Source organism: Delphinus delphis, chromosome 4 (assembly GCF_949987515.2).
Source record: "Delphinus delphis chromosome 4, mDelDel1.2, whole genome shotgun sequence".
Classification (NCBI taxonomy): Eukaryota; Metazoa; Chordata; class Mammalia; order Artiodactyla; family Delphinidae; genus Delphinus; species Delphinus delphis.
Window position 1 is genome coordinate 76,627,896 of NC_082686.1, and position 127,031 is coordinate 76,754,926.

Consider the following 127,031-nt stretch of genomic DNA (forward strand, 5'->3'; position numbering starts at 1 on the left):
GGAAACTTATCCTGGGCTTGGACAGTTAATATTACTGGACTAGAGAAGCTTCTACGTGAACTTGACCAGATTCTTGGGGAATGTTGGCTTTATGTGAAGAGACACGATATGACTGAATATCTCAGCCTCAGGAGCCAGTGTTTACTACCAAAGACAAAACAACATAACAAAAACAACAAAATAAACACAGGCTAACCCAAGTGTTTAGGGGCCCAGCTGCCAGGGAAATCTTACAGTTACTAAAAAACCTCATTCTCCTTGCAGCGGGACACCCATAGAAGAAACGCCTCTGCAAGTCACAGAAACACCCTAATAGTAGGAATGGCCTTCACTTAGTAAGACCCAAATGTCCTCTAAGAACCAGGGACTCTGGTAAGCCATTCTGTAGTCCATTTCACAGGTTATTACATCGGGGTCAGGTTTAGCATTAGTTGATAGTGTTATTTCCTTAACAAATGTCCCTGAAGCCAACTACTTTTTAAATAAAACTCATGAGTAATATATGTTTGCTATAGTAATTTAAAAGAAAATATAGTCATTTATAGAATAAAATTTTCTTCCTTTCTTCCATATATATATATATGTGTATATATGTATATATATATATATATATATATATATATATATATATATATATATATATATATATACATACATGGACATATGTATTTGACTGTTGGTTAAATCTTTCTTGTGATGCTAACACTAGAACTATACCCATAGCCTATACAAGTTAAATGATAAGCAGCTTGAGGTGTATGTACTTGGCCAAGCACCTGCACATTATCATCAAGATGCTTTTTCAAGTAAAAAATAAATGATATCGATGAGATACTGCAGTATCAGAGAGTGGTACAATTAGCAAGGTATTCAAATCCAGGGCTGATGGCTTCCAAGAGCTCAGCTCTGTCTCTGTGATCACGCATGTCCTGAGCGTGTAGTGATTTGGGGATACTGTAAGCTCTGCCTAATAGTCAGAAGACCCCACTCTGCTGGTGTCATGCATGATTTGCTGTTGCCTTTCATTTATCCTGTCATAGAGTGAAATAAACTTGGTGCTGAGTAAAGCCTATTCCTTCTCTCATGAGTATATCAGTTCAAACCTAAGATCAACACCACTGATCAGGCAGAGTGGGCATTGCAGCCTTAATTTGCATCTCTCTGATTACCATTAAGTTCCCGTCTGCATTTCTTCTCCAGACTATCTGTTTGTATTTTTTAAACTTTTTCTATGGGTTGTTGTGTTTTTCTAATTAATTTGTTAGGAAACTTTTTTATATTAGGTGTGGTAACCCTTTATCAATAAGTGTTAGATTGTTTCTCCCAGATGATTATTTGTTTTGTGACTTTGTTTCAAAGAGGGCCTTTGGCTGTGCATAAGTTTTTATTTGTATGTGATTAAATCTGTCCTCTTGTTGTTGTTATCTGGGGCTTCTGGATTCCTAAGATTTAGGAATAGTATCCTTTGTTTGCTTCTCACAGTTGTTTTTTTTTTTTTTTTGGTACTCGGGCCTCTCACTGCTGCGGCCCCTCCCGTTGCGGAGCACAGGCTCCGGACGCGCAGGCTCAGCGGCCATGGCTCACGGGCCCAGCCGCTCTGCGGCATGTGGGATCTTCCCGGACCGGGGCACGAACCCGCTTCCCCTGCATCGGCAGGCGGACTCTCAACCACTGCGCCACCAGGGAAGCCCAGACCTGCATTGTTAATTGGAGTCTTAGGGCTGGTTTGCATATTTGAGTCTGACAAGGACTGAACTAACTGTTCTCTTATATCCCTGCAACTTTAGCCATACAGAAGTCAGTAATTAAACTATAATCCTGGTTTCCCTGATTTTTCCTACATGTCAGACTGAATTAAGTCTGGGAACCTGCTCCAAATGTTAAGACCTTCTCTAAAGAGTTAGTAACAGGGAGGGAGAAAGCAGTAATCAGGTTTACTGGGAATTTTCCCAGTTCATGGTAAATAAACTGTCATTGTCCTGGTAGCTTGCATGAGTACATGTCCTCTTTGATTTCTTCAGTGATCTCTTGGTTATTAGTAGTGCATTATTTAGCCTCATGTATTTGTATTTTTTACAGTTTTTTCCTATAATTGATATCTAGTCTCAAAGTGTTGCAGTCAGAAAAGATGTTTGATATGATTTCAATTTTCTTAAATTTACCAAGGCTTGATTTGTGACCCAAGATATGATCTATCCTGGAGAATGTTCCATGAGCACTTGAGAAGAAAGTGTGATCTCCTGTTTTTGGATGGAATGTCCCATAAATGTCAATTAAGTCCATCTCGTTTAATGTATCATTTAAAGCTTGTGTTTCCTTATTTATTTTCATTTTGGATGATCTGTCCATTGGTGAAAGTAGGGTGTTAAAGTTCCCTACTATTATTGTGTTACTGTCAATTTCCCCTTTTATGGCTGTCAGCATTTGCCTTCTGCTTTGAGGTTCTCCTATGTTGGGTGCATAAATATTTACAATTGTTATATCTTCTTCTTGCATTGATTCCTTGATCATTATATAGTGTCCTTTTTTGTCTCTTGTAATAATCTTTATTTTAAATTCTATTTGTCTGATATGAGAATTGCTACTCCAGTTTTCTTTTGATTTGCATTTGTATGGAATATCTTTTTCCATCCCCTCACTTTCAGTCTTTATGTGTCCCTAGGTCTGAAGCGGGTCTCTTGTAGACAGCATATGTACGGGTCTTGTTTTTGTATCCATTCAGCCAGTCTATGTCTTTTGGTTGGAGCATTTAATCCATTTACATTTAAGGTAATTATCGATATGTATGTTCCTATTACCATTTTTTTAATTGGTTTGGGTTTGTTATTGTAGGTCTTTTCTTTCTTTGTGTTTCCTGCCTAAAGAAGTTCCTTTAGCATTTGTTGTAAAGCTGATTTTTGTGGTGCTGAATTCTCCTAACTTTTGCTTGTCTGTAAAGGTTTTAATTACTCCATTGAATCTGAACGAGATCCTTGCTGGGGAGAGTAATCTTGGTTGTATGTTTTTCCCTTTCATCACTTTAAATAAGTCCTGCCACTCCCTTCTGGGTTGCAGAGTTTCTGCTGAAAGATCAGCTGTTAACCTTATGGGGTTCCCCTTGTATGTTAATTGTTGCTTTTCCCTTGCTGCTTTTAATATATTTTTCTTTGCATTTAATTTTTGATAATTGATTTGATAATTGATTTTGATTTTTGATAATTTGATTAACATGTGTCTTGGCGTGTTTCTCCTTGGATTTATCCTGTATGGGACTCTCTGTGCTTCCTAGACTTCATTGACTATTTCCTTACACATATTAGGGAAGTTTTCAACTTTAATCCTTCAAATATTTTCTTAGTCCCTTTATTTTCTCTTCTTCTTCTGGGACCCCTATAATTCGATGGTTGGTGCGTTTAGTGTTGTCCCAGAGGTCTCTGAGATTGTCCTCAAATATTTTCATTCTTTTTTCTTTATTCTGCTCTGTGGTAGTTGTTTCCACTATTTCATCTTCCAGGTCACTTACCCATTCTTCTGCCTCAATTATTCTGCTATTGATTCCTTCTAGAGAATTTTTAATTTCATTTATTGTGGTGTTCATCATTGTTTGTTTGCTCTTTAGTTATTCTAGGTCCTTGTGAAATGTCTCTTGTTCTCTCCATTCTATTTCCAAGATTTTGGATCATCGTTACTATCATTGCTCTGAATTCTTTTTCAGGTAGACTGCCTATTTCCTCTTCATTTGTTTGGTATGGTGGGTTTTACCTTGCTCCTTCTTCTGCTATGTATTTCTCTGTCTTCTCATTTTGCTTAACTTACTGTGTTTGGGATCTCTGGTTCGCACTCTGCAGGTTTGTAGTTCCCATTGTTTTTGGTGTCTGCTCCCAGTGGGTAAGGTTGGTTCAGTGGTTTGTGTAGGCTTCCTGGTGGAGGGGACTGGTGCCTGTGTTCTCATGAATGAGGCTAGATCTTGTCTTTCTGGTGGGTAGGACTGCATTGGGTGGTGTTTTTTGGGGTGTCTGTGAACTTATTATGATTTTAGGCAGCCTCTCTGCTAATGGGTGGGTTTGTGTTCCTGTCTTGCTTGTTGTTTGGCATAGGGTGTCCAACACTGTAGCTTGCTGGTCATTGAGTGAAGCTGGGTCTTAGCATTGAGATGGGGATCTCAGGGAGAGCTTTTGCCATTTGCTATTACATGGGGCCAGGAGGTCTTTGTTGGACCAATGTCCTAAACACAGCTCTCACACCTCAGAGGCTCAGGCCTGACACCCGTCCAGAGCACCAAGACCCTGTCAGCCACACAGCTCAGAATTACAGGGAGAAAAAAAGAAAAAAAGAAAGAAAGAAAGAAAGAAAGAATAAATAAAATAAAGTTATTAAAATATTTTAAAAATTATTAAAAATTAAAAATAGAAAAGTAATAAAAAATTAGAGAAAGAAAGAAGAGAGCAACCAAACCAAAAAACAAATCCACCAATGATAACAAGTGCTAAAAACTATACTAAAAAAAAATAAAAACAGACAGTCAGAAGTCTAGGAGAAATGATAAAAGCAAAGCTATACAGGCAAAATCACATAAAGAAGTATACACATACACACTCACAAAAAGAGATAAAAGAAAAAATATATATATATATAAATTAAAAAAGGAAGAGAGCAACCAAATCAATAAACAAATCTACCAATGATAATAAGCTCTAAATACTAAACTAAGATAAACATAAAACCAGAAACAAATTAGATGCAGAAAGCAAACCCCAAGTCTACAGTTGCTCTCAAAGTCTACCACCTCAATTTTGGAGTGATTCGTTGTCTATTCAGGTATTCCACAGATGCAGGTACATCAAGTTGATTGTGGAGATTTAATCCGCTGCTTCTGAGGCTGCTGGGAGAAATTTCCTTTTCTCTTCTTTGTTCATACAGCTCCTGGGGTTCAGCTTTGGATTTGGCCCTGCCTCTGTGTGTAGGTCGCCTGAGGGTGTCTTTTGGGAAGTCTGAGGTCTTCTGCCAGCATTCAGTAGGTGTTCTGTAGGCGTTGTTCCACGTGTTGATGTAGTTTTGATGTATTTGTGGGGAGGAAGGTGATCTCCATGTCTTACTCCTCTGCCATCTTGAAGGTGCCCCCTCAATAATTTAATTAAATTTTAAATGTTTTTCTACTAACTGATTGACAGTTATTTTCTGGAAGAGATGAGAAATTACTGCTAAGCTTGCTGCTGAACAATATGGCAGAAGTTTTCTATGGCGTTTGAAGGCTTTAGACGCCTTCTCTCTCAACTTCGGAAATGTAAAGTCAGCTGGAAGAAGACAAGGTGGCTCTGAGCCATAGAAGCAGAGGTGGGCAGGAGGAGAAATATTGCTGCCCTGATTGTTCATTAAATGAAAATGTAACTAAACCTATCCCTTCAATAGAAACAGTATCTAGGGCCTTTGTTTCTTTAGATTTTCTCCTGTGCCTGACTTGGCGCTTTTTAGCACCTTTGCCAAGTGGGTTCAAGACAAGTGTACATATACTTACCCAAATGGCTCAGTTTGTCCTTGTTTAGCAGTTTCGGTTAAAATTCAAGTGTTGAAATAGGTGAAAACTATTGGTTAAAGTATGAGAAAGAACAAGAGATGTTTTCAATTTTTTTTCCATGTCAACAAGTAAGAAAAACTAAATACAAGGGAAACCATTGTATTTCTGATTTCTGCAAGATTAAAACAGGCACTAATGTTTTGCAAATTAAGATGCAAAATAAATTCGTTACTTGTAATCTTAATTTCTAAACAAGATGGAATAAAATCTAATGAAGAATTTGCAAGTATAATAATTCTATTGTTTTCTCATTTTAACAAATAAAACAGCCATTTGAATAAATTAAGAAAAAATAGACAAGCAAATGGAAAACTATATTAAAATTACCCATAAATCTCACTGCTAAGGAACGACTATCCTTCACATTTATAAGCTTATTGTTTCAGTCTGTTTTCTATTCTAAAATATATGTGTACACATAGCTTATATAACTTGTATCATAATATGCCTATTGTTTTATAAGCCTTCATTTCATTAAAAAATAAATCATGAAAATATTTTACAGATTAAGATTTTATAATGTAATTGTAATAGCAACAGGATGATCTACATGACCATCTGTCCAATTTTTTTTCATTTTTTCATTTTGAAATTTTAGACTCACAGAATAGTTGCAATAATAGTACTGTACAAAGAAATCCTAAAATCCTTTCACCTAATTTCCCTAAATATCATTTTACTGCACTTTATCTGTGTGAATGTCTCTCTCACTCTTTCTGTGTGTGTGTGTATGTTTGTGAATTATACTTTTTTTCCTGAACCATTTAAGAGTAAGCTGCAGACAGGGTGATACCCCTTTACCTCTAAACACTAGTGTGTAACTTTCTAAAATGAAGGACATTATCTTACATAAACAGAGTACCATGATTAAAAGCAGGAAATTAACACTGATATGATACTTTTGATATACAGACTTTATTCAAAGTTCTCCAGTTGTCCCTTAAAATCTTTTATAGAATAGGAATTTTCTTTTTCTTATCTGGGACCAATCAAGGATCACATATTGTGTTAGTGAATTGGGTAAGACCCAGATCAGGGCGAACATTAAGACGTAGGCCTATTCAGAGAAAGACAAATATCCTACGATATCACTTATATGTGGAAGCTTAAAAAAAATGATACAAATGAACTTATTTACAAAATATAAACAGACTTACAGATACAGAAAACAGACTTATGGTTACCAAGGGGGTAAGGGGTGGAGGAGGGATAAACTGGGAATTTAGGATTAACAGATACACACTGCTGTATATAAAATAGATAAACAACAAGGACCTACTGTATAGCACAGGGAACTATACTCAATATCTTGTAATAACATGTAATGGAAAAGAAACTGAAAAAGTCACATACATATATACACATATATATACACATACATATGTGTGTGTGTATGACTGAATCACTTTTCTGTACTCCTGAAACATTGTAAACCAACTATATTTCAATTAAAAAAATAAATAAATATTTTTCAAAAAGATGAAGATCTATTAAGAAGTTTTTACTTAATCTTATAAAAATTGGGGGTTTTAAGGAGGAGGGAAGATTCTGAGATTGTTTCGTTTTGTTTTTTAAAAGGCATTTCTGTTGGTGAAATATTACAAAAAATGGTTCTACAGAAAAAGGCACTTTAATAAATTCCTGGAATCATGAGAGGAAAGAGGACAAGGTGGAGACTGTATGGATGAAGAGGAGGAAAAATAAGAGATGGACCAAAATCCAGTGTGCAAAGGTAAGCGCCGCTCCTACATTCCACAATAGGAATAAAACAGTTTAAATTTGTGATGCCAGACCTTCTCTTATCACTGGTATGAAAATTCACACATAAGAGACAGGACAAGAAACGTTCCCTGTTTTTAACCTATGCTTGCAAAGGATGTTTTAAGATCGAGTCTGCAATGAACATTGTGGTACATGACTCTTTTTGAATTATGGTTTTCTCAGCTGCATCGCATGGGGAGATCAGCTCAGTGCTTTGTGACCACCTAGAGGGGTGGGATAGGGAGGGTGGGAGGGAGATGCAAGAGGGAGGGGATATGGGGATATACGTATACGTATAGCTCATTCACTTTGTTATACAGCAGAAATTAACACAACACTGTAAAGCAATTATACTCCAATAAAGATGTTAAAAAAAAAAAAGACCGAGTTTGTAATGGGTGGCTTACTTCTCAGTGGAAGGAGATAGCCCAGTTTCCCATTTTATTTCTAAAAATCTTTTTATACCATCACAGTCCCTATTATTATACACCAAATTAAGACAGGCCCTAAATGCTTTACTTTATCCCATAGTCAGAGTAATATTAGAGATCATCCCTAGATTTGTACTTGATTTTAAGTAATCATCTCTTTAGTTATCTATAATGCTAAATTTTTTTTTATAATGCTAAACTTTTGTCATGTAACAAGCTAAATTAAAGAATAAGCAACAGGGCTTCCCTGGTGGCGCGGTGGTTGAGAGTCCGCCTGCTGATGCAGGGGACACGGGTTCGTGCCCCGGTCCGGGAAGATCCCACATTCCGCGGAGCGGCTGGGCCCGTGAGCCATGGCCGCTGAGCCTGCACGTCCGGAACCTGTGCTCCGCAATGGGAGAGGCCATAGCAGTAAGAGGCCCGCGTACCGCAAAAAAAAAAAGAAAAAAGAATAAGCAACTGCTTTATCAGTTGAAATGAAAACATATGCACATATATTGTTTTCCAATCCTATGAAGCCTGAGAGGCTACCCTAACCAAATAGATCTATCAATTCAATGTCAAAGTCCAACCTGAGAGCTTAGTGCATCACAGATTTCAATGTGCACATGTCTCTTCCAAGAATTGAGTTAAAACGCAGATTCTGACTCCATGGGTTTGGGCTGGATTTTGTATTTGAACATTCTGCCGGGGATGGGGGGGATCCATGGCGCTGGTTCCCAGACCACATTTTGAATAAGAACATAGAAATCGATTGCTTCCCGCTGGATAACAGATGTTTCTCCTTGAAAATAGAGGTGGAACAGCAGGTGGGAAAGGGCACAAGGGTGGGGTCAGGATGAGAAATCTAAGACTTGTCTGCCGTCAACGAGCTAGGTAACATGGATAGATCCTTTAATCATCTGGGGCCTCAGTTTCTACAATGTAGAAATCTGCATTAGAAGAGCGAATTGTTTTCTAGGACATAAGGTATGTTTTCAATAAAAATTTAACAAACTTCAAGGCTTCAGGACGAACAAGCTAAAGTTGATTTAACTGCAGTAAACATACTTATTTAAAAATGGTAAATGTTTTCCTGCTGAGAGCGCAATCTCAAATAGTTACCGTGTGATTATAAAGAAATGCAAAACTAAATTACCTCCATGAGAAACTGACCCTTTCTTTTTACGAAGTCACAGACTGAATGAAACAGTAAACAAAGAACGTGGCCAAAAAAAACATGATCCAGGAGATTAAAATGTAGAAATGGATACACTGCTTTTCTGCCTCAGGCATGGCTTTCGGCAATATATACACTTTGAATTTGGAATGAAGCAGATTTTCCTTTATTTCATTTCAACATCTGGCTCGGAACTGATGGGAGGTAAGGAAAAATCAAGTGTCGGGTCTCTTGCTTGAAGAAGTGTTCCGATGAGTATTGGCAGAGCTCCCCAAGGAATAAAACTGGAACACTGAAAATCCAAAATTACAGACATTGGACAAACCATAATTTCCTAATAATCTGCAAGCGGTCAAATGGCAAGGATGGAGTTTTTAAACCCTGAGACAGACAGAGATCGTTTAACTGGATCGAGGCTTATCCTGGCACATTCATCCACCTTCTCACAATCTTCAGGATCATCTGTGCTCTCGAAGCAGGCAAGTATCCAGGGTCACCTTTTGCCAGTTGCCTGAGTCCTGTTGCTTTTGATCACTTTCTCCGGCAGATGTGATGTGATTCTTTCTGCCAGCTCATTCCCCTGCGTCTGCAGACTTGAGGCACCCTGCTCTCATCTCACTAGCAGCGCTGCCTCTGGGTGAAAAGCACTTAGTCCTGCCACAGGCCGCTGTCATCTCCTGACAGCCCAGACTCCCACAGCACCTCTCCGTCTCGTTCAGTGTCAGATTCAAAGCCCTGACCGGCTTCCACCGGCAGAAGCTGCCTCTTAATTGCTATAGATCAAAAAGTACTGAACATGTCAATTAAAATAGAGTGGAAGAGGGCAGAAAAGATCTGGCATTTATGAAGACAACCCATTTCCTGCTGGGCTGATGGCTTTCCTTATGCCTCATGGCCCTGCTTGATTAATGGGCACGTCATTTCCCACCAACACTACGAATACAGCAACTGATGGCAGCATCTGTCTCCTTTGCCCTGCTCTAGCAGACTTTTCTCTCTCCTATAATTTGTTCTGTTCTTTAGCAAAAGGGTTTGTCCCTAGAACTACCTACATATTTCCAGGAGAGGAGAGCTCCCGAGACTACACACACAGATATCACAAAAGAAGAAGCCCTATTTCTTTTCATTCACCTATTTGTCCTTTGTTCTTTCCTATTAACATTTTGTTGTCACGGCTAAAACCTTGAGTTTTAGAGCTGCAAGGGGGCTTCACTACATAGAGTCTAAAGGATGAGTGAACAGAGGCCCAGAGAGCTGAACTGACTTGCGCAAGGCTACACAGACACTCTCCTTCCTACCTGGCTTTCTAGGCGATGCGCACTTTCATTGCACAGCTATGTTCCCAGGCTCTCCTTGACTCAAGAACCAGGTCTAAGACCTGGAGAGGCAATTACATGCGGGGCTGAAAGCCAAGCCTAATATGCCCCATTGGTCCTGCCACTTACTAGCTACCTCCTCTGTAAGGTGGGAAGTTACAGCAGTAAGACAGTCAGTGTCGACAAAGCTCTCTGGTCTGAACACACAGTGAGTTCTACTTACAGACTCTTTCTTATGTGGAAATTAGTTTTCAGAGGAGGTTGATGGGTCCAGGACAAACCCCGAAACATGGCACCTGGGCGTATTGAATATCTGAGGCTGAAGGAGTTCGAGAAAAGAGCAGAATTAGAAAATTCTCCTGACCTTCCCCCCTTGTCCTTCTTCCTTGAAACAGGTCGTAAAACTCATGTGAAGGTTCCCTCCCTGTATCAGGAGGAAGGGAGATATTCTTATCCCTAGAGATGGGGAGTTTGGAGCCGAGAAATCTGTATAAACAAACCTTGTTAAACTTGCCCTTATCTTCCCAGTTACTTCTTCACCATTTAGTACTTCAGGCCCAAACACCTTCTTCTTGTCAATTTTTCACAGATTTATTGTTTCTTTGTCTAAAAGGTATAAAAGCTTTTGGCTCTGGTCATTTCTTCAAGTCTTCATTCTCTTGCGAACGCTCCCTTGGACATGTGAAAATTCAATAAAACGTGTATGCTTTTCTCCTGTTAAATCTATCTTGTCAGATTAATTTTCAGACCCTGCCAGTGACCTTAAGGGGTAGAGGAAAAGTTTTCCCTTCCTTACAAAGTAAATTTATTGTTCACTCAACGTATTTAATGTATCCAAATACGTTGGAGACCAATGCTCTCGAATTTGGTAGATCAACAGATTGCCCAATTCTCTTCTCCCAAGTAAGCAGATTAAAAAAGAAATCCACTTACTAGCACATCTATCTTGCAAACTGAAGAATGCTTAAATTCAAAGTATTAGAAAGGGTACAACTTGAAAAGTAAAAACAATCTTTCTCAAAAAGGAACAATACTTTTGCTTCTGATGAGAAAAACGTTGTCAGGGTCAGTGTTAGGACAAACCCTGGAGCTCGCATGCCCCTTTTCTCCAGCTCATCTTCTCTAAGGAGGAAGCTGCTTGCTGTCTATAGCCCCCTTCCCTCCCACCTTCCCACCCTGAGTCAAGCCTCAGGGGCTCTGACTGTGAAGTCAATTTCCAGGCTTCTAAATGATGCAGGAGTCAGTCACCTGAGCCTTAGCCAGTGTTCTTCAAACCTGCACATACATTCAATTTGCCAGAAGCAGGATCCCCAAAATCAGCAAAGGTAAATGATAGGCAAATCTACGAAATGAAATATAACCTGGAAAAAGAGCAAACCCTGCCTTCTGTTGTAAAATCCATCTGCACTTCTGGGGAAGCCCATAAAAATGGTGCATGAGAAACAAACGGAAAGCTTAATAATAAAAGATCAATGTGGGTTTTAACTGCGTGAACTGCGTCCATACTTCAGATGGTCCATACTACTCAGTTTTGTGGAACTCAGACGGTGCCTGGAGGTGAGGTGCCCGTAGGAACCGAGACAGACTAACATCGGCAAAGAGGTGATTGGAAGTGCCAAGGCCCTGGGCTGTGCTGTAAAAGGACACTGAAGACCCAGGGATGACTATGTGGGAGAAGTGAACCATCAGGGAGATAGTCACTGTCTCCAAATGTCTGAAGAGCTGTCATGAGAAGAGAAAGTAAAACTGCTAGAGGGCATAAGAAGGTCAAATGATTGGAAATAAGGAAACCAGATTTATGCTGCATAAAGAGAAAACTGTTAACCCTTAAACCTGTCAAGAGAAAAGGAAAAGAGAAGAGAAGAAAGGAGGGGAGGGGAGGAGGGAGAGGGGAAGGGAAGGAAAGGGGAGGACGCTACAGGTTCTAGCAAAGAGTTAGAGAACCTGATATTCCTGCAGTTTGATCTGGAACAACTCCTGGCTTCTTTCTGTTTCTCTTTGCCCGTAATTGAAGTTGTTATTGCTGATAAACTCAGAACATCCTTCCAGTCTGAATATGTTCTGCCTTTTATCAATAAACATGTCTGAGTTTTTTTTTTTCCTTCCCTTAGTTTTGACTACGACAACTATCATTTATCGAATATTTTCTATGAAAAAGGTACTGTAAATTTTTGAAATAGATTATATTATTATCCCCATTTTACAGATAGGGAAACTAAGTTTCAGAGTTGATATGTAATTTGTTCAAGCCACACAGCTAGCAAGAGAATCAAAAACTTATTTCTAACCCAAATCTATCTGATGCACTTAAATCCCAGGGTGCGAGGCCTGAAAACAGTTCAAATTTATTACCTTAAAAGAATACTTTTTCTCATTTTGCTCTAGGAGCCTTTGTGGCATTACCAAATTCTATGCCTAGAAATTGACACAAATTCCTGATTACTCAAGGATTCCTTCGAGATTAGCATCATAAGATCTTTGCCCTTCCCAGATCTGTTTTTCTTTGCTGTTAATGTAAACCTCCACAACGCCTTCGGTCATGTTCTGGGACTCAAGGCCCACATAAATGACACTTTAGACCACCAAGTGTTCAAAGTCCTTGACCCTAAACTACAGTCATCTTCCTTTGCACTGCACTTCTCATCTACTCCTTGGGCTTCAGTCCTTTTCCATATCTAAAATATCCTCCTTCTGACCAAAAGCTTTTATTCTTTACACTCACTCCCTCATTTCCTGATCCCTGCACCCTGATCACTATGATCTCTTGGAAAACTTTTCCCTCTTCTTCAAGAATGTTACTCCCTTATTCCTGGGCCTCATATCAAGATGTCACGGTACCTCACTTATTCTCTTTCTTTCTTTCTGGCCCTTTGACTCTGCTACACATGCCCATCTAAACTCCAACAATGGATCACTTCCAACCATTCAGATCTTCTGCCTCTACGTATGGGTTGCTGATGCAGCTGCTGAAAAGCAGGCATTCGTGAAGATGGATGCCACCATAAATGCAGAGAATCCAATCCCAGCTGCTCTCTCGATCCACGGTACTCAGCAGTTCCTAGTCTGTCCCCTTCATCATTTCCCTTGGCCATTTCTCCAAACTGTCACCATTCTCCACTGGCTTCTAAATCCCACTTTTTGGTTGTAAAATAGAACTTTGCTTCTTATTTCACACTCCTCAGACTTCCAACCTTACCCCCTCATTCTCATTCTCAGCAACAGGAAATTCTCTCCTACTACACAGGAGGAAAAAAAAAAAAAAAAAAAAAAAAGAAAGGAAGGAAGGAAGGAAGAAATGAAAGATAGAAACTCTATCCACTTCCTGCCACCAAATCTATGTCATCTATACTCCATTTTCTCTGGCCTTCATATTATATATAACTTATTATATAATATGATCTCCAAGGCCAAGTACGAACATATATATGTATGTGTGTGTGTGTGTGTGTGTGTGTGTGTGTGTATATGTTATACACATAGAATGCATATGACTATGTGTCTCTGGCTCCTCACTTTATCAGAAATTTTATTCTATCGGTACTGAAATTTCTTTAATAGTGCAAGTTCTTCAAACTTTCTTTCACCCTGGTTGATCAATCTCACTAGCTTTGAAACATGCTCAAATCTCTCTGAACCCTACACTCTCCTTAATATGACTACAATTACATGGAATTAAATCCTATGTACAGAAAAGGGCCTGGAACAGAATGTAGTAAAACGTGTTTGTAATTGTGTTTCCGTAGGACTATGGGTGATGCATTAATTGATTTAAATTCTACTTATCACAATTCTAAAAAATTATATAATTAGCATTTAATACTTTCATAAGGTATTGTTTTTTGTAAAGAGTATGACTTTTCCTAACTAAACCGGTGTATTGGTTTTTATATCCAGCCAATCCAGTTGATGAGTGCTAAGTCTCTAGTACTTCAAGGTTTAAGCCGTCTTGCCGGCTCCGAGCGCCCTCTTCTGGTAAAATGTGGGTACAACAGACAAATAAGCGGAATTTACAGTTTGGTGAAGGTTAGAAAACACCAATTCGTATTGATCAATCATTTTGTTTGCACTTGCATTATTGTATGAGCTAGTTAACATGTTAAAATGGGACTCCCCCCTGTCTCCGTTTGAACTGAGGTATGTAATAGATCTGTGCTGTCTGTTAAGAGGAGCCACTAGCCACGTGTGACTCCTGAAAACTTGAAATATACCTAGTTTGAACTGACAGGCCTTGTGAGTGTAAAATACACACCTTCTTTCAGAATTTATTGTGGGAAAAAATTAAGCTTAAAAAAATTAAGGTTTGGGAGGCTCTCAGCTATTTTTTCGTGAAATAAACTCTCTGCTCTCTTCTTCTGTGATACCCATTACCCTAATGTTGCCCTTTCTAAAAGAGTCAAGACTGTTTTTAGAGAATTTCCTCATATTTTTAGATCTTAATTATCTTTTCCCTTCTACCTGTCTCATTTCTAGATTTCTATTTCAAGCTCACTATTTCCCTCTTCCATATGCCCTGCTTTATTTCCAATGCTTTTAAATGCATTCTTCATCTCATTTATTGAGTTCTTTAGCTCCAGAATATCTGTTTGGTTCTTTTTTAGAATTTCAATTTCTTTGGTAAAGTATTACTTCTGTTCACTAATTTTATTCCTGAGCTCATGAAATTGCCTCTCTTAGTTTTCTTGTAGTTTGTCAAGTTTCTTCATGACAGCTATTTTGAACTCTCTAACAGATTCAAAAAGTCAGATATTCCATGACTTTAAGTTTGGATTCTGAAGAATTGTCATTTTCTTTTAGTGATACAGTGTTATTGTGGTGCCTCATGGTGTTTGATGAGTTGTTCCCTTGCTGGTGCCTTTAAAGTAGTGAACATGTTTCTACTTTAGATAAAGCTTTTTTCCCAACTTGAATCTAAAGATTCAACAGATTAGAAATTAGATGCCTTTCTTTTATTTCTCAGTCAGTGGCACTATAGCATAACATTTTGGCTTCTCTTATCTGAGCTGTCTCTGGTTGTATTTGAAAGCCCTCACTTTCCAACCCTCCACCACCTCTGTCAGAGGTTTCACCAAGTGCTCTTATTATCACTGCTTTTGTGCCCCTGGGATTGTTGGTGCCTTGCTGCGGCTGGTGTTGCTGGCATTGCTGCCTGGGGCACTAGGATGGTGGGCACTTCTGCAGCGTTCAAGATCTTCTGAGTTGCAGGCTCTGCTGCCACAGAGAGAGAGAAATGGGGAGAGGGGAAGCCAGGGTCATGGGTGCCTCTGCCTTGTCCGGTGTTATCGGGTTCCTGGATGCCACCACTGCAGGCAACCGTCAGGGGGCTGGGGTTGTGTGCACCGCCTTTCCTGCTGACCCTGGGATCTCTGGGGCTTCAGGCTCAGCTGCCATGGCCAGGGGACCAGGATTGCAGGCACAGCCTCCACTGTTCCCATGGTTTTGTCTCCTCTATCTGTTCCACCCATCTTTAAATGTACAGATATGTGGAATTATCTGGCATCCTGGTATGTTGGACAGAGGTGCCTTTTTTGAGTTGTGGATGTTTTACTGGTTGTAGATTGAAAGGGAGGGACAAAGGAAACATCTCACTCTGCCATGATGCTGACATTGTTCTCCCTTGTTCTTTTATTCTTTATCCTATAAAAGCTTCCCGCCTTCCGCCCCATTCTGCAGTTCTCTGAAAGTAGACTCCACTTCATAGTTCGCCCCCTTAGTTTGTTAGTATCACCTAAATTGTCTTCTTTAATCATTTTTTAACACTCTGCATAGTAAATGGGGATCCCAAGGATGTCAAGGTTGGAGAGAGCTTTAGGAGCCCTCTTTCCTTTCCATCCGTCAATTTACTCAACATAAAAACTTCTACATTGAGCTCCTACTATGTGTCAGGCACTCTGCTAAGCAAGAATAAGATGCAGTCCTAACCAGGGTTATATGTGGTTAGAAATCACTATTTCCCAGCGTAGCCCACTTCACCTTGAAAAATATTTCATTTTAGAAAGATTCTGTTTACATCTAAATAGAATTACAAAGGAGCCTGTATGTTTGGAGAAAGTGAGTTTATAGTGGTTGGAGCATAGTTTAATGAATAACTTGCTACTTCCTGAGGCAGCCTAACAGCTTTAACTGTTAGAAAAGTTCACTTGTCCACTTTGTCGAAATCATCCTGGTAACATGAAGTCTGCAAGTTTATAAAATGTTCCTCTTTTTTGCCAGTAATATTTTCACCGAGGTTTGACTTTTCTGATATTTATCACAGCTTTATTTTGGTTAATGTTTTCATGGAACTTTTTTGTTTGCTTTTTGTGTTGTTTTTTTTTTTTACTTTCAACATTTCTGTATCAGGTATTTTAAATATTTCTTATAAGCATCATATAATTGGGTTTTCTCAGTCTGACAATCTGTGTCTTTTAATTGGAACATTTAGTCCACAAACACTTAATATAACTACTGAAATGTTTAGGTTTGAATTTACCATCTAACTACTGGCTTTCTACTTGTTTCACTTTTTCTATGTTCCTTTTAGATTGATTATATTTTATTATTCCATTTCTCTCACTATTATCTATCTTAGTAGTTTTACATTATTTTACCACTCTTTTTGTTGTTATAATAAAGATTACAGCAAGCATATTTGACATATCAAAGTCTAATAAAAGTTAGTATTTTTACCTCTTCCTTTACCTTGCTTCTTAGTGTGTTGTTAGACCAGCGGCATAAAAAATCACCTGGGAGCTTGTTAAAATTTAAAATCTCCAGCCCCACTCCAGACCTTCTGGTCAAAATCTACAATTTAACAAGATCCCTAGATGATTCATATATTAAAAATTTGAGAAATACTGCTTTATGACACTTTAACTCCATTTACTTTATCATAATTCATATACCATTTTGGTGTATTTTATTTATGTTTTAAACCCACAAGATACCTAATCATTGTTTTAGACAGTCAATATTCATTTATATTTACCAACAAATATATACTTTTCATTTATGTTTATTCCTTTCTGTATTTCTGACCTTTCATCCAAGATCTTTTCACTTTTGCCTGAAGTACACATACATCTTTAGTGTGGCTTTTCATAGCTTTTGTTTGAAAATTTATTTCCCTGTCATTTTTAAAACTTCATTATGGACATTTTCAAACATATATAAAAGTAGAGAGAATAGCATAATAAATCTGATTTACTCATCACCAGTTATTGATATATGGCCTATCTTTTCTTTTTTATACTCATTTATGTCCTACCCCTGACACCATATCATTTCATCTATAAATATTTCAGTGTGTACCTCTGAAATATAAGAAATTTTTGTTTACAACACAACCCCAATTTCATTATCAGACCTAAAAAATTAACACTAAATTCTTAATATCAACAAATATCCAGTCAGTGTTCACATTTCCCTAATCACCTTATAGATTTCAGTCTGTTTTCAACTAGTTAAAAGTATTGCTTGTGTCTTACACGGTTCCCCTTCTCCATTTTCTTTACAAATATATTTTATTTTGAAGAATTTTTGTTGTTTGTTTTATAAAGTTTCTTAGTCTGGATTTTGCAGATTGCAATCTTATGTTGCTATTTAAAATTTTCCTGAATGCCCTATACTTCCTATATATTAGTAGATAAATCTAGAAACTTGGTAATTTTGTTGATAATATTGTTACTTTCATTTGGAGGGACATAATATCTAATTCTCTCTCTTTTTATGATACCAACTGTTAGTGATCATTGTGTAGATCTATTAATTCTTTGAGGGTTGCAAAATGATTCTATCATTCTATCATTTTAAAAATTTGACTATTAGCTAAAATATTCTATAAAGGGAAATTTATCATAATCAGCTATTCATTTATTCATCAGTAAGATACAAATCTTATTTTAAAAAGAAAAAAACAACAGGCAGGATAAATGCTTGATTATTCTCCATATTCACCAGTTTTCAAAATAATGAGCTGGTCCATAGCACCTGCCACAGGTGATCAGTAAGGGTTATTTTAAGGGGATAAAGATCATTTTAAATACACGGGTTTAAACATATTTTATGTCTTTCTATCCATTTCAGTTATTATCCCTATTGATGCACAAATTATCCTGTCTCTGGCTGATTGGGGATATTTTGACAAAACCTTTTCTTTGATAGCTTCTTTGCTATCTGGTAACACAAGATATTGCAGTTTCATCTTGCAAATTTAAATATCTAAAATTAGCCATTTCTCTATGAAAGTCTGATTGGGTTTTTTTTGGTAGAAAAAAAGACCACAATCTGTGCATGAAGGATGTTAATTGCTACCAGGGTGCTCTTTGTTTCTAGGTCTATTTGCTTTATTTTACTTTCACTTTTATAGTTTTCCTTTTACTTGTAAAATTTTGTTTCATCGTGATTTAAAATAAGTATCTGGTTATAACATCAAATCTACAAGATAAGGTATATCCCGTTATGTCTAGCTTCTACATATCCCCTACACATGTATTTCCTCCCTCCCTATAGCTAACTTTTAAAATTTTTATAAACATACCATTTTTTCTTATTATAAGGAAACATGCATACACAGCAGCATCCCCACACACCCCCTTTTCCAGACACGTGATGCAAAACCTTTATGCTTTCACCACCTTCCTTTTCTCATTTAAAAATATATCCTAGAAATGACTCCATGGCTGAGATTTCCCTCGTTCCTTTCGACAGCTAAATTGTACTCCACTGTTTATTACTCCTCTCGTTACTCATGAAAAGCATAGTAAGATAAATTTCCCAACATTAATCTATAAAATGACTCAGATTTGCTTTTTAAGAAACTGCCCAGAGTGATGGCAGCCAAGTGACTACGTTGGCGCCTCCAAGCTCCAAATTCTGCCACAGAAATATCTAGAAATAAGCAGAAACTTTGTCAGAACTATGGAAAACAATCATAGGTTTACATTAACCAAGTGAACACAGAATCCAGAAAAAGTTAACTTAAAAACAGTAGAAAAGCTTCTAGGCATTTTACTCGCCATCGCCCCACCCCTTTCTCTGGCTCAGCCACAGTTGAAGACAGTAGCCTCCATTCCCAGTTGGGGCCCCCTAGTCCCTGGTTCCAAAGGAAGCAGAGCAGAATTTATTTGCAAATTATTGTGTAAATCTTTATAACTTGACTGGGGGGCTACCTGAAGGAGTGATGCAAAATCCTCATCTCTGTTTTGCCTAAGTTGGAATTCACCGAGGCTAGAAAAGCAGTGGGCATCATTTGAAAACATTGCAAAGTAGATAAACCATTCAAAGAGATTACAGTTGAGACAACAGATAGCTGGTCTTAGGAGAAAAAAACGGGGAGAGAGTTTCTTTGTGAAATTGGAGCAATTAAAAGCACCCATATTTATGGAGACATTTAGAAAACCATGCACATGCCCAGGGCAAGATTCATGCTCAGAAAAGACCTCAGAACTCAAGCTTTGACCTTGGGTAGATCTTAGACTCAGTGAAAGTCTGGCTAAGTGTTAAAGGAGGGCTTCAGAACAGAGTCAATCTGCAAAGACTAGGAGAGATTTTTTCCTTTTCTTTTTTTTTCACCTCTGATGTTCACGAAAATCTCCATCAGACACAAGAAATATACATAACATAAAATATGCCATTTTAGCAATAAAAGAATATACCAACTAAATAAATAAATGAAATGATGAAAAAAAAGAAAATTGCCAAAGTGATCTTAAGTTTCCCCTGGAGGAATAAATATGAAAGAATAGCCATAGACATATTTTGAAAGAGTCATCAAGGGGAAACGTCTCACTAGATGTTAATTTCATGATTTAAAATGTAGTACTAGACTAGGAACTAAGACAAAAATTTTTTTAAATGAGGAAATACAGAATTTGAATCATTACAATAGTGGCATTTCAAATCCACAGGAAATGAGTGTGTTGCTTAATAAATGACATAGAAAGAAAGGACCAACAGGGTGAGAAAATAAAATAAAGCTAAATTATATCAAAACAAACTCCAGGTGAACTAAACATCAAAACCTAAACAAAGCATTAAAATGCTAGATTAATATATAAGTAAATAGTGGAGTTTTCCACTTGTAGGAAGATGAAATAAACATACTTCTCCCTATTCTTCCCACTAAATGCAAGAAAAAACAAACAAACAAAAAAACCTTTAATGTTATATAGAAAACAAACACAAGAAGACTTAAAATGGTAGAGAAAAAAAAGATGAGGGATTTGGGGACCCCAGGAACAACATGATTTTGAGTTCCTTGGGTTTTCTTTTTGCCTTGTATATATCAGACTTGGATCTGAAGAAGCCAGGAACCTGGAAACACCAAGAGGCCCAGAAAACAAAAGGCACCAACCAAGGGCCTGCTATCTCTAGCCAGAGAACTGGGAAAGGGACAATCTGGCAAGACAGATACGTTTAGACAACAACAGTTCTACTCCAGCCAAACACCACAGAGAAAACGCATGGCTCCATGACTCCCCTTGCCAGCAACGGCCTGGTGGGACACTTAGACCTTCAGCCTTGTTAGGCTGTAGGGAGGACCCTCGACCCCCTATCATACTAGGGTGGTGTCAGAGAAGGCAGAGTAGGGAGCTGGGACTTACATCCCCAAGGCGATGAGCCATCCACCATGTCCTCTCCCTGACCACACACATACACAGTGTCAGTGGGGGCCATGTGAGGAGTCTGGACCTCCTCCACACCGGGCAGCAACAAGACATCTCTCCCCTTTCTTGTTAGAATGATATAAAAGGAGGCCTAATCTCCGTTAGTCACGACTTTCAATAAACCTTGACCTAAACATCACACTTTATGTAAAAATTAACTCAAAATGGATCAAAGATTTAAATATAAAACTTAAAACTACAAACTTGTAGAAAAAAATACAAAAGAAGGGCTTCCCTGGTGGCGCAGTGGTTGAGTCCGCCTGCCGATGCAGGGGACACGGGTTCATGCCCCGGTCTGGGAAGATCCCACATGCCGCGGACCAGCTGGGCCCGTGAGCCATGGCCGCTGAGCCTGCGCGTCCGGAGCCTGTGCTCCGCAACGGGAGAGGCCGCGGCGGTGAGAGGCCTGCGTACCGCAAAAAAAATGTAAGACTAGGCAGAGTTCATAAGACTTGACACCAAAAGCATGATCCATAAAAGGAAAAATTGAGATATATCACTTGGTACCCACCTCTCCAGGCCAGAAAAGTCCACTGTCATTTACACACACATCTGCCAATGGCAGATATACCTGCAGACACACACACTCACACACACACACCCCGCCTCCAGCTCTGTGTCTGAGAGTCCCCAAGGCCTGGTCAGGGATTTGAGGGCAGGTGCTTGGTGGGTCAGCCGGAAAATCTTCCTCAAAATCAGGCAGACACTGAGAGCACTGCTCGTGAGGGCACAGATCAGGAAAGGAATGACACAAAATAATCAAGTGTGGCAGGTGCACGTCACAATTCACATGACCAAAGGCTCAGGAATCGGTCAGAAATATACGTTTCGGGAGTATGAGAAGTAAGGTATATACTAGCTGGAGGTTCAAGAGTTCACAAGAATATCTAAAGACCTTTCAGTGAAAGAGGGTCATAGTTGAAGCTTGGGGATAGAAAGAGACAGATTTGGTTAGAGGAACACATGTTAAGTTGAGGGCAATGTGCTGGGTGTGGAGCTAGGAGCAGAACAGCGCAGTCAGGAACACAAGATCAGCAAAGGGAACAAACACACAGTTATAAGTTCTGGAGACTAACGTACAACATGGTGACTACAGTTAATGGTAATGTGGTATATACTAGAGATTTGCTAAGAGAGTAGGTCCCACGCGTTTTCACCACACACACCTGCACACACAGGTAAGTATGAGACGCGATGGGTATGCTGCTTTGATTGAGGTAATCATTTCAGTGTATACGTACATCAAAACATCACATTGTACACCTGAAATATATACAATTTTTGTCCAAAATAAACAAAAAAAAATTTTTTTTTAAAGGACACGAGTTCAGGAATGAGGCCTTTCAAACGAATGCCTAGGAAGAGTTCGGGATTTTCCAGGCTCCCAGTAGGGCATGAGGCTCTTCTCTTTTTGAGGTATCTTAAAGGAACCCAGCACATCTTGACAGCCAGGATCCTAGAATATTCGACCTGAAGGAGTACTTACAGATTGCCAACTCTCACTGCAATGAGCTTATTAGTAGAAAGGATAAGTGGTGTTCCAAGGTCCTGAACCAAGTTCACAGAAAAGCCAGGACTAGGACTCAGACCTCCTTATTCCTGTCGATTTCCTTAGTCATTGGCTCTACTGCAGTGTTTAGTTCATGTTTGTTTAAGCACGTAACTCAGATACAATGGGGAGGAAACACGTGATCTTTCTGCCCCTTGATATGTGGGTGAAATTTCTTCGAATCCCTACCCTGTGACATGTAGTACTCCAAAGCCTTCTGAGATTTCTCTAAATTTCCAAGGAGTAGAAGGCAGCTAAGGTTCTCCTGGCTGTCTTTGAGGAGTTTCTAGTGTGCTACCTCTCCACACCACATGGCCACAGCCTGACACTCGGACCCAGCCATACCCACAAAACCCACCCAGGTATATTGGGTACCTCCTGCCACAGATTAAGAGGAGCTGCCTTAATTACATATTTAATTTTTTAAATGACTTTTAGGTATGCAAACTTTTATCCCTGGCAACTTTCACCCATTCTTTAGAAACTGAAATCAACACATCACATTTCTTCAACTAAAAAATACTGTAATGTCTGCATATCACCAGTGCTCCTTAGGTGTCTGGTAGTGATACACAGTGTAAACCTTAAACAGAGCAAAGAGCAATTTTCCTTAAGCAAAAATTAGTTTATATGGGAAAAGCAAAGGACTTGCAATTTGGGACAATCCAACTATGTTGAAACATAAGCAAGTCTGGAGAACAAATGGGGAGGGGTTGTTTTGAACAAAAGTTCACTGGAGGAGAATGAGATTTTGAAGTGGTGGCGGCTTCTCATTGGCTGAAGATTAGGGCAGCTTACTGTTGCCAGGTGAGAGAGGATCTCTTCCTCCTTCCTGCTGAACTATACAAGCTGTAACGCGTGGCACGTGCGACAGCCCTCCCTTCGTGGCTTCCTAACTCCAATTTTGGATTAGGTTTCCTTAACACGTTTTCACAACAGTATAGATGTATAACAGAGATCACTTAGATTCCCTGTAATATTTGCCAGAGAAGGAAGTGAGGTCTTGAGTCTGGCCGAAGGAAACTAAATATTGGGTTGGCCAAAAAGTTCATTCAGGTTTTTCCGTAGCGCCATGAAAACCCCGAATGAACTTTGTGGCCAACCCACTAGTTACCTCTTTAAAAATCAGTTTAACAGTCATTGAAAATAGTATCTTATTTTTGTTATGAGGGTTTTTTTTTTGTTTGTTTTTGTTTTTTTGCGGTACACGGGCCTCTCACCGCTGTGGCCCCTCCCGTTGCGGAGCACAGGCTCCGGACGCGCAGGCCCAGCGGCCATGGCTCACGGGCCCAGCCGCTCCGCGGCACGCGGGATCCTCCCGGACCGGGGCACGAACCCGTGTCCCCTGCATCGGCAGCCGGACTCTCAACCACTGCGCCACCAGGGAAGCCCGTATCTTATTTTTAAGTAACCTGCTACATTTCTGCAGAATCAGTTTCCTCATCATGATTAGTCTAGTAAAGAAAATTAGATAAAGAAACACCTCATAAAGGTAAAATGTTAAATGCTGGTTATTATTAATGTCTATTTTTAACATCCATGGACTGCATGTGCGGTGCAGACTTGGTTTTTGGCCTCACGGAGCCTTTGATCATTCGGATTATTGTGTGAACATCCACTTACCTGTTTTTCTTTCAAATGCATCAACCAAGCCACCAATCACCTCACACAAAACAAAGCCACTTCTCTAATGGATTTTTTTTTTTTTCCTAACGGATTTGGACTTGGGAGTACTTGTTGAGAATGTTAATGTACTAGGAAGTATAGTATTATACATGGTTACAGTAACCAGAATAAGATAAAAAGCTACTGTTATTAAACAAAGATACATTAGGGTTAATTTTGTAAAGAAGAAAAAACAAATGAATATTCCCAGATCTTCCCAAGTCCTTGAATGTGGTAAAGAAAACATGAGACAGAGACCATTAACGTAATAAATGGATGACTGTATTAAGAGAAAAGGACAAGATTGGTGTTTGCCTCCATCCGTTCAGGAAAACAAGCACACGGACTTATACAATACTTTGGTTTAAAAATGATTCATAATATCAATGTTAAACCTGATATTGAAAGAATCCAATGGGTCACAAGGTGTAAAAAACGAACCACTGAAACACAAGCTTGCATAGATGAATGAATGAAGATGTATAACTGGCACTGAAGGGAGGCTTGAGCACTGGATTCTGAATGACGTTAGCACCTCAGTCGCCCAAGACACAAGAACGTCTCCAGCACCACATTTCTCACTTTCCCCAATGAGGTCATGAGCAGAAACCTGTGCTGTATGAAGGTGGATTGAAACAGACTGTTTCCATCAACTTCTTCCAGAAGCGTGCACACATACCCACTGGTACCCAACATCAGTCACCTTAAGGCATCCAGTGTCCCTCACAGTTTCACTTAATCTCTAGATAGGCATGTGATTTGAGGTGGCCTCCTTGTTTTCTGTCCTCAGACTGGCAACTCTATTCCATTAAGGTTCTGTTCAGTTCCATGAAGTAACTATTTCAAAGCTGCCTTTCCCTCTGGGGCTTGGCTACAAACTGATGAGCACTTGAGATAACATCTCACTTGTTTTTTAAACATCTACTTTCCAAATGTCAAAGGGCTTTCTTACCAAAGCATCCAAAACCTCTGGGCACTGTGCAGTTACCTCTTGCAAGAGGATACTTTTCCAAATTTTGAGACAAATGACAGCACCACCTCAAATTTCCTGAGCAACTTGATTTATATGAACAAACTCCTATACTTTATAATTCGGCACCTTTCAAAATACAGTAGTGTTGGGATGGATTCTTCTTAAGGAAAACCGCATTACAGAGAATTTTCATTTTGGAACATCATTTTTATATGCTATCATAATACTTCATGAACTAAATATTGGGTTGCCTTTAAGAGGCAAGCGAAAAATATAGCTATATCCGAGAAAGGGCATTTGGCTTTCAGTCTATGACAAAGCTGAAGGTATAGCCTACGGGGATTTCAGAGGCTAATTCAATAAGAAATTTTAGAAATTCTGATATCAAAAACCCTCTCACTAAATTTAGAAAGAGTTAGAAACTCTTTTAGCAATTATGGTCTGAAACTCAGTGCAACAAAAATTTATCCTAAGTATATGTATGATGTGTAATAGTATATTCTCTCAACTGTCTTCTCTTTGCTGTCCTTAATCCTTGCTCTTTTGTGAAGGAAATGTCACTTGACCCCTGTCTTTCAATTCTTCCATTCTTTCTATATGAAACTCAGCAATGAATCATGGGGCACTAAGTTACACAATTAGTTCTGTTCTTATCTGAAATGCCTTATGCTATGAAAAAGTTACTCAAGATGAGAGAAAAGTTTTCTAGTTTGCTGAGAATACACAAAAACATTTAAGTCTATTAGGAACATATATCTAGGCAGTGTTCACACATATTTAAGGGCAAAGAGAATGATTTTTAGGACCAGACATTTCCACAAATCAACATGATTACTTAGATGATTGTGTTAGTCTTTAGCATCAAATACAACCCTAAAACACACTCTGGTGTCTCCCCTACCATAGCAAAAGTTTCAGATTGATTTTCTCTTAAAAGTAATAAAATACAAACACTCTTCATATCAACAAATCTCCCATTTGAGTAAATGTCTCTGTTTTGTTTGGTTTTCTTTTTTTGTTAATGTATGCATTTTAATATATAAGAGTGTTGGTGAAATTCTTACAAAACGTAATGACTTCACACTGCATAAGAGAACCTTCGGAAATATCTTCTACACAGTAGCCATAGAAAAGGAGGACAGTCAACTCTCAATTATTTAGGAAGTGATCACCTGAAGAATCCGGTCAGGAAAGTCGCTCTCGCCTACTACTAGCCTTCTTGGTCATGCCATTCCTCATTCACAGATGGAGAGGCGATTTGAAATGGAATGACATACTTATCAGCGTGGACGTCACTCACAGCTTGGTGTGAGGATGTCCAAAGCTTCTGATGATGAGGATGTCTGGGGCTCACCTGTGAATTTTATATCTCAATGGAGAGTTGACAGTCGTTCACATATAGGAAATACAGTACACTGACCTTGGTCAGAATCAAACTAATTTAAGGCAATACTGCTCCTCACAGACATTGCTGGCATACAGTGCAGGTCTCCTAAGAAAAGTGACTGTAGAAGTGAGGATTTCCTACTTTACCCTTTCCTTCTTGATTTCTCTAGAAATAAATTCAGCATTTCTAATGAGAGTTAAATGGCAAGAGTAACAACAGCCTCAACTCTTCCCTTTAACAGTCTTATTATGTATCCTCAGGGATAAAAGAGACTCTTCCCAGAGAACGCTGGGTGACCCTGGGTGCCCCGTGCAGCATTATCAGGCCAGTCTCCAGTTTGCTTCTCCCTGCCCAGATGACCTACTACGGACTAGGGAGAAAAGAAGGATCCTATCACCAGTAAGATAAGCAGTTATGGCTTTAAGACTCACAGGCACCACCAGATAGGAGGAAAAATGGGATCATTTTATCTAACTTTTCTCTGACTCCAAGCAGTAAGCAATGGACAAAGTACTCCAAAAATGTTTTTGTCTTTGTTTCTTTTCCTTTTCGCTCAAAGAGCAGGTTTTGATTTCTGTATGCTTGTTTCTAAAAAGTCAGTATTATCAGAATATAGCACAGTATGTAACAGTGAAATCTACCTGAAGGATTCCCTTTTCCGTATTAACGTCCCCAACACAAACAGTGCTTTCCCAAAAGGGAAAAAAGCCTTTGAGTGCAAGTTCTATCTTGTTCTCAGTCCTTCAGAAAGCTGCTTACACAGGGGTCTTACGTCTTTATGTGGCTGAGGATATTACAGCCAATCACCACAGTTATCTTTCAAGGAGATCATCACTGAATAAAGGAATAATCTTGGTACTCCCCAACGTGATTTTTATATAAAGACAACACTCATTAAAAATCAAGGCCCTAGAGTGTTAACCACTTATGTGGTAAACTAAATGCACCATATTATACCAGGTGTTTCCAAAGAGCAATCTGGCACAAGACAAAATTCAGAGAACATTTGACAGTAGTAAAGAAAAATAATAATCAGTTGAAAGTTAATCAGTTTTATACTGAAAAGTCCCAAGATTGTGCGAAAGGTACGGACAATGTCTGCAACGGATTTATTCATGGTCCAGTCCCACTGTGGGCCACAGTACAGAAGAAAAGGGGAAAACAGGTCTGGTTCCTAATTTCCTCGTGAGTCCAGTGGAACACAGGCCCAAGTTCACGCATTATGGAATATGTTGATCTAGATCCAAGTGGCCACTGCCATTCTAAAAAGGTTTTCCTCCTGGGAGCATCTATCCGTATCTTTTCTAATTTAGATGTTTCTCTATGATCAAAAACCATATAGTCTTTCCTGCAGTTCATTAGTCTGCTGCTGGTTGTTGTAAAGTCACTTGGGAAATAGTAAGTCCAAGACTTTGTATGCAAAGTCACCTTCTAAAAATTGCAGTGTTATTTTAAAGCATGTGTAGCAACCGTCCAGTCTCCCAATAAAATTATGTCTAACAATGGTTAGACAGTAGAGTCACATTATTTTCAACTCAGAACATTTAATCTTACCCTTATCTAACCTTGCTTCCAGGCGATGACTTACAAAAAGTTAGGTTGCGGCAATGGGGTGTGCATGTCCAGTAGCCTTATGATAAGGTTCCGCAACGCACTGTGCTCATTCAGTGATACTGATGTTAATGAGACCTGGTCTCCACAGAACAGAGGTATGGAAACAGAGAGATTTTCTAAAGGCCAGAAGTATTAGTTTACATCACAACATTAAAGCATAATACATTGTGGGCTTAAAAATTAAACTGCATGTGTTCCAGCAGTAGGAACAGAAACAAAATAAATGCTTCCATATTTATATAAAAATGACAAAGTGAAAAGCAGAGAACACAGTGAAGAATGCCTGGCAGTTGGCAGTTTCTTAAAATACGATTGTTAGTTGCTTCTATAGTCTCAAAGATAACAATTACACTATTTGAATGAGAGTAAGAGGAATTCAACTGGTTGAATTTGATCTGTCTCCTTACTCACAGGGAAAGAATTATTCTGATACTCCTTAAAGTGTTTGCTTTACACAAAAAATTAAATTAAATTAAAATATTTAAAAATTCTAATCTTTTAAAAACCTTAAAAAAAACACAAATTTTCAATACAGATGCTGAATTTGTGTGTCACGAGGGAAATACCACCTTTGGTCACTCACTAAGACAGCTGAAACACTAACATCCTGGTCACGTGTTAACTCACCTGACATTTGTTTTGAGTAAAATATATCCAGTTAGCATTTTACAATAATAAATACGACTGGATGAAGTAATATATGAGAGGCAAGAGAAACGTAGAATTTGAAAAGAAGAACTGATCATTGTATGAGATAGAAAAATAAACATTTATAAAATAAAAATATGGCAAATGTTGCCCATTTGCCTGATTTTCAAGTAAAAATATACTGTTTTTTTTTCTTTAAAGCTACCATAAAAAACTTTTTAAAACATGAAGCAAAATCACAGGGCAGACAAAGAAAAATATAGCATTACTGTAAATCAACAGTACCTAAACTTTGGATATTGAAACCACCCTCTGGAATTTGATTTAAGGCTAGGGTCTCCGTTTGGTCTGCCCTTGCCTATTTAAATAAAGACTTTTTCTCATTCATTTCATCCTGGACATTCAAAGTCCTGTTATTCTTCCTTTCCCCAATTTTCTGAAATGACTACATCCTTAAGGGTTTTGTTTCTTTCTAGATTATCACTTTCCCAAAACTTAATTCTTAGATATCTTTTACTTAAGTTCACACAGTCCAAAAACTTTATGAAACTAAAGATCTTTCTCAAAATGAAAAACCCAAATCTGCTCTGAGAAACTAGTCTAAAAAGCTTCCTGAATATTGCCCAACTTTAAAGACTATCTCAAAAGATAAGGCAAACAGAAGCCAGAAAAGAATGGATTAACCGTTTTTCTCAAGTCACCCACAGATTTCTTTCCTAAACAAACATCACACTAAAATGCCAAAAACGTCAGATTCATACAATGAAAAATAACAGGAAGTCAGGCTGAAAGGATATTATTTATATATATAGCATGACTGATACTTATGTTAACTAACTAGTATGGGAAAAGAGGCATTTCCATGAGGTTAGAAGATGGAAAAAAATTCCATATTTCTTGAAGAGGGGTTTAAAGGTCTGGCACAAAAGGAATCCAATGCCCCTGTGTCATTAACAAATATGTAAAACCAAATAGTTGGATGAAGAACCCCTTTATCAACTTCATGCCCAATTAATCTACTTCTTGACAGATACACAAAATATTTTTGAGAGGTTGCCAACATATGCTGCTATGATCAATCTTACAGCTACAGAAAATGATGGCAGCACCATGTATAGAAACATCTTTCCAATTCCATTCCCTTCGGCTTTATAAGTAAATGTAAAGTAAGAGAAGGGATACAAAATTTTTCATTTTCAGTTTTTCGATTTTCAGTTGATTTTGCACAGACTTTAGTTAAAACTTCACAGAATTAAATTTTTGCTAGTAAATACTAATAGATGGTCCAATGCCCAGAGGCTTCAGAAAGCCTTGCTACTGAGGAGGCAATGGCAGCGACGGTGTTAGTGAACGACATCTAGGCCAATCTTCCCAGGAGGGCATGTAAGGATACGTAAAACCTCTACAGTCCTGGTAGTCTGTTACATATTTCAACTGTTCCAGGTTTTTGTGTTTTTTTTAATATTTTATGGTTGTGATTTTTTTTCTTTCCTTGAATAGTAAAAAGCAAATGTCTCTGTCTTTTAATATATCATACACTAATGAACCAAAAAAAAAGCTATTTCTTATATTCTTTTATTCTGCATTGCATCCAAACATTGTGTTACTTTGATCATTATCTCCACAAAATTCTAATTGCTAAATAAAGCCTATTCCCTAGATATCAATACTCCATACCTAACGAAAATGGCATTTTATAGAGCTCTTAGACACTATATATTGGCCAATATTCAGAAGCTAGATTTTCTTGTACTGCCCAATATTCAGAAGCTAGATTTTCTTGTACTGCCCACGTGATCAGGAATAACCAAAACATTTTAAATGAATGAAAATTATTTATGGTCTAAAAAACACTTGAGGATAAATCTGAGGAATACAAAATATAGGAGAAAAAAATAAGCATGGAATGCATTCTGTATCATCCAGTAATTTTGCTACAGTGAGTCCGTTTTCAAGGCAGGTTCCTAGGTTTTTACGGCTTATAATGGAAACCTGGAGAGAGAAGGAAAAAAGAAGAAAAACGATGAAGGAAAAATCTCTGAGACACTTTTTCTCCCTGCTCAGGTAAAATAATTTACCTATATTTATATGCATTTCAAGTGGTTCATATTTTGTTTGTTTTTGGTTGTAAGGATACAACTGGCTCTCCATATCTGCAGGTTCCCCATCCACCATGGACTGAAAATAGTCAGAAAAAAAATTTCCAGAAAGTTCCAAAAAGCAAAACTTGAATTTGCCATACGTTTGCAAGTATTTACAGAGCATTCGCACTGTATTACGTATTGGAAGTAATCTAGAGATGATTTACAGTTTAGGGGAGGACGCGTGGCAAATGCTATGCCATTTTATACAAGGGTCTTGAGTACCTGAGGATTCTGAGATCCTTGGGGGTCCTGGAGCCAATCTCCTGAAGATAACCAGGTTGAATTTACATTCAGAATCAATGTGTTATTTTAATATTATGTATCAAATGTATGTCAAGGACAGGAAGGCACCTCCTAAAAGTGATGCATGTATATAATTTGAGAAAGAACCTCATGAACTTCCTCCAGTTAAACAAGGGATGGTAAAAAGGCCACCAACCAATGGAAATTGTAGTGTATGGGTTGTTTTGATAATATTCAACTAATCTCATCTTTTAAGTAATGTTTTTTGTCTTAATGTCAACATTGGATGAATGACAGAATGATAGGGAAGCAGGAGAAGGAGAGCTTTTAAAAAAATACAAATGTCTGGCAAAACCTGCCCCCGGAAATTCTAGTTTAATTAGTCTAGAGTTGCACCTGTGCAATGGTATCTTGTAATCACCTCAGAAAAGAAAATTTAAGTAAGTTCGGGAAGGCAATCATTAGATTTGGGAAAGGATAATGAAAACATCACCTAATAAATCTTCAAAAACCGTAAAAAAAACCAAACTTCAAGTGATAAGACCTAATCTTTGTAAAGTCTGTTGCAATCTGCTTTCATATATTTTACTCATATAATCCTGACCATGCTGATACCATTAAAATCACCTCCATTTTTCGATGAGCAAATTAATATGAGAAACTACATTTTCCTCACTCATTTTATGACTGTCATAAAAATACATCTAAGGGAACGCATATGGTTAGTAGAGGAACTAGACCCGATTATTCCTTTCATTTTAAAGATCTGGTCCAACTTAGATCTCGTATTTTTTTCTCATGTTCTTTGTCCCATTTTTCTTCCATGTGATGTGTTTTGTGTGATGTGTGTATGTATGTGCGTATTTTAATCTAATTAAGAGAATCATGGGTAGATGAGAAACAAGAGCCAAGACAGGAAAAGCCCAGTAGATCTAAATGCGGGACACAGTCTCCCTTTAAGAATCTGATAAAAGCTATGAACGAACTCTCTCCGGACCCTTGAACAATGTGGGGTTTAGGGGTGCTGATTCTCTGCACAGTTGAAAATCCGTGTATAATTTATAGTTGGCCCTCTGTATACACATCTGCAGACTCAGCCAGTATGGATGGTGTAGTACTGTAATATTTATTACTGAAAAAAATCCATGTATAAATGAACCCCTGTGCAGTTCAAACCTGTGTTGTTCAAGCGTCGACTAACTGTACATAGAGAAGTCCTGTATTCAGCTTAAGGTGTTTGCTTTCTGTTTTTTAATCATTTTTGTTTGTTTTCCAAAAAATGAAGACTATTACAATGATCTTCCAAGAGGAAGAATAACTTATTTTTCCACTCTAGTGATCTATAAGACAGCATCTGGCTTTTCCACCACAGCATGAGGATTATTAAAACGGATCTGAAACCTGACCATATATATTTTTATTACCTTTATGAGAAGACTCTGACTTTGAGAAATGACGTGTGGAATTATGCTGGTTTGTAAAATGAGTGTAATCCAAATCCTCAGCCTCTGTCATGGTAGGTGGTAGTGGCCTGAAAAAAAGTTAGAATTTAAAGAGATACTCTAAGGAGTAATGACAACAATTCCACCTCTCACTGGATCTCTTGGCAAAGACATTTTCAGTAGAAATACAAAGCCAGAATATTTTAGAATCCTCATGTTAGTTCCTGGCCAGTTACATGACCTTGGATAAATTATTTAATCTTACTGTTCCTTTGTTCCGATGCACATAATTCAATGAAAACAAATATTTTCTGAACACCTAATATGTGTGAGGCATTGTGCTAAGGGCTAGAGAAACAAAGATTAATGTTATCACTGCTACTAATGAGAAGTATACTTTGTTTTGGTAGGTATTACGAAGAAAAAGAGAAAGAAAGGAAAGGATAGAAGGGAAGAAAGTAATTAGGGGAGAGAGGGAGGCAGGTAAGAAGGGAGGACAGAGAGGGGACGCTGGCCAACACAGAAAATTTAGAACAAAGTTCCTTACACCACTAGGTGGCAGAGTAGAACTTAAGAGAAGGAAAGGGCAGTGATACCAATTACATGTGCGACTTTTCATGTCAAAACAAGACAAACTGTAAAAATAAATTGGGAAACTTTTAATACTCCAAACTTTGTATTATTTTACTTATATAACATAAATTTTTACAGACATTTGGCACTGATAAAGATAGAACAAAATCTCTCCCTTTTTTTTGGTGGTTGTTTCCTAAAGGTATGCTCAACATTTGTGTTAAAGCATGGAACCAGATGAGGTTAAGACCTGCCAAATATACAGCCACGTTGTAGGATGCGTCGTGTAATTATATATGCAATATGGAAAGCATAAATATTTTGAAGTTTGGAAAGTTATGGTTGGTTTGGGTATAATGGGTTCTGTCACATAAGAATGAGGACAAGTGTTCAAATTTCTCACCCTGACCCAAGCAGTAGGTATCTCCCTGGGTAGTCAGTGTCTGGAAGAGGTCAGCATCGGATGTAAATGTGTATATATATTGAGGGCTATGCTATGGGCTCTACAGAGACAATCTCAACTTTCAGAATGAGTTTGCATGGTAGCTATCATCCACATATTTTAGAATTAGATTAGGTTAGATCAGGTAAGCGATCTAAGTTCACACAGTTGGTTAGTGGTAGAGCCAGGGCTCAAACTCAACTGGACTTCAAAACCAGTGCTCTTAACTACTATACTATGCTCTGCTACATAGGTGTGTATTTTTATCATTAGCATTATCTGCATTCAAGATTATACAAACACACACACACATACACACAAGCACACATACTCCTTATACTTTCAAATGGTACGTGGCATATGTTTTTATACTTTCTTACATTTTTATACACATATGATAAATATGAGTGTAACAAATAACGTGGCATTTTTCTTGTTTTTCTTTTTGAACCATTTGTTTACAAATATTAGAAATCAAATCAGTGTTTTCCTTTCATTATTCATGGATATTTATAACATTCGCCTTTAAAAAGTAACATAACACTTGGCAGGGACAGCTGAGACAAAGCAATCTGACTCCAGAATTAAGAAAGTTAATTAAAGAAGTAACTTAGGCTCAAGAAAACAGGATTGGTAATCAGGGTGGCAGGCTCTATTTTGTACTCTTTTTAATACCCTCATTAGGTGACTGGAAACTGGAGAAACACAAGCCAACTGGTACTGTCAAAAAAACTCTATGTTGGGCTTCCCTGGTGGCGCAGTGGTTGAGAGTCCGCCTGCCGATGAAGGGGACACGGCTTCGTGCCCTGGTCCGGGAGGATCCTACATGCCGCGGAGCGGCTGGGCCCGTGAGCCATGGCTGCTGAGCCTGCGCGTCCGGAGCCTGTGCTCCGCAATGGGAGAGGCCACAGTGGTGAGAGGCCCACGTACCGCAAAAAAACAAAAACAGTAAACTCTATGTTTATTGCCTCACCATCAACTCATCATCAAGGAAAGGGATGCTAAAGAGTGAAACAAAGTATAGGACACCAACGAGTTCTCTAGGATCCCCCCCTATAAGGATAAACAAATGAATCTAGAATGCCCTCAGTTCTCTTGGTGTGCTGTTTTGTTCAATATTTGATTACACGGAGAACAAATCTTGCCTTACTGCTTCCAGGGGTCCTACCAAACTATTTGTTACACTGGAGACAGTTACTTCAGTTAAGGGTATTCATATCCAAAGTTGGAAAAATCCTGTTAACTAATAGTTTGTTCTACAGTTTTTGATGTATTAGGATTACTTGTTTCCAACTGCTCGTATGAAATGATTTGTATCTTTAAGCTAATAGTGATAAAGCCAAATATGCTTCAGAATTCACTCAAAATTCATTTCTTTAAGAAGCCCGCCTAGACACCTAGACTAGTTTAAGTGTCTCCTTATGCTCTGCTAACAACCTGTATTTTTCATCCTTAGCATTTAACACAATCATAATAGTTATTTGTATAATTATCTGTTTAGGTTATAAATTTCATAAGAGCAGGAAACAACTTTTTTTGACTGCTGCTTACTTTAGCTCTGGACAATTTATTAGGGTGCTCAATAAATACTTGATAAATGAGGAAAGGGAGACAAATATATTTCATATTCATAAGAATACTGTAGGAACTAAATGAGATTTATAAAATCCTTAAGTTTTTCTAAGGGAAAAATGCAAAACTAAAATACCAAGTAGTATTATTAATATACAATCCTAGAGTTAAAACAATTTGGAACTTGGGTTGAAACTTTTTCCAATTACAAAGAATTGGAATTAACTCAGATTGCCTACTGGTTCTCTATTTTTTTAGACTAGAAATCTTATAATAGACAATGCAAATGACTTTTAACCATGACTGTTACACTTAAGTAAACGTCTTGAACTAGCAAGCTCCATGTTTCTCAACCCTTGAAACCATCTCTTTCTGTACAAATGGATAACTCAACTTCCACCATGATTAAATATGAAAGAGGAAACCGCAGACTCTAACCAGAAAGCATACCTTCTGGTATTAGTTGTATAAGATACCTATAATAAGATAATAGGCTTTAAGTTTTAACTATGAAAATATAGGTTTCATAAAATTCTTATTCATTTTTGTTTTGCCATATATAGTCTTTCTGCAAAAGCTATTTAAAGACAAACATTCCCCTTAATTCAATTCAGTTCTATTAGTCATAGGCCACTTCTCACTCATTTACAATAGCCATTTTTAACACAGGATCATTTGATTATTCATAATCAAATACATCAAATATTTTAAAGAGTACCTATTACATTCCAGAAACTTGTTTTCAACTTTAATAAATCCTTTAAATAGACATTCCAGACTGTTCTATCATAGGCTGTCAAAGTTATTCTAAAACAGCCCAAGGTGCCAAGGTGTTCTAAAAGGCCCAAGGACTTCGAAGACTGCAAAATTACTAACTCTAAAGATGATTTTAATTCCCTTCATTAAAAAAAGCATAATATGCCACACCTATTTACCTACTGAGAACAGTTTAGTTACTTCTTATTTTCCTTGGCTGTTGCAGGGATGTAAATAAAGCTGAAGTATGTAGTTCTAAAATTTGCTTTAAAAGGCATTTGGCATGTGCATAACTAAAAGCTGGAAGAGGAACCAATTTTATACAATTAGACAAACTACACTACTGTTGCCCTAAAAGCTTTACAACCTGATATAATTTTCTGAAACGTATTTATCTTCTGAAAGCCCATGGATTTAAAAGTAGAGTATGGCATTTTAAGGACACTATATTCTCTTCAAGGAAACAAGTCTCGTAGTTTAGTGTGAGCAATGAGTGGCAACAACAGTGTATACTTTTCAGTGTGATAAAATTTTTGTTTTAATAATTAATGAAGGGCTTCCCTGGTGGCGCAGTGGTTGAGAGTCTGCCTGCCGATGCAGAGGACACGGGTTCGTGCCCCGGTCCGGGAGGATCCCACATGCCGCAGAGCGGCTGGGCCCGTGAGCCATGGCCGCTGGGCCTGTGCGTCTGGAGCCTGTGCTCCGCAGCGGGAGAGGCCACAACAGTGAGAGGCCCGCGTACCGCAAAAAAAAAAAAAAAAAAAAAAATTAATGAATATATTATTAATAATCAGGACCAAAATACAAAGTTTCAATAATTTAGAGTTTTCAAAATATTAGATTTAGTGTTACTTTTGTCTTTTTCTATTTAATGCTCTCTCTTCCTCTTCCAATCAATTTCCCTTTGAAAATCAACAGAAAGAAATAAAGAAAAAATAAAGGTTGCTTCCCCAGAGACTTAAATGTTGAGAACCTGCAGTGGAAAAACAGCAGACGTTCCATAACCATGACCCAGGACTGCTTGAGAGAAGTCAGAAAGTATACATAGCATAGCCACAGCTATTTGATCTAGTGGGATTTAGAACAATCTGCAATGACTCAAATGAGTATTTGCCTAGGACGTTGAGACTCACAGAGAAATGAATTTAGGTGTATGTAAATGTCATGCACACACTAATGTGACCATGAAACTCAGAAAAAATTTAAAACCTGAGATTTTACTTAGGAAAATGGTTAATCTCATCCCTTCCTAGCTGAGGGCAGTCAATTCAGTGACTCCAGAGACAAGAACTTGGTCCTAACCAAAAGTACATCTTTCCTTCTATACCCCAGCTTCTGTAAAATTCTCTGATTTGCCTCGTTCAACCCAATTTAAAACTGAAAACAAAGCTTGAAAATAACCCTGCAAGACTTGATACCACCTTACAACTGCAGATTTCTGGATCTCCTTTCCAAGGAACAAACACTCTTTTCAGGCAGCCAACATCTCCTTACTCACCCCAAGATCAAGTTCCTCACTCCCTTTTTCAGGTGTCATCTTACCGTGCTGGCCTGTCATTCTTAGAATGGTGATGTTCATCACTCTCTCTTGACTTTGAGTGTGCTGATTTAGCTGTCTTGGGCTATGGGGAAAAAAAAGAAAAGAAAAACACACACACATACAGAAAACAGCAAACAAACAGAGAAAGATTAGATTTATTAATTATCTAAATGATATGAAACTCTCCTTTAGTAATTTCAGGTTACTTACATCCAGTTGAGCAACTTAAAATATTTTTAAATACAGCCACTCAGAGACAAAAAAATATATAATCATGAAAGTGTGTTGCAGGTTTTCAGTACAGCCAGATGAGTGGGCTAAACACACACAAACACGATCCCCCATAGAGATGCGCTTGGCCACCCATTATTAACAGAACAGCTGCACAGCAGCTGAGGAGAGCTATAACTGATCAGGACCCTATCACGCCTTCCAGGGACAGACGCCCCTCCCCCATATTCTCTGCCTTAGCTCCTCCCTGAAGTACCTAGGTAACAGTATCTGGTGCACATTTCCTGAGTGGTTTTACAGATGTGAAAACCCCCACCAAATGGAAGATGTTAACTACTTGATGACCATGAGCACACAGCCCCCAGGCCTTCTAAAAATGCTCTCCTGAAACCCACCGGGGAGTTCAGGCTTCTTGAGTACTAGCAGTCCCAGACTACTGGTAGGGGGCCTTACAGTAAACGCTGCGCTTTCCTTCCCCACAACCCAATGTCAGTAGAGTGGCTTTACTGCACATGGGTGAGCGGACCCAAGTTTGGTTCAATAACAGAACTGGCGGGACTCCCAGAGTCTGTGGAATCTAGCTTCATGCTCTTAAGCTTATTTCTGAACACCTGACTTAGGGATGGTAATTTTCAAGCTCAGAAACTAAGGCATATTCATGCCAACTTTTCCAGGAGAGAAACAATTCCAGCACCAGTTACAGAATCTAGAGATGACAGAAGTCCTGATACTGCTAGAAATGTGGTCTACCCCCTCTTCCTTTCCTGATTTGCAATCTTTAAAAATACCTACTCCCTCACAGTTAACAAAGAACCTGAGTAACTCCTGGTCAACTACTTATGGTTTAATTTACGTAACAGAAGCATTTGGGAACCCTTCTACCAAAATGAAATATGTCTGTTAGGAAAAATCATGCATTACTAAGAGAGTACAGGAGGGAGATAAATTAAATAATTAACATGCAAATAATATTTTCATCCGCTTTCAGACTCACAACTAGGTAACTGAGCAACAGGCAATAGTAGAGAGGTACTGTTATCATGCTTTCTCTGTCTTTGTTTTCCTCAAAACATGCTGAGACTGTGACAGGATCAGAGACCCAAGGGAGGATTTTGTTTGAGAGAGGGAGGGAAGGGGGGAGGGGAAGAACAGTGCTAAACATCAACCATATCATGGACACACACCCTGGCTCCATCCTTCCAGCATAGTACAAACTCCCTCCCTAAAAGCCTTTACTATATGAATTCTCACCCCCGCTCCTTTGTTGCTTTTCCATTTTGCATTTTTCAGCCAGCTTGACCTTGTATCTGTTAGCTGTCTATAGTTTATCTTCCTCTCTACATTACACATTATTCTGGGGAAAATCTATCTTTGTCTTTCCCTGTAAGTCCGGAGTGGTCCTTTGCACACAGTAGCTAATGAGTAAGATCTGTTCAACTAAACTTGCAATCACCATATACAACAATTAGATTACAGGAGAATGAACAGCAGTCGCTGACTATTCTGTCTACTATTTCTGATTAACGAGGGGATGCTTACAGTTCAAGCTCATGCTAGAGGGTTTCATATGCAATGATTGCTGGTGATAAGAATGGCCGTCAGTCTGCCATGGGTCAAGTGATGTCAGAGGAAACAGAGACACCTGCACATGATCAAGGAGGAAAGGCAGTATACGCAAACAGGGAAAGTTGAGAGAAGAAGAGAAGGGCACTGTGGAAATTTAAGAGCAAGTGAAAACACTACATTCTCCTGTAAGGCAAGCATAGTAAACCTAAGATTGCTCATGGCCAGAGGCACCTACCTGCATCTCAGCTGGTCTTAAAATGAAGGACATGAGTTTTCCGACCTTAGCAGTAACTTTTTACATAGTTACTTTGAAGAATTCAATATGATTTTTCATGGTGAATCTGACTTTTACAAGTCAGATTCACATATGCAATACAGATAATTTGTATACCCTAAATATATTTGTGAGCTTACCCTAAAACAACGTCTCCCCATTTCAGTTCTAATTGTATTTCTAGTTAAAAACAAACAGACAGACCCTACCTTCCACTCGGGGTCATGCTTTCTTTTGTCCAAAGATGATTTCTCCCGTTCCCTGGCTTTCTTGTAAGCTTTCTTTTCTTCAGCCATTAGAAGTCTAGCGATTTCCTAAACAAAGTCCAGTCAATATCATTGATTGCAAAGTTGCAGGTAGAAAATTGGGATAAATTGGGATAAAAACTGGGATATTTCCAAAGAATATCAGCTAAACAAATTAACTAACACGAACTCACCTCATCCTGAGCTACCTGAGCTGCTCTCATGTCCACCTGGGTAGCCTACGGTATAGAAAATACAAAAAAGTATAATTTAATTGGAATCTGTGTTGTCCATTTAAAAAAAAAATCTTCATAAAAATAAATTGGTATTTGAAACTAGTGGTGATTAACACCCCTGAAGATGATAATCAGTTGGTATACTTTTGTTAGCCAGAGCAGGGTCTATTTTTATCAAATTCTACAGTGGATTCTTAGAGAATTATCAGAACTCAATAAAGGAGAGACAGGGATATGGAATTCTGTTGCTAATGCTTACTCGGTGAGTACAACTGGACACATTATTCCTATTGTCTTGATATTTCCACCCATAAAAAAGGTATCAGTTTCTTGACAGAGAGAGGACTATAATGCCTATTATATAATGTCAAGATTGATTCAATTCACAAAAAACCCACTAATTCACCTAAAATTCTGTATAAAAGGTTGCTCACCAAAATTTCTTCTTCTTGCAGTTTTCTGGCAATTTCAGCATCATTCCATTCCTGATCCCTGTTGGTCACTCGTGATGGAGTAGAGACCACTTCCTTCATCCCTCTGGGCTTCATTCCTAGAAAAAGCTCAGTGCAGTAAGGCTACTGAGTGTGTTTTCTGAAAAGTGGCAAAATTTATGATAAAGAAATTTTTCTTCAGTATCTAACAGTGACAATACTGCCTCCACTCTAAAATTCAACGTAGGGTGTGCTGGAAATCATTGTTTCCCCTAGGCATGCAAGACGTGATACAGGTAATCCACACATTTAAAACAAAGTTACCCACCCAAACCTGCTGGGTAAAAACTGCCCTCTCACATAGTTTCTCCAGCAGTAGAAAATCATACAAGGAATTGTAAGTGAGGCTTTTGCAAAACAGGAAGTGAAAAAAGATTAAGTTCCTGAAATAAAAAGAATTTAGAGAAAAGCAAGTTATTTGGAGTTTTAAAGAGACTAAACTGTCAAGGCTGGAGGAGATGAGAGGCTTTCCATCTTTTTACCTCGGCCCTGCACACCTTACTTCCGAGGGAACAGAAACAGCATCACCTGTGAGTTATGTGACAGTCCCTATTAACCAGTCAGTGGTCCTGCCAAGTGGCTTCTGCTCTTATGGCCGCCAAACCCACTTGCTTCAGAGCTTTCCTATAGCTCTGATCAGCTTAACGTTGCTAAATTTTACGCAAGACGTAACATAAGTGAAATGTCAGAGAGCACAATGACCTTAGAGTTCTATTGTTCTGAGGAGAAAGGAACATGGGGACTGGTATGGAATTTTGGCTTTTTACTTTGAAATTTTATAAGCAGCATATATTCCTTTTATAACTTTCAATTAAGTGGTAAATGCTAGTGGTTATTCTAAAATTGTGGGTATTTCCTTCTTTGTATCCTTTATAAATTACAATTATTCAAAAATGTGACTGTATTACATTCAAAAATAATAAAAAATTTTAATGCAGTGAATAAGATTAACCATCTGGAATAGCGACTTTCAGTAAAGGGATTACTAAAGGGAGAAAGAAAATTTACTCCTAGTTGCCTATTTCTTTACATTAGAGGTTCTCAATCATGTCTATATATTAGAATCACTTGGAGTACTTTACATACACATGAAAATTTTTGATCCAAACCCCTGAGATTCTAATATAAGTAGCCTGGGTGAGATCTGGCCTTTGTTAGTTTATTTTAAATCTTACCAGTTGATTCTTAATTGCAATTACCATTAGAACTACTAGTTTGGTGTATTATGTCCATCAAATTAACTGTACACGAATATAACTTTTATCAAAATGCCTCAGCACATGATTCACTTGCTTTAAACAAAAGAGGAAAAAGGAAAGAAAATGATACAACTAAATTCTGGGCAAATGAAGAGTTTAAATTATCTGACGAAGCCTCTTTTTGAACTTTAAACCTAGCTTTGTGGTAAATCCAAAAGCCACAGACTCATCTGCCTTTCCCCAAATAAAGACTATTAAACCTGGCTTTCTTACCTTCAGGTCTATTAGCACCTGATTACCCAGAATTACAGAATCTACTTCAACTTCACATTATCTCTAGAGCTACTGAATCTTATGCTAAGCTGGGCTGGTTTTAACGCAGATTTCTGAGTGGTCTGGGACAGTCAGGAAACAGTGGTATACTCACTCCCAAGAGTAGATAAAACTCCTTGAGTTATGTTTAGCTTAGTCATAACTAGAAGGGAAGATTTCAGGGAAAAATAAGTAAAATTAGATAGGGAAGTTGGCATTGGGAAAAGTCAGTGGACAAGATAGGTTGCTATACCATATGCCCTCCTACAGAAATGGCCCTTCCACGAGCAACCCAAAGCCTAGCTGAGGACGACAGGGGAGATCACACTTATGCCCTGCTCTTTCAATTTTGCCATCTGGGGAAAGAAGTACAATGGAAATGTGCTCAGATTTCGAGAACTAAACTTTCTCCACTACTATGCCTCCTACTCTACACCACAAGATTAACTGAGAAAATATTTTGTTTTAATATCAATCAAAGATGCTTGGAAGGCATTCAAATGAAACAGTCAAACAAAGAGTCTTATTTGGTTTGAAAGGTGTTAAGACTGTGACCTCTTGGCAGTTAAAAAGAGAATTACACATGGGAATTCCCTGGCGGTCCACTGGTTAGGACTCCGCACTTACACTGTCAAGGGCTCGGGTTCAATCCCTGGTCAGGGAACTAAGATCCCGCAAGCCATGCGGCATGGCCAAGAAAAAAAAAAAAGAGAGAGAGAGAGAGAGAATGATATATGGATCAGTGGAACAAAACAGAGAGCCCAGAAATAAGCCCATGCATATATGTTCAATTAATTTATGGCAAAGAAGACAAGAATACACAATGGAGAAAGGACAGTCTCTTCAGTAAATAGTGCTGGGAAAACTGGACAGCCACATGCAAAAGAGTGAAATTTGACCACCAACCTATACCATACACAAAAATTAATTCAAAATGGTTTGAAGACTTGAATATAAGACCCCAAACAACAAAACTCCTAGAAGAAAACATAGGCAGTAAGCTTCTTGACACTGGTTTTGGAGATGACTTTTTGGATTTGACACCAAAAGAAAACTCAACAAAAACAAAAATAAGCAAGTGGGACTACAACAAACTAAAAAACTTCTTCACAGCAAAGGAAACCATCAACAAAATAAAAAGGCAACCTACAGAATGGGAGAAAATATTCACTAGTCACATACCTGATAAGGACCTAACATCCAAAATATATAAAGGACTCATACAACTCAACAGCAAAAACACAATCTGATTAAAAAAATGGGCAGAGGATCTGAATAGACATTTTTCCAAAGAAGACATACAGATGGCCAACACATACGAAAAGGTGCTGAACATCACTAATCATCAGGGAAATGCAAATCAAAACCACAGTGAGGTATCACACCTCACACCGGTTAGAATAACTATTATCAAAAAGACAAGAAATAACAAGTGTTGGCAAGGATGTGAAGAAAAGGAAACCCCTGTGCACTGTTGGTGGGAATGTATATTGGTACAGCCACTATGAAAAACAGTACAAAAGTCCCTCAAAAATTTTAAAAAAAGTTAGAACTATCATACAATCCAGTAATTTCACTTCTGGGAATTTATCTGAAGGAAATGAAAACACAAACTCAAAAAGATATATGCACCCTGTGCTTACTGCATTATTATTATTTACAATAGCCAAGACACGGAAACAACCTAAGTGTCCATTGATGGATGAATGGATAAAGAAAATGTTAGATACATACACACACACACACACACACACACACACACACACACACACACACAGAGGAATATTATTCAGCCATAAAAAAGAATTAAATCTTGCCATTTATGACAACAGGGATGGACCCTGAGGGCATCATGGTAGGTGAAATAAGTCAGAAAGAGAAAGGCAAATACTGTACGATTTCACTTATATGTGGAATCTAAAACAAAACAAAAAGTCCTGAGCTCAGAGATACAAAGAATAGATTTGTGGTTGCCAGAGTGGGGGTTGGTGGGGTGGGCAAAATGGGTGATGAGAGTCATAAGATACAAACTTCCAGTTATAAAATAAATGTCATGGGGATGCAATCAACGTACAGCATGGAGACCGTAAGTACTGCATTGCATATCTGAAAGGTGCTAAGAGAACAGATCCTAAAAGTTCTCATCACAAGAAAAAAATTTGTAATTATGTATGGTGACAGATGTTAACTAGACTTATTGTGATCATTTTGCAATACATACAAATATACACTTGAAAGTAATATAATGTTATATGTCAACTATACCCCAATAAAAACAAACAGTTCTATTTTGAGGTAATATCTCTCTAGGTCAAACATTTAGAGGGAAAAAGAAGAGTTTATTTGAACTCTTGATATATCTTTGGAACTTGCACGTCTCATAAGTAGAAAATTTCTACAGCCTGGAATACTAGATTTCTGGACCGACAGGACTGCCCATTAAATGCAGCATACTCCGTACCAAAGGTGAAAAGAGCTTTTGTAAGTATGTAATGAGGAACTTCAGATAGTACCGTGTAAGGCTGTCATTACAGAAAACAGAGATGCTCTAAAATGTTATTAAACATAGTTAATTCAAAGAAATTACCAAGATGGCTGCCCTCTTTTTGGAAACCCAAACATAATTTGGAAACCAGCTTTCAAAAAACCAGGTGGACCATACTTTCAAGAGTTCCACGTTCATTTCTTAATCAAATTCTTGCTTATCTTTTTCCGTTCATCATTCTCCAGTCTGAGGACACAAGAATCTCCCTCAATAAACACAAACAAAGCTTACCTTTCAAGAAATTCTGATAAAATAAAACTGTTAAAAATACTGGTACTCAAGATAAACTTATCCCAAACTATGGAATAAGGTAATCTGATGACATGTGGATCCTGATACCATTCAAGAGTATTTTGTAATAAGCCATTCTGACACTTGGGGAATATCATAGCAGCATGGTGTTTAATGGCTCTGAGAGGCTGGAAGTTGACCGGCAGAAAATTAATAAGCTGTTGTAATTTAATAGCTCAATAGAGGTGTTTACCCCCAAAGGTGGTATAGATTTACTGCCCTTTAGAAAGTTAACCAATCTTATATTTAAGTTAGCAATTTTATTCTGTGTTCCATTTTCAACCAATTATAAAACCATGTCCTGGGCTTCCCTGGTGGCACAGTGGTTGAGAGTCTGCCTGCCAATGCAGGGGACGCGGGTTCGTGCCCCGATCCGGGAAGATCCCACGTGCCGCGGAGCGGCTGGGCCCGTGAGCCATGGCCGCTGAGCCTGGGTGTCCGGAGCCTGTGCTCTGAAACAGGAGAGGCCACAACAGTGAGAGGCCCGCGTATCGCAAAAAAACCCAAAACAAAACAAAAAACAAAACAAAAAACCACGTCCTGCAGATCAATGCTCTTAGAACTAGCTCTTTGCTGTCCTGCTAGTTTCTTCATTATTAAGTTAAATAAAACTTTGGCTTATGCTAACAACTTTAAGAACTGTGCTTTCACAACAGCCACCAGTAATAGACACCAGTATCTAATAATTATATTTTAATGTATCTTCTGACCTATTCTGGGTAGGTGGGGGGGGAAGGGCATCGCAAATTCAGACGCCTACAGGGCCCACGTCGGTAAAGTTTGCAAAGTAAGTTGAATATAAAATGACAGACGCTAGCAGCTATGTTGTAGCCATTTTAGTAGCTGCCTAGTCACACTGTTTTTAAACCCTTATGCTATTAAAATAAAACAGACAAAACATTTGCCTATAACTCCAGTACTAGGGCCTGTGAGTCAGTGTTTGTTTCATATTAGTTTCACCCTTTCTAAGCCTGTTTAAGATACCCTCAAGTGTACTGAAAGCCATAAAGATTTAACCAGCCCTCAGAGCACACTTAGGAGGTTGGAGTCACAGAATCAGAAATGTAGAGGTCGATGTAATCACCATTCCTCCCCGGTATCTTTTGGACTCCAACATGTCTTTCTAAATCTGGATCCAGTGTAACTTACTCATAAAGCCTACTCCACGTAGATTTTATCACTTCCTCCTCTACTGCCCCACAGCTCTTTGTTAAAAGTATATCAAATTTGCAATTGTTTGTCTACATATCCATCTTTTTGGCTTGACTCATGAAACTTCTGAGGCTCAGATCCAAGCATCCATCCCCAAACATAAAGCCTGAGGCAAGAATATTTGTGGCAGACACTCATTTGGCTTGCTGAACTGAATTTTCATTTTCTTTATCACCAAGTCCTTTAAAAACTTAAGGACTAACATGATAGGAAGAGATAACATGAAAGGAGGAACCAAAAGGATCAACCTGAACCTGCAATCTAGAAACTACTTTCCAGACCAGAAGTAGAGGTTGGCTGGGCAACAGTAATGGAAGTTAAGTAAGAACAGTCATCTCCTTGGTACTTTTTTCCCCAATAATCCTCGTATCTCTGGAAAACTTCCATGAGAGCAAAACAGAACTAGGGAGATGAGTACGGTCTAATTAAAACACCAGACAGTGCAGTACTATGACTTGCAGTGGTACAGCCACACGGAAAACATCACAGTGGCAGTTTCCAGACAAGAAGAGAGAGAACCATTACTATGTCAGTGACAGACTTCAGAGTTAGGCCTCATGGATGCCAGAAATTTGAGGTTTAACACTAATGTTCACCTCGTTCTTATGTAAGTACCAAGAACTCACCTCATATTGGCACTTCAGAACACCAACTGTAGAGTTAGAGTTGAAGATGGTTAAAGCACAGGAAGGAACTCAAGGCGATTGTTTTCAAACTTTAAGTACGTGAGAATCACCTCCTGGTCTAAAACAAACCCGAATTGCCATGTTGCACTCCAGAGATGATAACATATGTAAGACCCAGACACCTGAATTTTTAGGAAATAGCCCAGCTGATTCTGATGAAAACAAACTTGAAGCTCACTATTTGAAAAACGCTATCTTAAGAGATTGCCTCTCCCATCTCTCACTTTAGAGCCGGGAAAGAGGAGGTCAAGAAAATCCAGTACTTCCAGCCCCGCAGGTCTTCTAGTTAGGCAAATACTATGAAGGTGGTGTTCCTAAACCTTCTGGGTTCACTGAATCAAAACCAGAAACTCAAGAGCATTGCTTTGGTATCAGAATCTCTGATATATGGTCTTGGCAAATCAAAAATTGTATCTGGGATGGGTACCTCCACTGCAACCTGGAGCTGGAAGAATGTTGTAAGGAATGAGTGTATTCTCTTAGAAGGCAGAGATTTGAGATTAAGTGAATACCTTTTTGTAATATTTGGCTCCAGGATTTATTTCCAAGCCAGGAGCACAAGCCAGAGAGAAAGGACAGGTTGTTTACGATGCTTATTAAATACAGTTGTTTGTGTGTATATACATGATACCAGAACTTCCAACGAGGCTGCCCTTTATTACCTGCATCATGGAGTTGGTGCCGCGCCTCACTCTCTGAGATGGGAGGAGCCCTGGGCCTGTGCTTCCTCTCTCTGTGCTCACCTTGCCCATGGTTGCTTCTATATACAGCTTCCTGGCAGTGAAGCCCCGCCTTCTGTGAGGCCTTGGGAGAAAGTTGGTCTTGGTGCCTGGACTGTTTTTCCCAAGTCCGAGTTCGATGTCTATGGTTAGCCTCCCAGTCTTCCGATTCAGTGCTCAGAAACACCTCACCACTGATCTTGGGGAGAGGAGGTCTTCGGAGCCTCTCATGACCAGATCGTTTCCTTTCAGGCTGCTCAGTGTTAATTCGGGGATCGTCCCTCGTTTTACCCAAGCTAGAGGACGAAAGAGGTTTCTCTGATGAACGATGCTCCTCCAGTTCTTCCAAGTTCTCCTGTGGAGGTTTCGATTTCTCCTTTCTCTGCTTCACAGTCTTTTCCTCACTTTGGAGTCTATAAGACTTTGAGAAGCCAGAACCCAACTCCCTTGCCCTCCTTGACCGTGGCTGGTCTGAGCGGAGGTGGAGGAATGTGAAAAATAGAAATGCAAGTTAACTTCATGAGTGTGAACTCACTACAGGACAGAGACAGGGCCCAAGTTTAACATATTTTAAAATGAAGAGGATTACGTTTTCAATTTAACAAACTGAAACGAAGGGATGAGCATTTGCTGGAATGGTCCATGCGTACATGAAGGATTCTGGGTACATAGCCAGAAAGGTAGAAAACTAAAATGAAAGTAAGCGAAAAAAAGTAAATCTGAAAGAAGAGCTTGATCATGATTAGCGAAGAGTTAACACATACTTTAATATTTGCCAATAACACAAATTCTAGTCATTAAATGTTTAATTCTATTTATAAAACCAATTTGGAACTAGTATATGGGGGGAAAGTGAGAGCTGAAGGAGTCTTATAAAACAGAAAAAGAATTAAGTTTTGTGATTCCAGTCAGAGACTTTCAAATACTCTTATTGGAAATAACAATAAATCTAGGTCAGAATATTGCTAATTTCTACTCAGTCCACTAGAGTGATGAGCCACAGATTTTTGTATTCCTCTGTCCTTTCCCCATAGGTGGCCAAAGCCAACAATCCCAGCCATGTTACGGTTCAGTGTGGAAGAAGAGGGAGTAAAGGAGAATTTTAAGTGAGTAAATGACCATATTATCTTTGGATAACTCTGTTCCTAATCTTACTTGAAATTTTTCAGAGGAAAAAAATTAAAAAGAGATGCCATAACAGAATACATAAAAAAGAAGTCACTTCCTAAATACATTTCAAAAAACTTTATGATATTGTTTTCTGGGTATAAAAATACAATATGTGCTAAATATACAAGTCCCTAAGTTTAACACAAACTGCAGAAACAGCACACAGATGGGTGCTTTTTTGTCAGGTCTCATTTAAGAACAAGCAAACTGTGAAAACAAAGGAAGTAAATTAACAATGCACATTGCAAGAGCGTATTTATTTTAACATTTTCTAAGACTTTTACTTTAACTGGGAAGTAACAAAAAGAAATCCTAATTCTGTGGAAAATTGCTAAGATAGCCAAGATTCCCTATTGGAATTAGTCACTCGCTGAACTGCTTTTGAAACAGCTACCGTAATTGGGTGGGATGTAGAAAAAATAAACGACCATAAACTTCCTTAGTTATTACGGGTTTTGTTTGCTTGTCTTGGGTTTTTTGCTTTTGTTAAAGTGTGTTATTGTTATCTAATGAAGGAACAGAGGTGGGGAGGTGTGTTATATGTATCTCTTATGCCATAAGCTTCCACTAAAAACTCCAAATTGTTTCCTCTTGAGCTTTCCAGAAGAAAAGAACATTTGCCTCAGAGATGACATCTAAATTAAAATCTGTCTTCTAAAAAGTCTGTAGAGGTATTTATCTTCATAATTTATGGAAAACTTATTTTTTACATAAGCAGAAGTGAAACAGAACAATTACTCTCTGTAATAAAATAAAGTATCTACTCTTTTAGCCAAACTGTTATTTTAGGAGTATCTTGACAGCTGAGAAAGAATCACTTCACTACTGCTGTGAATTAACATAATACTGACCAGCTACATAAATGATGACCCCAACTAGGAGACAATGGTTTAGTGTTAATACCTATGTTCCCACAGAAAACTGCAGAAGTGAAGCCTGCCTTTAAGCCCAAAAAGAGACAAGAAAGGTTTTGTTTTCAACATGGATTTGTCAAGTTATGACTGTTTTGTTTTTTATTTTTACTTCTTTCTAAAAAGTTAACAAATATTAGTAGTTTTACTTTAGGGAAGTGTGTTGCAAGAATTAGAACAGAGCTGTCACTATGTTTTCACAGAGTTGACAGGAAAAAATATTTATTGTGATCACTTGTGATATCTTTAAACCTGGGAAAGAAAAAAAAAAAAAAAAAGAGAGGGGGTGGAGGAATCTGTTTGAATCCTTTAAAACCCAGTTCAGTTAAGGACTGAGACTTTTATGTTTCTTGAGACCAAGTTATTTGGCAAATATAATTAACTTCCTTATAGCCAATACATACATACATACATATACATGTATATACGTATACATATATCTACACCCACACATGTTTGCATATATATATGCATATATATGTAAACATTTGATTTGTGTGCTTCCATGTTTGTCTTTCAAAATAAAATGATTTTTGTTTAAATAGACAAAATACTATGTAGTACACACATTACATTAATATATGTATAAATAATAGTACTTTAGAGTTCGTAAGTCTTCAGAAAAATTATGTTGTTTAATCTTCTCAACATCCATGCGAAGGATTTATTTTTAGAATCTCCATTTTAGAGATGAGAAAAAGGCTTAGAGTGATTCCAGTAGATAACTTCCTTAACATTACAATTTTTCTAAGGAATGGATGAAACGTGAATCAAGGTCTAATGACTCCAAAGACCATGACTTAAAGTCTCTAATATGCTTGCAATACAGGTAAGTGGCTTTGAAAAAAAAACATGGATTCATAAATGAATAAGATATACCATTTCAATCAATATAAATCTGACAGATGTTTTGGATAATTTCAGATTTGTAGAAAATCTATAAATGATTATTCTTAAAAGATTAATTTATTAAAGTTTAAGTAAAATGAAAGCTAAAACAACCACTTCTGTAATGATTTGCTGTGATTATTATAAGACAGACAAAAATCATATTGCGCGCAAAGAAGTACAATTAAAGAATATCCCTTATGTGTTGGGAAAGGACCACTGCAAAGAACGTAAGCCTGCTTTGTAAATATGAGCTGGACTGCAATATGGTTTCTGTGGAACTCAACTTAGTCTAACTCAAAGGCATATAAATGAAGATCACGTGCTCAGCGATATATCGTCTCCCAACAACAACACAACTGAAGAGAAATTCCAACAGTACTTTACAGGCACATGCTCAGAAGGTCATTGTTTTCTCTTACCAATCCCCCTCAACTCCAAAAAAGTAGCATATATGCCATTCTCCATAACTTTACAAAAGCAGCTAAATAGAGATTTGTAAAAATTTTAGGTGTCCCTGAAAATCCATGGAATTCTTAACATAGTCTAGAGAGATGAAACAGTATGTCAGCAGTCTGGTCAAAACCACCAGGCTTGAGTCCCAATTCAAGTTAGTATAAGGTTTTAATAGAGGAATGCTAAAATTAGTACTTTAGTGTACTTAATTTACTTACCACCCTAATGTTTTACGCCAGACCACAATTCTAAGATTTTAATTAAAGCTGACGAGTAACTCTTTACCTTCTGACCTCTAGTACAGAAAAATACGGCAATAATTTTTCTTTTTAAATGATGTACCACATTTGATTAGAAAGACCAGCATAAGGAAAATGGCTATCAACAAAGAGCTGAGCATTTTACATATGGAAGAACAACACGCCAAGCAATAAGTAGAGAATCAACCTGCTTACTGATTGTGTTATAGAGCTGAGCTCTACTGATTAGGATAGATTTAGAACACTGTGACTGCAAGACTCAAACTATAATAATCCTATCACCTACATATATGTATCTTTCATTCTACTCATCAAAGACAAATACCTACTTACCTTTTACAATGAAATTATAGAAGAGCAATTGACAATTAATTTTCAAGGGACTTGGGGATTACTGACCTTAAAATCTTTACTCTCTAGAAGCTGCTTTTAAATTTTATTTAGCTGGTATCCTAAGTATAGTCTCCAAGCTGAACTACAATAAATACAGACACTAAAAACCATAGGAAATGTCTTTCCTTTGACAGATCTTTAAAAAGGACTGAACAATATTTGTCAATACTCGTTTCCCAACACACTTTTAAGATAAAGATTCACCACCACCACAAGTGCCACCACCACACCATCACCACCACCACCACTGCAAAAGCAAGCACTAGAGAAGGGATCTCTCTATCTCAGAAATTTTTCTATATGGTAATCAAATAGCAAAGAAAGCATCAAGAGCAAAAAAGGAACAGAGAATCTTAAAATTCAATTTTGTCATCAGCAGGTTAACCCATTGGCCTAGGTTTAAAAGATACGAAGCATGGAAAAAAAGCTTTGGTATCCAGTAACTGATAAATGCTGTACCTCCTTTATTATTTGTGCCACTTTGCTGCTTCAAACAGTACTGTCCAGATTTCCTTGAGAAAGATCAAGCCCAGAGGCTCATATGCCACTTTTCCACACCCCAGTTTATGTGCTTAGAATGTAATACAACATTCCAATGCACGCCAAATTTTCCTAAACTATATTCAAGTTTTAACAGCCATAAAAATGGCTCTGGTCATCAAACTAAAGAACAGATGAATTTATTAGATAAGATAAAATTCCACCACAAATCTAAAGGGGCCCTAGGGTCACTTTACAGACAAATTTAAAGGGGTGTCTTGCAACTGAGTCTAAGGATAGAGTAGGTCATGATGCAAAAACTTACCTCCATCTTCATAAGAGTAACTACCACCATAAGCATTGGCTCCAGGGGACTCTGGAAAGTGTTTTTTTCGCTTTTTCTCTTCCTGTAACTCTTTTTCTTGCAAGAGTCGAGCTATGTCCTGCAAATACAAAGAGAAGGGAAATAAACATTACCAGAGAATGAACAAACTCCATACAGTGACCCTACAGGTCAATGGTTTGACATTCCACTGCCAGGCTTTTGTGGCTCTGCCTCCAGCTAGGCTCTCTAGACTTCCTGATATTAAGCTCCTTCTGTCCAAATGCCCCAGATGACTGCTCAATAGGAAGGGCACAAGATCCAGATGAGAGGGAAAGGTTTTTTTTAATTGAATTTAAATCTAACGTAACTTGAAGACATTCAAATGTAATGTTCCTAAAGGTGGCTATAGAACAGAATTTTTTAAATACATATTTATGGGCCCTTTTTCCAAGATGATGATTCACTAAGTCTGAATGAGGAAGAGTACCATAATCTATAAACTTTTATAAACTGTATTTACAATGTAATTTGAAAACTTTTTTAAAAGAATTTTTCAGTTGGTTCTCATTTAGCTTTGCATTAGAGGACCACCGTCTTAACTAATAAAAAAGAGAAAACAGTTTTCCTCCTGTCTCCCCTCTGCTCTATCTCCAGGCAAGTTTTTAGCAGTTACTGAGTGATGAGTAATAACATTCTGACTGCGTCCCCTAAACGATTACCGTCCCCCATGAAAACAAAGGTATATACAAATAGCTGCAATACAACTGAATTATAAATGCCTCAAAAAAGAGGGTAAAATGTCTATGGGAGCACAAAAGAGGGAATATTATTTCTACTCAAACGGATTAGTTCAAGGCTTTGCATTAATGTTAGGTTTTGAACAAAGCACTGGATTCCAACGGGTAAAGGAAGAACAGAGAACAGCATCAGCAAAGTTATAAATATTTTAATGGGCATCAATCTAGGGAACAACCAATAGTCCAATTAGAACACTGGATGTGGGGTGTTACAGAGAAAGGTGAGGCTAAAAAACCAGGCAGAAGCTGGATCACAGGCGCCCCTTACAGACAATCTTAAGAAGTCTGGCATCTGTAATGTAAGGGATGAGGGGTTCCTAAAGGTTTTGAGCTAGAAAGTGACAGTGTTCTGAATTTGAAGATTATTTCTATGAAAGGCCCAATAAAATAGCACATAAACTTTATTCATGTACACTTTTTTGGAAAAAAGATCCCTAGCCATTATCAGATTCTTAAAGATCTTACAAATATGGCAACAATACTCACCGATGCAAATGATAATAATAGCCATAGGTAGTTTGAGGGGCTAACTTCTTTATATTTACAATGAGGAATATAAGATGTGCTCAGATGTAAATGGTGCAAATTTTGAGGCAAGAATTAATCACTATTCTTCTTTTTGCAATTTTCTGAATAAGCCAATGTGAAGAATATACTAAGACTGCAAGGCAAATAAAATTCATCTGAATGACTCAATTTCTCTTATATCACTGTAGCAGTAAGTTGGATTCTGAGGCTAGGTAAATTAGCAAACGTTATCCATATACTTGGCTTTTAATGCTCACAAAATAGCCTTACAAACCTGACTTTATGTTAAGTACATGCCTAAATTCAAACTTATAAATATACTATTAGCATATATCCTTTAACTGATTTCTATGCTGGAAACTTCTCATAAGTCTGTAAAATATATACATATATATTTGATAAGTAATCCATGCAAAAGCACTCACAAAATACTGCAGCTCAGAATGAAAGGTAAAGAACACAGTCCCACTTAAAACACAAGTATAATTTTCATGCAAAGAGATCTGAATTTCTAATACTCTGATGGAAAAAAATCCTCTAAACCTAAAGAATATGATGATTTTCTTTTTCTCTTCCAGTTCAAGTCAGAGATGCTTTAGAGACACGGGGACAGAAACATTAACTACTAAAATGGATTTCTTTGGGCCTGAATTCTTTATCTGTAAAATAGCGTCTGAACTACTCAACCTTAAAGTCAAATGTCTTGACACCCTAATGCACCATTGTAATAAATCTGAGAGTGTTACCAGGTACCATCCCCTGTGCCAGGTTCATTCTGTTTGATGTCTTGCAAAGCAATATACCAGTCAGTTAGGAAAAGAGAGGGGCGTGACAAGATAATTTATTCTCCCCAAAGTAATACCTGTTACAGAATTTCCCAAATCCCTATTTATTTTACTGCACAAGTAGGAAGAAAATGTAAACACTTCCCTGAGTTGTCATGTTTACTAAGCACCCAACACTCATTTTCCTAAGTGGTTTGTTTTACTGGAAACAAAAAGTTTCCCTTGATATAACTGAATAACAATATAAAGGAAAATTACCAGGTCCAACTGCCAGTAGAAATTATTAAACTCTACTCCAGGGACTTTATAATTGCTTTGCTGCTATTGAATTTGGTCCTAATTAATACATAGTTATAAGCCTTCTCAATGTGAAGAGCCAAAGTTGAACCAAAGAGAAACAAAGGTGATGCCTCTTTTGTACAATGCATTAGCTAGTCCAAAGGAGGGCTTTTAACCGAGTAGAATAATAATAATCATAATGTGTCATGCACCTTAGCACCCAAACCCTGTGCTCTTTTAACCTCTCAGCTCTTTTCTGAGTAAGCTTCTTCTGTCTGAGAAGAACAGCTAGCTAGACTTGAGGAGTGAAAGGAAAATTGCTGCTATGTTATAAACCGTGGTTTAGCCCAAGTCAGTTTTCTTCGCTGCTCTCCAACATTACTGCACAATGGGTTTAGTGAGGCGATTTCAATATAAAAAATTTCCCCTGAAACAAGCTAAAGATGGCAATTATTAGTCACAATGCTTGGACGCAGCGTAGTCACCCTTGACATAAACAACCTCCTTAGTCTTCAGCTTCCTTCCTGTTAAAGGTTAGTCCAGAACAGCATTTCTCAAGCTCTGTTTCTGAGAACACTGGTATCAAAAGTTTCTCCAAATAAACCAGAAAGCATTCAATAGAAAACATGTATTATATCCAACTCTTTAAACACATTTAGCTCATTTTAACACTTTGATAAAAGAAACGTAACCTGTTATCTTCCTGTAACCCAGGAATTTCCAAATTTATTTTGGGACAGATGCCTTTTTGTTACATAAAAAAATATAAACCTTATGAAACTAGTGTTCAATAAAACATAACTTGGGGAAAAAAATCTAAAAGAACTCATAAGCCCTTTTGAAGTCACATTCAATTATTTTTTAATTAATCAGGTAGACTTACTTTGGGTTAATACGTAGAAACAACTCTGTTGCATACAAGACTTTCTAGTAAATACATTTATTGAAACAACACTCAACTCTGGAAAACTGGAAGCTGTGAGCATAAGTAAGGGCACAGGTAAGGATCCCTGGAACGCTAGAGGAAAGTTATTTTAAGAAAAACATAGATTTACTGATTCCCTTCAATGGGTCAAACATTCTGCTAGAGACCTCCTATAGGGAAACAAGATATGTGGTCAATATCGTTAATGTTCTTATCTATTAAGTGCTAGAAGAAAAGTGATTAACCTAATGTAAGACACGCAAAGATGAGCGCTCTGAGAGAAGCATTCATACAATCAAGGTGCAATGGAGCCCAGAGGAACCCCATGCATCTTTCTCAAGCAGAAGACAAATTACTGAACTGTGGTGCTGGATCCCTTAGGGTATTTTTATGGTTTATATGATTTTATATCAGGGTTACTTCCCCCTTAAAGTTTTCACCTCTATCATACAATAGTACTGGGATTCAAAATGAGAAAATCTTGGGTATAAAGACAAGCTAAAGGAGATCTGAAAATGTGATTGTCAAATGACTGTCAGAAGAACAAAAAAAAGGAAGCCATTCCATTAGATTGCTAAATTTCTTTTATTAACTAGCGATTAATATATTAACATCTAACTCAGTAGGGAACTCAAGCAGGAATAATCCCAAAAGGGTTACTCTATAAGACCAGAAAAAGAGGGTAACACCAATTCCGTTGCTATAAAAACATCAGTATAACTAGGATAAAAAGAGAGAAGAATTTTCTCAACCAGAAGAAACCCACTCACTCCCCGTCTGGCTATATATGTATAAACCTATTTCTAAAGTGCCAAAACACAGGAAAAAATTTCAGTTGCTAAAATTATTATTATCTGAGCTATTCTCTAGATATTACCAACTTATATAAATATTTTTTTAGAACACAAATTACTAATGACCTTAAGAATGCTATGAAAAAGTTCCATGGCTCACACTAGATTAATTTTTAATGTAAATTGGTTACTAAGTTTATCCCTGAACAGTTCACATTATAAACGGCTCCAAATTGTTGGACCAGTGCCACAGACTTTTCATAACATGGTTGGCCATGCTACTGTTTATTTACGCAAAAAAAAAAAAAAAAGTTTTTCGCTAAAATAGTTTCACGTTCACATATATTTGGACCTAGGTTCAAAGACACACATATGTATACATTCACACACAATTAGTTAAGAGTTTTATTTAAGAATAACTGAGTTAAATCAACTAAACACACATTTCTTGGCTTCATTAAACAACACTGACAAATGCTAAACCTGTGACCAAAGAGAAAGATCCCAATAAAATTAATCCCCCCATATTAATCACAAACTCATACAGTCCAGTATTACCAAAGGCTACAAGCCCCTTCAACAGGGCACTGAGAGGAAGGAAGGAAGGAAGAGGGAAAGAGAGAAAAGAGGGAGGGAAAGGAAGGAGGGAGAGGCCACAATGCTGGTAAGAATACAAAGGATCTTTTTTAAACTTTTCTACATCTGTCTCCCCAATGGAAATGCTACCTTCCTTACATCTGTGCTCTGTTAAAAAACACAATAAAATTATACCATAACAAAGCTAGACATGCTAATTCACCCACACGAAGTCGTATAACACTACTCAGGAACAATGTTGTTCAGAAAAAAATCTGTCCCAAGAGGAAAGGGGCCTTGGATTCTACATCTGTTTTGGGGGACTAGGAACTACCCAAGAAAGTTGACCCCAAAAATCTCTAAAAGAGATTTGGGTGAAAATCCAGAGAGGAATTTTCCACAGCCCTGCCGTTCAGTAAGAACTCATTAGCTAGGCAGACTCTACAAGGAAGCAGAAGAGCATGGAGGCGGCGAGGAGGGGGGAGAATTCGGACAGTTGATGAGTAACAGGCAATGCAAAGTTGGACAGAAAAATCAGCACAATTGTCTTAGTCTCCCCTATTAGGCACCCTGGACTAAAATAAATAAGGATTATCATACATCCTTCAACATCAAACTTTACTAATGCAGATTTTGTTTATTTAATATTACAACATACTAGTCAGCTGGAAGTCACATTTTTCTACAACAGAAGAACATCTTGGCGGGACAGCCATCTAATCTAAGGCATCAGTGAAAAGTCAAAAAAGTCTGAAAGCAGTTTTTTAAAGGCTAGTCTCACTAAACGTCCACAACTGGATTTCTCATCTCTCACTGCACTGCACTGGGGAAGGGGGAACATTTCAGTAGGTCAAACAATAGTGGAAGGCAGTGTAGTAGGAGGGCAGCAAAGCATAAACTCCTGAAGATGCCTCAGATCAGACCACACTAGAACACACCTAAGCCTGTGTATTGTTTCCCCTTTCTAATTTCACGCTTATCTCCCTATAAGAGAAATCAGAGTTGTTGTAAGGGGCAGAATGGTGGGGAAAACACCTGGCAAGAAAGCAAAAAGGAAAGAGCAACTATTAATTTAATACGTGGCAGAGACTTTATATACTTAATTTTATTTAAACTTCACAACAGCCCTTTGGGGTAAGTGTGGAGTTACCATGGACTTCTTCAATTTGGAACCTGAGGCTCTACATGGTTAAGTGAGATGCTGAAAGTCTCAGCTAAAAGTTAAATGGATAAGATTCAAACCCAGGATAGTCTAACTCCAAAGTCTCTGTGTTCTATGTTGTGTCACAGTACATCCAGGTCAGAGGCAGTCAGTCAGGAGACTGAACTGTACAGACATTTCTCTGGCATCTTATTGTAGCTTGGGACCAGTCATTTACTTCTTCAAGACTTAAGTTCTTCATCTGAAAAATGCAGTTATTCACTACACTACACACTTTATATAGTGTAACAATGAGATTATTGTGACTGCTATTTAGATTCCACATGCGTAAAATAAAGTATTTTGGTTTCCCGAATACTGTTTTTCCCCGAATGGGGTGGGGGGAGGGGGGGAATTACAGGACACCAGTAGCATTTATAAGAAGCCAACTTCATTACTCTGTGATATTTAAAATAGAAGCTTTTCTGTCTACAAAACATAATCACTTCTTTCAGTTGCCAGTTTCATCTCCAAGGCAGTCTTGACTATAGAGATGCAACACATCCTGTAGTAAGAAAGAGCTCCTGTGTTGCTAACAGGAAGGATGAAAAGGAATCCTTAATTCCTACTTACAACTCTGATCATCACATAATCATGGTTTGTTTCTTAAAGAAATAGCTAAATACACTCACACCAGGCATCTCACACTCACCTGGCATTGAACAAGGAGTTCCAGAGAAACAAGGATGGCTCAGTGGAGGAACAGAAGATGCAGGCTGGTTCACTGATAACTCTGATTATATCTATTTAATAGGGTGATCGTATGTGCCAGTTTGCCCAGGAGAGTCCCAGTTTATGTACTTATTAATAGCACCCACTTTAACCCTGAAAAGTATTTCTGAGTATGCAAAATACCATATGGTCGTTCTACTATTAAAAATAATAAATCATTTTTTCCTTATTATAAATCAAGACCATGGCCAAGAACAGCACAATAGGTGTAAAAAAAGCAGACAGAGAATCAATGCAAATTGAAAAGGAACCATTTGAAAGGCTGAAAACATAACACAAAAGCAAGTGATCATTAAGCGCAAATTCAGGTCTTCTCACAAACCATATACTACTGCTCATTTTAACCATTTTCAGCTTTAAAAACAACACAGTTTAAAAATATATACAGAATCAAACAGACCATTGTTTTGAGGCAGCATATCACAGGAGAGTGAAACCATTAACAAAAAAGAATGAGAGCAATGAACAGTCCCTGACTCCTGTTCAGGCTACACTCAAGGTCTGCTCTCCCTAAAGTTGTGGGAATAACCCGCAGACAGACACCCAGTCTTGAGCTGAAGCGTCCCTTAAAAATTCATTTATACCAAGAACTTCAGAGCATGATCTTATTCGGAAGTAGGATCTTTGCAGATATAATTAAGAGGAGATCATACTGGATTAGGGTGGGTCCTCAATCCAATGACTGGTGTCCTTATAAGAAAACAAAAGGAAAAAAGATACAGGGAAGAAGGCCATGTGACAATAAAGGCAGAGACTGACATGATGCAACTACAAGTCAAGGAATGCCAGACAGCCAAGAGCCACCAGAAGCTAGGAGGAGGCAAAGAAGGCTCTTTCCTAATAGGTAGCATGGCCCTGCGAACATCTTAATTTCGATTTGCAGCCTTCAGAACTGTGAGACAGTAAAGTTCTATTGTTTTTTTTGTTTTGTTTTGTTTGTTTTTTGCGGTACGCGGGCCTCTCACTGCTGCGGCCTCTCCCGTTGCGGAGCACAGGCTCCGGACGCGCAGGCTCAGCGGCCATGGCTCACGGGCCCAGTCGCTCCGCGGCATGTGGGATCCTCCCAGACCAGGGCACGAACCCGTGTCCCCTGCATTGGCAGGCCGACTCTCAACCACTGCGCCACCAGGGAAGCCCAAGTTCTATTGTTTTAAGCCACGTGTGTGGTAATTTGTTACAGTAGCCCTACGGAAACGAATTCACAATTTATGTCAAATTATCCATTATCATCTTTTAAGATTTCACCACTTAAACAACTGGTCAAAGGGCAATAAACAGTGGTTCATGGAGGGCGACACTTGGACTATGCACCCCAAAAGGGGAGAGTTCTTCTGCCCATCCAGCAACCCTACACTGAGCCCGTGAATACAGAAAGTCACAGCTCTGGAGCTGAGCAGCCCTCCTCTGTGGGGTGGAGGGGCATTAACTAAGTTGTACCTCATCTTTCTTCTCCTGAATGCGTCGTCTCTCGGCCTCAATAGCCAGCTTCTCCTGAATCTCCTGAGCAATTTCACAGTCTTGCTGTTCACTAAAACACAAAGGTGAAAACAACATGAATAAAGAACGTAAGGAATGATTTTTCCTAAACACAATTTCCTGAATACTCACTATGAGCCAGTGCATATTTTTATCTCACTTAATCTTCACAATAATGATGCAAAGAGGTTGATATTGTCATATCCTACAGATGAAAAGACTTGAGGCCCAGAGTAGTGGAATCATTTCCCTAAGATTGCAGAGAAAATAAGTGGTAGAATCAGAATGTAATACCCAGACACTACAACGGAAAGCTCCAGGCTTTTTCTATACTACCATATCACCTCACCCTACTGGGGTCGCTTTACAGAGACAGGCATGTTCCCTCAAAGGAGATGTATACTATGAGAATAAGGTCCACAAATAACCAAATACGTACAGAGTATGCAGGAAAAAATTGGGAGTGAGTTCACTAAAATGTCAATAATACTGTGGCCACCCAGAGGTGGTGGTATGACTTTAAAATGATTTTTATAAATTTTTTAATTAGAGGCATTTTTTTTCAGTTTCAATAAAACTTTTAAAAAGGGGGGAAAAAACCCCAATGTATATTCCCTAGCTTTAGGTCCCAGGAGAAACCTCTGTGGCTGATGCCAGTTTTCTTAATACTCTGGCCACTAAAAAGCCCAAACGTTGTAATATGGCTGCTACCACAGTTTTGTTTTGTTTTGGCGTTTGTGCATTCAAAAAGATTCAAACAACACCTGCTATCATCCAGGAACCATGCTCAACACTGAGGATACGAAAATAAATATATCTCCATCCTGCACTCAGAAGCCCACAGTACATTTTGGTGGGAGAAACGAGACAAATCATTTTGGTGGGAGAAATAGATCCTTTAAAACAGCACCTAGGAAACAGGGGTTCCAACAGAAAATGGGGTTTGGATCGCTCAGAGATGGCTATAGGTACACCAGTCTTCTGGCTGCAGATTTCAAGAAAAGTCACTGGGAAGCTTATAACTCTAGAGTGTGATAGTCTGGGGAGCCAACCTTTACACAGCCTTTACAACCTTTAACTGCTAACTAGGAGAGAGAGAGCACGTTTAGAGTTCACTATCTAAAAAGATGTTGGAACAAAATTACAATTGTGGCTTATATATGCAGTTCGTTTGCTACACAAATATTTCCTCTTATTCTCCCCCTGCCAGTTGAACTTAAAGTACTCAGTTAATCTAGTCTTGGTTGTATATTCCATGTTTAATGGCAGTCTTTTATAACTGAAAAGTGTTGGGTGTTGGGGGCAATATCCTAACTTCTCTGGAGGAATCGAAATCCATACATTCTATTCTAACAAAACTGAGGCGATGAAGACTATTCTCATTTGTATAAAGAACTGGTCACTTTCAACATGTTGGGAAATAGATGTAGGTGAAAGTAGAGGTGTGCACACGTGGGGGTATGTATGCATGTGTATAACGCACATACAGGACAGAAAGGGAGGAAGGGAATACAAGACAGAGAACACAGGCCAGAAGCAGAAATGGCAAGCTTTTTTAATCAGTAGAAAAATCACTGGACAAGATGCCTGGAGACCTGATTTCCAGTCCCGCCACTGTTAACCAGTGAATCATGCACTCTTATGTCGTCTTATCAGCTATAAAAGTTTTTGGACTTAATGACTTCATATTACAGGTCTAACATTCAAGGATTCTGAACCATTCAAACCACAGAATTGAAAATAAAAATATACTCATTTTTTATTTCCATACCCTCTTTTCACTTACTTTTTTTTTTAACTTACCAAAAAGTGTTTATTAATCTAGTTTTAAGAATATGGAATGTTTCACAAATTTGAGTGTTGCTTTGGCAAACGCTCAGAGTTTATTTCCCCTGAGTCCCTTAAAGGCAATGGCTATGTTTTATTCATATCTGTGCTCTCTGGTGCCTTTCATGGTGGCAGAGTTATTAGCAAGAGTCAGTAAGAATGTTTATGTACAAAATAAGGAAGCTGAATAAAATCACGAATAAAGTCCTCTCTGAAAATAATAAAATAGAAAAACCCTTCCTCAAAGGCAGCAAAAATAATAGGCTATCCTGTTTATTTAAACATGACAACTAAAGTAAATAGAAGGGTCCCTTCACTTCCTCCTTTACCCCTTCCTCCTCAAAACAATTTTGTGGTTAAATCCACCATTAGAGATTTAGGTATAGGAGCCTCTCTCAAAGAAGAAATGTACTCTGTGAGCCTTTAAAACATTAAAAAGAATAAAAAGTCATTGTGCTAGAAGAGACCTTAGACGTGATCTCTCCATTTAGGAGGAGACAGAGAAATAACTTTGGTCAGACACTGAAGTTATGAAGAGGACTAAGGGTACGATTCAGAGCTTTCCAAAAGATTCTGCCTCTACTTAAAAAGCAAGGGGTTTGGGACTTCCCTGCGGTCCAGTGGTTAGGACATGGTGCTTTTACTGCTGGGGCACAGGTTTGATCCCTGGTCAGGGAACTAAGACCCTGAAAGCTGTGCGGCACAGCCACACAAAAACAAAAGCCACGGGTTCGAGGAAAATAGGAGTAGCAAACACTGCTAAGAAACAATAAAGGAACCCAACAGACCTCATAAAGTTCTTTGACATCCAGTATTTCGCTGGATTCCCCCCAAAAGCCCAGGAGGCAGAGGGGACAGAGATCATTTGCCCCCTGTACAGGTAAGGAAAACTGAGTCAGAGAGGTGGACCAAATGACTCAAAGTCATCAGCGAAGAGTGTTGAGTCCACACCAGAAACCACATGTCCCAAAACCTAGTAAAGTATTCCAACAACAAAGACAATTTTTTTAATTCAAAGAAAACTATGGGATAGTCACTGTAGGATTTGTAATCTAATAGTGAAAGGAATCAGAGGAACAGATGGAGAGTCCTCTTCCCTGCCCTGGTTGCTGACCCCACAGAGAAAACCAGTCCGGGCATGATGCCCTCCCAGTCCCCAAGTCCTCACAGGGCTTTGTAGCGCTTCTGCAGCTGAGCCTGAGCTTTCAGATCTTCCTCTTGAAGTTGCTTAGCCACCTGGAGATCATGCTGGACCAAACGGTTCCGCTGAACATTCGATGCCAAATGATGCTCAACTGGATAGTAAAATTGGAGAGAGGAATTATAATGCTTTGGCTTATTAATGATAAACCTGAGAATAAACTTAAGAAGAGCCTTCCATTGAAAAGGGCTTCACATCCATCATTTCATCTTATGCTCTAAATAACGCTATATAATACGCAGCACAGGAGTTATTATTTTCATCTTTGCATTGCAGAAAAAGAGAATCAGAAAGGTTAAAGTAATTTGTATTGGGCACAAGATAAAACAGTGGCAGTGCCAGGACTTCTACTCAAATAATCTAAAACCAGGGCCAGTGCTCTTTCTGCTCTACAAGTTGCCACTTTATTTATAAAATACTATTTCAATACCGAATTTTTATACTGACACACGAATTAATGATTCACAAATTACAAATTCATACTTACGTACTTCTGTATCACACATATAACTTAGATTTACTATTCATGAGTACATACATAAAAAATTCAGAAAAATCTACAATCTAGACACCGCCCTCGCCTGGGAAAAGATGTTCAGGCCTCCTATTCTAGGGGAAGGAACCCATCCCTCTGCCAGCCTTCTACACACCCTCGATGCATGTATAACCACTATCTCCCTCCTATAGCACTAAGGCAAAGGAAATGGTTCAAGTCCCTCTTTTCCTCTGATACATCCAACAGTCTTCTCATCCCTAGCAGCTATCTGACTTCAAAACACCCAGAACTTCATTCTTCACGGAGGTGTCATTTGCCTAGACAGATCCGTCAGGATGGATGGGTGATATAACTCGATGACTCTGTTTTCTCCCTGCCTCACTCTGCGAAATCTGCCTCAAGCTACCACTAAAAAAGAAAACTGAAGGAGCACGCAGAGGGCTATTACTCACTCTCTTGTTCCTGCAGGCTGTGGGCCAGGGTGTGGTCCTCCAGGACAGCAAAATCTCGGCACACTGCAGAGGATGAGGGAGAAGGGCAGACAGGAAAGCTCATTAGTAGTACTTTAACATAAAAAGAAAAAGATCTTGTTCAGGACTTCAAAGACTCCAACCTAATATTTTAGAATGATCAACTTTATAACTCGCAATGCACAAAACAGTGACTAGTTAGTATAAAGTCTTCATTCACAAAAATCCACATAGTACCTGCTCAGGGCCAAGAACAAGGTGTCACAAAATAATGGTTAGGTCCCTGGCCTATGGAAATTAATCACAGAATCAGAACGCAGAGGCCCAGAAATTCTAACCCACTTCTATAAAGGACTGCTGTAATAATAAGAGACAAGAATGTTTCACCTATTGCAGCTGAGAAAAATCTGAGTTTTTGCATGGTCAGAGGAGTTAAGCCATCTGGGATTCAGAGGATCCTTTCCCAGAGACTTATGTGTATCCTGGTGCTCTTAAGGAAAAACACACCTTTCTTAGTCCCTTAGGCAGGAGCGGATCTCTACTTTAAGTGTAGTCACGTTCTTCAATGGGTCCACACCCTCAGACACGAGTTAGAACTGGTTCTCTAGGTCTCTCTAAATATAGAGCTGCCTACCTAAAGAGAGCCTGCAAACCAAAAGACAGTGGGAACCTTGGAGGGTACCAGGCATCTGCCCCTAACTTTGCCTCCATCTGGAGAGCCAGGCAAGAGCGTTTCCTGAACTACTTTCTCAGACACGAATAGGAAGAGATGGTCTTAAAGGTCCATTCCACCCCAAACTGTAATTTAAACTTCTGCTTCTTAAAACAAACATACATATGAAGGACTCTTATCATGAAAAATGCTGTTTTGTTTGTTTTAAGGACGTGTAGTTTAGGTGATATATCCTTACTCTATTCCAAACATGTACGTCACATTAAAGAGGAACGTTCCCAAAGCCTCAGACTATTGCAATGTGTAGGACTTATGAAACTGTCCTCTAGGGCTTACCAGAGTTTACAGATTTCTTTCTGCAGCTCTGACTTTGTCTGTGAAGACATTTAATTAAAACAGAATGAAAAAACATTCCTTTGCCATTCTTAGCACTTATGTATGTTCACATACAGATTCACACAGCCCGGTCCCTCGCTGAGAGATAATGCAACGAAAAAGCAGGCAGAGCTTGGAGACGTCAAGGTTATTCTGAAAAGGTTTTATGATGGAAAAATCATTTCTGCCCCCAAATCATATTAAACCGAATATGACCTACTTAGCCCTGGCTCAAATGCAACTACAAAACCGGCAATTTCCATAGAAAGTCCTGTTCTTTTACATCCAATATATTCTCAGCAAATTCTAACAACTTGAGGCCCAGGTCGAAGTTCCCCAATATTTCACAGAATGAAAGTGCTTTCAAGAAGAGCTAGTTAAACCTCTTATTTAACAGGTGAGGAAAATAAGGGCCAGAAGAAAGAAAGGGCTTATGAAGGCTGTAGACATAGTTTGCCGGTGGCAGGGCTGGGAGTCAGTTTCTCAGCAAGCAAGAGCTCTTCCTGCTCATGACAACCAGCCCTCCTGGACTCTGGTAAACCACAGTTGGAACAGACCGAAAGAAGATATTCTATACTGACCGACATGCATTCTCTAAAACACTTAGCTGATTAACATTAATTAATTAAATGTCTAAGACACGTATGGATTTAGTTCACAAAGAACAAATATTCAGAATGAATATTTTAAAAAGTGTAAAAGCCACTTCAATTTATGTCATTAGAGCAGAAAGGTATGCCAAAACGATATATTTTGTATGCTTTTAATATTATGCTGAATAAAATAAAAATTATAAAATTACTACAGTTTTCCATGTGAATAACTGCAATATTTTCACGTTTTTTGTTTCAGTCAGCATGACATTAAAAATATAATGTTTATGGATACATATACCTGTAGTAAAAATACATGGTCTTAATATCTGGCACTGACACAGTGACCCCCTAGAGACACAAGCAAAGGGGCAGGTGTGCCTTGACTATATATATGCTGTTCCACTGCTTTACAAACAAACTAGAGAAGACTGAAGGAAGTGAGGCAAAATATTAACATCTATTCAATTTAGGTGATAGGTTCCTGGGTTTCTATATTTTCTGTGCTTTTTGTAATGTTTTACATATACTGCACTTAAATTCTACAGCTAAATATAAAAACTTTTAAAATTCACATCTTTATTTCATCAGCAGCACATATAAACCATAAACATGATGACACATTTGACATATCATAATACACCAAGGAATTTATGAATTTATGATTGCCTTAATAATGACTCTTCATTATTTCTTAATATGTAAAAAGCAAGGCTGAAGTATATTTAATTATTGTGATTTGACCCTGAATCTTATTACGGTAGAGGCTGAATTGGTACCCACAAAATATGGGTCAGGCCTGCACTAGAAAAGAACCTAGAAGATCTTCCATGACTACAAAGATGTACACACACTCATACACGCACAGGGTTGTATTGTCCATACACAGATTTAGCCCTTCAAAGTTTACTAAAAACTTCCAAATATATCATCTCATTTATGCAGAAATATTACTTACTTAATCCATAATTTCCTATGCATCCACTCTAGTTGCTTTCAAAGTCAGCCCCTGTATTCTTTGCAATGCTAATCTAATGCAAGCTGGGAAAGTCACACACCCAGCCACCTTGCAGATCAGTAACCCGTTTGGGAATTACAGAAAACAATTCTCAGCCAGGACAAGTTCAAAGCCAGGAGCTTTGCTCCTCCTCTAATCCACTCTACTTTGAAGCAAAGGGCTATAAACAGTACTGAGAATAAACAGCATAAACTCATCTCACTACGTTTCCAGGCAGGCACATTTAAGACGAACTACTGGACCCTGAGCTTTTATCCTGCCACTTCTCAAACTTTTTCCCTCCTATGTTCACTTTCATTCACCCTAATCTCAGGTTATCTTCTTGCCATTAAGCCAACCCCATCATTCTCCATTCCCATCCAGCCCTGCAATCTCTACACCTTCCACACAGTTAGTGCTGGATGTAGCATAAATTTAGTAGGACTTCAGGAGATGCTCATTAATAGAAAAAATGAAGAAATACCGGTCAATAAAGTCAAAGAACAGAGTTCCATAGACAGGAGGAAAACAATGTTATGAATAGAATTAAGCTCTGTCGTTACTGACAGCATCACAGACTTGTAAAATTTTTCAGACATTCAAGTAAAAACTAGCAACCTCTCCCTTTCCCATGAAAAGAACAGAGCTTTAGTGATTTTTAAAATCCAGATATGTACATATATACAGTGGATTCGTTTATATTAAGGCAAGCAAGTCTCAGGAATGGGAAGTAGGATTTATATATCTCCCACCTATTTTCCTTGAAGAGAAAGATGATTCTCATTCATCTGTGGATCCCTCTAAATAAACAAAGAGCACAGTACGCACCTAGTAAACACAGTTATTCAACAAACATTTGCTGAATTCTATTATTAGGAGGAATAAGTCATTTACAAGCCATCAGGAAGGTGGAGTTGACAGAAAGGTAAATAAGCATAATATAAAATGTAATAAAGTTTATAAAGACCTATAGAAAATTCCTTGAAGGCATAAAAGTGGAGCAGTTGTGCTTGTTATGAACTGGGGGTAGGTGTAAGGAGTGGGGGTGACTTGGCAGAGCTGTACCAGGAATCCTTAAAGTAGTTAACATACAAAACCAACCTCAAAGGAAGGTTAAAACTCCTAGGGCAGAAGTGGTAAGCGTTCTTAGCAGAGGGACGAACTAACTCTATACAAACTAGAAGATGAGTGAAGAAGTCATTCCTGTTTTGTCATTTTTTTACCCACATCCCCAGCTTTCTGAAAATGAATGGCTATGAAAACTGAGCAAGCTTCCTCCCACATAAAAATGCCTGGGTGGGGCTTCCCTGGTGGCGCAGTGGTTGAGAGTCCGCCTGCTGATGCAGGGGACACGGGTGCGTGCCCCGGTCCAGGAAGATCCCACATGCCGCGGAGCGGCTGGGCCCGTGAGCCATGGCCGCTGAGCCCGCGCGTCCGTGAGCCTGTGCTTCGCAACGGGAGAGGCCACAGAAGTGAGAGGCCCGCGTACCGCAAAAAAAAAAAAAAAAAAATGCCTGGATTACTAATACATTCACTAGAAACTATTTCTTTCAACTGTGTCTGTATTGCCTTTTATGTTCTGGTATAATTTTATGAATTATTCTGTTTTAGTGTAAATGCTATTAGTAGCAGATGGAATACATACTCACTGCTTTGAGAGCTGGGTTTATGCTTACTTTTCTTTGTTCTGTTCTCATGGGAACACCCTCTATGAATGAGGAAGATGTTCCAGACACAGATTTTGTCTTGAAAAGTTTGGTAATGACAGGCAACTGCAACTGACATTGATATAACACTTTGTAGGTTACAAGGCACTTTCACACTTATTCCTCCTAACTGTCCGAGGGTCTGAAGGTTTTTATCAATATCCTCATTTTATTTATGAGGAAACTAGGCTCAGAGAAATAAACTGGCTTGACCAAGATAACCCAACAAATGAGCAAATGAACTGCAAACCAACCTGAGCTCTTCTGGCCTCCAATATTTCTGCTCAAAGAACTCCTAGAAGAAATGGGCCTATGTTTAAGTATGTCAGAAAAGAGTGATATTATTAAATACTAATTAAAATAAGACAAATATGCAGTAGTTTCTTTGAAATTGAGGATGAAATAAAATTTAGGTAAGGGTGGTACATGTGTTCAGAAGGTGGGTTCCAGGTCCTAAAACAGAGCAATAACAATGGACATAGTTTACTTTGTCTCACTATTTCCCAAGAAGAAGTCTCTAGCTATCACGGTTGGCCTGTGTTCACTTCTGAAAAGCAAGGACAAAAAAATTTTGCACAGTATTTCACAGATGACCTGTAACAAAAACCCTAGGTAGTAACTGCAGTGGGAAATTCCAAGGAAAATCTCCCTTTGGGATCTAACCACTTTCCCCCGTCTCCATCCAAAATCAATGGCTTTTCTTCCCTTTGGTAAGAGAGCATTAATGAATTCTGACTAATGTGTCTCAGAGTTGTTAAAGACAATTTTAACTAAGAAATGATAACATAGGTAAAACCCCTAAGCCTTTGTCTGCTGCCCTACAAGAGAAATGTCTCGCTAACCTATTAAAGAAGTCTCTTCCCTTTATTAAAAGCTTTAATAAAACTGCCTCAGTAGAAGAGAAATGGGATGCAGGTAAACTGTGAATAGACCTCATCCTAATGCCAAATCTTCCACCTCCTCAGCCCCAGCAAAGTTTATATATAGGGACTAAGATAACATCAACATCACCACCACTAACACCAACACCAAAACCAGTCTCCAACCCCATCACCACCACCATCAGTGGGAGCTTCTTAGAGATGCTCAGCTATGGAATGGAGACACTCTCCTAACCACCTGCCCCAATTATGAGCCCCCAAAACAACAAACACAGCTTTGAGCCCCTGGTCACTCTGACAACTGAAATTTCCCACTTTCAGGCAGAAAGCTGAAAACAATTAGAATAATACCCAAGTAATGTTTGAGCAATTAATTTATTAGGGATAAAGGGTAACTGAAAGGTAACCTTTGATCCTTCTCTGACTTTTAGTGTCTATAATTTCCATCTTGTCGAAATGAACAAAACTGAAGTACAGTATGACAGAGGAAATAGAGTGGCACCTAATTTTGGCTGATGCTAAAGAGGTAAACAACACAGGTGTTCCATACTCATTTACTTTGTTCCTAGTTAAAGTAGCCAATGGGTGGGCTACTTTTCTGATCAAGTCTCCAAATGCCCTGTTCTTTCCAATATACATACTATGGTTACTCCATCCGTCTCGGAGATAGAAGAGCCTTCTGAGTAGAGATCTATAAAATAATTAAGTCAGATCCACCTTCCTGTACTTATTGTCCTTAGTATAATTATCCCCCCTTACTAAACTACCCACAAAGTACACACAGATTTCTGCAATTCCTTTATGAAAGACAAAGACTTTCATTCCACATATTGTACAAATGATTGGGGCATCGAGTATCATTAACCACTGTTTCAATTGTTTGGGAATTTTTATGGTTATTGGTTTTGGTTTATGTTTTTCTTGGGTGGTTGGTGTGGGTGTGAAACAGAGAATGGGGGAGTCTTGCAAGTCTGAGGGAAGTTTAGTCACCATTACACAGATGATGGGCTTAAGAACCCTTTTCTATCTGCCAGTGGTTCCTCTCTACTCTCAAAAACTTCATAATCAACCCTCAGAAACCTCATTCAAATGTTACTTCTCTATTAATCCAATCCTATAGGACAAAGAACCAAAACCATCACAACTGATACTCTCACATACCCAGCAGATTTACTTATGCTTTTTTTTCCCCCCCAGTGATTTCATAATATGTAGTAAATATAACACTGGAGAACTAATCATACAAATACATGTACTCATTTGTTTCCCCATTATACATTCAAGATCCTGAAAGGTAGGAAAAATCTTATGGATCATTTTCTCTCCAATATTTATCTCAATGCCTGGGATGATGATTTTCAAATAAATCCTTGTGGAAAGGAGGGCTCCTGAGAAAAATGATGACTCGTATAAATGATGCACCATGAAATCTTGCATGTCCACATTCTCCAGCTTACCTAAACAAAGCTAAGAAGCTGCACATCTACCCACAATGCCTTAAATGACAGCAAAGGGTTTCTGTTCCCAACACCCCAAATTTCAGATGTATTATAATGGAAAGGATAATTACCTGATAGACTCCTAGAACACCTAGAAAAGTTGTACACTCAGGCAGGTGGTCAATTCTTGGTTCCTTTAGATGACAATTAAGTACATCACTCAAAATGGCTCTGAAAGTTAGAATAACATGCCAAGGATCACATAGTTAAATATGTGGCATTTCCAAGATTAGACCCCAGGGCTCTGAAAAATGTCTGTATACATGAGGACATGTTTATTAAGCTAAACAGCCTGAAAGGGTACATAGGATGTATGTGGCATTTTAAAGCAGAATGCACTGTATGCTAAGGTGCTGGCATGAATTTTCAGAATCTGGAGCTAGTCCCCTGAGCTATTTGTTTGATAAAACTGTCTCATGTCCTCAGAAGTCCTCTATAGTTGCAGGCTGCCAAATAGTCCCGAAAATTAGAAAATGTTAATAAATTAATTATAAGGTGAATGAAAAACGTCAAGGATGACAGAACCAAAAAAAAAAAGTAGGAGGAGAGAAAAGTCCTGAGAAATCTAGCAACAGAAAGACATTTTCAGGGTTAATTATCCTTCCATCAACATTACAAAATGATAGAAAGCTCGCCTTTTCATAAAAAGCTCCACAAAGACCAGAACAGTATAACCCAGGATTTTCTGCAAAGTTCTACCAAATATCTGATCTGCTAAAGTCACCACCTTGGTTAGAAGTCTAAAATGTCTTTGAGCATCAAGAGGCTTTAATCCAAAATACCTCTGAAAATAATAAAGGCCCTGGATGACAGGTTGGGTTCCCAAGTTTCCTCAAATATTTCTAAATTTCAGTCACTGTTCATAAAAAGGTGCTGATTCATCACTTTCTTAAAATTATAGAAATTGACTATCAGAAAGGGTCTGAGTAGTTGTTAAGTCCAGCTTTATCCTGTCCAAATAATCATCTGGACTCCTCATAAATATTTAACCACAGGAAGCCCACTTCCTTTCAACACAGTTCCCTTTCGGGTAACTGTAAAATGGTCTGTGGAAGGACAAAACCTGCCAATCTAGAGGTATCATCCCTGGTCCTAGTTCCAGCCTCAAGAGTGCACTCACATTCCCTACAGTGTATGTGGGTGTTTTGTACAAACCACTGGCACTCTTCAGTCTGTTGTTTTATACACACGATAGATGACCATCCACATGGCATATTATATGGGCTATATGCACAGGTTAAGTCCTGAAGGTACTCGCCATGATATGGGCAGAGCCCAGGGCTGATTTCTGAGCCTTTCTATAGTGTACACTGACTACAGCTGAAATATTTGATTTTTCAAGTTAAATTTTATTTAGAAAATACTGGAAAAGATAAACATCAAAATCTTAACATTGATCAGGTACTGTGGGACTATAATGTAGCTTATTTTCCTTCTCAAACATTTCTATATTTTCCAATTTATCTACCATGAAATGGAATCTTATTATTTATAATCCCTTGCATAACATTTTATAATAAAAAAATGCATGTTTTTAATCTAATTTAAGCATCTAAACAGTGAAGCAGCAAATATTTACTACAGGAAAAAATAAGTTGCAGTAGCAATGTTATGGATTCAATTTAATTATACTGTTTCCTTAAGGTTAGAGAATAAGTTCTTTTTTTTTTTAAAGGAAAAATGTATGCTAACAAAAACAAAGTCTACGTAAGACCCCAAATTTGCATCTGATCTTCCTGAGAACCAAAGCAATCAGGGAAATATGAAAAGTTGTTCAGTTCTCATTATTGTAAAGGAGAAATAACACCAGTTCCTGACTGGAGAGAAATGTTTTACTAGTACCAAACACGAAAGCAAGTTCAGCCACCATGTTGGAACTTAAGTAGAAAACACTGAGTTATATAATGTACTACTCAATAGTTCAAGCATGAGTTTTAAACACGTGTCTACATACACACAAACATATGCACACACCTTCAACAAAAGAACAAGACTGAGCTCAGTAAGGAGACATTTTAAAAAGCAAAACAACTGATTTAATCCCAACATTTAACTCTGATGCAATTTATCAAAATAGGTTCCTGAGCTTTTGTTTTCCCCTAATCCCCCCAATTCAAAGTTAAATGAAAGCCCCAGTAACCCAAACCACTTGTTTGGCAAGGAGATATATTATAGCTAACCACAGACACACTAGATTGCAGGCAAGTGGGTTTTGAAAATGCTGAGATAATATAAGTCCTCAAATCAGAAGTACTACTTTAATATCACAGACCATCTGCATCATTATCAGAGACCACAGAGTAACTGGGTAACTTATTGGAAAAGTGAAAATGGCTGAGTTAGAAATTTCCATCGGACAGGGTAAAAGACTGAGGGTGAGAGGAATACTGAAAAAGGGAAGGAAGGTAGCAGGGTGGAAACAGCAGTTTTTACTCATCCTGGTAGAACTGCTGGATAGAGATAAGTCTTTCCATTAGGAAATATCTGACTCAAGTTTTCATAAATGATTAAAAATACCCACAAACACGAACAACCTCACAAGCTTCCTGGGCTGCAGGCATAAACTTTATGGACTGGTGCTTTGAAGCCAAACCTTTTTGTGTTGGCAGTAACAGAAGAAAAAAGTTACCCAAGGAAAATTACAACTCTCCAAAACCCCAAGTGAGGTGCATTCACATGGTCCAATGTTGGATGGAACACATATTAGAAAAGACTGCCCTAAACTGAACCAAATCTGTATGTTCTATCCATCCATCATTATTCTATCCACTAGGGTCACAAAAATTTTTTTCACACTATATATGGTAGCCACTAGTCACACATAGCTATTTCTTTAAATTAACCAAAATTAAATTATAAAAATTCAGTCTCACTAAAAACATTTTCAGTGTTAAATAGCCTTATGGGGCTGGTGCTTACCATTATGGACAGTGAGGGATACAGAGTATTTCCACCTTCACAAAAGTTCTGTTGGACAACACTGCCCTAAACAATAATCACAGTATGACAGAAAGGACAGTGTCAATTTAGACAACCGGACCACTCAGCAACATTTAAAACCATTTTAATCGTGTGTGTGTGTGAGAGAGAGAGAGAGAATGCATATTTATATTTTAACCAACAGATATAACTCGCTTTGCCAGTATGGACAACCAAGGGTCCTGAATATATTTTTAGCCTTGTAGTAGCTACTGATTTAACTTCAGAGTGCATTATTTCTCCTATGCTTCTTTTTTCTCAGCCTTAAGGTGGTGGTAGTTTTGCTAACCTCAGCCGGTTGAAAAGAATAAGAGTTGTACATCTATCAAGTAACCACTGTGCAGATACAGTCACAGAAACAAAGTGAACAAACGTCCTCTTGGAAAGGAAAGTGAGCTGTTAATTCAATATAGTTAAGGGAATTCGATTCTGTGAAGTACAACTACTACTGAATAACCTAGCAGATCTCTAATACCTTACAGATCATTTACCAAAGAACTGTGGATTCTCATTAGCAAATTATGCATTTGTGAATTTCAATTGGCATGTAAAATTAAACTGATCATAATCAGAGGAGCCTTCTCCTAAAAGTACTGTCTTTGGTGCCTTCCTTAAATAACAATTACATTTTACATGGGTGTTCCACTTCAGAACAATTCAGGAATATATGAATTTACACAGCAGCTAAACACGTAATTACTCTTACTATCATAAAAATGATTAAAAAGGAAGCACTCCTGCTTTAAAATGATTCAGTTGATTTCTAAATAGATTTATAAAATTTCATAATTAAACATAGAAAGATGACTATCAAAATTACACTTAGGAAAAAATGAAACTCTTAAACAGTGTTAGAATTCTGTAGTACACTGCACAGAGCATTGGTAATGAGATACTCAGTGAATACTTACTGCATACAGAGGTACTACGGTATAACCAAGAGTAGTACGCTTACCTAGATTCTAATCCTGGCTCTAACACTCACTAGATGAATAATCTTGAACAGATTAATATCACTTACATTTGCTCCCCTGTAATATGAGAGTAATAATAACAACTGTAAGTACTTAAGCACTGCAGGAAATTTTCTTTTTTAAAAAAAGTACTCACAAATTATTCTGATGGAGATAAACCTTCTATGTAGAAAACAACAGACCACTGATAACCACAGGGGTCCTCAAAAGGGTAAAAACCCTTAGACAAGCAAGTAGCAGACAATTTTTTTCAAAGCAATTTTCCACTATGAATATCCTGGTAGTAAAAATTGCTTTCTTTTATTTTCACCCCATGTATCCCTAGAGAAACTCCGACCTTCTGTCCCTCTATTTGACTGGCACTTTTCCTGGCACTTAAGCCCACAAATGGTTTGGCAGCCCTCAAATGGTTTGGTTTCTCTGTTTGCCTTAGCCTAGAAAGAAAAGCCACCCATCTCCTTAAACCTGGGTAGGATAAACCCAGTCATGCCCATTAAAACCCAAAAGATCACATCAAGCCAACTTAAGTACAAGTTTACACCAAGGGAAGAAAAACCATTTTGGTTTATTGGCTTCATATGACAAGTTTCCTTAAGTACTAGCTACTGCAAGTTCTATTTATCTTTGAACTTTCAACTTCTCTTCTGCAAGTAGATACTTTAGCTAGCACTTTCTTTCTTATTGGGATTAGTAAACATTTCAATTTCAAAAGATTGAGAGTACAGTAATACTCAAAATTTAAAAAAAAACAAACTTAAAAAATTGCTCATGGGATAAGCAGGTATGGGAAAAATATTCTCTTACAATCTTGTTCCCATAAAGCAAATGGCAACACTCGCAGTTCCACTGTGGTAACCATCTGTCAGAACTCTACACTCATTTCCAGTAATCTTGGATAATGTAAATCTGAAAGTAGGCACATAAAATAAATGGGCAAGTCTTGAGACTTCTGGAATTCTACTCTGATATGCTGCCGTATGCTCAATAATTGGTCATGTTTACTGACTAGATTGTGTTTTTCTAAAAGGTATCTTGAGATCATGGGTACATTCCTAAGATCAGCTCAGTTTTTACACTTACTAGGGGAATGCCTCCCCAGAAGACCAGGAGATTTCTCTTACAAGCGGCTTATATTAAAAGCAGATTTTGTCTCCTAGAAATACTCTATACAGAAGAAGGTAATGACCCAACAGCAAACTGGAAAAAACAAGCCTGTGTTCCAAAGTACACCCAGAAACGTCCTAAGCAGGTAACAGGGAGTTGTGCATAGATTTTAAGAAGGGATTCTGTCAACCACTTTGGTTCTCCATGTAGTTCATCAGAGGGGATATTTTACTTTATTTCTTTTCTTTTTGAGAAGGAAACCTGTATTCACCTTAGTGGTATTTAAGTTAGATGTGAACTTTTGATGGTTCTCTATTACCAAAGAAGGTTGGACACTCAGTGCTATGGGAAGAGAGAAGCAAAAACTGAAGTTTAGTAATAAACTCCAATAAGAAAGAAGCTGAGATTTCTTCAACAATACAAAAGGGAACAGAGGACATAAAATGGCATGATGGTTCTGATTTGGATTTTGCCTAATGTTTAAAGAGTATTTCAGAGAAGAAAAAACAACTTTGGAGCTATACAGATCAGGATTCAAATATTGCTTTCTTATTGGCTAAAAGATCTTAGGCAAGTTATTTGATCTCTTTGAGCTTCAGGTTCCTCATCTGCAAAATGAGGATAAATGTTGTGAGGACTAAATTAGGTAAGTGAAGGGCCAAAGAAAACATCTGTCACTCAGTAAAAGGAAGTTCAATAAACGGAACTTCCAATTATTACTAGCATCATCAGAGTTAATGAATTCTTATAATTAGTTATTTTCTATTAAGTACTTCTTTTAGTCAGGTCCCACTAAGTCCCTGATTAACACAGATAGATCACTTCTGTAGTATAGAATCTATAATGGAATAAGCAATCACTACTTCCTCTTATGAATGTATGGAAATGTTTCCTGGCAAGGAATTACAATATAATCAACAGTTGACTACATTTCAATAGCTCTTTCTAACTTCATATGTTTTCCCATGAGGGAGAACATGTTTCCTATATGTATGCATTGTGGGCCTGAGTTAAAAGGAAATCAATGTGTCTAGAATGTTTAATAAGCTCCACCACTCCAAACTTTTTTCAGTTGAATGTCCCGGATTAGAAAGCAAAGTAGAATTCTATGTGAAAGTCACGTAATTATAGTTTACTAAAATAGAAGAATCATCAAAGTATCACCATTAAGAATGGTCGGAGAGTAGACTGTTGAGAAGAAGTGCAGCCATCAAAATCTAAGCAAAATATTAACATGTAAATTTAAAATACAGCATGCCTAAAACCAGATGAATTTTCCTAATTTCTGTTCCTTGAATACGCTAGTAAAAGCTTTCTGCCAAATCCACATGGCATTTTGGTATCTTACTATAAGAAATATAGATATCTCTTTCCCAATTTATAGAAATATAATGGTCTTATTGTAGCATATAAGGAACAAACAGGTTGAGTAAAAACAGCCCAGTTCCTCATTCCAGATACCGGTCAGAATTGTAGTTCTGCCTCTGTCAGCAGCTCACCAAGTGACCTTTGACAAGTCACTTTCCAAATCAGAACTTCAGTGTCCTGACCTATAAGGAAACAGTCCAAATTATTTTTAAGAATTCCTCCCACTTAGATATAGGGTAGTAGGAAATTTAGTTGATTCAGTATAAGTAATATATATTTGTCTCTTGGATACAAGCACATCATCTAAAATGTCATAACCACAGCCTATATAAAAGACTACCCATACAGGATGACTGTTATGCTAACTTTCTCCTGTACCAAATATTGCTTTCTTCATTGCTGTTGTTGGTTTTACCATTTCTACCATACAAAATGGCAAACATCCGCTTTTATCCACCTTATTTTATGTATAGTAGCCTTAACCACCAATAAATCTTAAAATAACCTTTTGTTCAATCTAGTGACTTATAAAAAGGTAGACTTATCCTGTCTCAACTAGCAGTTCTCACAGAGCCTTCAGTATCATGGTAAAATGAGACCATGTTATCATTCATTCACTGTCCAATGAACGCAATTATGGACAGTACTATTTACTAAACGGTTAACCTGGGGCCCAATGAACAGAGTACAGCCTGGGAAAGCGAACACCCTCAATATTCAGAAGTCTTCTTGAAGATCACCAAATTTAAGTTCAACTAGAATGTGTTCTAAATGCCTTGGATTTCTCTATGTACTGCTACTGAAACTGGTTTCAGTATGGTATATTTGGTTATCCTATAGTATATTTGGCTGTCATGTAATTCCCCTGAAGAGGAAGTGAAAGAAAATCAGGGGCAGCCTGCATCTGTGAACAGGAAGACAAGCTGTCCAAACACCTTTCTGCTCTAAAGGATTGATTCACTTTCTCACTTGTTTTTTAAGAATTCAAAGTCATTTTGATGATTTTTAAAAACTGCTATAATATCTACTTAGAAGCATAAATTGGTTTTTGTAGCACTGCATGTTTTTAAAACAGTGTTAACTTCTAATACACCACATGAAGCTGAAAGAGACTACGCAGTATGCCCTAATTTAGAAAACCATCCTAAAATAAGTATGAATTAAACGTATCCACCCCCAAAGCAAAGATGCTTGAGCTCTTTTGCTCACGCTTTCCCACCCTCTCTTGATCATAGACCATACCAGGTTTATAATCTGTACATTCATCTTTTTAGTTTCCAACTCAAAATATTCAGATTCTTCACAGTCAGGAACTCTATAACCAAGAACTTAAAAAATACATGTTACATGTGACCTGTTTAGTTAAAACTTTATAAGAACTTTGACCCCTTTACCTAAAAATAAATTTAAAGGAGAAAACAGTAAACATAAAAAGTCTGAATAGAATCCAATACCATCTAAGAAACTAATTGGATCCTTTAGTAACAGCAACAAAACGATACCAGATCACAATCCTGGAAAATGTACACACTTGAACAGGGTCTTACTTAACTAAAATCAATCCGTAAACAGGTAAGATCATTGCTTCCAAAGGAGCCTACTATGTGTTTTGGCCTTGAGTTAACCTTAACACCAATCAGTCCCCTACAGACATGTGAGAGATGGGGAAATTTCATGCAACAAAAAGTAAAAGTGATTGCTTCTAATCCTCTATTCCTATCCCAGTGAATTCATGCAAATGATCATAGCCCTTATTCTAGTGTCATTAGTTCAGTTAGCTCAGGTCAGTCTGCCCACTGAACATAAGATGTCAGATACTCTGACAAGTTTTCTGGAGTATCTCCTATGGGTAAGGATCCCCAAGTAGTACTGAGATCAGTCAGCTACCAGTCTTGTCTTGATGGAGAGCTTTCAGACCAATACAGAGGATGAGACATGTTGCTTAAGGAAGTAAGTTAAAAAGATACACAGGAAAGAAACAGGGTAGACTTAACTGAGAATCAGCATTTGAGCTGGGCCTGGGGAGGTAGTGAGAGGATGAGAGGATAGAAATATGCTATATTTAGATAGTATAGAAGGAAATACCATGCAGAGGATTAGGGCTCAAATAACAATGGTCTGGAAAAAGGAAAAGTTGGAGTATTTTAGGGTAACTTGAACAGTAATATCACTGAGACTGAATGTATAACACCGCATTTTGCAAAATACTTTCATATCCATTTCTTCAATTAACTCTCATGGAAAGTCCATATATTAGACACAGTAAATATTATCTCCAATAAACAGATAAGGAAAGTGAAGCTTAGAGATACTGAGTGTTTTCTCTGAGACCTTACATCAAATGAGTAGGAAAGATGAGATGTGAAACCAAGGCTTAACAAGTCTAGGTTCAAAGTACTTCCCCTTTCCAAAGAAGTCAGTCTGCTTAAGTTAAATTTTATACAAGCTTCCTTTCAATCTGGACAAATTATTTAATGTATCAGTAAACAAGAGCAAATACTGCAAAATAATTCTAGGAGGAGCTCAATTACTTAAAAGATACACAGCAGAAATGCACAGAGTAAAATGGTAGCCTCCTACTCTATTTAAGATGAAGAAAATGATACTTATATTACATACTGCCAAGTAAGTAGGAATCAGAAATGTGTGCATTTCTTACCTCCCTTCAATTACACAAATTTCAACACCCATTCTCCACATTCAGGGGGAATAAATGGGGAGAACCAATAAACAGGAAACAAAAAGAAAACTAACTAATTAACAGTAGAATTTTAGGGGCTTCCCTGGTGGCGCAGTGGTTCAGAGTCTGCCTGCCGATGCAGGGGACGCAGGTTCGTGCCCTGGTCCGGAAAGATCCCACATGCCGCGGAGCGGCTGGGCCCGTGAGCCATGGTCGCTGAGCCTGCGCGTCCGGAGCCTGTGCTCCACAACAGGAGAGGCCACAACAGTGAGAGGCCCGCGTTAAAAAAAAGGTAGAATTTTCGGAAACCCACATATGAAGAGCTAAATGAAAACTTAATTATTCCTACTATCTCCAATTGAGCAGATTTCACTTAGTAATCAATTATGAAATAGAAAACACATTAAGAACCTCAAGACAGTATATGGGAAACAGGTACCCTTCAGGTTTTAAGTGTCAACAAAAACTTTACATTTCATATCTAGAAAGGGTTTTTTAACAAGGACCTTGCTTACTCACCACATCCAGCTGCCTGTGGTATTTCAGCAATGTGTCTTGCAGTTGTGTGGTCACCAGCATACACCTATTCTGGTAAAATTATTAGAATAACCCTTTTTACTCACAAAGTGTCTGGGTTTGGCCTATAAATTATTTGGCAGCGCTGCCTTTAAGCCTCAGTAATTATCCTATTTTGGGGGAGCCTGAGTGCCACTGCAACCAAGTTCCTGGAATTCAGGGATGTTAAAAGCACAGTAAACTGGAGTCTATCAATAATAGCTCCCCAGCCATTTTCTAAACCTTCAGCTTGTCCCTTCCAATATACACACATAGCCAAAATGATCTTTCAAACATTAGCTCTGTGGAGTTTTAATGGGGTAACTTACAAGGGGAAAAGAAAAGAAGAAATGCTTCATGGGTACACTAAAGCCCAATTTAAAATAATGAGGTCTGACCATGGAAAACTGGGAAAACAACAGAAGCAGACATGGCAAGTTAGAGTCCAGCAATCACTGACAGGATAAGGAACCATTTGTAAGCAAAGCCAGAAAGTGATCTGTAAATGCAGACACTGAGAGTGCATAGTCCTTTCCAAAATAGCTGCTGGCAGATGTCAGGCCAATCTCAACGTGCAGATGAGAGGATATGAATCCTAATCAAGTCCCTTGTTTCTCTTCCTCTACTTCTGGTTTCCCATCTAGACAATAAAAACGTTTCGAAAGTATTTGCCAACCCTAACATTCTGTATTTTGCTGAATTTCATAATATGAAAGACAAAGCTAATATTTTAAAGTATTTGGTGGGAAGTGCTACTCAAAAATTAGTGAATTTAATACCTAAAGTGAATCATGGACTCCTCTATATAGTCAACAGGCAAAAAAATTGGTTGATGGGGAGGCAATGAAGAGGGAAAGATATCCTTGTAAGTCATTTGTGCTTTTATTATACGCAGTTAAAAGTCCTGGAGTAATGCTAATGGAAAGTGACTCAGTCTTTATGACTCATTAGAAAAATAAAAGCCAAAAAGTCCAGTGGGGACTCCCCTGGTGTTTGGTCATTGAGAAGCTGTATCAGGACTAGAAATGCCCATCACACACTAGGCCTTCAAAGTTTAGTGGTAAATCAACCGAGGTACTTCTGATACAAGTTTCCAAGGAGACAAAGTGGCATTTCATTCATGCAAATGTTCGTAACATGTTTTGAGGAGAGCCAGTAACAAGTAACAAGCTAAGAATCATAAGCAAACTTTTTAGAAGTTGAACTTGTTTACTCATGCACTTCACTCATGAAAGCCCCACAGATCCTTACTCAGAGTTGGCATATGGATTATTCTCACTTTCCGTAAGATTTCTACCTTGATAATCAATTGTGAAGTCCCTAGAAATTTATATGGAGAGCACATTTTCTTCTTAAAAAAAAGTAAAATAAAAATCAGGATGTAAGCCTGTATTTTTAAAAGTCACTACAAAAATAAAACATGCTACACGAGTTCAGCCAATAATAGTCCCCAACAGGGCACCACTATAATTAAGAAAAGTTTTGATAAATGTTCATAGTGATAACTGAAATATCAAAAAAGATTAAATAGGGAAGTTTTTTAAATGGTTTCACTGAAATGGTCCCAAAGAAATTATTGTTTTTCTACAAAGTACCAGATAGTAAAGAATTTAAGCTTTGCTGATCATAGTCTCTGTTATAATGACACTCATCTCAGCATTCGCAGCATGAAGGCAGCCACAGACAATATGTAAACAAATGAGCAAAGTTACGTTCCAATAAAACTTTAGGCATTGAAATTTGAATTCCATATAATTTTTACCTGTCACAAAACATTCTTCTTCCTCTTTTTTTTAATCATTAAAAAATGTAAAGACTATCTTCAGCTCACTTGTATAAAAACAAGCGGTGGCCCATAGGCCATAGTTTGCAAACCCCTATCTTAGAGGAACTAATTTCAATTACTAAAAGGAAAAAAAAAAAAATGCTGCCCATTCTTTAACCCTGATAAAGAAATGAGTTGCCAATGCAAAAGCTTAAAAAAATCAGAGTAGGGTAGGATCAATCCCTGCATTAGGGTGGCCACAGTATTCTTAGTCATATGTTCCAAATGTCTATTGTAAGTCCAAGAGTATAATCTAGATATAAAAATCTATAGATTCCCGGGACCATCTCCAAGAGATTCAGCTGATATCAAGTAGGGCAGGAATATGTTTATAGCAAAGCTCCCCACATCATCCTAATGTTACACCAAGGTTTAAAGACCACCGACATTTTCAAAATATTTATCTGATAGAAGACTTGAATTCAGAATATGTAAAGAACCCTCAAAACTCAATAAAAAGAAAACAGTCTGATTTTTCTTTTAAAGGCAAAGCTTAGAACACACACTCCTTCGACAAACGATATGAGAATGGGAAATAAGCACAAGAAAAGAGGCTCCAATCATTAGTCATTAGAGAAATGCAAATTAAAGCCACATAAGATAATATTACACTGTTAAAATTTAGATCACACAGCTACGAAACAACAAAACCAGAATTTAAACCCTTAAAAAACTAGTTAAAAATTTTAAAAAATATATCTTGACAATGTAAAGTGCAGACAAGGATGCAGAGCAATTGGAGCTCACATACTTTGCTTGTGGGAATGCAAAACGGTACAGGCCACTTTGAAAAAGTTTGGCAGTTTCTTATAAAGCTAAACATACATTCACCATATGACCCAGTAATCCTACCCTAGGTGCTTACCCAAGAGAAATGAAAACATGTTCACCCCCCAAAAAAACCCTGTATACAAATGTTTACAGAGACTATTTATAACCACCAAAAGTGAAAACACCCCAATGTTCGTCAACCAGTGAATGGATAAGCAAATGGTGGTACAGCCATACACTGGAACTCAGCAATAAAAAAGAACAAAATTACTGATGCACACATGATATCAGATGTACTATGGTAAGCGAAAGAAGCCAAACTCAAAAAGCAACTTATTGGATGATCCCATGTATATGACATTTTTGTAAAGGCAAAACTATAGGGACAGCAAACACATCAGCGGTTGGTGGAGGTGGGGAAAAGGGTGGAGCAGTCTGGGGGTTATGTAACTGTTCTGTATCTTGATTGCTGTGGTGGGTACGAGACTATACATTTGTCAAAACTCAGAACTGCATACTAAGAAGGATGCGTTTTTACTGTACGTGAATTATACATCAATGAATTTGACTAAAAAAAAAAACACTGATATACAACAAGCAAGACTGGTTTTACATTGGTTCTGGTTTATCAGAAAGCTTTCAATGTTTTTATGTCAGTGTATGGTTACCAACTATTATATGAAGACCTACGTATCTTTTTTTTTTTTTTTTTTGCGGTACGCGGGCCTCTCACTGTTGTGGCCTCTCCCGTTGTGGAGCACAGGCTCCGGACACGCAGGCTCAGCGGCCATGGCTCACGGGCCCAGCCGCTCTGCGGCATGTGGGATCTTCCCGGACCGGGGCACGAACCCGTGTCCCCTGCATCGGCAGGCGGACTCGCAACCACGGCGCCACCTAGGAAGCCCAGACCTACGTATCTTAACGTGTGTGTGTTTATGTGTTTTAATGATAATAATGACCAAAAAAAACAGTTGTTCTGAGTATGCATGTTTGTCATGTCCTTTTAAAAGTAGTATCTAGGAACTCTTTTGTACTGGTTTCTAAATTCAAACATCTGGGAATAAATAGTCTAAATAATCCCCAAGGTATATAAGACCAATGATCCTTTGTAGGTCTTATTTAGGATCTAGGGTATCCTAATTTTACAGGTTTGAAGCACAGGACACTTTTAAATAGGTCATCAGTTAAAAACATTAATCCAACAGCCCTTCCAGTGGCTACATCTGAAACTGCAAATGTAGCTGTGATAAGGTTTATTTTTTTCCCCTTATAGGTCAGGGTAGTTAATTTTAAAATACACTCCTGTACTTAGAGAACTGGGATTTCAAGCAGAGTTTACTTAAGTTTTGTGGTATCACACTGCTTTTTGTTACTGAGGCAAAAATTCATTTATCTCAATCAAAACAACTATGTTCTTGAAAAGAACTAGAGAAAAAAACATAGCCTATGGCTTTCTTTATTTCCCTAATATGTTTAAACTTCTTAAAATGTCCAAGCCTCTAAACATTAGCCCCTTCAGCTGAGTGTACGAGAGAAGAAATGCATTTTCTAGGTAGAAAAAAACACTGAGGCAGGAGTATGACCTCCTGTAGTTCACCCAGTAATTCATTTGCTGAATCGAAATAAAAACCTAAAAAAAAAAGCTTTTAATTAAAAAATAAAATGAAACCTATGTTAACTCATTAACATTCATATCAAACAGTATCCCTAAAATAAGTTGAGAAAAATCTCTGGAATTGTTTTGTCATTCATTATTTTTATTCCACTGTTTTAAATGACAGTATTAACGGAATACATGAGGAATGATTCTTATGCATCTACAGAATAATTTAAAAGAAAGAGAAGAAGAGTGAGAGGGAACAAAGGAAGAGAGAGGAAGGGAGGAGACAGGAAAGGAAGGGGAAGGTGGGAAAGGAGAGAGCAGGGAAGACTGAGCTGTGTGAATACTCAGTTTTGAACTTTTCTAAGGCTAGGCCCCATGTGACAATTTTTAGATACTTAGCCTCAGCGGTTTGATACAACTCACTTTCCCATCCTGGCTCTCAGATTTTCACCTGGAAAATCTGGCTGGCCTAGATCAGTGGTTTTTAATGCTTTCTACTCTGAGATCCTTTTTTTAAAATAGCAATTAACTTTACAGTTTCCCACAAGGGAGAAGTTGTCCTTTATGTACTTGTTAGTTTAAAAAAAAAAAAAAAGCATTTCTCAAATCATTAAGATAATCTTTATTTTACAATTAACAGCTATTTCATTTTTTAAAAATCACTGATTCATTTAAGAAGGTACTGCATACCTGCATATAGCAATAAACTGAAAGATGTTTTTTCCCCTTATGTGAGAGGCATTCTGGATGCACGTACGGAATTTCAAGGGTTCTTTACAACAACTCTTTGAATTCTACAGGACTGCCTCTCCACTACAGCGAAGATCAGAGAAGAAAAAACATTAGAAAAATAGATTAAAAGTTTTTATAAAGTTAATAGCGGCACTAAGATACATGATGCCCATAGCTAAAAGGCATTATCTCTGCCCTTTAAGAGTTTATGCTCTGAGGACTTTCCTGGTGGCAGAGTGGTTAAGAATCCGCCTGCTAATGCAGGGGACAAAGGTTCGAATCCTGGTCTGGGAAGATCCCACATGCCGCAGAGCAACTAAGCCCGCCTGCCACAACTACTGAGCCCGCCTGCCACAACTACTGAAGCCCGTGCGCCTAGAGCCCGTGCTCCGCAACAAGAGAAGCCGCTGCAATAAGAAGCCCGTGCACAGCAACAAAGAGTAGCCCCCGCTCGCTGCAACCACAGAGAGCCTGCACGCAGCAACAAAGACCCAACACAGCCAAAAATAAATAAAAATAAATTTATAAAATAAATAAATTAAAAAAACACACACACAAAAAAAGAGCTTATGCTCTGAGAAGGAATATGAAATTATGCCAGAGACAGGATTCCTAAACTAAAAGGGAGCATCTAGTATTCATGATTTACTCATTCATTCATTCACACATTCAAATATTTGCTGAATCTTTGCTGGCTATGTGAAAGACCTGAAGCCAGATGAGGGTAAGGAAAAGCAAGACACAAACCTCCTAACTGAAGATCTAGCCGTGGTCTCATTAAAAGACAATAACAACAACAACAAAAAAAACTGCTGTGGAATTTTGCAGAAAACAGAAAGTGAGTTTGCCCTGGAGCCAGATAATGCACCTCTCAGAGACCACCATCGCATTAGGTACCTAGTGTGCGTGTGATATGCTTTAGATCTCTGGGACTACTTGGTTTATTCACTGCACCAGACATAATTTTGTATTCTTCCCCTTAAAGTTCTGGATTTATGCCATTAACTTAATTTACCCCATTATGCCACTGGGGTGTCCTGGACCTAAAATGAATCAGTGCTTTCTAGGCATACTTCAGAAAATGTATTAACTTTTGTCTTTCACGAAAGAAAAAGGATTTGCTCTCAGAATAGCTAGCTACCTTTATTTCAAGAAATGTCTCTACCAAGTGCACCAATTTCAGATGCTAATCGTGACTGCACTCAGGTGCACACGTGCCTGCACACACACACAGAGTTAACTAACTTTGGAGACGGTGGAAACTTCCAGTTGAAGGACAGTAAGGATATATAACACATAATAAAATTTCTTACTGCTGAAAGGAAAGAAAAAAGAAGGTTAGCCCTGGTAGAAGATGGGAGGGTTGATACATAAGTGCTCAATGGCTAAAAGTGGGAAAACGCTAATGACTAAAAAACTGCAAAGGAGTTAATAAACTTTAAAGGGTCTAGAAATGGCTTTGATGGACAGGCTACAGCACTCAGACCAAAACTTGAAGATAATGTGAAACCTCTGTTAGATGGTGGAAAGGGCAAGATTAGTGATTGGTGAGCAATTAAAACTAAGTAGAGAGATGGGAATCAGACTGGAGAGAGGAAAAAAAAGTGGGGAGTGTGGATTGCGGTTTCAGAAAGAAGATTCAGCGAAGAAGCTAAAATTTACCAAAACTCTAAGCTTGTTAACTAATGAAAAGTGCTCTTTTTTTTGTGGGGGGGGGGGGGGGGGGCGGAGCTCTGATCTAAACTAAAAGACTTTCGGAATATTGTTGGAACCTTTGTCTATTTGAGAATACCTTTGTCTAGCACTCACAAACTGCATGGTGCATTTGAGTTACACATCTACTGATAAAAAGTGGCTGAGAATTATTTTCAATCTTGTGGCAAAGAACCTCAAACGTTTCAGAAGAAATAAAGCACTACTACCAAACAATGGCAACAGTATTTCCATTACAAAAAGTATTTAGATGTTCCAAATATGGTTTTAAACCAGAAATAATGATGTGTGTTGACATTTAGTTAGACTTAATTCTTTTCACTGCATAAGAACTCGCACATGTCCCTTTGTCTCCTATTTTAAGAGATTTCCCAAAGTAAAAATACTGCTGTAGTTATTTTTTTCAAAGGCCTGTCCAAATGTTGAATATCTTTGGCCATCTTAAAACTAAATAAGCAAGCATTCGACTTTAACCTAGAAAAAAAAAGTTTTCAAATAGTCTCTTTCCCTGATGTCAGCTGCTACCATGACCTCTGTTGAGAAGTTCACAACAAAAGTCCCAGGGCTCCCCATCCTCTCCTAAAGAAAAGGGCAGTGGGAAGGGACAGGCATCCACTGCATTATTCTTCTCAATCTCTATTGGAATCTACCCCATGATCCCAAATTGTAATTGTATATAAAGGTTTAGATTGATAGGAGAAGTAGAGGAGACAGATTTTTAAAACTGGAGTTTAAAAATCTGTGCCAGAATATTAAGCAAATTATTACTAAACTTCCTTTTCAAACTGAGTTGGAGTTTCAGTATTAAGAAGTCTCAATGTTTGTGTTTGTTTTATCCAATCATGGACACCAACTTTATTTTCTTTAATTAGGGTCCAGAAACATCGTTAGGGAGCAACTGGCCATAATTAAGAGTTATATTAGGGACAGATACACTTTATTCGATGTGAATACTTCCCAGATCAAAAACCACACCACCATTAGCACATTCCTAGTATAGTGTATCACTTCCTTTGATGATCTTTGAACTAGAAAAATCAGATGCTTACATAGACAATAATCTTCTCAACAATTTCGGACCACCTTCAAAGTAAATCGATACTTAATTCTAACTTAATGAAACAGCCACAGAAATGTCCTTACCACTTTACCATATCATGTAAACGCGACTGCCAAACAGCATGTTGTGCAAAATAAAAGCAATCCAAATGTGTTAAACTCCGGAGTTTAGCAATGGAAAAATTTTGCATTTACAGATGGAAAGTGTTTGTTGAAACCCTTAAGAAAGAATATACTAGAATAAACCATTCATGTCTCGGTTAGAAACCAGAAGACCTAAGAGTAATATAAATGCATACACAGAAAGTGAGTTTCAAGTTTGTTTCACGTCACTGACATACAGGGAGCTGGGTAAAATCTTAGCACTACCTGACTAATACTTTACATATTAAGGTTGTTTTCTCTCTCTCTCTCTCTCTCTCTCTCTCATACCAGAAAGGTTAATGACAATCTCAAAGACCTGGACTTCCAAAGTGTAAATTTGCCTTTCCTATCTCTCAGGCTCCAGACTTGACAGTGTTAAGAAAAGTTCATTTACATATGAATGCCAGAATCTTCACCAAAGCCAGGTTAGGAACTGAAAGGTTGAAAAACACTATTTGATAAAAATCTCAGGCCTAAACTCTTAACATCCTTCAGGAACAACAGGACAGGCCCAGCCCAATTAAAAATTCTACATAAAATCGCCTAGTGTTTGGAACTCTGGGACATCAAGCAGGCAAGCTTTCTTCAGATTCTGGGGTCAGCCTGAGCACCCACAAGCCCCTCTGAATCAAATCAGGTTGGCAATGAAACACGCAGTTCCAAGAAAGCAAAGATTCTTATTTTCAATTCCATATTCCCAAGACAACGAAGACCACAAGAGTCAGCTGAAACAAATAACATCCACTACAAAGACAACCTCTGCAAGCCCGGATAGCACTCCGGGACTTCCATGCTTCCCAAGGTCAAAATAACAGCCAAAGATCACTAAAGATTAAGGCGATCCAGCACCCAAGATCTCAGTTGAAAAAAAAAAAAAAAAAAATACTAGGTCTGGCTGAAGACGAGGAACAAGAAGTCAGTGGGCTACTTGCTAGAAGCCAAGCCAGACCAATACTAATCAATCTTGATTTTTCTGGACCTCAGTATACGGAGCCAGTAAAAATCAAGGTCACAGTGAGTCCCCTGCTCCCCCCTGCTTAGTGCTTTTTGTGAGAAAATGCTCATTTATAGCAGCTTCCCATCCGCTGCTTGCGCTGGGCAGTGCCCAGACTAAACTTTTAAACCTGGAGGAAGGTGGGAAAGTCAGCCAGCCAGACGCAGGGCTAGGAAAAGTAGACAGAAGGAGGGAAAGAGTCAAGTTTCAAAACAAAGGCTCCACAAGGAACTGAACGTCAACCCTTCCCCACTTCCTAGCCTTCAAGTTAGCTAGACTGGGCCTGAATTTTTAGGACACATCTCCCTGCTCTGGAGCATTGACTAACGGCTTTTCTCTTCCCGAGAACCTTTGCATAACCACTTGATGAGGGTGGTGCTGACCTCTCTCCCACAATCTCCTTATGTAGGAGAAAACTGAGGCTCAGAACGAAAGTGACTTGCTCAAGGTCCCACAGCAGAGCCTGAATTCAATTCCCTCCCGGCCAGGGCGGGCCGGCACCAGGTGGGCGCCGAGCGAGCGCCGCTGGGGACGCCGAGACGACGCCCCCGCCGGGAGGGACGCCGGGCTGGGAGCCGGAGGGGCCCCGGCGCGCGCTCCACGGCCCGGCCCCTACCTTCCTTGACTCCCGGCAGCTTGGATTGGTCGATGGTGACTTCAGCCATGTTGGCCCGGGCTCCGGGCTGCCCTTCGCCTCCCGCTTCCCGGCGGCCGTCGGCACCGAGCGCGGCCCGGAGCGCAGCAGGAGCAGCAGCAGCGCCCGACCCGGCGCAAAGTCAGGCCGGCAGCGCGCGCGGGCCCGGAGGACAGAGCGGGCCGCCGGGCAAGGACTGGCGACAAAGGCGGCGGGAGACGGGCCCCGGCGCAGCAGGCTGGCGGCCCAGCTGCCCCGCCGCAGCCACCTGCTCCCGCGCCCCCGGCCCAGATCGATACCAAATACCCCGAGCCCGGAAATGGACCCGGGCCGGCCAGTACGGAGGGAGAGAGGAGACAGAAAGGCCGGCGGGCGGGCAGGCGGGCCTGGGTGGGGAGGGGGAGGGGAACTGCAGGTCTGTAACCGCAATCGCGAGTGGCTGGCGAGTGCAGATCGGCTCCCGCGGCCGCCTCCCTGCTGTCTCCTTTGTGCCGAGTGACGCGCGCCCGAGGCTGGGGCCCGGCGGTGCCCCCGCCCCCGCGCCCTGCCTCCCTCCCGACGAAGGGTCGCGTCTGTCGGTGTGGGGCTTTGTGTCCTGAAGGCTTCCTCAAAAAGGCCGCACGGGCCCCCCACAACACAGTCGTTACTGTCTCCGGTGTAGTCCCCATTCTGTGAGCTGTTTCCACAGGATGCTTTGCTGTGAGACTGGCGCTCTCGGGCACTCTTTGCCTCCTGGGATTAGAGGAAAGGTAATACATGGGCGTTAAAAACCTCTGCTACAACTTACAGAACTAAAGAGCAGCTGATCAAAATCTGGACCAGTTAGGAGAAGAGAGTGTTCACAGTCAGCCGGGGGAACTGAGTCATTCATTCATCAGAAATGCATGAATGTCTACCAAGTGTGATTTTTAGGTTCTGAGGGTGATAACAACGTGTGTCAGACATCTCTCTCTTCTGGCGTGTCACACATTGGTCTATAATTGTGACATTTTTATCTCCTCGAAATAGACAGCATCTCCTGTCTGCATCTCCTGGCAACAGAATTCTCCCTCCCTATGGGAAGCCCTCCTCAGGAGGGCCTCCTCTGACAAGCTGGTACAACCGGAGAACCTCTCCACCATCAGCTAGCTTCCTCCCTCATCCACATACATTCATCTAAGGATGGGTGTGTGACCGAGACAGGTCAGGCAGAATACTTCTCTGGGGTTATTATATAAAGAAGGACAGATAAGCATTCTATTTCTTGTGGGGAGGGTTTCTCTTCCTAGTAGACAATGAAGCCAAACTGAAGACACAAACCACAATAGCAAACCAGCTGGTCCCTGGAGCAGCTGGGATTCCGGCTGCTCTGCATTCTGGGATTTACCCCCAGCATCCTCTCAATTTAGGCTAGTAATTTTACTACCTTAAACTAGTAAAAGTTGATTTTCTGTCACTCACAGCTCAGAGTCACAGTATGAGAGGCCATATGTAGGAGGTTTTATTTGGACTTGACATTGACTAAGGCCAGAGAAAAATTAAGAAAGATTTTCTAGGCCAGAGGGTGGCAAACCGTGGCCCATAGGCCAAATCCAGCCCGCTGGATCTGAATGACTGCTTTTTATGTGTTTAAATGATTACATTTAAGTGGTTATAGAAATAACATAATATTTTCAATTTTGCCTCTTAGGACTCAAATTATAAAATATTTACTCTTGGACCATTTTCAGAAAAGGTTAGACAACCCTATTACTAGGCAGAAAGAACACCCAGTAAATTAAATGTGTAAATAGAAAGGAAGTACCATTAGAAATGTAGTTTTGTGAGAATTTTTAACTTGCCTGCCTCCTGTGACTTTTTTTTAAACTTCCTGTGGTCATAGAGAATATTTATAATAGCAGTATTGTCTGTTTCCCTCCCCCAAACCCATTGTCTTCACTGCTCTGTCATGCTCTGCCCTCAGAGGCTGACATTTATGAATATATCACCAGGGCCTCCTTGCCCTGTGGCTTCTTCCTTTTGAGTTAGACGAACACACAGCACTGGCAGAAGATCAAAAAAGGGAGGAGAGAAATATCAGGTGTGCATTACACTCCTTTCCTTTATGCTAGGCCAAAATTTTGGTCATACTGTGTCCCTCTGACTACAATACCTGTCTAGAGCCCTCCTTCCCATTGTTCCAGCTCTCATGGGTCTCTAATAATACCATTTCTTTCCAGTGCCCCTTCAGGCCTAGGATAGTAATGGCCTCACTGCTGTTCCCTTAACCATACCCACGCCTTGGTAAGTAGTCCCTGCATTTTATTCTTTCCAGTTAAACCGTTTTGAGTGTGGCTTCTGTTTCTTGCCTAGGCTCTGACTAATATGGTTAAGATATGCCAAAGGGTCATTGCTTTGTTTTCCTTAAAAATATCTACATTTCTTATGATCTTCATAAGATCATAAGCCGTATTGATCTATTCATATGATCTCCACTTCCTATTCTCTCATTCTTTCTTGAACTTATTCCAATCATACTTTTTAGCCTCACCGCTCCAAAAACAGCTGTTTTTATTAGAATTAACGATGACCTCCATATTGCCAAATCCAGTGGTCAATTCTCAGCCCTCCTCCTATTGGCTATTACCATGTAATAGATATGATTCTATTCATCTTCTTGAAACATTTTTTGTTTTGGTTTTTGTATTTTTGCTTATCTCATTTAGCTCCCAAGACAGTTCTACACCACTAGCCACTTTGTTCAAAAATTATCCAAACCAATGAAAGCTCATTTTGAGGGTTCTTCTGGATAGTGGTATCTGCCAGTTATTGGAGATAGTTATAGGCTAGCAGCTCCACCCAAATTGTTTCTACTAGGTTACAAAAAATGTCCAAATTCATATAATACACATTTATTAGCACATAGGTACAAAGTCATAAAACCTGCTCTGCAAACTTAATACAGTCCCAGTTCTTTATCCTTTTATAGGCTCTAACTACACAGTCCATAAAAGATTTGTGCAAACACAGCCATAATTTTGGAATCATGCGTTGGGTATCGTTGCACAGATTAAAGGCTGAAAGGCTCTCTTGGTTCTTATACACGCTTCAAACAAGAGTGGGGAATTTCTTTAAAATATTTCAGTCAGTCCACATATCTACATATTTCAAGTGCCCCCGATTTTAAATGCATTTCTAATATTCATTAAATTATGCTATAAAAGTGCTGTTATTAATCTAAGATTTTAAAAAATAGCTTAAGTTCTCATAATTTTCTTTAGAGTGTAGCCTTCTGGTAAAATCCTAGGTTACAACACCTGCAGTTTGTATTCCTAGTTAGGCAACTGACCACTCCTAGAATGTACACCAAAACTAAACACACACACACACACACACACACACACACACACACTCCTATATCACATTCTTTGGGGGTTCCTCCCAATTTCCTAGACCTTTATTTATTTATTTTTTTGGTGGCCACACCATAAGGCATGCAGGATCTTAGTTCCTGGACCAGGGATCGAACCCGAGCTCCCTGCAGTTGGAAGCACAGTGTCCTAACCACTGGACCGTCAGGGAAGTCCCTTCCTAGACCTTTAAATGCTGGAGTGTTTCAGACAGCACTTCAGTTTGCAAACTATTCTTACTACTTTGGGTAATTCATTCATTCTCTTTGCTTTAATTATTAACTCTTGGGTAAATGAAATTGCCAATATGGAACCATTTTGACTGACAATTAATATGGTTCAACCTAATATTCTGACAACTCCAAAATTTATATTTTCAACCCAAACTCTCCCATGAGTTCCATATTCACGTATCCTACTGATATGTTTCATATTCATTCAAAGGTTTAATTGGCTGTGGTGTCAAATACTGTTGAAAAAATAAGGACAACAAGGACTGGAAAAGAGGACTTTTGATTTGACATCTAAGTTATTCACAAGGAAAGAGCAATTGTAGAGTTGAGAGCCGGTAACCAGATTACAAAGTTTAAAAAATGAATGAGGGTGTTTCAGTAAAGACGGTGGATTGAACCTATGTATCTAATTCATTCTCTCCTGAAAACCCACTAAAGCCACACTCCCATTGAAATATCAATCAATTTTTAAATTTTTTATTGAGTTATAGTTTATCTACAATATTATATAAATTACAGGTGTACAATGTAGTGATTCACAATTTTTAAAGGTTACACTCCATTTATAGTTATTATAAATATTGGCTATATTCCCCCTGTTGTACTATATATCCCTGTAGCTTATTGTATACCTAATAGTTTGTAGCTCTTAATTCCCCACCCCTATGTTGCCCCTCCCCCCCTCCACTGGTAACCACTAGATTGTTCTCTGTATCTGCTGAATCACCTACATTTTATAACACAAGTCAGAGAATGTCACTCCTTTGTACTTAAATCTCTAGTGGCATCTCATCTTTAGAATACAATCCAAAGTGCTTACCATAATCTGCTAGAATCACCCCTAGCACTCTGATTTCATTTCCTTCCTCTTGTACCCTAGCTCACTGGCCTTCTCTCACCCTGGCATCTTGCCCTTCCTCCTTGATTTTCCTCCTAGGCCGTGCATATTCTTGCGACAGGACCTTTCACTTAACTGGTCCCTCTTCCTGGAAAGCCTTCACCCCACCCCACCCCTTGCCAAACAACCTCATGATGTGCTTCCCCAATTTCATTCAAGTATCTATTCAAATGCCACCTTCTCAGAGAGACATTTCCTGACCTTATCTAAAATAGTAATCCAATCCCTGTCGTTCCATATCTTGTCTCTTTTTTCTCTCCAAGTCAGCTAGTTATTCCTGCAGATATTATTTGTTTATTTATTATGTCTGTCCAGTCTAGTAAGAGGATTGAAACTTTGCCTATGTGAATTTTTACTGTGTCCTAAGTACATAAAATAGTGTTGGCACATAATAGCTGTTCACAAAATATGTATTGAATACATTGTTGAATAAAGCATTTGGTATAGAGGTATTAAAGCAGATCATGACCGTGCTGATCAAACAATAATTTAGAAAGTAAATTTTTTTAATGTTTTTTTAAAAACTGAGTTTTAAGAAAAAAATCTAGACCTTACTAGATAGTAGGCATCATTAAAGAAAAGTTAGAGAAACAACTGGGTTAAAAAGACAGAAATCTTGGGCTTCCCTGGTGGCACAGTGGTTGAGCGTCTGCTTGCCGATGGACGGGACATGGATTCGTGCCCCGGTTGGGGAAGATCCCACATGCCGTGGAGCGGTGGGGCCCGTGAGCCATGGCCGCTGAGGCTGTGCGTAAAGACAGAAATCTCGTTTTGCCAAGAGGAAACGTTAGCTTAAATACCACCATGTCCTGAAGTCTAACTTTTGTTTACAGGGTATTTATTTGTTACATATAAATACATTTCCAGTATGAAAAAATAAGGAAAATAAAAAATAAGTATGGATACCACTGTCATTTGGGAGATTTTTCATGACTACCACGAGAGTGCAGGCAAGAGACAGTAATGAAGAAAGTGAGTCTATATGGAGCCAGAGCAAGGGATTCTCATCCAAGAGACTTGGCAGGGACTAAGGTAGGATGTCAACAGTCTTCATATCCAGGGATATTAAGCACACTGGCATAGGTTCTGACTTGTGCAAGGAGGATCATGATCTAATACAGAGCTAAAGCAAGATTCAACAGTGTGAGCTATGTTAAAAGGTTTCTAACCTCTGGGGGACAAATACCTGTATGCTGGAGTTACTTTCATAAGTTCCACTAATTTATATATATGTATATATAAGGAATTATCTGCAAATTGCATAAATTATAAATCTCTCATAAAGCATATTTCTAGTTTTTAAATGAACTCAAGTGCATTTGTGGTTCATATACAAAAATTTATTTACAAATGTTACTAAGATCAGCTTTCTGTGATTATGTACTTTTTTCAACCAAAGGTGACTAAAAAATATTATGTATGGAGGAAGGTCTTAATTAAAAGGAGATCTTCAACCTAGAAAAGATTGGAATCCACTCTTAAAGATGACCCACATAGTCAGTTTTTCTCCAGGAGACCCATAATTTAGGAATCTTCTTTCCACATGTTATTTTCCCCATGATACCTATAACTAAAAGGGCAGGACTATAAATTCAAATTGAGAGAAGGAAACAGGATGAACCTGTGTAACTCAAGCTGTCAGCAGTGTAATGGTCTTAGTAGATTCTTGGGTAAACACATCTAGGGAATTCCTGTCCTATAACACATTTATGAGATTTTTCATTATTTTGCTTGGCTCTATGTGGAGAATGCTTGAAGTATGAAAGCCGTTCAGTGCTAGAGAGAGCTGTACTAAAGATATAAAAATATGCATGAGAAGTTTACACATTGATTACAGTGGCTACCTCTGAGTGGTGGGAGAAGGGGAAAGAATAATGGATGCAGGAAACTGTGAGTAGTAGATTACATTTGCAAAAATGACCACAATATTGATTCCTATCACATGCCCTCTTGCGCTATGAGGTTGTAGAGCTCCATCAAAACGTAGAGTCTAATTCTCCTCGCATTGAATCTGTGCTGGATCTGTTACTACATTGACCAGTAAAACGTGGCAGAAGTCATATTCTGAAACTTGAAAGCTCTGGCATTAAGAAGACTAGGCAATTTCTGTTTTGAGGCTCTGAAAGAAGTAAGGTGCCTTGTAAGAAATCTGACTATCCTAGTATCTCCTTGCTGTGAGCTCAACTAGCCATGTGGAGAGGCTATCTGTAAGGGAAGAAAGATCCCCAGCCTGAACCCCTAGTGGAGCTCCCAAATGACAGCCAACGCCAAGAGGATTGCCAAGCATTTTGGATGTGGATCTTCAAAACCCAGCTGAGACATTCCAGATGAAGCCAGGTGGGACAGAGGTAAGCTGTCCTCACTGACCTGAGGCAATTTGTTGAATATTGAACAAAGAAACGAATGTTACTATTTAAAGCTAAGAAGCTGTAAAGTGGTATATTATATAGCAATAAATAACCAAAAAAGAATGTTTCAATTGTATCTGTAAAGTTTCAGTTCTTTGAAAAGCCACATATTTGAGACAAATATGGAAAATGTTGACCTTGGTCTGTGTGCGGTGATATTTTCCATTTTTTTCTTGACATACAAAATATTACATATTTCATAATTTGAAATTTAAAAGCATATTTATACTTCCACTTCTTGCTAGGATAGAGTAAATCGTTCCAAACATGTCCTCCATCCATAAACAAGTATAAAGCTGGAAAAAATGTATGTGGCAATGTTGACAAGTCCTGGGCTTTAGGGAGTGTGTTGCCTGAGAGAAGAGAAATACATGAAGTGAGCTCCCATGCTCTTATTAACTTTGTAGCTTGGTACAATTTTCCAGCTTTTATAAAGGGAGTGGAGTCCAAGCAGAGTCTCTCTGGGGAGGCATAAAATAGAGTACAGGGCTGCTGATACAATTAGAACTTGTGGGGTAGGGGACTGAAGAAGCAGGAGCTGCACACAAGAGTTCCCAAGTCCTTGGTCAAAGCCTGCACTGCATATCTGCCAGATGAAACCCTATGAGGCCTTACGGAAAGCAGTTTCCACAGAATAGAGGATGGAATGGGCACTCTAGAGGGCACTAGATGCTGGGAAATGTTAAAGACCCACTCAGAGTGGAGAGACCTCATTAACACGTCTGGTATTCAGGTAAGCTACCAAAGAGGCCATAAGTTTTGTGGATAGCCTACCTGCAAAGGATATTCTGTAGCTAACCTAACACAGCCTAAAACCAAGCTTTGACAGAAGAAGAGCTTCTAGCAAATAACCGCCTGCCGAGACAAAACTCAACAATCATTAAAAAAAAAAAAAAGACAATTTAATCCAGACTCCTTACAAAGTATCATGCAAAATATTCAGGAAAAAGAAAAAAGTTTTCCCACCAAAAATTACTAGACACGTAAAGCAGTAGGAAAATGTGATGAATAATCAAGAAAAAAGCAATCAGAGGGGACAAACACCAAGATGACCCAGATGTTAAATTTAGCAGGCAAGGACGTAAAGAGGCTATTTTTAGCTGTTATTAGAAATATTTTTAGGGACTTAAAGCAAGATATGTGGTCATAATGGATAAATGACTAGAAATTCTCAGCGAAATAGAACTTACACAAAAAACAGTGAACAGATATAGAATTTTAGCAGATTAAAACCAAAAACATAAATGGAAATCCTTGAAACAAAAAGTACAATATCTGAAGTGAAAAAAAATCACTGATGGACTTAATAATATTTTGGAGATGGTACATACAGACTCAGTGAACTTGAGAGCAGATGAATAGAAATTATTTCATATGAAAAAACAGAAAACAGATTTTAAAAAAAAGAGCCTCAGGTACCAGTGGAATAATACCATACTGTTTATAACACAGGTACATAAGGACCCAGGAGAGGAGAGAAAGATAATGAAGCAGGAAAAGAAAACAACCCTTGAGAAAATAATGGTTGAAAGTTTCCCAGATTTTATTTCAAAACCTCAGTCTACAGGTCCAAGAAGCTCAGGAAACCACAAGAAGGAGAAATACAAAGAAAAAGCACTTAGACCACTCTAGTCAAAATGGACAGCAACCACAGAGGAACAGAAAATCTTCAAAGCATCTAAAGAAACATGGCATTTTTTTGTTGTTTGTTTTGTTTTTGCGGTACGCGGGTCTCTCACTGCTGTGGCCTCTCCCGTTGCGGAGCATAGGCTCCGGATGCGCAGGCTCAGCGGCCGTGGCTCACGGGCCCAGCCGCTCCGTGGCATGGGGGATCTTCCCCAACTGGGGCACAAACCCATGTCCCCTGCATCGGCAGGCGGACTCTCAACCACTGCGCCACCAGGGAAGCCCCCCAAAAAACATAGCATATTTTATACATGGGAAAAGTTATATAAATGTTGCCTGACTTCTAACCAGAAACAATACAGGCCAGAAAATCATAAAATTACAACTGTAAAGTGATAACAAATACCTGTCAAATGAGTATTCAATACCTGACAAAATTGTCCTTCAAAAATAAAAATAAAATAAAGATATTTTCTGAAAAATGAAAGCTCAGAAAATTTGTAACCACCATGTCTACACTACAAGAAATACTAAAAGAAGTTCAAGAGGCTGAAGGAAAGGATAACAAATGGAAATTCAGATTTAAAGGAAAGAAAGAAGATCTAAATGTGAGGATAGGTTTTCAGAAGACTAACTTCTTTTCTTTTTTTCTTTGTTTCTCTAAAAGACAATTTATTGTTTAAAGCAAAAAAAAACATCATTATAAGGTAGTGTTTATAAAGTGTGTAAAAGTAAGATTCATGACAACAGAAGCACAAAGTAATGGATGCAAAAATGAAATTAGAGTGCTATGAGGTTTAGGTGTGGAAAGACTTGAATAAGCCAGGAGGAGAAAACATGACCCAATTTATTTTATGTGTCTAGCATAGCACTGAATACAAAACCTGATAGAGATATTATATGAAAAGAGCAATATAGACCAACATCCCTGATGAAGATAGATGCAAAATTTCTCAACAAAATTTTAGTAAATCAATAGAAATATACAAAAGAAAAAACACATAAACAACAATTGAGGCTACTCCCAGGAATGTAAAATTAATTTTATATTTAAAAATCAGTCACTGTAATTCAACAGCTTGATCATCTCAATAGAAATTATCAAAAACAATTTCGACAAAATGGAACAGCAATTCATAATTTTGAGAAAAGCAACTCTTACCAGACCAGGAATAGACCAGCAATAGGAGGAAGCTTCCTCAATGTTGTAAAAGGTATCTATGAAAAATAAAGAGCTTGGTGAAATATTGCACTGTTTCCTCCTAAGTTGGGAACAGTGAAAGGATATCAATTCTCCCTATTTCTATTCAACATTTTACTGTGCAACACTCCACAGTGAAATAAGAAGGATAGAAAATAAAGTTCACTCAGATTGGAAAAAAAGTCAACTATATTTATGGTTGATATGATTATTTACATAGAAACTATTTAGAAGCAAAGCAACTATTGGAAGTAATACATTTAACAAGGGCATAGAGTACAAGGTCAATATACAAAAATCAATTGTATTTTTATATACTAGCACCAATTAAAGAATAAAAAAATTTAAATCAGTTTCCTATAGCATCACCCCAAAAACAACAAGAAACAGTATCACATTCCAAAGGAATTGAAGAGATTTGAGCCACCATCAAATATACAAAAGATGTAGCAAAATTAGCCATGAGCATTTTTCTGATCCATTCATTTGTCTGACCTCTGTAAAAACCATGGGTCATGGTGGTAACCTTAACCAGATTATAACTCCAATTATTGCTATCCTACAAGACATCAAGAACTGGGAAGTGTGAGAATTTACTCCACTTGCAAGCTAATAAGTTAGACTGTCACAGTTTCTTGGACACTGGCAGAAAATAGGAGATTCCTGGGTTAGAGACAAAAATAGTGTATTACTTACAGAAATAGCAGTAGACAGTGTATCAACATTTGCACCAGTTCCCGAAACCCCAGTTCACACAGGATGATACAAAGACAACCAGGTGATTCCTTCACACTCAATGGGGTGTATTATAGGAAAGGAACCTCAAGCTTAAGGATCCTGAACCTTTTATAATGGGAAGTAAGCCTGGTTGCCCTTTGCCTTGATGGGAGATACTGTCTTTCTTATACTGGACTGTAAATAAACCTACTGTTGGCTCTGAAAGGGGATGCTTTCTCTGTCTTCCAAAGCTGTCTACTATACAATCATCCTTTGAAAGATAGTTTAGAATAAAGAAAGTCGTGCTTTGTGACCCCCTGGAGGGGTGGGATAGGGAGGGTGGGAGGGGGACGAGGGAGGGAGGAGATATGGGGATATATGTATATGTATGGCTGATTCACTTTATTGCGGGGCAGAAGCTAGCACACCATTGTGAAGCAATTATACTCAATAAAGATGTTAAAAAAAAAGTCAGTGTCTCTGCTTACAAGTTCGCAGATATGTGAGATACCCATTGAGAATTGACTCCCAATAGCTAATTATTATCTTTATTAACCCAGTCTCTGACATTTGGTGTGCTCTTATCAAATTAACGATCCATTTAGCATAGAAGATCAAGTACAGTTTGCCTTCACATGGTTATGTTAACTGTAATACTCTTTCGGGATCTAGTCCTCAAGTGTCTTGACCATGATGATCGTTCTCACATTCTACAGAATATCCCAATGGTCTATCTATAGATGATATCACTCTAATCATTCTGATTGGCCTGGTAAGCAAGAGTGAACAAGTATTCTCAATACTTTAGTAAGACACATATATACCAGAAAGTGGAAAGAGACCCTACAAAGATTCAGGAGTCATGTGTTTTGGGTCTGGTGATCTGGGGCACACTGAGTCCTTCCCTCTAAGCAATGGTTATCAACCGGGGAAATTTTTTGCCCTCGAGAGACATTTGGCAGTGTCTGGAGACATTTTTGTTTTTCAAAAATCAAGGTGAGTGGGTAGCATCTAGTGGGCATCAGGGGTAGAAGTCGGGGAAATAGCTAAAGTGAATAGAAGCCATGGAAGCAACTAAACATGCTGCAATGCACAAGAAAGCCTCCTCCAACAAAGAAGCATTCAATCCTAATTCTCAGTAATGGCAAGATTGAGATTGCTTTAAATGAAAGTAATAAATATGATTTTGCCTCTTGCAACTCCTACATGACAAAAGAGATATAGCACGTGTGAGCCCCTTTAAATTTTGGCGGTAACATTTATAGCAAATGGCAATACTACTGTGACCTTTAACTGTGACTTAGAGGCTGCACGTTTTGCTTGTGGCCCTGTACAAGAGAGTGTTCTGTAGTGGGTCCATGTTGCAATTCAAGCTGCCTTGTCACTTGGAACATCTTTATGTGGCTCCTCTTTACCTTTATCCGTGGCCCTAGCACTTGCTTCCAAGCCACAGAGATTTTAGCAATAGCTCTTGCCATTCCCATGATGATAAAGGTACAACTATTTCTACTTCTCCCACAAACACAAATGAATGACCCCCTGCATAAGGTACTTGAGGTCGAAATCTCAGCCTCTGTACACCATTGCAGAATCTAATCTGGGAGACAGAGGTTTGGGTGAAGCAGAAGAGAATAGCCTTATTTCTTTGCCAGGTAAAGGGGGATGCAGCGGGTCCCTGCCCTCAAAAACTACGTGTCCCCACCCGGGTGGATTTGGTGAAGGGTTTTATAGTAATAGTTTGAGGGTGGGGTTGCTGACAAGATTAAGGTGTGAGCAGGACCTGTACTCCCTAAATATCATCATAGGTGGGCAGTCTCCTAACCTTGATGAGCTTCTCCGGTCCCTTTAATCTTGGTTCAGGTGGTTTCTTGGTTGTTCCTACCTTGAAAGCAGCTGTTTGAATCTGCCCTTTGGAACTCAGGGAAGGTTATGGAGGCTGAAGTGTTGCCTACAAGAAATGGGGGACAAAAGGGCCTCCATGCCCAGGAGCCTCACAAGGCCCTGCTCGGTTTCATACTGATTAACAAGGAGAAACAACTGCCATGGCTTACTGGTGAATTGAAGTTGAGGAGGTTCTAGCTTCCCTACCGGAAGCCTCGGGAAATAACACAGCCTGAATGTTCAGGAGAGGGAACACTCCATGGAGTAGACCAATAAGATAGTAAGACCAAGAGACCAATAAGACCAAGAGATGAGATGGAGGTAACAGAGAATCCCTTGCCCTACCAATCCACCAAGGACTCTTTTGAGGTGCAGTGATTCCTTGCAGAGAGTCCAGATGTATCCTGCAAGACTCAGGTAAGTAATGGGAGACTGTGGCCAGCACAGCAACACATTACTCTGTATTTGGTTCCCCTCTTTCCATGCCTTACTTTCCCTTTTTGTCTCGTGCTCCTTTGTACCATTCAGGAGGCAAATGGTACCTCTAAACCTCTTAGGGTTTTTGACTGGGACTCAGAATTAAATTGACATAAACAGATTAACAGGAGAAAAGCATAAAAGTGAATTTAATATGAGTTTTACATGACAGAGAGCCCTCATAAGTAATTGAAGACCCAATGAAGCAGCTAGATTTGAATGCATCTATATACTGAATTGGGCAAAGAGTAGTAAATGGTGAAAATGTGGCAAGGTAGTGGGGCTAGAACTAGGATAGTTCATTGGGTAGAAAAGTGACCAGAAAGATAAGTGTAGTTTAACAAGGTTTATTTTTATACGTTTCTCTCAGTGCTAAGAATGCTACTTTCCTCTTGGTATTAGGAGGGCATGTTCCATAAGTGGGTTTATCTCCTGCTTTCAGGAAGAAAAAGAGGAGGTCACAGTGCCCTTCTTTCACCTGAGTATTCTTCAGGTGTCTTTAGCTCAAAATAATCCTTATGTCAAAATGGCATATTTTAAGGTGGCATATTCTGTCACCCTTCAGTACCCTCCAATAAAACATAAGCATGTAATTTTGCCTCAGGTTTTCTTTTCTAAAGTGCCCAGGCTAAAACACAGTATACTAGAATATGGAGGAAATGTGGTCAGCAAGGAGACTATAGGGTTAGGTTGAGGCTAGATATGGAGAGCCTTCAAAGTCAAGCTTAGTATTCAAAGCAAGCTCAGGTTCCAAGAATCTATGATTCTGTATTCACACAGAGTGGTCGGAACAGAATTCTGCCTCAATAAATGACTCAGTGCCTGTCCAGGCGTTCATTAGCTAATTAAAATGGGAAGTGAAGATTGCTGATTCTTTCTCTTCACATAATTCCTATGAGTCTCTCGTTCATTTAATTTCATGGGTTGCACTCTCGTTCCTGTCAGTAGCCCGTCTCTCATGTGCTGGAGAGGAAAGGTCTGCCAGAGGTGAAGCAAAGCTTCTTCAGGGAATTAGTTAATGAGAAATCTGCAGCAACTATAAGCATGAAATTTCCCCATGCTCACCAGAGGGGACTATTTAGTGCTCAAGCAGCTAAAGAACCCCAAAGCAGGTCTTTTGAACTATTATAAATATCTCCACGGTGCTTTAGGCAATTTCTGAAACTGCAATGGAGTCTAGTGGCTATTTTATGTTTCTGACTTGCATACAAGATAAAACAAGAAGAGACATAAACTAACAAAATACATGACAAGTAGATCCTTGCAGGACATTTGGTCCTGTCCAAAATGTCCGTAAGACATTTGGTCCATTAGATATTTGGTCTATGCCAAAATGTCCTTATATTTTTAGAACTATTTGATCCTGTCCAAAGCCATTTGGCATGGACCAAATATGCTGATGGATATTTTAGATAGCACCAAATGTCTACTAGCCCAAATAGATTATTTGCAAATTGCAAATGTGCTAGAGTTAAATCGTCTTTATACCTAATCTATAGATGATGAAATCACTGAGCAGGTTGAATATGTCTCTGAAGTTAATTGGTGCTCTTTATGTTTTTACAGCAATGTAGTTTTTCTTTGTCTTATATGGTAAGTGAGGGAAAAGGTAAGCAGTACACACATATCTTGTGTTTGTTGAGTTTCTGTACAATGGAGTTTTGAGGTTAAAAACAATATGTGAATATTATATTTTATTAGAGGTGTCTTAATTTGCTTTCTTCAGAAGCATACCTTGAGACAAGGATTCAAGTATAGGTAGTTTATTGGGGAGGAAATACCAGAAGAGACTGATGGGGAGAGGAGAAGTGAGCCTAGGAAGGGAAGAAAGCCGATAGAGTATGTTATCAAGCAAGATACGATTGTGGACAACTGGAGTAAAATCCGCTAGGGAATTTGGGATGACAGTGAAGTACATGCTTCAGAGTTTTCCCAATCAAAGTCAAGAAAACCAACATAACTATTTTTCAAATCCCTTTCACTGGATGAAGGTTGCTTCAGGAACTCTACTAGATTTCATTCTAAAGTCATCAGCTAAGTCTCTCTTTTGAAATATATTCTTCACCAAGCTGGACCTAAATGAATATGTCCCATCCTATTCTATGTCTGGCTACACAGAAAACTACAACTCCAGAGGGCTTTGGTGTGGGTCAATAACATGTATATAATACTCCACAGACAATGAACAGTTGTTGATTGTACCATCAGCTTGAAATACTGGGAAGAACAGCAGATGAGGAAGAAGATAAAGAAATCAGGACTCACCAATTATCATGACATTCACAAGTGGTGCATCACAGATTGAACTTAGGCATTCTGAATCTTAGTAATAAGTTCTTACCATTATGGAACACAGCTTCTTGAATGATTTTATCCCACATGTCTCTTGGCTCACTGGTTGTTACATGGTTGGGGATAAATAGGTACTTGTGAAATAACTGTGAGATTTTTTTTAAAAAGAGAATATATTGCTAGACACTACTGTCCCAGTTCTTGTCTCAAATTTTCCCTCCCCAGAGACATTAATCTGTTCATGGGTTGTAAGGGATGCTTGATGAAGATGTCTCGTAACAAAGCTAAGTATGGAGTTGACTCTCAGCAGTCAACAAAACTGATTGCTTCTACATAACTCACTTTCCAGGGACTATTTTCCTCTCAACTCACATTTCCTAGCGAAGCTTCCAGTAGTGGCAATAATTCTGAGTTCATCCTGTTACAGTACTTAGTGGACTTAAGAACAGCTGAGCTAAAAAGTCATACCCTGGCAGGAGTTACAAATTATACGTCAGGATAAAAGCTTCATAAATATTGATCCCACCTAATGGCTTGTGTCAAAGGAAGAAATCTCATTATGATAATGGCATTTTCTCCCTAAAACACTGCTCTTTGCACTGAGTTTCTCTAGGAGTATTAAGTTCATCAAGAAATTAATTAATAAAACTGAATTGTTCAATATCTAATTTCATCCATTACTTAATGTAATGACAACATAGAAGATTTCTCACAGTGAAATCTTGAAAAATATCGTGGTGCAAAATGACAGGAAATTTGTGGTTGGCAAGGTAGCATTGTGAATCAACCAAGACTGAGCAAAATGGGTTGTCCAAGCCAAGCATATTTAAATGATTTTGTTTTCCATTAGACTCTTCAGGCCACCCGTTAGAATGAGACAAATTCTTTTGTTGGTTTGATGAAGGCTTATATAAATTCTTATTTGTTTAGCCACCCAAAAAGACTTCCTGGAATTCACCAAAAGGAGAGGAGATGGCTTAGTCAAGGAGAGGAAAGTGACATATTGTGGGTAAGCAGAAAGCCACCACTACAAATGGAAGAAAAGGAAAAATAAACTAGAACACACATACAGTAAATAGATTTACTGAGAAAAAAGAGTAACCATTCTAAGCTAAACAAAGCAGTGATGATTTCATAATTTAAATCAATGAATTTTTTGTGAGGCTACTGTGGATCTATTATTGTGTTCAGTATTATATTAGGTGTGAAAATGTATGACAAGAACCTTGAATTATCTTTTGTTTTAAGATGATTTTTGCATGCTACAAATAGCTTATAAGAAAGTGTTCATTAGAAAAAGAACAAAAAGACTCCCAAAGTTAGCAGAAGCAAAGAAATCATAAAGATCAGTTCAGAAATAAATGAAAAAGAGATGAAGGAAACAATAGCAAAGATCAATAAAACTAAAAGCTGGTTCTTTGAGAAGATAAACAAAATTGATAAACCACTAGCCAGACTTATCAAGAAAAGAAGAGGGAAGACTGAAATCAATAATATTAGAAATGAAAATGGAGAAGTAACAATTGACACTGCAGAAATACAAAGGATTATGAGAGATTACTACAAGCAACTATATGCCAATAAAATGGACAGCCTGGAAGAGATGGACAAATTCTGAGAAAAGCAAAACCTTCCGAGACTGAGCCAGGAAGAAATAGAAAATATAAACAGACCAATCACAAGCACTGAAATTGAGACTATGATTAAAAATCTTCCAACAAACAAAAGCCCAGGACCAGATGGCTTCACAGGTGAATTCTATCAAACATTTAGAGAAGAGCTAATACCTATCCTTCTCAGATACTTCCAAAATATAGCAGAGGGAGGAACACTCCCAAACTCATTATACAAGGCAACCATCACTCTGATGCCAAAACCAGACAAAGATGTTACAAAGAAAGAAAACAACAGGCCAATATCACTGATGAATATAGAGGCAAAAATCCTCAACAAACTACTAGCAAACAGAATCCAACAGCACATTAAAAGGATTATACACCATGATCAACTGGGATTTATCCCAGGAATGCAAGGATTCTTCAATATACACAAATCAATCAATGTGATGCACCATATTAACAAATTGAAGAATAAAAACCATATGATCGTCTCAACAGATGCAGAAAAAGCTTTCGACAATATTCAACACCCATTTATGATACAAACCCTGCAGAAAGTAGGCATAGAGGGAACTTACCTCAACATAATAAAGGCCATATATGACAAACCACAGCCAACATCATTCTCAATGGTGAAAAACTGAAACCATTTCTACTAACATCAGGAACAAGACAATGTTGCCCACTCCCACCACTGTTATTCAACATAGTTTTGGAAGCTTTAGCCACAGCAATCAGAGAAGAAAAAGAAATACAAATCAGAAAAGAAGAAGTAAAGCTGTCACTGTTTGCAGATGACATGATACTATACCTAGAGAATCCTAAAGATGCTACCAGAAAATTACTAGAGCTAATCAATGATTTTGGTAAAGTAGCAGGATACAAAATTAATGCACAGAAATCACTTGCATTCCTATACACTAATGATGAAAAATCTGAAATAGAAATTAAGGAAACACTCCCATTTACCATTGCAACAAAAAGAATAAAATACTTAGGAATAAACCTACCTAAGGAGACAAAAGACCTGTATGCAGAAAACTATAAGACACTGATGAAAGAAATTAAAGAGGATACAAACAGATGGAGAGGTATACCATGTTCTTGTATTGGAAGAATCAACATTGTGAAAATAGCTATACTACCCAAAGCAATCTACAGGTTCAATGTAATCCCTATCAAATTACCAATGGCATTTTTCACAGAACTAGAACAAAAAATTTCACAATTTGTATGGAATAACAAAAGACCTGAATAGCCAAAGCAATCTTGAGAAAGAAAAACGGAGCTGGAGGAATGAGTCTCTCTGATTTCAGACTATACTACAAAGCTACAATAATCAAGACAGTATGGTACTGGCACAAAAACAGAAATATAGATCAATGGAACAGGATAGAAAGCCCAGAGATAAACCCACGCACATACGGTCACCTCATCTTTGATAAAGAAGGCAAGACTATACAATGGAGAAAAGACAGCCACTGGGAAAACTGGACAGCTACATGTAAAAGAATGAAATTAGAACACTCCCTAACACCATACACAAAAGTAAACTCAAAATGGATTAAAGACCTAGATGTAAGGCCAGACACTGTCAAACTCTTAGAGGAAAACATAGGCAGAACACTCTATGACATAAATCACAGCAAGATCCTTTTTGACCCACCTCCTACAGAAATGGAAATAAAAACAAAAATAAACAAATGACACCTAATGAAACATAAAAGCTTTTGCACAACAAAGGAAACCATAAACAAGATGAAAAGACAACCCTCAGAATTGGAGAAAATGTTTGCAAATGAAACAACTGACAAAGGATTAATCTCCAAAATTTACAAGCAGCACATTCAGCTCAATCTCAAAAAAACAAATAACCCAATCCAAAAAATGGGCAGAAGACCTAAATAGACATTTCTCCAAAGAAGATATACAGATTGCCAACAAACACATGAAAGAATGCTCAACATCATTAGAGAAATGCAAAGCAAAACTACAATAAGGGGGCTTCCCTGGTGGCGCAGTTGTTGAGAGTCCACCTGCCGATGCAGGGGACATGGATTCGTGCCCCGGTCTGGGAAGATCCCACATGCTGTGGAGCGGCTGGGTCCATGAGCCATGGCCGCTGAGCCTGCGCGTCCAGAGCCTGTGCTCTGCAACGGGAGAGGCCACAACAGTGAGAGGCCCACATACCAAAAAAACAAAACAAAACAAAAAAACTACAATGAGGAATCACCTCACACCATTCAGAATGGCCACCATCCAAAAATCTGCAAACAATAAATGCTGGAGAGGATGTGGAGAAAAGGGAACCCTCTTGCACTGTTGGTGATAATGTAAATTGATACAGCCACTATGGAGAGCAGTATGGAGGTTCCTTAAAAAACTACAAATAGAACTACCATATGACCCAACGATCCCACTACTGGGCATATACCCTGAGCCAACCATAATTCAAAAGGAGTCATGTACCACAATGTTCATCGCAGCTCTATTTACAATAGCCAGGACATGGAAGCAACCTAAATGTCCATCAACAGATGAATGGATAAAGAAGGTGTGGCACATGTATACAATGGAATATTACTCAGCCATAAAAAGAAACGAAACTGAGTTATTTGTAGTGAGGTGGATGGGCCTAGAGTCTGTCATACAGAGTGAAGTAAGTCAGAGAGAGAAAAACAAATATCATATGCTAACACATATATAGAATCTAAAAAAAAAAAAATTGGTTCTGAAGAACTTAGGGACAGGACAGGAATAAAGATGCAGATGTTGAGAATGGACTTGAGGACACGGGAAGGGGGAAGAGTAAGCTGGGACGAAGTGAGAGAGTGGCATGGACATATATACACTACCAAATGTAAAATAGATAGCTAGTAGGAAGCAGCCACATAGCACAGGGAGATCAGATCGGTGCCTTGTGACCACTTAGAGGGGTGGGATATTGAGGGTGGGAGGGAGACACAAGAGGGAGTAGATATGGAGATATATGTATATGTATAGCTGATTCAATTTGTTATAAAGCAGAAACTAACACACCATTTTAAAGCAATTATACTCCAATAAGGATGTTAAAGAAAAAAAAGAAAGTGTTCGGCAGAATATTGCAACAGAATGTTTAAACGGAAAGGATCTCAGACATAACTAATCTCAGCATCTTACACTGGGGAGACTGGAGCCCAGAGCTTGGAAGTCCCAATATTATATGGTAGAGCAAAATGTATTACTTTGTTTTTTCTAAGGTAGGTGACCAAAGCACATTTAATCTGGCTGGATAACAATGCAAATATTTCTTTAAGTACATTTTATGATGAATAATGTTTTCTTAAAATTAATTTCTTAGTAAATAGAGATGGTTTAAATAAAGATAATGAATGGTGGTATAATTATTCATTGTAACCACCATTTATAACCATTATGGAGCACAGCTTCTTAATTCTTTCATCCCTCATATCTCTTGGCTCACTGATGGTTACCTGGTTGGGTATAAATAGGTACTTGTGAATTAACTGTGAGATTTTTTTAAAAAAGAGAATACATTCCTAGATACTTCTGTCTAGATTCTTGTCTTAAATTCTTCCTTCCCAGGGAAAATATGTGGAATGCATAATGCTAAATTTTTTACCTCTCATATTTTCTCTCTTAATTCTTACCACAGGCTGGAAGATATATATTACAATGAAAAATAAGGAATTACTATCCTTGTCCTCAGGCAACTCAGATTTAGAAGGCAATCCAGACACTGACTTAAGGAGTAACCAGTATGATGCCACAAGTACAGTAACACATAGAATTATATTATACTCTAAGTATATGGAAGAAGAAGCAATTTATTCTGCCTTAAGGAGTTCTTGGAATTCTTAATTGGAAAATACAATCTTGGACTTCTGATTTTTTAAAAATAAGTTTTCCAGGTAGCTTAAATGAAGGATAAGGATCTGCTAGACAATGGGAACTGTGTGAACAAAAGAATGATCTCTTAAAAGTATTCTATCTCCATTGCAAAGTGAGGCAAGTTCTAAACCAGCTCTCAGAGTAAGAGAAAGGAAAAAGCTGAAATCAGGTTCAGAGAACAGCAAATAGGACTCCTGAGATTAGTTCCTAATAAGTGTAAGGTCAGGAAGATGGCCACACATAGATGAATTACTCTATGAGTCAGACACTCATAACAGACACAATCTTTAGGTTAATCTGCAGTCCAAATCCCAAAGTCACACACAAGGAGAAAAGGCAAAGAACTTATAGGGAAGCTCTTCATTTGAAGAGATTCTCATAGAAAAATGCTTTTTGTTCCTGAGCTCTGCTGGATGAAGCCTTGATTCAGATTCTAAGTGAACTGCAGCATGCCTGCCAGTTTCCTTTTCTGACATCACTTGGTTTCCAACACTGTTATTCTTCACAGATAATGACATTCTTTCTCAAGCATAGCAAACACCATTATAGTTTATCGCCTGGTCTATATACACATTAAGGTGTTCATATATTATTAGTTAGTTTGCCTATTAGTTCAAAGTCATGTTCGGTTTCCCTTCACCTCACATGCTCAGTGCCAGCTATTTCCTCATTTAGGAGAAAAACAAAGAATACTATATGCCAGCCTTTGTCTTCTCTTGTCCTTTTTTCCTCTGGGCACGGAAATTCTCAATTTGGAAGTCTCAGCCCTGACTAGTTTTAGAGATACCCATCCTTCCATCTTTCTTGAGATAGCCCTATTCTATGTCTAGAATAGTAAGGAGCCTTCTTCCCTCTAGCAGGTGGAGTTTGAATTAGTCAAACTAATGGAAAGTACCCAAGCACAAATAGGACTACAAATGGACTCATTCTTCTTATCTATTCATTTGTTTAATCATTAGATACTTTTGGGGAGACAATTGTGGGCCAGGATTTCTTCTGGTTGCTGGGGATATAGTTATGAACAAGGCAAACATAAATCTTACAAGCATATTGAATCTTATAGTGCAATGGAGACCGACAATGCACAAAAACATACATGAATAATCGATTTAGAGTTAAGATATGCACTATTCAGAAAAGTACGGCACAGTGAGAGGCTGTGATGGGAGGGCACACCTACTCTGGAAAATCGGAGATTTTGCTGAGGAAGTGACAACTTTAACTGAAGCTTAAAAGGAAATGTGTGTGTGTGTGTGTGTGTGTGTGTGTGTGTGTGTGTGTGTGTGTAAGTGGAGAGAAGAGAGTGCGCCTCCCTGTAGGTACAAAGTCCTTGTGGCAGAAAGTAGTGACATTTTTGAAGAACTGAAAGAAGGTCATTGTGGCTGAACTGTGGTAAGAGAAAGATGGGTCTGGACAAGATGGAAGATTTAGGTAGAGGCAGACAGTGCAGGACCTCATAGACTGTATTATGACGTTTGATCTTTATCCTAAGTGTAATGAACATAAGACTGAAGGGTTTTAAGTAGGAGTATTACAGACAGGTATTTGCAGTTCCAAAAGATTACTCTAAAAGCTTCCTGGAAAATGGACTGAAGGGGACAAAAGTGGATGTGAGGAGACTTGGTAATAAGGGTACTTCAGTAACGTAGGTGTGAGATAATAGCTTCTTAGTCTAGAGAGGTGGTATGAAAGATAGAAATGGAAAGATTTGAAAAAATACCTATGATGTTTAGACAGAACTTTGCAGTTGGTTGGAAAAGATGGAAAGGAAGAGAGAGGAAGGGGTTTCTTGAATGAATAACTTGGTAAATGGCCCTGCTACTTACTCAGGTAGTAAACATTGGAAGAGAAGTGAAACATTAGAGTGAAAAATGAATGATTCGCTTCTAGATGTGGTTGAGAAAATTGTAAGAAGTCCAGGTATGGTAGTCAAAAGAAAGGTGAGGTGAGAGGTATACAATTTTGAGTCACTGGTATGTAGATAAGAATTAAAGTCATACATTTCCTAGAAGAGTTTGAAGCATGATAAGAAAAGAGATTCTAGAATCAAACCCTGAGAAAATTCATCTTTAAAGGTCAGAGGAGGAGGAAATGGTAAAAGAAACTGAAGAAGAATGACAAGAAAAGTAGGAGAACACAAGTAAGAAGGGTGTGGTCAACAAAGGAGATTCTGAAAAGATATCCAGGAAAAGGAAAAGCTAAAGTGTTCACTGCATTTAGCAGCAATAAGATTATTGGGAAGGACTATTTCAGTGGAATTGGGAAGAGGAAGGTGAAGGCAAGATTGAAATAGGCTAAAGTAAATATATGAGAAAGAAGTGGAGGCAGGAAATTACTTCAGGAAGTTTGGTCATGGTAGGGTGGAGAAGCTAGGAACAGTAGGTGGAGGATTATGTGAGTAGTCTAATAAAGTTTATTTGCTGTTTGTTTTAAGATGGTAGAGAAAAAAGTTTTGATTAAATGTTAGTGGCACATGGAGATCCTGATCCATGATAGAAGGATAGACTGTCTTTACAACTACCATCTCCATGGTAACTGAAAAAAGAAGGTGAATTTAGAGACATTTGTTATAACAAAGGGCCCCTGTTGGCCAAGGAGTCTACTATTTAAACTGAGGCCCAAACCTTTTATTTTATTTTTTAACAGTTTCTTCCTCTGATCTCAATTCTAAGAGTCTGGCTTCCTGCTGCTTATAAGCTTAGAGAATCCTTTTTGTTACAGAGACACTGCTAATTTAATTTTTCATCCTCTAGTAGAGCCTGGATTTTGAACCCAGTTTCTCATCTCTTTCTCTTCCCATAGGCTATATTTCATATGATTTTTTGCTCAGTGATTTCACCTCAGTTACAGTTCTGAATGCTGTTCTGTCTTGCATTAAGTGCTACAAGTGAAGAAGCATATATTCTAAGTTCCCAGTCTGGACCAGAATCTAAGCCCCTACGTAACTTGTACTCAGACACTTACCATGCTCTCAATCATTATCAGAAATGCTACTTGAAAACAGACTAAACTCCCACATTATATTGTGTTGGTGCCTAGAAGTTCCTGATGCCATGCTCATCCACTGGAGTAAAGTCTCTTCTGGATGTCAATTCTTGTTGGTGTTCAGTGTTAGTTGTATATGCTATTATTACTATTACTCTCCCCTGGACTCTGCCAGAGAGGTCTTTGTATCTCATGGCTCTTCTTGATAAATAAGTGACAAATATCTCAGTGTTTTGTTTCTAGATTTAAAACTTATATAATCAAATTCCAAACTACTGCTAATCTTACAGAAATAAAAAAGACATATAAAGGAATACTATGAAGACTTTCATGCCAACATTTAGATAACCTAGATGAAATGGACAAATTCCTTGAAAAACACAGACTGCCAAAACCAAATCAAAAAGTAGAATAGACCTATAAGAAATAAGAAGATGGAACTAGTATTTCAGAAAAAAATCCCCACACAAAAATGTCCAGGACCAGATGACTTCACTGTCAAATTCTACCAAATATTTAAGGAAGAATAAACACCAATCCTTCAGAAACTATTTTTTTAAATTAATTTTTATTGGAGCACAGTTGCTTTACAATGTTGTGTTAGATTCTGCTGTACAGTAAAGTGAATCGGCTATACATATACATATATCCCCTCTATTTTGGATTTCCCTCCCATTTAGGTCACCACAGAGCATTGAGCAGAGTTGCCTGTGCTGTATAGTAGGTTCTCATTTGTTATCTATTTTATATATAGTAGTGTAGATATGTCAATCCCAATCTCCTAATTCATTCCACCCCCTTCCCCCACTGGTATCCATAGTCCATTCTCTACATCTGTGTCTCTACTTCTGCTTTGCAAATAAGTTCATCTGTATCATTTTTCTAGAGTTCACATATAAGCAATATTATATGATATTTGTTTTTCTCTTTCTGACTTACTTCTCTCTGTATGACAGTCTCTAGGTCCATTCACGCCTCTGCAAATTGCACAGTTTCATTCCTTTTATGGCCGAGTAATATTCCACTGTATACATGTACCACATCTTCTTTATCCATTCCTCTGTTGATGGACATTTAGGTTGCTTCCATGTCCTGGCTATCATAAATAGTACTGCTATGAACATTGGGGTGCATGTATATTTTTGAATTATGGTTTTCTCAGGGTATATGCCCAGGAGTGGGATGGCTGGGTCATATGGTAGCTCTATTTTTAGTTTTTTAAGGAACCTCCATACTGTTCTCCATAGTGGCTGTATCAATTTATATTCCCACCAACTGTGTATGAGGGTTCCCTTTTCTCCACACCCTCTCCAGCATTTATTGTTTGTAGATCTTTTGATGATGACCATTCTGACTGGTGTGAGGTGATACCTCATTGTAGTTTTGATTTGCAATTCTCTAATGATTAGTGATGTTGAGCATCTTTTCATGTGTTTGTTGGCCATCTGTATGTCTTCTTTGGAGAAATGTCTATTTAGGTCTTCTGCCCATTTTTTGGTTAGGTTGTTGGTTTTTTTGATATTGAGCTGCATGGGCTGTTTGTATATTTTAGGGATTAATCCTTTCTCAGTTGCTTTGTTTGCAAATATTTTCTCTCATTCTGAGGACTGTCTTTTTGTCTTGTTTATAGTTTCCTTTACTGTGCAAAAGCTTTTAAGTTTCATTAGGTCCCATTTGTTTATTTTTGTTTTTATTTTCATTACTCTAGGAGGTGGCTCGAAAAAGATTTTGCTGCAATTTATGTCAAAGAGTGTTCTGCCTATGTTTTCCTCTAAGAGTTTTATAGTATCTGGCCTTACATTTAGGTCTTTAATCCATTTTGAGCTTATTTTTGTATATGGTGTTAGGGAAAGTTCTAATTTCATTCCTTTACATGTTGCTGTCTAGTTTTCCAAGCATCACTTATTAAAGAGACTGTCTTTTCTCCATTTTATATTCTTGCCTCATTTGTCATAGATTAGGTGACCATAGGTGCATGTGTTTATCTCTGGGCTTTCTAACCTGTTCCATTGATCTATATTCCTGTTTTTGTGTCAGTGCTATACTGTCTTGATTACTGTAGCTTTATAGTATAGTCTGAAGTCAGGGAGCCTGAATCCTCCATCTCCGTTTTTCTTTCTCAAGATTGCTTTAGCTATTTGGGGTCTCTTGTGTTTCCATACAAATTGTGAAATTTTTTTGTTCTAGTTCTGTGAAGAATGCTATTGGTAATTTGATAGGGATTGCATTGAATCTGCTGTTGGTAATTTGATAGGGATTGCATTGAATTTGCTTTGCGTAGTATAGTCATTTTCACAATATTGATTCTTCCAATCCAAGAACATGGTAGAGCTCTCCATCTGTTTGTGTCATCTTTCATTTCCTTCATCAGTATCTTATAGATTTCTGAGTACAGGTCTTTTGCTTCCTTAGGTAGGTTTAACCCTAGGTAGTTTATTGTATTTGTTGCAATGGCAAATGGGATTATTTCCTTAATTTCTCTTTTTGATCTTTCATTGTTAGTGTATAAGAATGCAAGCAATTTCTGTGAATTAATTTTGTACCCTGCAACTTTACCAAATTCAGTTAGCTCTAGTAGTTTTCTGGTGGCATCTTTAGGGTTTTCTATGTATAGTATCATATCATCTGCAAACGGTGACAGTTTTACTTCTTCTTTTCCAATTTGGATCCCTTTTATTTTTTTTTCTTCTCTGATTGCCATGGCTAGGACTTCCAAAATTATGTTGAATAAAAGTGGTGACAGTGGACATCCTTGTCTTGTTCCTGATCTTAGAGGAAACCGTTTCAGGTTTTCACCATTGAGAATAATGTTTGCTGTGTGTTTGTCATATATGGCCTTTATTATGTTGAAGTAAGTTGACTCTATTCCCACTTTCTGGAGAGTTTTTATCATAAATGGGTGTTGAATTTTGTTGAAAGCTTTTCCTGCATCTGTTGAGATGATCATATGGTTTTTATTCTTCAGTTTGTTAATATGGTGTATCACATTGATTGATTTGCATACATTGAAGAATCCTTGCATCCATGGGATAAATCCCACTTGATCATAGTGTATGATCCTTTTAATGTGTTGTTGGATTCTGTTTGCTAGCATTTTGTTGAGGATTTTTGCATCTATGTTCACCAGTGATATCGGCCTGTAATTTTCTTTTTTGTGTGTGATACCTTTGTCTAGTTTTGGTATCAGGGTGATGGTGGCCTTGTAGAATAAGCTTGGGAGTGTCCGTCCCTCTGCAATTTTTTGGAAGAGTTTGAGAAGGATAGGTGCTAGCTCTTCTCTAAATTTTTGACAGAATTCCCCTGTGAAACCATCTGGTCCTGGACTTTGTTTGCTGGAAGATTTTTAATCACAGGTTCAATTTCATTACTTGTGATTGGTTTGTTCATATTTTCTATTTCTTCCTGGTTCAGTCTTGGAAAGTTGTACCTTTCTAAGAATTTGTCCATTTCTTCCAGGTTGTCCATTTTATTAGCATAGAGTTTCTTGTAGTAGTCTCTTAGGATGCCTTGTATTTCTGTGGTGTCAGTTATAACTTCTCCTTTTTCATTTCTAATTTTATTGATTTGAGTCCTCTCCCTTTTTTTCTTGATGAGTCTGGCAAAAAGTTTATCAATTTTGTTTATCTTCTCAAAGAACCAGCTTTTAGTTTCATTGATCTTTGCTATTGTTTTCTTCAATTCTATTTCATTCATTTCTGCTCTGATCTTTATGATTTCTTTCCTTCTACTAACATTGGGTTTTGGTTGCTCTTCTTTCTCTACTTGCTTTAGGTGTAAGGTTAGGTTTTTTTGTGTGATTTGTTTGTTTGTTTCTTCAGGTGGGATTGTATTGCTATAAACTTTCCCCTTAGAACTGTTTTTGCCACATCCCTTAGGTTTGGGGTTGTCGTGTTTTCTATATCATTTGTTTCTAGGTAGTTTTTGATTTCCTCTTTGATTTCTTCAGTGATCCATTAGTTATTTGGTAGCACATTATTTAGCCCCACTGTGTTTGTATGTTTTGCAGGGTTTTTTTCCTGTAATTGATTTCAATTTTCCTGTAATTGATTATCAATTTTTCCTTGATGCAATTTCAATTTTCTTAAATTTACCAAGGCTTGATTTGTGATGCAAGATGTGATCTATCCTGGAGAATGTTCTGTGTGCACTTGAGAAGAAAGTGTATTCTGCTGCTTTCGGATGGTATGTCCTATAAATATCAATTAAGCCTATCTGGTCTAATATGTCATTTAAGGCTTGTGTTTCCTTATTAATTTTCTTTATGGATGACCTGTTCTTTAGTGTAAGTGGGGTGTTAATGTCCCCCGCTCTTATTGTGTTACTGTCAATTTCTCCCTTATGGCTGCTAGCATTTCCCTTATGTATTGAGGTGCTCCTATGTTGGGTGCATAAATATTTACTATTGTTATATCTTCTTCTTGGATTGATCCCTTGATCATTATGTTGTGTCCTTTCTTGTCTCTTGTAATGGTCTTTATTTTAAAGTCTATTTTGTCCAATATGAGTATTGCTACCCCAGCTTTCTTTTGATTTCCATTTGCATGCAATAGCTTTTCCACCCCCTCACTTTCAGTCTGTATGTGGCCTTAGGTCTGAAGTGGGTCTCTTGTAGACAGCATATATACAGGTCTTGTTTTTGTATCCATTCAGCCAGTCTGTTTTGGGTGGAGCATTTAATACATTTACGTTTAAGGTAATTATCAATATGTATGTTCCTATTACCATTTTCGTAATTGTTTTGGGTTTGTTTTTGTAGGTCTTTTTCTTCTCTTGTGTTTCCCACTTAGAGAAGTTCCTTTAGCATTTGCTGTAAAGCTGGTTTGTTGGTGCTGAATTCTCTTAGCTTTTCCTTGTCTGTAAAGCTTTTGATTTCTCCGTCCAATCTGAATGAGATCCTTGCCAGGTAGTCATCTTGGTCGTATGTTTTTTCCCTTTTATCACTTAAATATATCTTGCCACTCCCTTCTGACCTGCAGAGTTTCTTCTGAAAAATTAGCTGATAACCTTATAGGGATTCCTTTGTTGCTTTTCCCTTGCTGCTCTTAATATTTTCTCTTTGTATTTAATTTTTGTTAGTTTGATTAATATGTGTCTTGGTGTGTTTCTCCTTGGTTTATCCTGTATGGGACTCTCTGTGCTTCCTGGACTTGGGTGATTATCTCCTTTCCCATGTTAGGGAAGTTTTCAAGTATAATCTCTTCAAAAATTTCTCAGACACCTTCTCTTTCTCTTATTCTTCTTCTGGGACCCCTATAATTCGAATGTTGGTGTGTTTAGTTGTCCCAGAGGTCTCTGAGACTGTCCTCATTTCTTTTCATTCTTTTTTCTTTATTCTGCTCCATGGCAGTTATTTCCACCATTCTACCTTTCAGGTCACTAATCCAGTCTTCTGCCTCAATTATTCTGCTATTGATTCCTTCTAGTGTATTTTTCATTTCAGTTATTGTGTTGTTCGTCACTGTTTTTCTTTAGTTCTTCTAGGTTCTTGTTAAACGTTTCTTGTGTCTTCTCAATCCATGCCTCCTTTCTCTTTCAGAAATCTTGGATCATCTTTACTATCATTACTCTGAATTCTTTATCAGGTAGATGGCTTATTTCCTCTTCATTTATTTGGTCTTGTGGATTTTTACCTTGCTCCTTTGTTTGCAACGTATTTCTCTGTCATCTTATTTTGCCTGATTTACTGTTTTTGTGGTCTCCTTTCTGCAGGCTGCAGGGTTGCAGTTCCTCTTGCTTCTGGTGTCTGCCCCCTTGTGGGTGGGGTTGGTCCAGCAGCTGGTGTAGGCTTGCTGGTGGGAGGGACTGGTACCTGAGCTCTGGCATGTGGAGCTGAGTCTTGTCCCTCTGAAGGGCAGGGTCACATCAGGTGGTGTGTTTTGGGGTGTCTGTGAGCTTAGTACAACTTTTGGCAGCCTGTCTGCTGATGGGTGGGGCTGTGTTCCTGTCTTGCTAGTTGTTTGGGACGAGGTGTCCAGCACTGGAGCCTGTAGGCAGTTGGGTGGAGCCGGGTCTTGGTGTTGAGATGGAGACCTCTGGTAGAGCTCACACCAATTAATATTCCCTGGGGTTGAGAATTCTCTGGAGGTCCAGTGTCTTGGACTCGGTGCTCTTAACCTGGAGGTTCAGGCCCAACCTCTGGCTAGGGAACCAAGACCTGGAAAGCTGCATGGTGTGACCAAAAAGAAAAGAAAAAAAAAAAGAAAGAAAAAAAACAGGTAAACGAAACCCAAGACCTATGGTAACAGCAAAATCAAACAAAAACAAAAACAACAAAAAACCCAAAGAAAACAAAAAACAAGAGAACAGCCAAACAAACAGAGGAACCCCATAACCAAAACAAGCAATAAAAACAAAATTAACAAAAACCAAAAACAAAACAAAAACAGGAAGCAAACTAAAATAAACATAAAACAAACACAGAAAAATGAACAAAAAAGCAAAAAACAAAACAAAGACCGAAAACAAAAATAAGAATAAAACACAAAGCAACAAAAAAATAAAATAAAAATAGAAAAATAAAAATCTAATAAAAATTTTAAAAAAGAAAAGAAAAATAAATAAATAAATAAAAAACCCCAAAACCAACAACAGAACAAAATGAAACAAAACAAAACAAAATAATGATAGTAATAATAATATTTTCCTGAGGCCTCTGCTGTCAATATCCTTGCACCCACAGTGAGCCATAGCCAACTCTCGCATCCACTCATGGCCCTTAAATACCTCTAGGTCTCTGGAACTGTTATGAGCACTGTGGGCGCAGAACAGACTCTAACCTTGCCCAACTCCCATGTGTACTTGTCCACAAAGTCAGCTGCCAAAGCTAGTCCAGTGTCAGTTGTGGGAGCACTTGTTATCTATTCAAGTATTCCACAGACATAGGGTTTACCAAGCAGATCATGGGGATTTAATCCATGGCTTGTACAGCTGCACAGAGAGATTTCGGTTCCTCTTCCTTAGTTTCACAACCCCTGGGGCGCAGCTTTGGCTTTGGCCCCACCTCTGCGTGTGCATCACCCTCAGGCCTCTGTTCCCCACCCAGGCAAGAGGTGTCAAAAGCAGTAGCTCATTGGGGCACGTACTCACTCAGGCTGGGTAGGGATAAGGTGGGCACAACTGGGGTGTGCATGAAATGCCTGCGACAGAGACTGGCAGGAAGTTGCAACATACTGGGGAGCACTCGCTCTGTTGGGAGTGCCTCTCAGTGCCCGTGAAGGCAGGGGCTGGTAGGTCAGGAAGGGGGTCGCAGTGGCGGCGCCGCCCCTTGAACACCACTCAACAATAGCACCTCATTTCCAAGGCAGACCATGCTTCCTCTAGGAACATTCCCAGCTGCAGAGCCCCTCACTCCCATCCCCTCAGGTTGTCTCTGCACAGCCAACAGTGGTCCTCTACTTGGATCTGCTCTCGTAACCCCACACTTTAGCACTCAGCCCCTGCCAGCACTGGCGGCTTCCCGTCTCAGACTGGGGTGCCCAGGTCTGATTCTGGAGGAGGCCTTGGCATGGGCAGCATGTGCAAGCCCGCTGGAGCCTGTACAGTCAGAGGAGGCCTTGGCTTGAGGGGTGCCCCTCCCCATGCCCATGGGGCTAGTGGGTGGAGGAGGGGGTTGCAATAGCGGCCCCACCCCTTATGCGCCACTCAACAATGGCACCTTGCTTCGATAGTGTCCCGGGCTTCTTCCAAAAACTTTCCTGGCTGTAGAACTCCTTACTCCTGTCCCTTCAGACCGTCTCTTCACAGCCAACAGTTGTCCCCTCCCTGGGGGAGTACTCCAAGTACTACTTTCCAGCACCCAGTACCCCTCCGCACCAGGAGACACATGACTCAGGCTGGGAGGTGTGCAGGGCTGTGGCATGGACCATATGTGCAGTTCTTACTTTGTCCTGCCTTCCACAGACCGATTGCTGCATTCCTCTCTGATCCCCTGAAGGTCCTTTGCTGTCCCAGCTGAATTCCCTGCTGTGAATGGGCTTTTCAGAGTGTGGGGACCTCTCCTCACCTTCACTTCCCCACCAGAGGTGCTGGTCCCTTCCCATTTCCTCTTTTCTTTTTTTTTTCTTTCTTTCAGCCCACCCAGTTGTGTGGGAATTTTTCTTGCACTTTTAGGTGTCTAAGATCTTCCACTAGTGTTCAGCAGGTCCTCTGTGAGAACTGTTCCATCTGTAGATGTATTCTTGATGTACTTGTGAGGAGAGGCAAATTTGCCTCCTCCTATTCTGCCATCTTGACTCCTCCATCCAGAAAGTCTTAAAAAATTAAAAGATAAAAGAACACTTCCCAATTAGTTCTATGATGCCAGTGTTATCTTGATACTAAAGATGGACAATGACACAGCAAGAAAATTACAGAACAATATGCCTTATAAATATAGATGTAAAAAACCTCAATAAAATACTAGCAAACTGAATCTAGTAACTTATTCAAAGGAATCAAACACTATGAACAAATGGAATTTACCCCAGGATTACAATTTTCATTTGACACACAAAAATCAATCAATGTAATCCACCACAGTAATAGAATAAAACCAGGGCTTCCCTGGTGGTGCAGTGGTTGAGAGTCTGCCTGCCGATGCAGGGGACCCGGGTTCGTGCCCCGGTCCGGGAAGATCCCACATGCCGCGGAGTGGCTAGGCCTGTGAGCCATGGCCGCTGAGCCTGCGCGTCTGGAGCTTGTGCTCCGCAACGGGAGAGGCCACAACAGTGAGAGGCCCGCGTACCGCAAAAAAAAAAAAAAAAAAAAAAAAAAAAGAATAAAACTACATGATCATCTCAATAGATGAGAAAAAACTTTTGACAAAATCCAACACTCTGTTACAATAAAAACACTCAACAAACTAAGAGTTGAGGGACTTTCTTCAACCTAGTAAAGGGCATCTACAAAAAGTCCAGAACTAAGATCATACTTAAAGGTGAAAGATTGAAAACTTTTCCACCTAAGATCAGGAGCAAGATAAATAGATCTACTCTCACCATTTCTATTCAACATTGTACTGAAGTTTATAGCCACAACAATTGTTAGGAGAAATGAATAAAGGCACCTAGATTAGGAAGGAAAGAGTAAAATTGTATTTGTGGGTGACACAGTCTTCTAAATAGAAAATCTGCAGGAATCTGCAAAGCAGACAAACAAACAAAAATGTTAGAGCTAATAAATGAGGTCAGCAAGTTTGCAAGAAACAAGATCATTATACAAACTCAATTGTATTTTATACTCTGGCAATGAACAATGCAAATATTAAGTTAAGAAAATAATTCCATTTACTATAGCAACAAAAAGATAAACTACATAGAAATAAATTGAATAAAATTAGTGTAAGACTTGTTCACTGAAAACTACAAAACAACTTTGAAAGTAATTAAAGACCTAAGTAGTTCGAAAGATATCCTTTGTTTATGGATTGAAAGACTTGACAGCAATATTTCCTAAACTGATCTGCAAATTCAAGGCAATTCCTATCAGAATCCCAGTTGCCTTTTTTCACAGAAATAGGCAAGTTAATCCAAAAATTTATATAGAAATACAAGTGATCCAGAAAAAAAAGAAAAAAGTTGGAAGGCTCACACGTTCTGATTTCAAATCTTACTACAAAGCTACATTAGTCAAGACAATGTAGTATAAATATAAGGATAGACAAATTGAATAATGAAATAGGATTAAGAATTCAGAAATAAAACCACATATTTATTGTCAATTGGTTTAGACAAAATGATGAGACCATTCAATGGGGAAATTTCAACAAACGGTGCTGGGACAACTAGATATCCACATGCAAAAGAATAAATCTGGACATTTTCCTCACATCATATGCAAAACTTAATGCAAAATGGATCAAATGCCTACATTTTACAGCTAGAACTATAAAACTCTAAAAGAACCCATAGTCATAAGTCTCCATGCCTTTTGATCATGCAATGGTTTCTTAGATGCCATATTCAAAACACAAAATGATAAAAGAAAATATAGATAAGTTGGACTTTATCCAAATAAAAACTTTTGTGCTTCAAAGGACACTATCAACAAAGTGAAAAGCCAATGGACAGAATACAAAATATGTTTACAAAGCATATATCTGATAAGGAACTAGTATCCAAAATATAAAGAAGTCTTACAATTTAACAATAAAAAGACAAATAACTCAATTTAAAATACTGTCAAGGTATTTGAATAGACATTTCTATTTAATTTTGACAAATAAAGCCCATTCTGAACTCTTAAAAAAAATCCATGCACTCATTTGTCAGAATGTCAGAGTCTCTGTTTTTGCCTTCTTCCTTCTGCCTGCTGTTTTCATTCACTCATTTAACTATATGTCAGGAATTTTTACCAAGAACTAACAGGGTCAGAGAGGTCAAAATGAAATTGTTCAATTTTTCTACTTACTGGAAAGAGAGCCCAAGACTTTAATACAGTCAGAAAGTAATTATTCAAATGTGTTTGAGTCACCATATGGACCCTGACTCTTCCCGTCGCTCATTATGTGAAATAGATAAAGTGTACGTAAATCTTAAAGCTTTCTGTAAATTATAACTTAACAATGTCTTTGCTGACAAAATAGAAATGTTATGTATACGCTATAATTGAGATACAGTTTAAGTGATGAAAAATTGCTCTTGAAAATGCAAAGTGAAAGTGTCACAAGTTTCTTACAATTGGGGTCTCTGTTATTGGCACAATCAATGACTTTTCATCTCTGTTTTTCCCCACTTGTGGGCAAGAGACAACTTGGGTTAAGAGTGTGGCTTTGCAGTGGGTAGGTCTAGGTTTTACTTTTGGCTCCACAACTTTCTCCCTTTGCTGGAAAAAGTGAAATATGACAATTACATAATTATTGAAGGACTGTGGTGGGAATTAAATAAGATACTGTATGTGAAGTGCTTAGGACAGGGCCTGACATGGGATGATTGCTCAGTGAATGGCAGCAATAACCTTGCTGTGTTACTGTGCATACTAGTGGCTCCAGGAACAAACATGCTGACTTCATTTACCTGTTCAATACAATCAATAGCGAAAATTTGTTTTTCTTTGAACAATTAATTTGGCTCTACACTCATGAGAAGAATTTAGTAGAATAATTTAATTATTAGGGAGAGAGGGATGAACGATTTAATGAAAGGGCTTTGTAAGCTTTTTCCCACAGTGAATGAATGATCATGAAAAAGGAACTTATTTTTCATCACCTTGCCAACATCAACTAAGATATAACAGAAGAAAAGATTCAGATGATTGTATCAGATTTCCTGAAACAAACGTGGAACAAAAGTCATACATAAAAGTTTGTTTAGAAACAAGTCATCAGTACCCAACCCTACCAGAGTAAGCAAGCCAATTATTTTGCCTCTTTTGAGAAGGCAAACCCCATAAGAAATGGGATTCCTTGTTCTATATAACAAAATTTTTAAAAATCAGAACAATCTTATTTACATTTAAAAATATATATATATTTTTAAATTAAGGAACCATGAGCTAAACATGTCTTTAATATTGACTCGCTCATATTTAACTTTCTTATTTCATTGAATAATTTATTCTCAGGTCTTTCTTCATTTTGGATTATTAAATTTATCAATATATTTTATATAAGATTTATCAGATTTATTATCTATATATTTAATATGTGATTTTTCTTTTTTCTTTACTATTTAACTTGTAACTATTTTTCATCACATTTGTATATTCTTTGTTCATCAAGTGATACTGATACACCATTTTCCATACTGATATAATCTTTAGAAAATAGTTCAAAAAGCTAATCTAAATAACTTACTGAATAAACTATGATAGATAACATCAAGGTATATTTGAATGACAGAAACATGATAAACTTTTAAAATCAGGTTTCAAAGACAATGTTTATTCTTAACTTTTTAAGCTCAAGAAAAAACAGACATTTAAAGGGTCACAAGTATTTTTTTCACTTATTTAGCTTTGTAACTAGCTATAACGTTGAAGAGCATTATCCCATTTTGCCTTTAAATTACCACACATTTCAGTTATTATTTATTCACACAGCAACTATGTTTTCACTGATTTTTCCTTTAAATCACTCTGATACTTGCAAATAGGAATAGAAATGACTATAACAATAACTGCTCTCAAAGTATTGACAATTTAATAGTGGAGGCAGACACACAAATGCATAACTGTAATAAAAAGAATGGATTTTTGAGTTGTGATAGATTTATCGACAAAGTGTTGCAGCAGTCCAAAGGAGGTTAAAAAGTAGCAGAGGGAACTATACTCTGGTAATAACCTATAATGGAAAAGAATCTAAAAAATAATATATATGTATAACTGAATCACTTTGCTGTACTAACACAACATTATAAATCAACTATATTTCAATAAAAAATGTTAAAAATGTTATGGCCATAAGGGAAAAAAAGAGAGAGAGATCCAGAAGACTAAACAGAGCTGGTGACATTTGATCAGAGGCTTGAGGACTGAGAAGGTAAAATGGTGGTGGGATGAAGAGTCCATGCATACAGAAATATATCAGCAAAGCTCTGGAGTGTAGAAAGTGCAGGATATGTTCAGGAATTAGAAGTCTAATATAGCTGTGCACAAAGACATGTAGTGGAAAATGAGTCTGTGAAGAAAAAACAGTCCTGCCTATCAAACTAAGTAGTTTAGACTTTATTCAGAAAATGTATTAAAACAGTGGGTGAAAAGTTTGGTTACTGCATCTGCTTAACATCATCACGTGCTGCAGTTCACATACGTGGAACCAAGTCAGTTTTAGAGCAAATACACCTTAAGTCTCTTGGGAGAAGGAGTAAATGCCAAGGCCATTGGTCATTGTTGCATCTTCGAAGCCATAAAATTGGAACTACAGATATACTGAAAGACTTTGACTTAAAAAGAAAACTAACACAATTAAAGCAAGTATTAGAGAGAGTAATCGATGGGACATTTGCCAACTTTGAATTAATTAGATTCAGCCTTAATTTTTAAAAGTGCTGCTTGCAGCAAAATGAAACCATCCTTCTCCAACAGAGTGAGATGTTAATGTACCCATTATGATTCATTTCAAATTTGAGCTCTTCCCAGCTCAAATCTATTTGGTTGGTTAAAAATGAAGTGGTGCTTGCAAATAACATTACTATCCGGAAGACCACATTTGGCTCTAAATTAGCCAAATGAAGGGCATTGTTCCCATTTCATTTTATGAAAAGCTAACC

The 127,031-nt window shown here is 38.3% G+C and overlaps 1 protein-coding gene across 3 annotated transcripts; it reads right to left on the minus strand.

Moving 5' to 3' along the window:
• Positions 1-24,338: 24,338 nt before the first annotated feature.
• On the minus strand, positions 24,339-90,416 carry CCDC50 (coiled-coil domain containing 50). Of its 3 annotated transcripts, none has more exons than XM_060010938.1 (12): positions 90,231-90,416; positions 64,372-64,434; positions 63,391-63,517; positions 60,357-60,447; positions 52,303-52,420; positions 47,444-47,890; positions 40,399-40,514; positions 39,923-39,967; positions 39,693-39,797; positions 37,415-37,494; positions 32,512-32,618; positions 24,339-30,692 (listed from the first exon to the last, which is right to left on the minus strand). In XM_060010938.1, exons 1-12 carry the CDS (start codon positions 90,277-90,279, stop codon positions 30,673-30,675), a joined length of 1,368 nt encoding a protein of 455 aa, XP_059866921.1. In that variant the 5' UTR covers positions 90,280-90,416; the 3' UTR covers positions 24,339-30,672. The 3 variants fall into 3 exon arrangements, with proteins under 3 accessions (XP_059866921.1, XP_059866920.1, XP_059866922.1); XM_060010937.1 differs by having other exon boundaries at positions 47,363-47,890; XM_060010939.1 differs by lacking the exon at positions 47,444-47,890 and having other exon boundaries at positions 30,516-30,692.
• Between the last annotated feature and the right edge of the window lie 36,615 nt (positions 90,417-127,031).

Bases quoted from the DNA above. Each gene is read 5' to 3' on its own strand.
- CCDC50 (XM_060010937.1), bottom strand. From the start codon at position 90,279: ATGGCTGAAGTCACCATCGACCAATCCAAGCTGCCGGGAGTCAAGGAA. The intron at 60,448-63,390 runs GTGAGGACTTGG...TTTGTGTTTTAG, and splicing joins CAGAAGCGCTACAAAGCCCT to TGAACAGCAAGACTGTGAAA. The intron at 32,619-37,414 runs GTAAGATGACAC...ACTTTTTTTCAG, and splicing joins AAGAATGACAGGCCAGCACG to GCCACTACCACCTACCATGA.